Source organism: Calypte anna, chromosome 3, assembly GCF_003957555.1.
Source record: "Calypte anna isolate BGI_N300 chromosome 3, bCalAnn1_v1.p, whole genome shotgun sequence".
NCBI lineage: Eukaryota > Metazoa > Chordata > Aves > Apodiformes > Trochilidae > Calypte > Calypte anna.
The window spans coordinates 26,083,888-26,228,066 of NC_044246.1; the positions used below are offsets into that span (position 1 = coordinate 26,083,888).

Here is a 144,179-nt window from a genome sequence, read left to right on the forward strand (position 1 = left end):
AGATTTTGCTGTGAGTGCTAAAGCCTGCGTATCCAAGAATCCCACAGAAGGTAAAGGTGAGAATTATGTACAACTGATGCGGTGAAATTAGATTCACTTGTACTTGCTACGTGGTTCAAATCACTCACACTTAATATGTGGCATCATTAAATTCATAAGGGGTCTAAATGTGAAGAAGGCTCTGATGAAAGCAGCCTGAATCACTTGCATGCCTTGCTAGTCAGGTGCTTGAGGAAGAGGAAAGATATGCTGTAGATGAAAGGATTAGAAATGTATGTTGTTGTCTATATGCATCTTTAATCCAGTGCCATGATAGCATTATGGACTGGCTCATGATGATAGAATGAGGTAAGTGATATCTTGCTAATATATCTTTCAAGGTTATGAAAGAGTTTACTTAGATCCTTTCCCATGTGTGCACATGGAGACTGGGAGCACTTTAGCAAGGTTCGACTTGCTTGTTTCTTCTGGTGTCACAATATTCCTGCCTGCTGTAAAAAGAGACAGGTTTGAGCCAATGAAGTCATATTGGTGATACCCTGCTGTGACAGAAGGATCTAATCAAAGGACTCTAAGTAAATTAAGAGTTGTTCAACACCTTGTGTAATGATAAAAGAAATAACTACAACATACTGTTGAAAACTGAACGTTGACATTTTCTTTGAGTGGACCAAGAGTGTTGTTATTCTGAGGACTTAATCTTGTGGACAGTAAAGTAAAAGAGTGAGAGAGAATGGGTGCAGTGCAAGTTGCAGGCTAATTTGCAATTCGTGGTATGAGCAGAGGTTAAGGCCAAAAAATATCTTGCTGGGAGAGCGTAAGCATTCATGCAGCCAAGTTCAGGCACCCTTCCTGAAAACACAAACCTGAGAACCCAATATATGCCACTCTTCTATCCACACAAGGAACAGAATTAAAAGCATAATTATCTGTTGTCCATTGAAACTGGCATGTCTTCATGGCATGCCTTAGCACATCTCACATTGTTAGGGAAAGGGACACCCCAAGACTCCTTAATTTAAGACTGAGAGAGTGGGGTCACAAAATCTGGAGAAAACAAAGTTCATAGGGGTCCTACTGGTTAGATTCTCCAGAATCTTAAGTTCAACTTGAAGAGATTTCATCTGTTTTGGCTAAGGTTGCAAATTTTAGCTAGTCATGTGCAATTTACTACTTCCTCTATGTTCAGGTGGGCTTAACAGCTGAATCCTGCTTTCCTAACCCTATGGAAAAACTGACTGAAAAAAAGCTCTCCAATATTTAAGTTAATTTCGGGTGATCATGTCCCCTGCTCTCACCCCTCCCCTAACATGAAGAGAAGAAAGTTTTGAAATTCCACAGAAGAAAGTTGTAGTGTCAGGCTCCTTAACTATTGGAGCTGTTGGAAAGGCACCTGGACTTTCTCTCAAAATTTGGATGTGAAAAATTTCAAGTTCTGTCATTTCTGTTATCCCCATGTATGACAAAGTGACCTAGGATGCCCAAAGTTTTCCAAGACTGAGGTGGCATAGACCCTGACAGAGACATTTCAGATCATCAGGAAGGTGCTAGGAATTCCTCTCCTTCTTGCACTTTCCTTGGGTTCTCATGAACTGAGGTGTTGTGAACCCTTGCTATATTAATGCTTCACTTATCCTCAATGGATCCAGTGATCCAGAAACCCCTATTAGAGATGTCAGAGGCCCAGGTGGACTGTGTCCTGGCTCCTGCAAAACTCAGACAACCCAACTCACCACAAATAGCAATATCAGCCATGCCAAAACTGAATGCAGATCAAAAAATTGAAATACACAAATATTCACTTCTAAGAATCAAAAAAGTCAATTTTATAATAAATGGTCTAATCCATCCAGGACAAATCTTAGTCCATTTGTATTTAACACAATAAGGTGGTGTTCACAACATACAACAAAAACATTGAGCAAGATCAGCTAAATGACATAACTTGATTTTGTTCCCCAAATACTAAGATGATTTTTGAATGGAAGTATTATGTTTAGCAGTATATTAAGCACAGTCATGGAGAATGAATACTGCCAAAGAATGCAGAAATGCAACTGCTTTGATACTGTCTGCTAAACATAGCAGAACAATCCAATCTAACATAAACCTAGTGATTCTGTATGTAATTTTGAATTATCAAACACCTTGATGTTAGAATTCAGTTCAGATTCTATAAAACCAAGTGAAGGGCAAGTGAAGATGCTTTACTGCTTTAAGGCACAAGAGATTGTTTAACAGTGTTAGGAATACGACTGGCATAATAGTCATAATTTCTCAAAGTGGCAAGGACTCCAGCTGAATTCATGTGTTTCACTTCCTTGTTATACTGGAGTGAATTTCCATGGATATCAGTTATCTTTCCTGCAAAAGAAAAAAAATATTCCAGCAAACAGGAGTTGGAGAGAAATAATCTTTTACTAGTACAAGTGATATTAGACAAGGGGTAAGTGTCTTTGTGTATACATGCCTTTTGATCCCAGTTTAAGTGCAACACTAATTTATTGACTTAAATAACTACTGGTTTTGTTTTCTTTCAGCAATACTTAAAATACCTTGTGTTTCAGGAAAACATCTCTTTCTTACAGATTGATGTAAATGCTTCCAGACTAGTTTTTACACTGGCCATTGAGAAGAAGGAAAGAAAAATCCTCAGTTCAAGTAAAGGCCACAGAAAATCTATGCAACAAACTATAGCATAATATAGAAATACTTCAGGTGGTTTTAAATGAGTTTATAGAAATTACTTAGCAAAAGCAACGTAGATCATTATGTAAGCTAATTTAACTGAGTTACCTACATAACAAGGAGGCTAAAAACAGCACTGTGCTGTCCCAGATTGGTTTTTGTGTCTGAGCTAACCTGTTTAAAATTATCCCAGTTAACAAACTAGATACTGCAGAAGAGTTAAATCATGTGATTCTGAAGCCTATTATCCTTGCTTGACAGAATTTAAAAGACCAAACCCAACAATTTTAGCATCAGATAATATATATCCATCATAATAATAATACTTCTATTTAAATTCCCATCAGTGAGACTACATAACTTTTCTAATCCCTTACCCCTTGAAAGGTGAAGTGGCTTATGTTAGATGAAGAGCACTCATTTTACTGAATGACATGAATTACTCAAATTTTGCACAGTTGAAGAACAACTGTATGTTTTGGCCTATCTTTGTTGTTTTAAAAAAGTGAATATCCACATATTATATAATACATTACTACTAATAAACTGCTATATCCAGTTAGTAGGACAACGTGATTTTACTGTGACATAATAGCCAACAGAAAAAAAGCACCACTTGTTACAAAAATACTAAAATTAATAGGAAGAAATTTTTTACTGTGAAAGGGTCATAAAAACACGAGGGTGAGCTACAGACCTGGGGAAGTGTGGTTAGAGAGCTGTAAGTTGGAAAGGGACCTGGGGGTATTGGTTGACACTCGACTCAATATGAGTCAGCAGTGTGTGCAGGTGGCCAAGGAGGCCAGTGGCATCCTGGCTTCTGTTAGGAACACTGTGGCCAGCAGGAACAGGTAGGTGATCACCCCTCTGTACTCAGCTCTGGTGAGGCCACACCTTGAGTACTGTGTTCAGTCCTGGGCCCCTCACTGCAAGAGGGACACCGAAGTGCTGGAGAGTGTCCAGAGAAGGGCAACAAAGCTCATGAAGGGCCTGGAGCACAAGTCCTGTGAGGAGCAGCTGAGGGAGCTGGGGGTGTTCAGTCTGGAGATGGGGATGTGAGAGGAGACCTTAGAGCTCTGCAACTGCCTCAAGGGAAGTTGGAGAGGAGGGAAACAGCCTCTGCTCCTTAGTGGGTTGTGATAGGACCAGAGGGAATGGGTGGAAGCTGTGCCAGGGGAGGTTTGAGATGGATGTTAGGAAACATTTTTCCCCTGAGAGGGATGTCAGGCCTGCCTGGGGCAGAGGTGGAGTCACCATCCCTGGAGGTATTTAAAAGGTGTTTGGACCTGGTCCCTAAGGACATGGTTTATTGGTTGGCTTATGGTGTGGGTCAAAGGTTGGTCTGGATGATCTTGGAGATCTCTTCCAACCTAAAACATTCTGTGATTCACTGTGAAGTGGTGAGGCACTAGAATAGGTTGCCTAGGGAAGCTGTGGATGCCCCATCCCTTGAAGTGTTCAGAGCCAGCTTGGATGGGGCTTTGAGAAATCTGGTCTAGTGGGAAGTGGCCCTGCCCCTGTCAAGGGGCTTGGAACTAGATGATCTTTAAGGTTCCTTGCAACCCAAGTCATTCTATGATTCTATGATACTCTTACAAAAATTTTGGAATTTGGCTGTTTTGATGATTTGACAGTTACTGACTATTTTAGTCTAGAGCAAAACAGGTCATACCATGATTTCCAGATAACAATTTGCTACCGCCTTGGAGTTACTGTTTGTTTCAAAGGGCTCAAAGCTCTTAGTGAATTATGACAATTTAAAAAGACAAACATATTGTCATTTTTTTTCCAAAGACATGTCTTGAAATTTTTTCTGTGCAAAGTATAAATAACTTCAAATTCATACATTATCATTGATCTTGTAGCTTTGAATGCTATTAACTTACCTCCCACAGCATGTAGGATAGCTTCAGGTGCACAGGTATCCCATTTCTTGCACCCAGGACTGGCAAATACATAAGCAGATGCCTTGCCTTCTATAAGTTGAATGATCTGTTATGAACAGAGAGTAGCAATCATTTCAAAGCACCTAGGCATTGAGAAAAGGGTAAAAATAACACCAGGAAACAGGAATCAGATCAGTTTATTCTATGTGCTTATGGTAAGAAAAGGAGAACCAGTTATTTCCTTTACATTATTACAATAAATTATGTTAAGATTTACAAAGCTATATAGCATTACTATTCTGTATGATCTTGTGATCTACTTGTGATTGTTATAACTACAGCCTACAGGATGCTTTTAGTTTCAGAAATAAAAATTCCCATCTTATGCAAATACAGAAAAAATAAAGTGGAAACTATTTCCATGTTGTCTTGGTACCATTTTGGGACTTTCACATGCCAGAGAAAAGGGACTGGAGGGTCTGTTTTTGACAACTATGGCAAAACTCAGCTTTCAAAACTGCAGCAAATTAATCTTCCCTGTATACAGAGGAGGTTTGCAAATACCCCTATGCGCTTCACCTATTTTTACTCCTTGGTATGTGCTGCTAGATAGTTGAGACAAAATCCATATTAACAGGAGGAAATTACTAATAACTAGAATTAAATTGTATTCATGTTTAGCCATTCTAGTCTTACAATTTTTTTATTTTCTCCCCTAGAAATGGAATATTGGAGAAGAGGGACCTCAGACATGACCAGACACTCTTACAAATACACCTCTATCATTATTCTGACTCTGCCTCATAGCAGTCTGAATACTCGGAAGTGAAGAAGAGGGAAGAAGTCCCATGTATATTCATGCAAATAAGCAAATTATTTCTTTAAAAAATATTTTTCTTTTTCTAAAGGTAATAAAGTTTCTTGGTCCAAACAAAACAAAACGATTTGGAGTTTTCATACCTTGTTTCCTGCCCCTCCAACTCTGATGACACTGTCAGGGTTCAGGGCACTGATGCAGTCATTTACCAGGGTGCTGCTGTGAGAACGGGTGGTAATGATGATGTGTTTCCCACCAGGTACTTCTCTCAGTTGAAATCCAAAGGCACCTAAGCCCAGGACTCCCCATATTGTCCTGCCCAACACAGCACCAGCTCCTGCCTACAAAAAAAAATACACAGGTCCAGGTGATGGTCAGTCATAATGATCAGCATTTAAAGCACAAATGAAGAGCAGTACCTAGAGAAATCTTTGCTTACTAGGGAGTATAATATTGATACTGGGATATCCATTTAAAAGTGACACTTAAAAAGAACTACTCTAGAGACCCTAATGTCTCTCTTCCCTTCTAGGTCAATTAAATAATTTCCTGTTTGCTTATCTGTGACATTATGGTGATGCATTATATCCAGGCTCTAACAACTGACCAATTAATACTCGTATATTTCTCTACTCAAGGCACAATCTTAAAATACATCCATGGTAACTGTATATGCTTTGTCATAGATGTAGCATATACAGCTTACAAAAACAATTGACAATATGCATTACATTAGATCAAGAACTTTTTCTTTAGATTGTAGTAAGGTTAATTAATCAGACTGCATCCCGAGCTTTTTGATACCTCACAGATAATACTGAAATAATCTCCAAACATTTATGAATGCCTGTAGATTGGCTATGCTGGACTTCAACCTCAAACCTGGCCTGATAGATAGACTCTTCCCTAGCTGTCAGTGACAGGCACACTTGGCTTTTAGGGCTGCAGATTTATGGCAGCTACCACACATCATCTGCATCTATGGCATAGATTTACTATAGAATTTCTAGCAAAGACACCAATCTACACTTGTTTTACAACATGTACTTTATACGTACTGTAGTGATACAGACAGTACATAAGTAACTTACACTGAATGAGTGTATTATGCAAACCTCAGGATTCAGCATGGCTGTTAGTAGGTCCCTGAAAGTCAGTTCCAGGAAACTAATGTTCAAAATTGTATATATTTTTTAAAAATTATAATATAAAATATGCAATATTTTAATATAATATTAACATGTTGTATATTTGATAAATATATAAAAATATAAACATGGCCGACCTTGTATTACAACATCAACTCCATTACACACTGCTTTTCAGTTGAAAGTGTGCTAACTAAAAATTAATCTGAAGTGACAGTTAGAAATCACCTAATGCTTTGAAACAAGTTAATGCATTTAATACCTCATAGTTGTAATATGGCTGGTTAATAACTCCTGCTATTGCTTTTCCTTCATAAGCAATTCCAATAAGAACCGTTACGTGGTCAAGCAGACCTGTACATAAATAATATGAATATAGTTAAGCTTGAGAAAGTATATATATTAAAAAATTAAACTTAAATAAAACACAAATTCATATGTAGGGTGGTATCTTAAAAATGTAAATACTAATCAGGATTTTCAGGTGCCATAGGTTGGCTTACATGATGTTTTAGATACCTTGCCTTGAGGTCTGCAGAAAAAGTGCCCCAGAATTCTCATAATAGAACTACAATATGATTAACACATGAGAAAGAAGTTTAAAGATACAATAAATATCAGTATGTGATGACATTCTTCTATAACTGTCATGTAAATTCTGGCCTAAAGATTTTGCATTAAAAAGCAGCAGAAGGCTAAAGTGAGGTTTCAGCATATTGTTTTTGGGGAGTTTTCTTTTTTGCTTAAATTTTAGAGTCTACATCTATGGACACAAGTTAGGCTTTGCTGAAACAGTTTTATATAATCATAGAAGATTTTGAGTTGGAAGGGACCTTAAAGGTCATTTAGTTCCAGCTCCCCTTGCATGAGCAGGGACAGCTCCTACTAGACCAGGTTGATGAAAGCCCCATCCAGCCTGGTCTTTAAAACTTCCAGGGATAAATCATCCACAGTTTCCCTGGGCAAACTCCTAGTGTCTCAGCACTCTCACAGTAAAGAATGTCTTCCTAATGTCTAGCCTAAATCTGCTCTCTTACATTTTAAAGCCATTATCCCTTGTCCTATCAGTAGATGCCCTTGCAAAAGTCCCTCCCCAGCTTTTGTGTAGGCCCCCTCCTGGTACTGGAAGGTGCTATAAGGTCTGCCCAGAGCCCTCTCATCTCCAGGCTGAACAACCCCAACTCTCTCAGCCTTCCATTACCCGAAGGGGGGTATAAGAAAGCTGGAGAGAGACTTTTTACAAGGGCATTTAGCAACAGGATGAGGGGCTTCCTCCCATAACTGAAAAAATCAGTGGAAGATGCTGTTTCATTTTGAAATACAACAGTGGCATTTGGTTTATTTGAAGAGGAGGATGTGAATATATTTGTGCATATTCCTGGTGCAAATAGATTATTTAGTTCCTTAAATCAAAGTATTTATGAAATCATAAGTTTGACTGAAAACTTAAGATAACCTGCCAGCAATCAAAGGCACCTGTTTGTTCCCTCAAAAGTTAAAAACTGGTAGGCACTCAGTAGCCCATCAGGAATATTCAGTATTAGTTAGAATGAAATGGAATGATTAAAAAAACACCATAGAACTCAAAAGGTAAAGAGACGGCATCAGCTTTATGAAGCAATATTGTATGTAACTTTTGTCATTAAACTATCTACCTGTACATGCTAATTCATTACACTGCTATAATTTTTTTTTTAATTGGCAGAATTAAAGAGACACCAACCTTCAGTGTACTCCTTGGTTCCATCCAAGGGATCAACCCATATTACAAGCTTTAGAAAAAAAAAAACAACAAAAACAAATCAAGTAAATTACCATGCAAATTATGTATTTTAATTTAGTGCCTCTATTTCATTATTGCAGTAAGGAAAAAAGGTATTAAATTTTTTTACATTATGATATGACTAAAACCTACAATAGTATTTTACTAAAAAAAAGGTTAAGAACTGACTGGAATGTCTCTGCAAATATCTTAAAAGAAAAATGACATTACTTTCTTATGTCCAAAGTAGACTCCTTCTAAATAAATCTGAATCACAAGTTGCAAGAAACAGATTTCCACTTCCCATTATTGCATATAGGGGTATGCAGCATTTCCAGCTCAGGAAGTGTGATTCTCATTCCTATGTTTTGGTTCTCAAACCAAGAAGAAAATTTGGCAACACTGAAGTAATCTTTTTTTCTTACTACATTCTTAGCTAAAATCAAAATGTAACATAGATCCACTATAAAATATGAAGACATATCATATTACCTCTTCCTCTTTAATTCCTGTGTACTGAGAAGGACAAGTTTTCTTCAGTATTTCTTCACAGTGACCATCTTCAATTAATTCCTCAGTTACCTCATCAGCAGTCACTTCCTAACAAAAAGATTCTCAAAATTATTAGAACAAGATGTAGGACTAACCTGACTTTGCCTGAGAACTGTGCATTTGCACCTTAGTCAACAAAGCTAATGAAAGGGAAAGATGAAATGGGATGGAAATACTTTTTTCTTTTAACACATTACTTCCTAAAACCTGTCAAGGGAAATTCTACTGGAAGTTACAGCAAGTTAAATTGTTAGTATGAAAGAAATCAGTTACTTAAAATGAGTTACTTACTTCTTCTCCTATGATTGTCACCATGGGAAACTTCCGTGCCAGGGAAGCACAAATGCTCATTTGTGCCAGCCGGTCAGCTTTGGTCTGCAAGTCATTGGCTCCAGTCTGAAAGGAATTTGTGTTATTTCAAAACAACAATGACAAACAGGACAATGCTCCATATGTCACCCTGAATATCTGCTTTGTAATAAAAAAAAGACTGATTTGATACAGAATCACAGAATGTTTATCTTGGAAGAGACCTCCAAGATCATCCAGTCCAACCTTTGACCAGCACTGTAAGATAACTACTAAACCATGTCCTTAGGGACCAGGTCCAAACCTTTTAAATACCTCCAGGGATGCTGACTCCACCACTGCCCCAGGCAGGCCATTCCAATGCCTGACAACCCTCTCAGGGAAAAAACGTTTCCTAACATCCATCTTAAACCTCCCCTGGCGCAGCTTCCATCCATTCCCTCTGGTCCTATCACAGTCCACTAAGGACATTAACCTACTAAGAGATAGAACTTCAGAGAAGTAGGCTAAAAACTGGAAGAAGCACTTTTCCTGTAAACCCCTAAGCTGAGACTGGTATGATATGAGAATATTTACATGTTGTGTTCTTCTCATACACTGGTGCAATTGTTCTGTATGTATTTGTGGAAAAAATAGACTATGTACAGAATAAATTAATACAATTATGAACCCGGTTAGAGTATAAGAAGAGGGAAAAGAAAAAAATTAAGATGTTAACAGGAAAAAATCAATATTTTAAGCCTCACTGGAGAGCCACGGCAAATTAGGAAAGAGGAGAAATACAAGGAATGCAGTAATAAAAAGTAACAATGTTCAAATTAATCTAGCTTGTTTTAAAAAAAATAATAAAGGAAACAACTATGATGTATAAATTTCTAAATAGTGAGTGGTGCCTTATTTTAGCAGAGAAAGACCAAAGAGGGCCAGAAGTTAACTGGTGATAGTTAACTGGACAGTCACAACCATACTTTTTCCTGGAAAAATACTGGAGAGGAAACTTCTGGTATCTCAAAATGACACAAAAGCCTTCCCATAAGACACCATGTAGCCAAACATAAATTGCCAGATGGATTTAAATCACAAATATAGTGGAAGTAGGTAATTTATTAATGCTTTCTCTTAATTTAATGCTTAATCTTCATGTATCCATGGATGGAGGAGCCCTTTAGGTCCGTAGACAGAATCCCAGTTAGCACAGGAATGAAGTCAGTCAGTTCATCCAAGGATCTGCATCTTAGTTGAATCAAAGATCTTGTCTGCATGTATCTCATTTGGTGACAACATGAAAATTCTTTTATGGGAATTTATTTCTCTTACATAAACTAGTTATAAGAATAGAATAATCCATTTAGTATCATCTTATGGGTTAATTTTTGCATGCCCAAACCCAAGTCTTTCCCTTACCCAAATGACTGTTTTCATGAAACTTGGTATTTTTTTTTTAATTTCCCCTCTTGTCCCCATAATAAATTTGGTTGAATTTTGGGATTCAGTTTAGACTTGGTAAGATTGAATTATTGCAAAGAATGTCCTTTGTTCCAAGACAATAACCTAACAAACCAATATAAAGTGGTTCTTTATAGTTAGTTCAGTCATCAATAAAGTCAGAATAGCTCAACAAAATGTCTACCTACCAATTAGAAAAAAAAAATGCTACAAAGAGAAGCAATTTAAATGGAGAGAAGTTAGAGCTCACTGGAGGAAAGAAAACTGGGCATCAGGAGAGGAAAGAGAATAGCTAGCTAAAAATCCAACTGTCCTTGAACTATTTTTCCCAATCTAGATAAATGGATGGGAAGTCAATGTTTAGAGGATTGTGGAACACTGTCTTCTAGATTTTCTAAAACTTTAAATTAGGCCAGTTGGACTCTGTCTTCATGTTTGCTGACTGTAGAAAAAGAATGAATTATAAGAATCAGAACTTTGTGTTCCTGTGCATCTCTTTCCTCAGACTGCAAAGCAGAGAAACATACAGGTTCTCTCTTGCTTTCTTCCTCTTTCTTCACCAGGCACCTTTGACTAGAAGCTTGCAGGAATTCTGAGATGAGTCCCTCAAACATGAACCTCTTCTGTTGGTCACTGCTTTCAGTTTAATTTTGTGTCTCTGTAGTATTCATTTAAAAACAAAAAAAAAAGTGTAGCCAGTCTCATATAGAACAAATACCACTTGTTACTTTTGATCATTTTTGTCATACTGTACTTACAATTATTTACTTAATGGGTTACAGAGCTTAAAATATGTTCATTTCCTGCTTTTATTATATTACAAAATGATCAAGCAATGCATTTCTGACTTACTGGGAAACAGTATTAACACACCTGCATTATTTTGAAGTGAAACTGAATCAAACAAATAAAAGCCAACATTTACTTTTAGTTAAAATTACCTTAACCTTGCTGGACTCTTGAAATATGCTTAATGAAACTTGTTTATGCATTTAAAATTAACTGGGTAATCAAAATACATTCAGTGCTTCCTTTGTACCTCTGGATGCAAGTATTTTACAGCTTTCTTGTAGTGAAGCTCCATTAGTTTTTCCACAGGCCGAAAAGCAGGTTATGTGGCAGAGTATATTCTACTCACATGTCTCTGAGAATCCTGCTGTGTACCTAAGTACTTTTGAAAACATTTTTTTTTACTTTTCTTCCCACACACCTGATTTTTAATTGCTTAGAAATAAGGTGAATAAGAAAAACTTGTAAATGTTTTCATAGCAGTGAGTATAACTGACCAAGTGGAGAAAAAAAAATCTTGCATCTTCTCTCTGAACCAACAGTAAAAGTCACATAGGATGAGTCTTTCCTTCACAACTGGCTGAAGGTGCTTGCTATCAGAAATATGTAAATGCCAGCAGTTACTTCAATTTAGTGACCAAAAATAATATAGATACTTCTTCTCCCAAGTGAATAATGATAGGACTAGACTAAAGGGACTGAAGCTGCACCAGGGGAAGTTTAGATATTAGGAAGAATTTCTTTATGGAAAGTGTAGTCAGGCTGAAACAGGATGCCCAGGGAGACAGTGGAGTCACTGTCCCTGAAGATATTAAAAAAAGGTGTAGATGTGGTAGTTCAGGGCATGCTCTAGTGGGCATGGCTTTTTTTTTCAGGGTTGATGGGTAGACTTGGTGATCTTAGAGGTCTTTTCCAACTGTGAGGATTCTGTGATAATACTGTGTCTTCAAAAGTTAATTCTATTCTACTACTGTAGTCAAAACAAAGATCCTGGCTCAGCAGTGCATCTTACTAACTTACAGAAAATTAAGATTTTCATGCAAATAACTGTAATTTCATTTCTGCTTTCTCTTTAGAATTAAATTTGAAGCTCTGATTATTATTTTTTTAAAACTACGAATTACAATAAAATCTGAGTGTCTTTTTTGTTTTAAGAAAGTAAACTGATTCATCCTAAAATTTGTCAAGGCCACTGTACTTTCAGATGTACTGTACAGATGTTAGGACATAAGTATGGAAATTAATGGGAAAAATACATTACTATGAATTCTGAAACACTATCCAAAGCTTTTGTTTTGTGAGAGGAATCAGGATAAAATTATGCTATGTTTCTTTTAAGTGCCTGAGCATTCTTCAGAAAAACTGGTCCAAAGACATTTCTGCAGTGTTCATTTAATCTTTCAGTTAGTAATATTTCTTGTATCAGAGAGCTGAGGACTGCACTTCCTTCCCCAGTTTCTGAGCTTCAAAAATATCACTTTGACCTGTATCTAACTGAGCAGAGAGAAGTTAAATTAAAATTTAAATAAAAATACCTTCTCCACTATCCCCAGGTCTCCTGCAGCCATTACGTTTCTAACAATTGTTGCAGCTTTTTCTGCAGCAGAATAGGCAGCGGCTACCACTCGCATAAGTAGAGCTGGAGAAGCCATACTGGATGCTGAAAAGAAATAAAAAGCAAACTTGTACAATTCTCTCTTCAAAAGAAGCCAAGAGAGTATCATCATCCTGACTGGGTGGTCTGTAACAGACTCCCACCAGGATATCAGCCTTGTTGGCCTTCCCCCTGATTCTGATCCACAGGCACTCAACCTTATTGTTACTGACTTCAACTTCTACAGAGTCAAGAGACTCTCTAACATATGGAGCCACTCTACCTCTCCTACCCTGCCTGTCCCTTCTGAAGAGCCTGTAGCCACCCATGGCAGCACTCCGGTCATGGGAGTCATCCCACCATGTTTCTGTGATAGCGACTACATCATAGCTTTCCTGCTGCACGATGGCTTCCAGCTCCTCCTGTTTGTTGCCCATGCTGCGTGCATTGGTGTACATGCACTTCATGCTGATTTGGCTCTTAACTTGGGCTGTCCACCCTTGGGCTCCTTTCTGGAGAGCCCGGTTTCGACCCCATCCCCCTTCAAACCTAGTTTAAAGCCCTCCTTATCAGCCCTGCCAACTTATAGGCTATAGTCCTTTTGCCTTTGCTAGATAGATGAAGCCCATCTGGTTTGAAGAGACCAGGTTTGATAAAATTTGGCCCACGCTCAAAAAACCCAAAGTTCTGCCGGTGGCACCAATCCCTTAGACACCTATTGATATGATAGGTTTTCCTACTCCTCTCCTCATTCACCTCTGCTATTGCAGGAATTGAGACGAACACCACCTGTGCTCCTGACCCATCAACTAAATGACCCAGTGCCTTGAAGTTCTTTTTAATTGTCTTAGTACTTCTTCTATTAATGTCATCACTACCAGCCTGGACTACCAACAGTGGATAAAAATCAGAGGGCTGAATTAGCTGGGGGACTCTCCTACTAATATCCCTCACCCAGGCTTCAGGAAGGCAGCAGACCTCCCTGCAGGATGGGTCCAGTCGACAAATAGGGCCCTCAGTTCCTCTCAGAAGGGAGTCACCAACTACAACTAATCTTCTTTTCTTCTTTGTAGCTGTACTTGTAACCCATCTGGTAGACGGGGGGCAAACAGGAGACCTTCCAGACATATCTTCCTCTTGTCTGTCCTCTGGCTGATTCTCTGAGTCCAGGGCCTCATATCTGTTCTCTAAGGGAATCTGAGGAGATGGTGGAGGTTGGGAAGGGATTCTTTTGCCTCTCCGATGAGGGACCTCTTTCCCTTCCCTCCCATCCACCTGGTTTGCTCCAACTGCCTGATGGCAGGAGGGGCAGGGCTTAACCGTCTCCTTCTGGACTTCTTTTGGGTTAGAAAGGGTGTGACTCCACCAGTCAATTTCCCTTTCACTGTTCCTAATACTTCTTAGTCTCTCTACCTCCTCCTTGGGCTCTGCCACCAGGCACAGCAAGTCATTCACCTGCTTGCATCGCTCAGACCCAACTCACACTGTCCTCTGGTGCCAACACAAGGCTCAGACACTCTACACAGACAGAGGCCTGAACAGCTACTTCTCTCCTCCTGTCCCTCTTCAGGGCTTCCGTCTGTGTGGAAACACCCTGCATCTTAAAAGCACCAGGTTTTGCTTTTCTGGAAACCACTGCTTCTTCAAGAGACCTAGGAGGTGGCTGAGCCCCTCCGGCTTGCATTGCCTGTGCGAACTGCCTCACTAATTGCCGTGCCACGTTCCTGTTTGCTTGATCCTGTTCGCCACCCTGCAGGTTGCTGGCGCTACGCTAAGCCCTTAAATCCCTCTTAGCCTTGCTGGGTGCCGCCCCCTTATCAGACAATTGGCCTCACCTGAAACCAGCAGCAGAAGGCGGAGCACCTCTCCGCAGCCCTTTACAGCCCTCTCGGTGATGCTGCATGCTGCCCTCTTAATGAGCCGATTAGCCTCACCTGAGACCACCATCAGACGGTAGGGCAGCCCTCCCCAGCCCTCTCAGCACTTCTATGTGCTGCCCCCTTAATGAGCCGATTGGCCACACCTGAGACCACCAGCAGAAGAGGGGGCAGCCCTCCCCAGCCCTTGACAGCCCTCTCGGCGCTTCTGGGTGCCGACCCTTATCAGGGATTGGCCACACCTGAGACCACCAGCAGAAGAAGGGGAAGCTCCCCGCAGCCCTTTACAGCCCTCTTGGCGCTGCTGGGTGCCGTGCTCTTAATGAGCCGATTGGCCACACCCAAGACCACCAGCAGAAAAAGAGGCAGCTCTCCACAGCCCTTTACAGTCCTCTCAGCGCTGCTAGGTGGCGCCCCCTTATCTTTCAGTTGGCCTTACCTGAGAGCACCAGCATAAGGCGATGAAGCTCTCCGCAGCCCTTTACAGTCCTCTCGAAACTGCTGAGTGCTGCCCCCTTATCAGCTGATTGGCCTTACCTGAGACCACCAGCAGAAGAAGAGGCAGCCCTACACAGCCCTTTATAGCCCTCTCGGTGCTGCTGGGTGGCGCACTCTTAATGAGGCAATGGGCCACACCTGAGACCACCAGCAGAAGAGGCAGCTCTCCCCAGCCCTTTACAGCCCTCTTGGCGCTGCTAGGTGGCGTCCCCTTATCTTGCAGTTGGCCTCGCCATAGACCACCAGCAGAAGGCGGGGAAGCTCTCCGCAGCCCTTTATAGTCCTCTCGGTACTGCTAGGCGGCGCCCCCTTAACAGAAGATTGGCCTCACCTGAGATGAACAGCAGGCGGGGAAGCTCTCTGCAGCCCTTTCCAGTCCTCTCGGCACTGCTGACTGCCGCCCCCTTATAAGCTGATTGGCCTCACCTGAGACCACCAGCAGAAGAAGGGGAAGCTCACCGCAGCCCTTTCCAGCCCTCTCGGTGCTGCTCTGTGCTGCCCTCTTAATGAGCTGATTGGCCACACCTGAGACCACCAGCAGAAGAAGGGGAAGCTCTCCACAGCACTTTACAGCCCTCTCGGCGCTGCTGGGTGCCGCCCACTTATCAGCTGATTGGCCTCACCTGAGAACACCAGCAGACAGCAGGGCAGCTCTCCCCAGCCCTTTATAGCCCGCTCGGTGATGCTGGGTGCTCCTCTCTTAATGAGCCAATTGGCCACACCTGAGACCACCAGCAGAAGAAGGGGCAGCCCTCAGCAGCCCTTTATAGCCCTCTCAGTGCTGCTGCATGCTGCCTCCCTATCAGCCGACTGGCCTCACCTCAGACCAACAGCAGACGGTAGGGCAGCCCTCCCCAGCCCTCTCGGCACTTCTATGTGCTGCCCCCTTAATAAGCCGAATGGCCACACCTGAGACCACCAGCAGAAGAAGGAGCAGCCCTCCCCAGCCCTTGACAGCCCTCTCGGTGCTGCTGGGTGCCACCCCCTTATCACTCAATTGGCTTCACCTGAGACCACCAACAGAAGAAGGGGAAGCTCTCCGCAGCCCTTTACAGTCCTCTCGAAACTGCTGAGTGCTGCCCCCTTATCAGCCGATTGGCCTCACCTGAGACCACCAGCAGGCAGCGGGGCAGCTCTCCACAACCCTTTACAGCCCTCTCGGTGCTGCTCTGTGCTGCCCTCTTAATGAGCTGACTGGCCACACCTGAGACCACCAGCAGAAGAAGGGGAAGCTCTCTGCAGCCCTTTATAGCTCTCTTGGCGCTGCTGAGTGCTGCCCCCTTATCAGCTGATTGGCCTCACCTGAGACCACCAGAAGAAGAAGGGGCAGCCCTCCGCAGCATTTTGTAGCCCTCTCAGTGTTGCTGGGTGCCACGCTCTTAATGAGCTAACTGGCCACACCTGAGACGACCAGCAGAAGAAGGGGAAGCTCTCTGCAGCCCTTTATAGCCCTCTTACTGCTGCTGGGTGCCGCTCCCTTATCAACCGATTGGCCCCAACTGAGACCACCAGCAGAAGAAGGGGCAGCCCTCCGCAGCCTTTTGTAGCCCTCTCGGTGTTGCTGGGTGCCATGCTCTTAATGAGGTGATTGGCCTCACCTGAGACCACCAGCAGAAGAAGGGGAAGCTCTCCGCAGCCCTTTATAGACCTCTTGCAGCTGCTGGGTACCGCCCCTTTATCAGACGATTGGTCCCAAATCAGACGACCATCAGAAGAAGGGAAGCTCTCCGCAGCCCTTTATAGTCCTCTCGGTACTGCTAGGCGGCGCCCCCTTAACAGAAGATTGGCCTCACCTGAGATTAACAGCAGGCGGGGAAGCTCTCTGCAGCCCTTTCCAGTCCTCTCGGCACTGCTGAGTGCCGCCCCCTTATAAGCTGATTGGCCTCACCTGAGACCACCAGCAGAAGAAGGGGAAGCTCTCCACAGCCCTTTACAGCCCTCTCGGTGCTGCTCTGTGCTGCCCTCTTAATGAGCTGATTGGCCACACCTGAGACCACCAGCAGAAGAAGGGGAAGCTCTCCGCAGCCCTTTACAGCCCTCTCAGCGCTGCTTCGTGATGCCCTGTTATCAGCCGATTGGCCTCACCTGAGACCACCAGCAGACAGCAGGGCAGCTCTCCCCAGCCCTTTATAGCCCGCTCGGTGATGCTGGGTGCTCCTCTCTTAATGAGCCAATTGGCCACACCTGAGACCACCAGCAGAAGAAGGGGCAGCCCTCAGCAACCCTTTATAGCCCTCTCAGTGCTGCTGCATGCTGCCTCCCTATCAGCCGACTGGCCTCACCTGAGACCACTAGCAGACGGTAGGGCAGCCCTCCCCAGCCCTCTCGGCACTTCTATGTGCTACCCCTTAATGAGCCGAATGGCCACACCTGAGACCACCAGCAGAAGAAGGAGCAGCCCTCCCCAGCCCTTGACAGCCCTCTCGGCACCGCGCTCTTAATGAGCCAATTGGCCAAACCCGAGACCACCAGTGGAAGAAGAGGCAGCTCTCCACAGCCCTTTACAGTCCTCTCAGCGCTGGTAGGTGGCGCCCCCTTATCTTTCAGTTGGCCTCACCTGAGAGCACCAGCAGAAGGCGAGGAAGCTCTCCGCAGCCCTTTACAGTCCTCTCGACACTGCTAAGTGCTGCCCCCTTATCAGCCGATTGGCCTCACCTGAGACCACCAGCAGGAGGCGGGGCAGCTCTCCACAACCCTTTACAGCCCTCTCGGTGCTGCTCTGTGCTGCCCTCTTAATGAGCCGATTGGCCAGACCTGAGACCACCAGCAGAAGAAGGGGAAGCTCTCTGCAGCCCTTTATAGCTCTCTTGGTGCTGCTGAGTGCTGCCCCCTTATCAGCTGACTGGCCTCACCTGAGACCACCAGCAGAAGAAGAGACAGCCCTACACAGCCCTTTATAGCCCTCTCAGTGCTGCTGGGTGGCGCACTCTTAATGAGCCAATGGGCCACACCTGAGACCACCAGCAGAGAAGGCAGCTCTCCCCAGCCCTTTACAGCCCTCTTGGCGCTGCTAGGTGGTGTCCCCTTATCTTGCAGTTGGCCTCGCCATAGACCACCAGCAGAAGGCGGGGAAGCTCTGCGCAGCCCTTTACAGTCCTCTCGGTGCTGCTGAGTGCCGCCCCCTAATCAGTTGATTGGCCTCACCTGAGATCACAAGTAGAAGGCAGTACAGCCCTCCGCAGCCCTTTATAGACCTCTTGCTCCTTCTGCGTGCCACGCTCTTAATGAGCCCACTGGCCTCACCTGAGACCACCAGCAGAAGGCGGGGCAGCTCTCCGCAGCCCTTTATAGCCCTGGCGGTGCTGCTGGGTGCTGCCTTCTTAATGAGCCGATTGGCCACACCTGAGACCGCCAACAAAAGGCAGGGCAGCTCTCTGCAGCGCTTTACAGTCATCTCAGCACTGCTGAGTGCTGCCCCCTTATCAGCTGAATGGCCTCACTTGAGACCACCAGCAGAAGGCAGGGCAGCTCACCGCAGCCCTTTATAGCCCTGTCGCTGCCGCTGGGTGCCGCCCCCTTATCAGCCGATTGGCCTCACCAGAGACTACCACTAGAAGAAGGGGAAGCCCTACCCAGCCGTTGACAGCCCTCTCGGCACTGCTGGGTGCTGATCCCTTACCAGGGAATTGGCCTCACCTGAGACCACCAGCAGAAGAAGGGGAAGCTCTCCAGAGCCCTTTACAGCCCTCTCGGCGCTGCTGGGTGCCACGCTCTTAATGAGCTGATTGCCCACACCTGAGACCACCAGCAGAAGGGGAAGCTCTCTGCAGCCCTTTATAGCCCTCTTGGCGCTGCTGTGTGCCGCTCCCTTATCAGCCAATTGGCCCCAACTGAGACCACCAGCAGAAGAAGGGGCAGCCATCCGCAGCCTTTTGTAGCCCTCTCAGTGTTGCTGGGTGCCATGCTCTTAATGAGGTGATTGGCCTCACCTGAGACCACCAGCAGAAGAAAGGAAAGCTCTCCACAGCCCTTTATATCACTCTCAGTGCTGCTGGGTGACACGCTCTTAATGAGCCGACTGGCCTCACCTGAGACCACCAGCAGAAGGCAGGGCATCCCTCCACAGCCCTTTACAGCCCTCTTGGCGCTGCTGGCTTTTGCCCTGTTATCAGCCAATTGGCAACACCTAAGACCACCAGCAGAAGGCAGGGCAGCCCTTTGCAGTCCTTTATAGCTCTCTCAGCACTGCGGAGTGCCACCCCCTTATCAGCTGATTGGCCTCACGTGAGACCACAAGCAGAAGGTAGGGCAGCCCTCCACAGCCCTTTTTAGCCCTCTCGGCACTGCTGGGTGCCGCCCCCATATCAGCCACTTGGCCTCACTTGAGACCACCAGCAGAAGAAGGGGAAGCTCTACGCAGCCCTTTACAGCCCTCTCGGCGCTGCTGCATGCCGCCCCCTTAATGAGCCAATTGGCCATACCTCAGACCACCAGCAGAAGGCGGGGAAGCTCTCTGCAGCCCTTCACAGCCCTCTCAGCACTGCTAGGTGGCGCCCCCCTATCAGACGATTGGCCTCACCTGAGACGACCAACAGAAGAAGAGGAAGCTCTCCGCAGCCCTTTGCAGCCCTCTCGGTGCTGCTAGGTGGCGCCCCCTTTTCAGAAGATTGGCCTCACCTGAGACCACCAGCAGAAGGGTCAGCCCTCCACTGCGCTTTACAGTCCTCTCGGCACTGCTCAGTGCCACCCCCCTTATCAGCAGATTAGCCTCACTTGAGACTACCAGCATAAGGCGGGGAAGCTCACTGCAGCCCTTTACAGCCCTCTCGGTGCTGCTGTGTCCTGCCCCGTTATCATCAGATTGGCCTCACCTGAGACCACCAGCAGAAGAAGGGGAAGCTCACCGCAGCCCTTTACAGCCCTCTCGGTGCTGCTCTGTGCTGCCCTCTTAATGAGCTGATTGGCCACACCTGAGACCACCAGCAGCAGAAGGGGAAGCTCTCCACAGCACTTTACAGCCCTCTGAGCGCTGCTGGGTGCCGCCCACATATCAGCTGATTGGCCTCACCTGAGACAACCAGCAGACAGCAGGGCAGCTCTCCCCAGCCCTTTATAGCCCGCTCGGTGATGCTGGGTGCTCCTCTCTTAATGAGCCAATTGGCCACACCTGAGACCACCAGCAGAAGAAGGGGCAGCCCTCAGCAGCCCTTTATAGCCCTCTCAGTGCTGCTGCATGCTGCCTCCCTATCAGCCGACTGGCCTCACCTCAGACCAACAGCAGACGGTAGGGCAGCCCTCCCCAGCCCTCTCAGCACTTCTGTGTGCTGCCCCCTTAATGAGCCGATTGGCCACACCTGAGACCACCAGCAGAAGAAGGAGCAGCCCTCCCCAGCCCTTGACAGCCCTCTCGGCACCGCGCTCTTAATGAGCCGATTGGCCACACCCGAGATCACCAGCAGAAGAAGAGGCAGCTCTCCACAGCCCTTTACAGTCCTCTCAGCGCTGGTAGGTGGCGCCCCCTTATCTTGCAGTTGGCTTCGCCATAGACCACCAGCAGAAGGCGGGGAAGCTCTCCGCAGCCCTTTACAGTCCTCTCGACGCTGCTGAGTGCTGCCCCCTTATCAGCCGATCGGCCTCACCTGAGACCACCAGCAGGAGGCGGGGCAGCTCTCCACAACCCTTTACAGCCCTCTCGGTGCTGCTCTGTGCTTATCTCTTAAAGAGCTGATTGGCCACACCTGAGACCACCAGCAGAAGAAGGGGAAGCTCTCCGCAGCCCTTTATAGCTCTCTTGGTGCTGCTGAGTGCTGCCCCCTTATCAGCTGATTGGCCTCACCTGAGACCACCAGCAGAAGAAGAGGCAGCCCTATACAGCCCTTTATAGCCCTCTTGGTGCTGCTGGGTGACGCACTCTTAATGAGGCAATGGGCCACACCTGAGACCACCAGCAGAAGAGGCAGCTCTCCCCAGCCCTTTACAGCCCTCCTGGTGCTGCTAGGTGGCGCCCCCTTATCTTGCAGTTGGCCTCGCCATAGACCACCAGCAGAAGGCGGGGAAGCTCTGCGCAGCCCTTTACAGCCCTCTCAGTGCTGCTGGGTGCTGCCTTCTTAATGAGCTGATTGGCCACACCTGAGACCGGCAACAAAAGGCAGGGCAGCTCTCTGCAGCGCTTTACAGTCATCTCAGCGCTGCTGAGTGCTGCCCCCTTATCAGCTGAATGGCCTCACTTGAGACCACCAGCAGAAGGCAGGGCAGCTCACCGCAGCCCTTTATAGCCCTGAAGGTGCTGCTGGGTGCCGCCCCCTTATCAGCCGATTGGCCTCACCAGAGACTACCACTAGAAGAAGGGGAAGCCCTACCCAGCCGTTGACAGCCCTCTCAGCACTGCTGGGTGCTGATCCCTTACCAGGGAATTGGCCTCACCTGAAACCACCAGCAGAAGAAGAGGAAGCTCTCCACAGCCCTTTACAGCCCTCTCGGCGCTGCTGTGTCCTGCCCCCTTAATGAGCAGATTGGCACACCTGAGACCACCAGCAGAAGAAAGGAAAGCTCTCCACAGCCCTTTATATCACTCTCGGTGCTGCTGGGTGCCACGCTCTTAATGAGCCGACTGGCCTCACCTGAGACCACCAGCAGAAGGCAGGGCATCCCTCCGCAGCCCTTTACAGCCCTCTTGGCGCTGCTGGCTTCCGCCCTGTTATCTGCCGATTGGCCTCACCTGAGATGACCAGCAGGAGGCGGGGCAGCTCTCCACAACCATTTACAGCCCTCTCAGCGCTGCTTCCTGATGCCCCCTCATCAGCCAATTGGCCACACCTGAGACCACCAGCATGAGGCAGGGCAGCCCTTTGCAGTCCTTTATATCTCTCTCAGCACTGCGGAGTGCCACCCCCTTATCAGCTGATTGGCCTCACGTGAGACCACAAGCAGAAGGTAGGGCAGCCCTCCACAGCCCTTTTTAGCCCTCTCAGGACTGCTGGGTGCTGCCCCCATATCAGCCACTTGGCCTCACCAGAGACCACCAGCAGAAGAAGGGGAAGCTCTCCGCAGCCCTTTACAGCCCTCTCAGCGCTGCTGCATGCCGCCCTCTTAATGAGCCGATTGGCCATACCTCAGACCACCAGCAGAAGGCAGGGAAGCTCTCCGCAGCCCTTTGCAGCTCTCCCGGTGCTGCTAGGTGGCGCCCCCTTTTCAGAAGATTGGCCTCACCTGAGACCACCAGCAGAAGGTGGGGCAGCCCTCCGCAGCCTTTTGTAGCCCTCTCCGTGTTGCTGTGTGCCATGCTCTTAATGAGCCGGTTGGCCTTACCTGACACCACCAGCAGAAGAAGGGGAAGCTCTCCGCAGCCCTTTATAGACCTCTTGCTGCTGCTGGGTACCGCCCCTTTATCAGACGATTGGTCCCAAATCAGACGACCATCAGAAGAAGGGAAGCTCTCCGCAGCCCTTTATAGTCCTCTCGGTACTGCTAGGCGGCACCCCCTTAACAGAAGATTGGCCTCACCTGAGATGAGCAGCATGCGGGGAAGCTCTCTGCAGCCCTTTCCAGTCCTCTTGGTACTGCTGAGTGCCGCCCCCTTATTAGCCGATTGGCCTCACCTGAGACCACCAGCAGAAGGGGCAGCTCTCCACAGCCCTTTACAGCCCTCTCGATACTGCTGTGTCCTGCCCCCTTAATGAGCAGATTGGCCACACCTGAGACCACCAGCATGAGGCAGGGCAGCCCTTTGCAGTCCTTTATAGCTCTCTCAGCACTGCAGAGTGCCGCCCCCTTATCAGCTGATTGGCCTCATGTGAGACCACAAGAAGAAGGTTGGGCAGCCCTCCACAGCCCTTTTTAGCCCTCTCGGCACTGCTAGGTGCTGCCCCCATATCAGCCACTTGGCCTCACTTGAGACCACAAGCAGAAGAAGGGGAAGCTCTCCCCAGCCCTTTACAGCCCTCTCGGCGCTGCTGCATGCCGCCCCCTTAATGAGCCGATTGGCCATACCTGAGACCACCAGCAGAAGAAGGGGCAGCCCTCAGCAGCCCTTTACAGCCCTCTCAGTGCTGCTGCATGCTGCCTCCCTATCAGCCGACTGGCCTCACCTCAGACCACCAGCAGACGGTAGGGCAGCCCTCCCCAGCCCTCTCGGCACTTCTATGTGCTGCCCCCTTAATGAGCCGATTGGCCACACCTGAGACCACCACCAGCAGAAGGGGCAGCCCTCCCCAGCCCTTGACAGCCCTCTCGGCGCTTCTGGGTGCCGACCCTTATCAGGGAATTGGCCACACCTGAGACCACCAGCAGAAGAAGGGGAAGCTCCCCGCAGCCCTTTATAGCTCTCTTGGCGCTGCTGAGTGCTGCCCCCTTATCAGCTGATTGGCCTCACCTGAGACCACCAGCAGAAGAAGAGGCAGCCCTACACAGCCCTTTACAGCCCTCCTGGCGCTGCTAGGTGGCGCGCCCTTATCTTGCAGTTGGCCTTGCCATAGACCACAAGCAGAAGGCGGGGAAGCTCTGCGCAGCCCTTTACAGTCCTCTCAGTGCTGCTGAGTGCTGCCCCCTAATCAGTTGATTGGCCTCACCTGAGATCACAAGCAGAAGGCAGTACAGCCCTCCGCAGCCCTTTATAGACCTCTTGCTCCTTCTGCATGCCACGCTCTTAATGAGCCCACTGGCCTCAACTGAGACCACCAGCAGAAGGCAGGGCAGCTCACCGCAGCCCTTTATAGCCCTGGCGGTGCTGCTGGGTGCTGCCTTCCTAATGAGCTGATTGGCCTCACCAGAGACTACCACTAGAAGAAGGGGAAGCCCTACCCAGCCGTTGACAGCCCTCTCAGCACTGCTGGGTGCTGATCCCTTACCAGGGAATTGGCCTCACCTGAAACCACCAGCAGAAGAAGGGGAAGCTCTCCACAGCCCTTTACAGCCCTCTCGATGCTGCTGTGTCCTGCCCCCTTAATGAGCAGATTGGCCACACCTGAGACCACCAGCAGAAGAAAGGAAAGCTCTCCACAGCCCTTTATATCACTCTCGGTGCTGCTGGGTGCCACGCTCTTAATGAGCCGACTGGCCTCACCTGAGACCACCAGCAGAAGGCAGGGCAGCCCTTTGCAGTCCTTTATAGCTCTCTCAGCACTGCAGAGTGCCGCCCCCTTATCAGCTGATTGGCATCACATGAGACCACAAGCAGAAGGTAGGGCAGCCCCCCACAGCCCTTTTTAGCCCTCTCGGCACTGCTGGTTGCTGCCCCCATATCAGCCACTTGGCCTCACCAGAGACCACCAGCAGAAGAAGGGGAAGCTCTCTGCAGCCCTTTACAGCCCTCCCGGCGCTGCTAAATGGCGTCCCCTTATCGTGCAGTTGGCCTCACCATAAACCACCAGCAGAAGGCGGGGCAGCCCTCTACAGACCTTTATAGCCCTCTCGGTGCTCCTGGGTGCTGCCCCCTTATCAGATGATTGGCCTCACCTGAGACCACCAGCAGAAGAAGGGGCAGCACGCAGCAGCCCTTTACAACCCTCTCTGTGCTGCTGTGTGCTGCCCTCTTAATGAGCTGATTGGCCACACCTAAGATGACCAACAAGAGGCGGGGCAGCTCTGTGCAGCGCTTTATAGTCCTCTCGGCACTGCTGGGTGCCGCCCCCTATTTAGCCGGCTGGCCTCACCTGAGACCACCAGTAGAAAGCAGGGCAGCCCTTCACAGACCTTTACAGTCCTCTCGGTGCTGCTGAGTGCTGCCCCTTTATCAGCCGATTGGCCTCACCTCAGACCACCAGCAGAAGGCTGGGCAGCTCTCCGCAGCCCTTTACAGCCCTCTCGGTGGTGCTGGGTGCTGCCTTCTTAATGAGCTGATTGGCCACACCTGAGACTGCCAGCAGAAGAAGGGGCAGCCCTCCCCAGTCCTTTACAGCCCTCTTGGCACTGCTGAGTGCTGCCCCCTTATCAGCTGATTGGCCTCAACTGAGACCACCAGCAGAAGAAGGGGAAGCTATCCACAGCCCTTATAGCTCTCTGGGCACTGCTGGGTGCCGCCCCCTTATCAGCCGATTCGCTTCACCTGAGACTATCAGCAGAAGGTGGGGCAGCCCTGCGCAGCCCTTTGTAGCCCTCTGTGCCAATGGTGTTGCCCCCTTATCAGCTGATTTGTCTCACCTGAGATCAGGTTACACAATTTTTTTCATCCAAGGTGGCCTTGAACCCTTCCAAGTAAGGGGCATCAACAACCTCCCTCTGTAACCTATTCTAATGCTCATCTTAAAGATTTTTTTTCCAAATATCTAAATCTACCCTCTTTCATTTTAAAACCATTACTCTTTGTTCTTTTGCTACCCTTTCTTGTGAAAAGCCTCTTCCCAGCTTTCCTGTAGGCCTCCCTCATGGACTGGAATGCTGCTATAAGGTCTCCCCATAACCTTCTCTTCCTCAGGCTGAGTAGCCCCAACTCTCTCAGCCTGTCTTTATAGCAGAGCTGCTCCAGCCCTCTGATCATCTCTGTGGACCTTTTCTGGACCCTCTCCAACAATCTGTATCTTTCTTTGTTTCTTTCCTGTGCTGGGGGCTCCAAAGCTGTGTACAGCATTCCAGGTGCAGTCTCACAAGAGCAGAGCAGAGGGGCAGCATCACCTCCCTCTCCCTGCTTGCTGGACTTCTTTTGATGCAGCTCAGGATGCAGGTGGCTTTCTGGGCTGTGAGCACACACTGGTGGCTCATGTTGAGCTTTTGATCTACTGCCTCCCACAAGTCCTTTTTTCTCAGGAATGCTCTCTGTCCACTATCCCCACAGCCTGGATTTGTGCCTGGGGTTGCACTGACCCAGGTGCAGGACCTTTCACTTGGTCTTGCTGAACTTCATGAGGCTGGCATGGGTCCACCCCTCCAGCCTGTCCAGGTCCCTCTGGATGGCATCGCTTCTCTCTACACAGCTTGGTGTCATCAGCAAACTTGCTGAGGATACACTCTACCCCACTGTTCATGTCTCCAACAAAGATGTTAAACAGCACTGGTCCCAGTACTGACCCCTGAGGAGCACCACTTGTCACTCGCCTCCACCTGGACACTGAACCATTGACTACAACTCTCTGGGAGCAGCCACCTTACAAATTACTTATTCACTGAACAGTCTATCTGTCAAGTCCATGTCTTTTCAGATTGGAGATCAGGATGTCATGGGGAACAGTGCCAAATGCCTTGTACAAACTCAGGTAGATGATGTCAGTTGCTCTGCCACTATCCACCACCTCTGTAGGTTAGGTGTGATGTGCCCTTAGTGAAGCCACGTTGGCTTTCACTGATCACTTCCTTGTATTCATTGTGTCTTGGATAAGCATATGTGCTATTTGGCCATAAATTTCTCTTCTTTTGTAACTTTTTGATCTCAAATTAACTAGTTCATAAGTTAGGGCACTTTCCTTGTGATTAGGGCAATGTATAATGCACATTTCCACAGTACATTCAAGAATATATTACTCTTTCTTTGACTGTTATAAAACTGTACAGTATATAAAGATTGTGCAGTAACCGTCGCTGAATTAAGTTTGTGTATTACTTTCAAAACATACCTTGTCCTCCAAACACCATCAAGACCTTTCTCCTAGACTAGCAACCAAACTGTGGAATGATCTCAACTTGATAAATCTGTTTCTTTTGATACCTAAAATAAAGAAGCTCTCCAGTTCTTGTTACACATTTTAACTTTGAAATATTTAAATATTATTGGATGGCTGCAGTTAGTTACTCAAAATAAGTATGGAGGATTTGTTGCTGTTGCTACCTCTGTGTTTTTTCCAAACATACATTTTTCCAAATTTATAATTTCATATGATGAAAGGAGAAAATGGGGTATCACACATAGCATGCCTTTAAATGTGTGTGACTTCTTCCTCTGAACTCCTCAAGACCAAGATACTAGAGTTCTCTATTTCTTTACAATAAACTTTCACTCACATTTTGTAAAATACACACTTTTCATTCTCCATAACCTAAAGAAACAGCACCCACCCAGCAGAAACATGCTGGTGTTCCAGCCTGTTCCACTCTCTGGGATTCACTGCAGTTCACCTACAGATTTGCAGTAGGAAAGTAGCACCATGGTGCAAATTTTTTCCAAAAAGCCTGTTCCTGATAGCCTTGCCACCAGTGTTCCCAGCAGTACCCTGCCTGCAGTGCAGTTCAGAGCAGCCAGTGTTACTGTGCCCAGCTCTTTCAATGCATTTGGCTGGCCACTGCATAACCTGACATAGGTGGCCATAGATCACAGAATTGTTATGGTTGGAAAAGGCCCTTAGGATCAAATCTAACTATTATCCCAGCACTGCCAAGTGCCACAAAGTCATGTCCCTAAGCATCATATCTACACATCTTGTAAATACCTCCTGGGATGGTGATTCTACCACTTCCCTGGGCAGCCTGTTTCAGCACCTCACAGCCCTTCCAGTACAGACATTTTCTGTATGTCTATGAACAAATATATGGACATACCAAATCTAAACCTCCCGTGGCACAACTTGACACCATTTCCTCTTGTTCTATCGCTTGTCCCTTGGGAGCAGAGGCTGACACCCAGCTCACCACTGCCTCCTTTCCAGTAGATGTACAGAGCAGCAAGGTCTCCCCTCAGCCTCATTTTCTCCAGGCTAAACAACCCCCGCTCCCTCAGCTACTCTTCAGATGACTTATTGCTGCAGACCCTTAATGTAAACACTTTGAAAATATGAAATATGTCTCTCGAGGAACAACAGAGGAAAAAAAAGCGGAGAACAGCACCCAATGGTGGATCCTACACCCCCTCCTCCAGCCAGAGACCAGGGCCGGCGGACAGTGATAAAACTTAATTGCTCTCTTCGTTTCCTTTTTCTTTCCTTTTCTTAACAACTCTCTCCTCAGAGTGACTAATTTAGGTAAAATCTCTCCTCTTGTAAACTTGGTTTTTTCTTTTTAAGGTGGTGTTACTGTCTCCTTTCCCTGAAATAAATCTTTGTCATTTGCTTAAATCATAAAGCCTGTTATTTTTGTAAATTCATGTGATGTCTATGAGCAGTGGCTGATTTTTCCTCTCAATCAAAGTATAAAATCATAGCTCGGATCGTAACATCCTTAATTGGCGTCACGGACAGGATATTTGAGGAAAGATCAGAGCCTGCTCTAAGTCCGGCACCTGAATTGCAAAACGAACTCCAACCCTTCCCCAGCTTCCTTGCCCTTCTCTGGCCATGCTCCAGCACCTGCGTCCTTCTCGCAGCCAAGGGCTCAGAACTGAGGGGAGCTGGCGGGGCGGCCTCCCCACAGCCGGGCTCAGGTGACTCCGCTCCCCCTGGCAAAGCTCACTCACCAGCACCCGCCTGGCTCTCCCCTTGATGTCCCCGCTGTCCCCTCCCCTCCTCCGCTCACCCAGGTTCTCCCTGCCCCTCACCGTTCAGCAGCAACGTGGGAAGCCACCCGACCCGGCCACCAGCCCTTTCTCTCGATCTTCTTGCCCGAAGATGGGGTAACCCCACGTTCCAAGCCACACGTGTCAGCCGCTCCCCACGGGCAGACCCGCCCCTGTGGCCTCTGCGCCGGCCCTTGTAGGAGGAACTCGCCCCGACCGCCTCAGGGCCGCTCCACCGCCTTTACAAAATAAATTCGAAACGCCTCAAATCCTACCCCAGGGCTCTGGGGAAAGCCGAAGGATTCCACACACACACCCCCTCCCTCAACCCCCCCTACTCCCCAGTCTTCTGCCCGGCCTGCCGACCGGGGAGAAAACGCGTTGCTGCGTGTCACGTCCCTTCCCGCGACCCGTCGCCACCGCGCCGCTTTCCGTAGCGAACCCGGAAGTGTCTCCGCAACGCGCCTCAGGGAGCCCGTCAGGATGTTTGGGGTCTGGCGGGCGCCGCCGCTGTCCCGGGCCGGGGCCAGGGCTCGGGTTCGGCTGCAGGCCCGAGCGGGGGCCTCCGCCTGGGGCTGGGTGCGCTCCGCCGCTTCGGAGGCTAATAGCCAGCAGCCCTCGGCAGAGAGGCAGCAGGACTCGCAGTACCGGGACACAGTGCTGCTGCCGCGCAGCCGGTTCCCCGCGCAGCTACCGGGGCGGCTGCAGCCCGAGACAGAACTGGAGACGCAGCAGGTAGCGGCGGGGCCCGGGGCTGGCCGCGGCGGGGCTGGAGGGTGCGCGCCCTGAGAAGGGAGCGGCGAGGCTTGGCCCGGCGACCGAGTCCCCTCCTCGGGCAGAGAGTTGGGGTTTGGTTACGGGCCCGCCTTTTGCCGCCGTCATGAATAGTCTCGAGTTTGTTGTAATTTTGTGATGGAGAAACAGTAACAGCCCTCCCGATAGCGGAGAGCCAGAACTGTAGCCTTAGGCTCAGTAGAATGCCTCTCTCGGGCTTTTTAATACTCTTAAACTACTGATGTCTTGTGTTACAGAGTTAGAATTCTAACTTAACTCTGTATTTATTTATTTGCTTTGATTATTTGTTTTACCATCTAAACAAAATGCAGATTCTTTTGGAAGTGCCAAGGCCTGTGATGATTTAGGTGTTTCCTCCTTGTCTCTACAGAAATGTGGTTTTTCAGAACTGTATTCATGGCAGAGGCAAAGGAAAGCAAAGCAGGAATTCTGTCTGCATGATGGACCACCTTATGCCAATGGAGACCCTCATGTTGGCCATGCATTAAACAAAGTAATTATTTACTCCTTCATACTGTACTGTTTTGAAATGGTAAAGGCTTCCTATAATGTGCCATGTGTTCTCCATTCCCATTTAAGTCAATGTCACTTTAAAATGTTCAGTATTTTCGTAGAGGGGGCTTTTAAAAAGCAAAGACATGGTGACGTGGATACCATATGATGCCACAGATACTATGCCATGACATAAATACCATATGCTGGTATGATGGCTACATGCTAAATGCTGACTTATGTAACATAACTGAATGTTACAGTAAAAAGGAAACTTTTTTTTTTTAAGAGAAAGTCCCTCCCTTGTTTCTAAGCAGTATTAAATGCACAGTTTATTTTGTGTATTGAATGTTCCACACATACACATGTGGATGAGTGTATATTTCTACATGTATAATGTTACTGTAACGCATGGTTGAGCTGTGCCCTTGCTATTCTTTTTTCCTTTGGGTATTTTATAAGTTTGTTGTATTGCAGCTGTTTTTTTTTTTTATCGTAGTGTCTTAGATGGAACAATTACTAAATGTTGATTAAATGCTGATGTTGATTAAATTGTAAATTTAATCTTTGAAATAATACTCCTCAATATGTTTGGCTGTGTTTATATTCAGTCCTGAGAATAACAGCATTACACGTGCTGCAGTGTGAGAAAGACTCAGATGTGACCCACAGCTTAAGCTAAAGCTTGGACTTCTGAAAATGACAAGTTTTGGCAGATGATCACTTATGTCAAAAACCAGTAATAAGCACTAGATAAATGCTGTAGATCCAGCTCAGAGTTTTGAAAATGAGAGTAAGCTTCAAACAAGTAAGCTTGTTTGCTTCAGGTATTGTATTTCAATTTTACATACTGCATTGTTCAATTATACTAAACATGGATTCCTTTGACCAGAGGTCTTTAGAAGTTCTGCCAAAATACAATATGATGGGCAAGAAAAATCACAAATACAGTTTTAAATGTAAATATATCGTGCAGCCTTTTATTTTATGTATTTATTTTTAATATGGGGATCTTAATTAATGAGGCAGGTATTCCAGATGGGGGAGCTAAAGTGACAGATGACCCTTTTGTATTTCCAGATTTTGAAAGACATCACTAATCGTTTCCACATGATGAGAGGTTACAGAGTGCATTATGTTCCAGGGTGGGATTGTCATGGATTACCCATTGAGTTGAAGGCATTGTCAGAAGTCAAAGGAGCTGAAAATCTTTCACCCATAGAAATTAGACAAAGAGGTAAACTACCTGTTGTGGCATCTTTACAGAAAAAGTTGGCTTAGGTATTTGTACATCCTACTCAGCATATTTTGAATTTTATGCTTTACAAATAGCTTTTATACTTTATTGGGTGCTTTTCTACTAGCTGTTCATAACATTTTCTAGAATTACTGTATGTATCTGCCAAGCAGACTGAGTGCAATGGAATCTTATGAAATGGGATAATTAAACACAGGCTTAATTTGATGCTGTAATGAACATGCATAGCATTGGCTGTGGTTTTACAAAATCACAAGGACTGACAATTTGGATTTCTGCTTTGCATAACTGTGCGGTAGCATGAAATCAGTTTTTATCAGATCAGCAGAATTTTGTGTACTGGAGACTGAATGTGCTGAGGAGCTGAAAGAAAGGAGTCCCTACTCGAGCAGGAGGTTGGACCAGGTGACCTCTAGAGGTCCCCTCTAACCTCAGCAAGTCTGTAATTCTATGAAAAAAATATGACTTGAAGTGGGACAGCTTGTGATGTAATGGGGTTGTATTTATTGACTGTTTTTAATAATACTACAAAGCTACAAGGGTGATCCTTTCAAAGAAAGTCTGCATTACCTGAAAACTTTTTTAAAGAAATAATTTCAGGTACCATGTATCTCAAAAAACATGAACATTCAGCTTCAAAACTGCAATGAGCAATTTAAACTGCTTTAGTTGAAACTGCAACAATGAAATGAGTAACTTCTTTGCAGATGCATGTTGCTTTGAAAAGTTTGAATCATCATCATCAGAGCTGGTTAATTTCCACTTTTTTTTTTTTTTTTTTTTTGCATTAAATGAAAATGCATTTTGAGAAATTGTTCTTCATAGCTGAATACACTTCTTTTTTTTCCCTCTTTTTTAAAAAGAAAGTTTATGTTCTATAAACACATGTTGCTTTAGTCCCCATATTAGTAAAAAAGTGCCACTCCTGGATTTTTTTATTCTTTGCAGTTGTTTTATGTAACTATTTCTATGCAGTATGTATTTTTTTAGCCATAATAATCTGTTTAATACATGTCTGTAATTAATGCATGGCTTTAGTATGTTCAGCTCAGGCTTTTCTAAAAAACATCAGTGGCTTATTTTAAATGGTATTATATTGATCTTAATGGCCTAAATCATGTGCTTAATGAAACTCTTCCCTTCAGCCAGAAAATTTGCAGAAAGAGCAATTGAGAAGCAGAAATCTGCCTTCATTCGTTGGGGCATAATGGCAGATTGGGATAACTGCTACTGTACGTTTGATCCAAAATATGAAGCAAACCAGCTGAGAGTCTTTTACAAAATGTATGAAAAGGTATGCTGGATTTATTTTAAAGTGTGTTTTGGTTTGTTATGAGTTGCAATTCACCTTTCTTTTTTCCCTCCTTTTCTTCTTCAGGGTTTCATTTATCAGGACTATAAACCTGTGTTCTGGTCCCCTTCAGCAAAGTAAGTCTCAGCTTACTATTTTGTCTTCAGATTTTTAACAAGGATATCAATAGCTTTTGATGTTGAAGTGTGTTAACTTATGTTTGATATCTGTCCAGAACGGCCTTGGCTGAAGCAGAGCTTGAATACAATGAGCAGCACGTCAGTCGTTCTGTGTATATGAAATTTCCCCTGATAAAGTCACCACCTAAGCTGACTTCTGTGATAAGTATGACTTCTGTATAGATTTTAAAACTGATAGCTTTGGTTTTTTATAATTGAGAGTAAAGTACTTCTGATTTACACCTGTAGATGGATCATCCCCTGCTAGTGTGCTAGTGTGGACCACGCAGCCTTGGACTGTGCCAGCCAATCAAGCAGTTTGTTACATGCCAGACGCAGAGTATGTGTCTTTAACTTGGTTCAGTGATCTGTGTCAGTCATTATCGATATTTATCAGCAAAGTTAAAACGTTCTGGACTACCATTACATTTTACTTAAGGCATTTTTTTTGCTTTGTTGATGAGTGGAAGTGTTGCTTTTTAAGTGACATAATTGTAAGCTTTGTTCTGTATGCCTATTAATCTATTAATTTTTGCTTTAATTTTTTAGATATTTCTTCTTCCTAATGTTACATTATCTTGAAATTCTTTTGAGATGCACAACTGAATTTTGCACTGGAAACTTAAAACATGCTTTGTTGTCTTTAGAGATGGAGAGTTAAAAGAATTTGTAACTTCGTGGTGTTTGTAATTACTCCATATCACAAATATATATTTGCATTGTAGATACTCAGTTGTGAAATGTACAACTACTGGCGAATACTTCATTCTAGCTGCAGATAAAGTGGAATCTACAGCAGCTGTTTTGGACAAGCAGTTTGAGGTTATATCAACGTGTAAAGGTAGGTTTTAATATTATTAATCTGAAGCTGCGTAGAAATCTGCTTAGAGGTGTCCAAAAACTGCTTCAGATTTTATTTGTTATTAAGTTTGTTTATATTTTGACCACATGCTTCACTAGAATCATAGAATCATAGAATTGGCTGGGTTGGAAGGGACCTCAGAGATCATCGAGTCCAACCCTTGAACCACCGTTGCAGTTGCTAAAATAACCTAAAATAACATGAAGAGCAGTAGTTTGTCAGATTTACTATTAGTCTATTTTAACTCAAATTTTCATCCATAAGTTTCAAAGTACTTTTTAAAATCTTGCTTCACACTTGGAAAACTTTAAACACAGAGTGGAAGTCTGTGGCCTGTTCAGTATCGAAACCTTAATTACACTTAACACAGTTTGTCTGTCATCCTCATCCATGGTTGATGAGAAAAAGGGCATAATCACAAATACATATGCTCACTGCCTGATTGCTAAATTCTACTAAAAGTCTTGAAATTATCCAGTGTAAGGAAATATCATTGTCAGCTGTTGTTGTCACGTTATGTTACTTTTCAAGTTTTTCAATGTTAAGAGATGTCTTAAGCCTTCACTATAACCATGAAGACTGCTGAGATACTGTAGATGTTGTCTATTGGGACAAACTCAATTGGTTCAGTTTGCATCCTAACAAACTGCATAGTGATATTTTTAAATAGATTTCTGTTCAGTATCCTGAGCTGGGATTTAATGTGCCATTTGTGAAATTTATTCATGTGCCTTTATCAGTGATTCAGTACTGGAAATGAGCATCTCTAAAGAAGGTCAGAAAAATTTTACATTACTTTTTCTTTTCACGTTGTTTAGATGTCTTTCCTTGCCTTCTTTTTCAGAGGGAAAAAATTACCTGTTTTGCTGCATAATAATCTTGGGTTTGCCTCAGGGTAAAATTACCTGTAGCAGTTCTTCTTGCAGGTTCTACCTTCTTTAATAAATGATTTGCACATAGCATACAGCAGTAGAGTTGGACCTTCTTGAAAAGAAATGTAATTAAGTTTTTCGTTTTTAACTTAAATTTTCAAATTAAATGGTTTTAGTTTAAAGAACCTGTTATTTTTATCTGACCAATATTCAGTAGTTAGTGATATATGTTACCTTTCTGTAGGTGTGTACCTAACTGACAGCAGTTCCTAAACATGTTCCTTCTAGGAAGTGTTACAAAGCACTCCTCAAGCTCTGGATCCTTGACTTTCAGCAAGGCTTTACTACTAATATTTCATCGGTTTTATTAACCTTAATTGTCACTAGTTTCATTTATATTGTACTCTCTTTATTTGTATGTAATGTATTGAATTTATATTAATTGTTCATCAGTACTTAGTGGCAGTACTAGAAACAGGTTCCAAATTCAAGGGGCTTTAGCTTACTGAATCATTATTGAGATGTGTTGCTGAAACATGAAGATAGTGGTGCCCAAGGAGTGGGAATGTATGGAGTTATCTCTAGATGGAATGTCACTACTAAGGAATACTGTTGTCTAAGGCAGAAGAAAAGCTTTTTCCTTAAAGGAAAAAAAAACCTGTGTGCAAGATTAACAACGGAAAGAATTTGATGGCATTTGGATGTGGACACACAAACAAGATAAGGAATTAGTACATATGAATTGTCTCCCATGCATACAATTAATGATCAATTATTCCATTGCTGCTCTTTGATAGAAGAAGCTGAATGCATGAATTATGTTGCTCTATTTTCTCTTCTGTTTCCCTTCACCATCAGGTGTGGATTTGGCAGATGGTTCTTGTGCTCATCCCACAATTCCTGCCAGAGTCTCTCCTCTGTTACCTGCAAATCACGTGACAATGGCAAAAGGAACAGGATTAGTTCATACAGCCCCAGCTCATGGTATGGAAGACTATAATGTAGCTTCTCACCATCAGCTACCCACGGTACTTATTTTCAGCTTACTTTTCACAGATTTTGCTCCTGATCATGTGCCTCTAAAGTGATTCTTGTAATCTGTGTGCATAAAGCTTGAAAATGATGTGAAGCATCCATTTAAGTGTATCACTGATGGCAGGAATGCAGGACTAACCTTAACCTTAAAAAGTGTCTATCATAATAAAAGGATGAAGCTTTTATCCCATCTGCTAATTAAAGGCTATATGGCAGTGGTAGAATAGAATCAGATTTGTCTTCTCTCCTTTTGTGTAAAAGCAGACATCAGTTCTCAGATATTGTCTCTTAGCACTCATAATTGGCTTTTTTTTAAAGCTGTATCTTGCAAACCAGTAAATCACCAAGTCACTGTTATTACTGTTTTCCAGTAAATCTTGTTTTAAACACACACATAAATACAGTTCAGTTATACGTGATCAGTTTGTGTTTGATGGAAATGAAGACGCCTTTTTAAAGAGGTGGTTCTTGAGATGTTCCAAAGCCTGATTATGCTCATATTTCTGGACAGCTTCTTTTGAGATTGGGGTTTTGCTTGTTTGGTGTTTTTTTTTTTTCACAAAAATTGAAATACTAAGCAGTGAGTTGATGTAAGATAGTTTTGCTGTAGCTGCAGATATCGCAGTACTTGTTTCTTCTGATGTGTAAAATTCACTTGCCTGGTAGATTACTAAATTACAGTTCACTGAATCTGAAGTGTACTTTCATATAACATACTTCGGTACATTTTATTGACATGATTAAAATACTTATTTTTAGGATTGTCTCGTGGATGAAGGTGGTTTTTTTACTGAAGCTGCAGGTCCTGAACTTCAAAAGAAGAATGTCCTTGAAGAGGGGAATGAAGCTGGTGAGTATTTGATGTTTAGTCTCATATGAGTTTATCTGTTACATTTCTGCAGGTATATTTTAATGGTTCGTATGAACATTTTGAATATGAATGAGGTGCAGGCACTTATTATGTGTTGATCATGGAAATAAACAAATTGATGTTAAAAGTAGCAATATGTTCATATCAGATTTTAATCTTGTCTGATTTTTTTTTCTCAGTCATTCAGATGCTTAAGGCAGCCAGGAATTTGTTAAAAGAAGAGAAATATGTGCACAGTTACCCATATGACTGGAGGACTAAAAAACCAATGATAATTCGTGCCAGCAAGCAGTGGTTTGTAAACACAGCAGATGTGAAGGCTACAGCACAGGTATATAGTTTTGCTTTGTTACTGGATATTTAAAGACAGCTGATGCCATTTGGGATCAGGAAAACAATCTTGCTATAGCTCATTCCAGTATGTGTTCTTCTCTAGGGCTTACAAACAGTAGTTGAAAAATGGTAATTATTTGTAGAAGTAAGGAATGTTGTCAGTTTTTTGTCATTAGGGAAATAATCTAAGATAAATACACTGACAGACATATTTGTTCAAGACGAACCTCTTTTAGGGTACGGCGCTTCAAGGTCCAACCAGGTGTTCCAGCAGAGACTCACGAACAGTGCTCCGAGCCTATAGCCCACAGGGCTGACTAGCCTGGATTGGTGCTGTTGCTCTGAGAGCGACTGACCTCTCTGCTGGCTAGCTCCGGAGTGAGCCCCACCTGTGTCTCAGGCCTCACCTTTTATTGGCCCCCTGGTCCTGCTCATGCCAGTGGGGGCCCACCCTAATTGGGCACAGGTGGGCTTGACACAAGCTCATGCTCACTCCCTGGCAATTAGTGGCACCTGGTTGCCTCGTTACACTACAGTTCATTCTATAGAAGATGTGTAAGTTTCTTAGAACTACCGAACTTTTATCCCATTTTTATTTTTTTAAATAGAGTGTATTAAGGAAAAAAAAATCAGAAGAGATTATTTTATCCCTATTAAAATTACCTTTGTTGTTATTGTAGCCTTGTATAGCCAGACATCTTTGTTTGCTCCCCTGTTAATTTTGCCACAGTTCTATTTTAAATATTGTTTTACGTTTTAAAAAACATTTTAAAAATCAGACGAGAGTATCTGGGGTAATAATGATTTCATTCTAATTAGGGCATGAGGTATTTATTCCTTAATCATATTTATTTCGAATGAAGGATAACATGATGGTTATTCAGCAGGCTTGGAAGTGAGTGGTAGCCCACACTGTAGTAAAGGCAGTATTTATCAAGGGGCTTCAAAGCAGACATCACAAGACACAATTAAATTTCAGGTAAAGATACTGATGTCATTTCTAACTTAGTTTAGGGTGGGTCTGCTAGGAAACCAGAGCCACCAAAGAAGCCTTGGTTGCCCTGTGTAGGAAATGTACAGGATATATACACCCTTCAGAGTATGTTACTGGAAGAGCAACACGTGGTGAACTAAACAAAGTAAATGTGGCAGTTTCCTGAGAACATGGTATTCAGTAATGGGAGTGGGAGTGTAGACCTGTACCTTTTTTACTGGTAGCATAAACAGTGTTTATCTGAATGCTGAAGCATGTTGAACAATCCACTGTCTACTTTGTAGGACGTGCTGAAAAAAGTGAAAGTTATTCCTACATCTGCAGTGAACAGAATGATTGAAATGCTGGACAGAAGGACCTTTTGGTGTATATCACGGCAAAGATCCTGGGGTGTTCCAATTCCTGTTTTTTATCAGAAGAACACGGGAGAATGCCTAATAAACAGGTATTTTTCAAGCTTTATATACTGAAAAATTAATTAGTACTGTCTGTAGTGCTTCAGTTAACATAAAATTTTTGACTACTTAAGTATAAATACATACTTTTACATGTAAAGAACTAGTTCAGCTGTAAGTTTAAAAAAATCAAAGTCATTGCTGAAAGTGACTTATATGTAAGTAGTAGAAGTCCATTTACTTCTCAAGTTATACAAAAACTCCCCTTGATAGTAATTGCTTTTGTCCTCAGGTGAAGTGGCTGGCAGTAATCACTGGCCTTTACATTTAAGCAAGGAGTAAACAGCAAGTTGTTGTTAGAATAGATTGCAACTGGAATTGTAGCAGTGTGAGTTTAATGATACAGACATTTTGTCAAAATAGCTTTTAGCAGTTGAGTAAGTGACAATGACATACTGGAAGTGGAATAATCGATTTGGTTGCAGAATAAATAACTGCACTTCGTTTCAAAATAAAATAAAATCAAAGTGGTTTTGAGGAGTAACTCAATAAATGTGAGTGATGTTTAGCTGTATGATTTGGTGTGTTAGAAGCTTCAGAAGGTAGCTTTACTATGCCATGTTTTAGTTAATAGTATCCAGATACTGCAAGCACTGCATTTCAGGAATTCCAGGCAATGTAATGCAGAGGAAATTCAAGCTATGCTTTGAAACAAGGAAATTCAGCCAAAAAAGATCCTTGTCTGTGTTTTAAGGACTAACAGAGATCTGCTTTTACCCCTTTGGGAGGCAAAGGTTTTCAGTTTTGAATATCTTTCAAGAGATAATTTTGAAAAGATAGTATTGTGGAATTCCACGTTTGTTGTTTATTTACATAATTGTTTTCTGTCTTGAGATACACCAGTGTGACTGCATTTTATACATCTTTAATCTTACAGCCATTTGTGTAAATTCATTATAGATAATGAGATTGCATAGCTGGAGATGAATTTAGGTAGTGTTGCAGAATTTTTCTTATTCTTCTGTTGAATAAATACACTGCAATGACTCCAACATGCTTTCCAGAGCTTGACTGAGCACAGAAACATGAGTAGTAGGTGAGGCTTAGGGTGTGGAGAGTAGGGAATGGACTTTATGCAGTTAGTCCTTAGCTTCACCCCCTGTGACTGGGTGTGTAGGTGCACAGATATGTACTTTGACTCTCTCCTAGTAGGCAATAACTGTGAGAAAACATCACAATAATCATCGTTGTTTATAGTACCTGAATAATGCTGACACACCTCAGGAAATAAATGGACGAAAGCTCTGTGGGGTGTAAAATCATTTTGCCTGCAAAAATTGTTACTGTATTAAAAAATAAACATATGTTCGTATATGCAAAAACATATTTTCTGATAATACTTACTGGGGTCTATCTGCAAAGTAGGCTTGAATGTGTTACTTGTTTTTGCCTTAGATTGCTAAATACATAGTTTAACAACAAAATAAGTGTGAGATAGAAAGCAGTTTAGCTGATGGCAGTCCAGTGTGAAGAGCACCATGAAGCAATAACTCCTTCAAAACGTGGAGGAGCTGACTCAGCTGATACATAAAAATTTGAAAGGAGGGATGCATATGAGTTCCTATAGGTTTGTAAATAAAACTACCTTGAAAGCTAGTGACCTGTGTTAAAAAGCAAGTCTTTTGTAAGTGCCTGGGTTGTGTGAGATTATTGCTGGAGTTGGGGTATTTTGATGTAATAAACTCTGCTAGGTGTTGGCTTGGCAGTAGTGCATGAAGGTGAATGAACAAAGGGACAGTACAGAATGTTTGGTTAGAACTTACCTAGGGGGAAAAAAGAAGCTTTTAGGAAAATAAGAGACATATCCAATAAGCTTCAAAATTTATTTCGCTTGACTGACATCTTCTGGTGCTAATTTATAGTCAGTGCTCATTGATTCTAACATATCTTACTACATAGCAGAAATTTTAAAAAAATAAATATCAAACATGTAAAACACATTCAATATTTAAGATAGCTTTAGCGGACTTCTGTAACCAGAGTAGAAAAAGTGTGCAGAATATTGGCCTATAGAAATGACAGGCAAAATTAGAAAGCAGTCTGTCAATTCATAGGTCATCTTCCTGGACACCAGTTCTTTTTGCAATAATCAGCTAAGCATAAATATTTTGTTGCATTTCCCTTTTAATACTGACAATTGTATCACAATAGGTGGCTGATACCTTTCTATCGCTTAAGAAGCTTCCTATTCTGTTGTGTGATATCATTAAACCAACAGTAAACAACTTACATTTCAAAACAAAAACTGTTTTCTTTGAGTGCTGGACAAACATGCTTCCAGTAGCAGCTGCTCTGGAGTTTCTGGGTGGCTATCAAAAGTAACAGCATCTCCACTGGAAGTCAGTGTAGTCCACATGGAGTTGCTGTTACATATGAGAGCACCAGTGGTCAATCTTGAGAGATCCTGCTTATGTATCACCTGTAAAAAGACTTAACAAAAAACAAACCAAATCCCTAAAAGAAACTCCTTTGTTTGTCTCTGTGAGAGTTTCCTCTGAATCTGTAATACAAATGGTCTGCAGAAAGCTTCCCTTTGAAAATGCAACTGCTTGTCCCTAACAAGATATTTTTTCCACATTAACAGTCCTGTCTTGTAACTCTAAAGCCAGGATCTGGATTGTAATCTTGTATACAAGTCTGATGCAAGATCTTCTTGAGTTTGCTCATGTTTACTGCTGTGGCCCCCCATAGTACTAAAAGACAATTTGTTGTTTGATGATGTTGTTTATAAATTAATATGCTACTGATTATAAGATTGTGGTATGTAGATGTGGTATGTAGACTATACCACATCATGTTGTGATCAGATTATAGAATTTATAAAATAGCAAAACCCTATATGAGAGAAAAGTGAGAACATTTTTTCATAATTCCCATCTTCAGTAAGAATAAGGAGGTAAAATTCTGTGTGATTCTTGTCCAGGGGTGGAGAAATGACTATAAATAGAATACAAGCACAAATCACTGCTTATACTGTTTGTCAATTTTCAAAATTTAATAGATTTAGAAAACATTCTGATTCTAAAAAATTCTGTGACTCATGGGAAGAGAGAAAATGCTCCAAAAGTAAAATGAGAGATTTGTATTTACAGTAGTAGCGCAGAGCAGGTAATAATTGTGAGATACAGACTTTAATCTGACCTTGTTCAATAACTTCTTGACAAAATCACTGTCAAGATATTGATAATAGAAAGTACTATTACAAAGGTTACTCTAATGCATGACAACTTTTGTCCCCTTTGAGATTTTGATTAACATGTAGCTTACATTTTTTACACAGAAAACCCCAACCTGTTTTTGAAGTAGATCTATCCTTCACCCCAATTTGCTTTTTAAATTATTAAGACATTTCAGTGACTTGTAAGCGATAGTAACTTACCGTACCCTGAATACTTACTGCTGCAGTGCCAACATTCACATAAAAAGATAACTTGTTTTCTTTACCCTTCTTTGCAGAGGGGCTGAGAGAGCATCAGGCACTGTATTCTTCTCCTCCTGACTGTATCTTAATGCTTCCTAATTTCTGTTAACACATTAAATAAGTGTTCAGCTCAATCAATATCAATCTTCAGAGTGATTGGCTGGTGTCGTGGTAGCGTGAATTGCTGTAGGGTTTCAGTGCTAAACCACAGTGAGTGACACGTAATGCAAGTCCTTCTAGATAGGGTATGAATACAGGGCAAAGTTTTACAATGGTGTTTATTGCTAACTTGGTGATTTCCATGCTCACTTAGAAGCCCACAGATTATAAAGTGATGAGTAGTTATTTGAGAAAGGTGGTTTTCACTTGCACCTTACATAAAAAGTACTTTGCAAAATTCTTCCTCCTTACAATAGGGATACCTTAAATATAGTAATTTATTTCTCTCTAATAGTAGTTAATAGTGAAGATCCTTGGAAAAGATTACACAGATGGAGGGGGGGTGTTTGTTTGTCTTGTGCTTTTTTCAAACTGTAGGAAATAGTATTTGCTGAAATGGTATCCTGGAAATATTTGTTCTTAGCTATCTCCTCTTACAAAATACTTGAGTGATAATATTCACTTAAATCCTGTAGGGAAATGGAATATAATGAAAAACCATGCACTCCTAAAATGTTTATTTCCCTGGTTTGAGATCTTGGTGGGATTTTGAGAATATCGGTAAATAATAAGTTGACTTCAGTCACTGAGTCTTTATTTCTTGTAAGTGATTCATAACACAAATCCACCCTTCTTTTAGTAGTCTGAAGACTTTGATCTGTAGCAGAATTGTGCCTGTTAGATACAAAGCTGTTGTGTGACACTGGAAATACTTCTTGTAAATTAAGTCAGTAATTTTACAATTATTTCCCAAGGGAGATTGATAGCAAGATTTTATTTGCTTTTCCTCTCCCTGCCTCTGATGGAAAGGAGAACAGTTCATCCTCATTACAGGTAATAGTTTGCACTAACACAGTGTTTCAGGTTCCCCCCCTAGTAATTTCTCCAAATATTTGTGTGATAGGCCTGAGCTTTATTATTACATCTTCTGTTGACAAGACATGTCATTACAGCTGTCATTTGCAGAACACTGGTGGCACTTCAGGCTGTGTCTTCTTTAGTTAAAAGCTTAGAACATCTGGCAAACTGAGATTTTTTTTCTGCCATCAACCTAAATCCAGACAGGTGCTGGAAAACATTGTTAAGAATATATTCCTACATGTTGTCCAAGGTAGCTGTTGGTTTTGATCTGTAGCTGGATTTATCTTCTTTTTAAAAATTCTAGAACCAATGATGGCATTAAATACCTGATGAATCCTTAAAAAAATTAGAGACTGGAAATTAATTCATCACTAGATATTATGTCCCTTCACTGAAGTGTATCTGTAATATCCAAAATTTATGTAGAAGACAAGCTTAGTTCCTGTTTCAGTTGTTCTGCTTGCTTAATAGGGCATGCTGGTAGCTTTTCTGTGCTAGTTACAGGTACAAGTCTGGATTAGGAAAATGTTCTGGCTGTAGTTTGTTGCCAGAGCCATTAGCTGAGCACTGAATTACTTCTTCCATTAATCAATTAGCATTCAGTAACACTTCATGTGGCCATAATCACATTTTAGGGTAATGCATCCTCCTTTTAGTTTAGCTGCTCTTCTGGTGATTTCGTTGGCCAGTGAAAGGAAGGCATTAAGTCTGTGGAGAGAATGCTTGAAATATTTTTACTCAAAGGCAGCTAGCTATTCATAATGTCTTTAAAGATACACTTCTAGTGTATTTGAGAAGAATCTAAGATGGAGCCTTCAGTTCAAGAGCGATGATAAATAATGTTGTGTATTGCTTTTTCTAAAATGTTCCCAGGTTCTACAGTCTGTCATCATTGAAGGTCTGGGCGTAAAGCCAGCCTCTTCAGTGGAAGGTCCTGACCCTGCAAGTTCAGTGGAATAGTTTAGTCTGGGATGAGACAAACAAATTTCTCCATGGCTTACATGACCTTTTTCCAAAGAGCTTTCCAAATACTATGATTTAGCTTGAAGGAGGCAAGGCATAAGGGATGCTTAGCAGGCATCTACCAGGACTGGAGTTGTTTGCTTTTGTCTTGGAGAAGTAACACTTCACAACTGCAAGGATAGGCAAGTAGGCCTCTAAGCAAATATTTCTGGGAGGAAAAGATATCATGCAGAACCAGAGATCCTGAATATTGTTTTACCAAGATAAAAGTGAGCAGATACATTACAAAGCCGTAAAATGCATCCTGTCATCATTAAATTAGAAGGTGAGCAATAGCCAGTGTAGGCTGAATGGGTAAGAATGGTGATGGTGTGCTAGCACACTAGCTCACTGTTGCTGTGTAAGTGTTTCTAGTTCATGAGTTGTCTCCCCAGAAGGTAAATTGAATAACTGATGATTGATTCACAAAGAAAAAACTTTGGGTTTGGGTTGTTTTTTTTTTTTGGTTGGTCTGTCATTTCAATTTTATTCCCACAATCAAGAGCAAAATTGCATTTTCTTCTTACTGTGCACCTCATGTCATGTAATTAAATAATAATTTGTTTTACATCTTCTTGGAGAATGTGGGATTTCATTCTTAAACTCCATGTGTTAAGAGTCCGCTAATTGCTGTAGTGATGTAGCTCAAGTTTCCTTGATACAGTGCCATGGCCATCTTCAAACTAGTGAGCATTTGTTTTGTGGTGTTGGTGCACTCAGCAGAATTCAAACTGCTGAAGTTTTTAGGCTGAAAAAAAGGAAATGTGTTTTTTTTATTACATAGGCAGGTAAGAAAGGTTCTTCATTTATTATTAAACTTGAAGCATCGGTACAGTATTCTGAAATTGTTGAACTGGAGGGTCTAAAATGCAATAGTAAGACAAAATACTAGATTTTCTAAAACTATGAACCCTACCTGAAGACCAAAAGTAGTTGAGCTTTTTCACTGTTTGATGTTCCTAAAAAGAACATAATTTCAAATATTATCAAATATTTGAAAAGCATTTGAAAGACTATTTTTTTAGTCTTGCCCAAAAAATTTAATGGCAATAGGCAGATATTTATAAGTTTGTGTTACTTTTTGCATCAAAGGGTTACTGATAGAAATAAAGTAGAAAAAAACAAACCCAGTGATTACATTTGGATGTAGTTGGGTTTTGTTTTTCTGTAAACATTGATTACTGTTAGGTCTCTTTCAGGTAGAGTACAACCCTAATGAGAAAGCTGGAGAGGGACTTTTTAGAAGAGTGTGTAGTCATAGGACAAGGGGCGATGACTTTAGAAGAGGGGAGATTTAGCTTAGATGTTGGGAAGAAAGTCTTTACTGTGAGGGTGGTGAGACACTGGCACAGGCTGTCCGTGGAGGCTGTGGCTGCCCTCTTCCTGGAAGAGTTCAAGGCCAGGTTGAATGGGGCTTGGAGCAACCTGGTCTAGCAGGAGGTGTCCCTGCCCATGCAAGGGTGTTGGAACTAGGTGATCTTTAAATCCTTTCCAATCCAAACCATTCTGTGATTCTATGTATGTACATTCATTGAAATGCCATTTCCTAACTCTCCATTTCCACATTAATTCTCAAGGTCTCTTTATCCAATGGAGAAAAGAAGCCTGTCATCAAAAAGCGTAACTGTTTTTTTGGGGAACAATTGTTTAGTATCTGTAAATCCAAGGTCAAGAAATAGCATGTGAAATGAATTTTAGAAGCTTTTAAGCTGATGGCATCTTTTCTGAATGCCCGTTTTTTGCATATTTGCTGAAAAAGCTGTATGCAATACATGCTATTTTATGTATGTCCAGGTTTTACACAACCCTGCACATCTTGGAAGACAAAAAAAGTAAGTCTTTAATACAGGAAGGAAGCTTGTGGAGTAATGTCTGGATTAGAATTAACTCATCAATTCAGGAACCCCTTTTTTTCTTCTAACCTAGTGAAACCATCACAGATGTCATCAAAATAGTGGAGCAACAAGGAACAGATGCGTGGTGGACCCTTCCTATTGAACAGCTTCTATCAAAGCAGGCTGTAGCCAAGGTAATTTTTTTTTTTTTTTTAAACTTCAAATACAGAAGGTGCTTGAGACAGTTCAGTGGTGAGAAATAGAGCAGACCCTTCATATATTTCTGTGATCCTTTACATGAGAAGGTATCCTGTGAAAGGAATATTCAGAAAGTGAGATCTGAGTGTGTAAAAATACACACAATCAGATTTGTGCCATAAATTCAGGACAGAGATCTCCATCCTCCTCATTTTAGTTCAGGAGAAAAGTGATGCCTTAATGAAATTATGACCCCAAATATATATTAAATAATTGTTGTTAAAATACGTCCAAAATTTTATTTAGTGCTTTCTCAATTTACCAGTTGTACTCTTAATCTAGCTCATTTCCAGTTTTATTGGTGATTTTTCCTTGTTCTGTTTTGGATTTTCATAAAAAATTATCTGAAAACGATCATGGAAAATTATGTATGTTATTTTGTGCTCACTCAGAAAGTTGGTAGCAGAGCCTGTAAGAACCTGGTTCAGAAACCAAATCTACATTACTGATTGCTTTGAAAGCATTGATGATACACAGTTTTCTATTAGCATTATTTACTAATTGTTTCTCCAATAGGCTGGTGGTAATGATGTTTTGGATTATGTCAAGGGACAGGATGTCCTAGATATCTGGTTTGACAGTGGAACTTCCTGGGCTCATGTTTTGGAAGGTACTGAATTAATATTTTGATCTTTCTTCTAACATATTTAGAGAACAAAATATAACTGTTTTGCATGATGATACTGGTATCAGTAAAATTGATACTGTGCCAGCAGCAAACTGGCTATGACTTCTTATAAAGTTGCTTTTGCTTGTAAAGATAAAAGTTTAATGTTGGCAAACTCATTTTCAGTGTGGTTGAAGGTGAGATTTTTCGAGTACTCTGTTCTGATTCTGCCATGTGACACACCATGTATCTTCTAATCAGAATGTATTTGTTCTGAGTATAGAGGTTTCATGACACAAATGACCAAGGTACTTTGCTACTACTTGGTAACTCTTAAATTAGTTTCTGCCAACAAATTTCATTTTATTTGTGCATGCTATTTGAAGCAGAACAAAACTGAGATCATATGCTGAACCCAAGTAAGCTGTTTTTTTAAAGTATGGGTGTACTTTTTATCTTAACAGATTACTTTCAGTAACTAAAGGAGTATATTGTGCCTTAGAATATTTATAGTTATTATATGCTATTTATAACTTCTGCTGCCAGTAGTTGCTCCTCACCAGGTAGCACATGTATATTTGTTCTCTGAGCAATCTGATCTATTTGAGGATGTCCCTGCTTACTGCAGAGGGGTTGCACTAGATGACCTTTAGAGAGGTCCCTTCCAACCCAAATTATTCTATGATTCTATGATTCTTTTACATTAAATATACACTATTTGCTTGGAGGATAGTCCAAAGTCAGGAGTCCTTGCTAAAGGAGGAGCTTGGTTCCATACATCAAGTCTCTTGGACTTTAAACCCTCAGTACACAATTGCATGATAACAATCTTGTATTATAAAACACATTAGCACCAGAGGTTTTATTTCTTAGCAACGTGGTCAGGCACAGCATCATCAGCAAACATCCTTTTCTAGAAGACCTTTACATACTTTAAATTTCATACTCTTTAAATCTGGTTTGTTTTTTGTTCTACCTTTGGAAAAGTAGAACAAACTAGTGGTATTTTATGTGGACAGCTACATACTTGATTCTTTAAGGCCTTAACAACTCAGCATGTAAAATCTACCTCTGTATAGAGGAGAGGCATCATGTTTGATGAGGAACAGCTTAGTCAAGTCCCTTGATTCACTGTTGATTTGTGTAAGGCTCCCCTATGGATTCTGTAATGTCTAAAAAAGGTTGAGTCTTTCACAAGATTCAGAAGAGGTTGGCATGATTTTTGGTCAAACTCACAGTATTGAAAATTAAAGATCAGTGATTTGTCTGTTAGTAGCCAGCAGGAATAAACAGCTTTACGGATTTCCTTGCCAATTCCAGTCTTGCAAAAATGAACCATGCTTTTCACCATCTCTCTAGCCTGGGGAAATTAAGCCTGAGTTTTCACTGGACTTGGACTATCTGTGTCTGAGCTTATTAAATGAGATGCAGCAGTTATAAAATTCATCCCTTTAGCCGATGGCTACCCAGAATGTTTTCAAAAAGTACAGTAGGCTGAGGAGGGGCTTGGGAGGAGGGAGAGGAGTCAAGAACAGGTTAAAGGAATTGCTCAGTAACAGCAAGCCCAGTGGCCAAAATCACAGGTTGCATGGATATGTCCTATTTCTAACACTTGTCCTGCTGCGTTTCCTACCAGAAACAGGGCATAGTTCTGATGGAGTTTACTGAAAGCTGTTCTTTTTTGATTGAATGGTGAATTAGCTTTCTTTTTCCAGCCTAGGTGTGTCAAAGATACCACTTGTATCTAAATGACAAATTAACCAAACCGTTCTACTTGGGCATTGTGGCAGGTAGGAAGGTGAAAGTTACAAAGATCAAGGATGTAGCTGTTGTAGTCACAAAACCAGAAATGTACATTTATGACTATTTGTGTGTAAAATAAATACTTACTCCTTCACATCACTTAGAACAGCTTCACAAGTTCACTGTGCTCTGAAAAACCCACTGCTACTGAGTTTTTCTGTGGATGCTGTTTGCTTCATTAATTCTCTGACTGCCTAACACTGTTTTCACTGAACAGTTTATTGTTGTGCTGGCCAATCTGGTTTGTTTCTTGCTACACATGCCTCAAATATAGTTTGAAAGAACTGTTTCCATGTTCTTTAATGCAAGGTTAAAATTCAAGTGCATGCTTCATAAATGAATAAATTCATTTATGCAGTACTGCTGGGGAGTAGAAACATGTTAATAGACTGCTTTCAAAACCAATGTGTGGGGTGAAAGCAAAATCTGGTTCAGAAGCATTTGCTAATTTTGAATGCTCAGTGCTATGATACCTGGTTTGTTTTTTTTCTTTTTTGGTTTGGGTTCAGTCTTTTGATAGTGCTTATTTCACTTGCTGTCTTTGGAATATCCATTTTAGAGAATTCTTTTCTGTCTTAAAATTCTCTTACATTTTCCTCATGGGCACAGTGCCATCTGCAATACAACCTTGAGATTATCAATTTTTTTCAAAATATTTCATATAAAAATGTACACTGCCTTTTGCTGCAATGTGATATGCCATTGAGAAAAGTTCCACAGCTATTTATCCGTAGTTTGTATAGCAATGAGGGTAGTTTTCAACATCATAACTTTTTTCCATATCTTATTGGCTAATATTTAACTGCATGAATGAGATTATTTTACAACTTACCTATCTGAGTGTTTAAACTACTTTTTGTGCTGACTGGAAGATTTGAATTTATCTTATTTGATTTATTCCTGGCATGAAAATACAATATGTTTAATCTAAAAGTCAAAGTCTGTAAGATCAAAGATACGGAATCCTGGAATTCAAACCAGAAGGATCATAAATTGTAATTCTCTTTAATGACCTATGTACTATACCTCAGTGTAAAATAAGCAACTGTAAAGTCTCTCATGGATTGTCAGACATACTCTTCCATTTTTCTAAGAAATGTGTGCACTGAAATGTGAAATGTGTGAGACTAAGTTAGGGGAGCTACTTGTGCACTTAAAAGGCAGGCTTTATATGTGCAAAACCCCTGTTTGCATTTTACAGAGATAAAATGTTCAGGCTTCCAATAACTGTAGAAGCTACATTTGCCAGCCTGCCAGATGGATGAGTTCCTGTCAGAAAAGACCAATGCAGTTCACTGTTTGCAGGCTGTTGTTTGTTTAAATTCTTCTCTAAGCTAACTACTGGCATTTCAATTAAAAGTTTGCTTCTCTAAAACCACCAGTGGCTAGCAAACTTGTTGTAAATAACAATTGTGTTGCTACAGTTTTTCCAGTTATTTTCTTACTAATGACAAATATTCTTTTTTCTTTTTATCTTGACCTCACAGGTACTTTTTTCAGTAGGTTAATAAAAAGGCTGGTCCCTATGTACTCTACTTTTAAAACTCAAAAACCCCTCTCAAAAATCTGTAGATTTTCTTGAAGGAATAAACAAAAAGTGTTAAAAACCATAACATCCACCCACACATTTATCCTGTGCTAACCTGAATGGTATGGCCTCGACCTTTGTAATGTTGAACTTCCTTTTATTGCAGGAAGGATCTAAATACTGAAACTTCCATGAAGTTAAGCAAATAAATCCAGTGTGTCTACAGCAGAAAGAAGCATTGTCTCAGGGGTCTTAGGAAGAGGATAAAAGGAGTTAGTAGATAAAAACTGAGCAGCCAAACTTTTGTATGAATAGCTGGAAAAATTACAACTTTTGGAATCAAAACGAAGTTCCTGCTGAATATATGTATAATTTTACACATTTATAGGCTTTGACTTGCATGTTCTGCTGTGCTCCACATTATTCTGTTCTCACTCTGACTTGTCTGGGAATGTGTAGGACAAGGAGGTCTGACTTGAAACAAGAAGTCTTGCACCTTCTTGTACAGTGAGTGAATTCCACCAGTGAAAGCTGCTAAAACTTTGCTGCCCTCTCTGAACCCCATGGAAAAGCTGGGTTTACTCCTCTGCTTTTAATGTGCAGTTTGTGTGTATTTACAGGGAGTAGTAGTTCTATTCAGCCTTCACCTGAATAAGCTAAATAACCCAGGCTCCTCCAGACCCTTCTCTCCCACAACAGGGCTTCTGTTTCCTAACTTGCCATAATCTTTTCCTGAAATTTTGTATTTTCCTGAACACTAGTGACCAGGAATGTAAATTCCATCGCACATGAGCTGCAATCACTGCCAAATCTTCCTGGTACCCTCTGAAAAAACCTCATGTCTTACAGAGGCCAGTCAGGCACCTTATGTCTGTGACCTAATTAATTCCAAAGTATGTGATGATCTCTTTGGTTCTTCAGTTTGTGTAGGAATACTTGAAAGTATTTGAGAAGTTGTTATGAAGTGTTCTGAGCATGATAGCTTCTGTTTTCATAATTTTTTTTTTTTTGGGGTGGGGGGGTGTATGCAAGTTTATTTGTTAAATTTTGGAGCTCAGCAAGTCTTGGAATTTTGTTTTTTTTAAAATGTGGTAATAAATCACTTGTATCATGTTCAAGTAACCATACACCATTTATAAAAGTAACTTATCTACTGGGTTTAAAGAGCAGAGTGTTTTACAAATCATTTTCAGGGAATTTCTGTTAAGTGTATTAAGTGTTTGGAGATATAGACTGATATTTGGAACAAAATCTTCTGGTTTTAAAGGTTCAGAGCAAAGAGCAGATACATACCTTGAAGGAAAAGACCAGCTGGGAGGTTGGTTTCAATCCTCTCTACTAACCAGTGTGGCAGCAAGGAAAAAAGCACCATACAAGTAAGTGTGTGGATTGAAAGCACATTTCTGGTTATTTATTAAATAGCATGCTTTTGATAGTGCAGGCAGTAGTGTATAAATCAAGCCATTACTGAGTATCTGATTTCTGTCCTTAAGTTTTCAGTATCAAGTTTTTCTTGGATTAGATTGTAATGCATTTATTGTTTAAATATTTTCCATTGTAATTTTAAGGGATGTTTCCTTTCTCAGTCCTATAGGTATATCCAGTAGGTGTATCCTATTACATTCTGAGATACAGGTCTGTTCTTTTACCATCTCTCCCACTCCCATAATCAAAGGGGTTGTTATGGGAGGTGCAGTATGAAAGTCTTCTAAGATCATTGACTTGCTAGGTTGTAAGGAATTCACAGTCATTGCTTGCATGTTTCATACTGGAGCTGTGACAGACTGTACCCTGGAAGCTGAAAAGCATAAGGAAAGGTAATGTGGGTCAGTCACAAGGAGGCTGTGCAATTTGGAGAAACATATTGGTTTAAAGAGTAAATAATACTTTAGTCTTTAGTCTGAAATATATGTATGCTGGATATCTGCAAACAATCTGTTGCTCACATGGCAAAATTAAATGAGGAAAATACAGCTGTAGGCACTACTTGGATGGTAATACAGCATATTCATGGTTGGTTGAACTCAACAGATGGAGCCTCAGGCTTACAAAAATAGAGGGTTTCTGTGTTTTGATTTAGGAATATCCTCCTTGGAAATCTATTCTTAGCCCACTTTTCACTGGGATTTTGTTTCTGCTAAAATCTCTTCAGGACTCTGGTGGTTCATGGATTTACTCTTGGTGAGAAAGGGGAGAAGATGTCTAAATCTATTGGCAACGTGGTTGACCCTGATGTAGTTATCAATGGAGGAGAAGTAAGTTAAACTCCTAAGTTCCTTAGAACTATCAGGAGCTATTTTTCACCACCAGATTCTACTACTGTCTTGTGGCATGTTTCTCTATACAGCCGTCTTGTAGCAGAACTCTGTAAGGCTCTTCTGAAGACTTTGGCTGCTTTGCAACTCCTGCAGTTCCATTTGGCAGGAGTAAAAATCTTGAGTTGCTCTGCTTCAGCTGTAATACCAAAAAAATCCTCACCTCTGTTCTGCTAGGAGAAAATTCATTATACAGAAGATGTAGAATAGTTCCCTTTTATTTGGGAAAGCTGTTGCTGGAGTGATGAGGGGGTAGTGTTTAAAAAAGAAATCAATGAACCTTTGCTTTTAAACTGACTGAAACATATACATGAGCAGTCAGAGTACCAGCTGCACCCAAGCAGCCTGCCTGCTCTCAGTCTAGGATGTTTATTGACTCTGTAAACTTAACTCAATGGTCAGGGAGATTTCACTTCAGGTGATGCTCTATTTTTCCTTCACCTTTTCTGAGACTTCTTGAGCACATTTTGCAACTCTCTAGACAAAAGAATCAGTCCTTACAAATACTTTCTTGTCCAATTCGAATAAATCACACAGTATTTTGTTTTTTCATAATGGAGGGAAGGTATTTTTTGGAGTTGAAAAGAGAGTGAAAAAAATTCTAAAGAGGGGAGAAAGCCCATGGCTTCAGATATTAACATTAAAATAGCAATATCAATCACTCAAAATGATCCAAGGCTTTAAGTTTATCTCACCTGAGTTCTAGCATTGCCTGGACACAGACTGCTGCAAGTACCTACGGTAGCCCTGGCTTAACAGTGAATCTTTCTAAAAGAGGTTGAAGATCTCCAGATAGAGTGGCCTTCTGGGCACAGCTATCAAGATGTGTTCTGACAGCACAGAACTGCAGTGCTGACCCTGCTGCAGGACCCTCAGCAATCTCACTGTGTGCCTCTCTGTCTCTGTTCAGGATCACACCAAGGATCCTCCCTACGGCGCTGATGTTCTCCGCTGGTGGGTGGCAGAATCCAATGTTTTCTCTGAAGTGCTGATTGGACCTGTTGTACTTAATGCTGCAAGAGATGATATCAACAAGGTAAGAGCCAGTTATGGTAATGCCCTTCATTTTAATGAGGTCCTCTTTATATTTGGTTTTGTGTTGATCAAATAGAATCCACTGTAAAGCTTTACAATCTTTAGACTAAAGAAAGCTTTTCAGAGCTCATGTAGGTAGGTACTACTGCTTTATATATCTCTGGATCAAATAGTGAAGTGTATTAAGGAAAAGACTATTTTTTCCAGCAAGCTTTGGTGACAGCCACTCTTTTCTTTACACTTCCATAAGTCCTTTTGGCATATATTCTTCATGATGCTTTTGTAACTATGCAAGCAATCAATGGCCCACTTCAGTGAATTCATTATAGAATATTATAATGTTGTGTTTCATCTAAACTGCAAACCATTTTGTTAAATTTTTCTGGTTTGTCCCTAGCTTCGGAATACACTGCGTTTCATGCTGGGAAACATGGCTGACTTCAATCCAGAAACAGATTCCATCCCTGCTTCAGAGATGTACATAGTAGATCAATACATGCTGCATTTATTGCAAGATTATGGCAACAAGGTAGGGATAAATTTCATCTATATGAATATATGTGTAATGTTTTTACATTGGTTATACCCTCTAGTGAAAATTCTTTCAGTGTGTAAATAAAAAGTGTGTGTCAGGTAGACAGATGATGACCAGAAAGGTTTCTTTGATGCCTGTTCCAGCTTAAGAGGAAGGCTTTGTTGGTAACATCCTTAACTTGTTTGACATGAACCAGTTTTTCCCACTCCCTTTCTGCTCAAGACCTCACACTGGAAATCTTTAGAAATAGTTAGAATGGAGTATGAAAAAACAAAGCAAAACAAAACAAAACAAAAGACTTCTAGAGCTCTGGAAATCTGCTATAGTCCAACATTTAGTCATTTCTGGCACTCAGAACCATTCTGATGAATGAGAAAGTGTGGGCATAATTTCTGGAGTTTCTCTCTCCTCTCCCCTCAAATTTGATTTGCAGGTTTTTTCCCATCAGTAGCCTATGAAAGAAAAGATTCTCCGAGACTTTGTGTCACTAATAACAGTTTCTGCAACTGCAGGTTCATAGGGGTTGTCATTGTATGACATGACAATGTCATCCAGTGCCATGTCATCCGTCTCATGACATGCAAGTCCATAGGAGGGCCACAAAGGTTATCAGAGGGCTGGAGCACCTCTCCTGTAAGGACAGGCTGAGAGAGATGGGTTTGTTCAGCCTGGAGAAGGCTCTGGGGAGACCTTATAGTGGCCTTCCAGTACCTGAAGGCGTTACAGGACAGCTGAGGAGAGACTTTTTCCAAGGGCATATAGTGATAGCACAAGGGGTCGTAGCTTTAAACTGACAGAGGGTAGGTATAGGTTAGACATAAGGACAAAATCCTTTCCTGTGAGGGTAGTGAGACACTGGAACAGGTTGCCCAGGGAGGTTGTGGATGCCTGGATATGTTCAAGGAAAGGCTGGATGGAGCTTTGAGCAACCTGGTCTAGTGGGAGGTGTTCCTTCCCATGCAGGGGGGGTTGGAATCAGATGATCTTTTAAGGATCCTTCCAACACAAACCCTTCTATGGTTCTGTGATTCTATGACATGAAATGAAAATTGATTCACTGTTGTTCTCCCTCCCTGCTTCCTCTCCCAGGTCACAGCAGCATACAAAGAATACGATTACAGCAAAGTGGTTCGATTACTGCAAGCATTCTGTTCCAGAAACTTGTCCAACTTCTATTTCACCCTAATCAAGGACAGGTACATTCATTATTGCTGCATTTAAAACAGAAAAAAAAAGTAACTCAGTTTGAGGTAATAGCATTCCAGGTGAATATTGAGTGAACAAGAGATATCCCAAGAAGATTTCATGGTTACGTATTGTGCTTTGGTGCACTAAAGTTCCCAGGTGAAAGCTTAGCTGTTTTCAGCTGTGTGTTTTTGTCATCAGTCTGTTCCTATGTTCTGTCCACTAGGGGTGCTGAATCATCTTGAAAGGTACTCAAGTGTATTTACTGAAAATAAAGTTTTAAAGGTAGATTCTTGGATCTGTATTTCTACCTAGAAGTGTGTGCATCTGAATTTGGGAAGGTAGAGGGGAAGGGCTTTTAGCACTTACCTGGGTAGCCTAATACCTTTTACTGATGTAAAAAACAGGTAAAGGATCCTAAGTGTGTGACTGATACTTCTGTAAACTATGAAATTGCTGTTTAATGGGGGAATGAGATAGAGGGTTATACTGATACTTAGTTCCCAGAATGGAAGTAAAGGGGAAAAAGGAAAAAACCCTAATGGTAAGTTTTATGGATGAATCAGAACAAAGAGAGAGCTGCAGACCCACCTCCTTGAGAAACTGTTAACTTCTATGCAAATGAAGTAAATTCATATGCCATGTAGAAAATCTTTTCAGACAAAGTTGGGCTGCATGTGCAAATGGTCCTGTACCTAAACCACCTCTCTTTGCCTGGGAAGCACAATTAAGAAAAGCTTTCTTTAGACAGGCAAGCTGGGTCAGACTTCTGTACTTCCATTGGTAGTCTTGAAAGTGTGGATCTTCAGCAAGAAGAGGAACATACAAATACTTTCCAGCTCTCATCTCTGTCTTGCAGGCTGTATTGTGAAGAAGAAAAAGACCCCAAGCGGCGCTCGTGTCAAACTGTGTTAGCTGAGGCTTTAGATGTAGTAGTCCGATCCTTTGCCCCAATTCTTCCTCACTTGGCAGAGGAGGTTTTCCAGCATCTCCCTTACAAGAAAGGTAAAGTACCTAGAGTTTCCAAGGAATTCTTTTAGTGCAGTTTAATTGCACAGTTAAAGGGAAAGTAAATATAGAGATATGCTACTATTTTTTATTCTTTTAATAAACACTTGAATAGAAAGACACTGAACAATTCTTTTGTTTGCTTTGCTCTCAAGACTCAGAGGGTGTGTTTCGTACTGGCTGGATTAATGCAAGCTCAGCATGGAAAAAGCCTGGCATTGAGGAAGCCATAGAAGGTGCATGTGCAATGAGAGACTCTTTCCTTGGGTCCATCTCTGGCAAGAACGCTTTGGAATATGAAGTTGTCATTGTAATTGAGCCTGGACTGCTGTTTGAATTAATGGAGGTAAACATGCTGCTAAGAATGGTGTCTGTGCAAAGAAATACTGATTTCTGTAAACTTTCTTCTACTTTGTACTTGTCCAAAAATCACAGAATCATTGAGGTTGGAAGGGACTGCTTTAAACTGTGCGGCCTGAGCCCCTTGCCCATGCTGGCTCAGCTAGAGCAGGTTGCCTGGGGCTGTGTCCCGTGGGTGGTGAATATTTTTTAGAATGAGACCCCACAACCTCTCTGTGAGACCTCTATCAGTGTTTGACAACCCTTAGCTTAGAAAAAAGTGCTTTTGTTTTCTTGGAATTTACTTTTTCTGTCTGTTGCCCCTTGTCCTGTCACTGGGCACTACTGAAAGTGCCTGGTTCCATCTTCTTGACAACCCTCCAATCAAGTATTTTACATTAATAAGATCCTTCTGTTTTCTGGACTGAGTGGTCCCAATCTGACAGCCTTTCATACAAGAGATGCTCCAGTGTTAAGTTCACATCTCTTTATTACTAGAGAGCTCAGCCTTTTTTGCAACAGTGCAGATGTGCCTCACCAGAGCTGAGGAAGGATCACCTCTTCAACCTGCTGCCAGCACCCTTCCTCCTGCAGCACCCTAGTGCAGGATGCCACTGGCCTTCTCTGTTATAAGACCACATTGCTGGCTCATGGTCAACTGAGTTCACCTTCTTTCTCCTAGGCTAAGCTGCTTTCTAGTCAGTTGGCTTTCAGCATGTACTGGTGCTTGGGGTTATTCCCAACCAGGGGCAGAACTGGGCACTTTTATTTAACTTCATGAAATAGCTGCTAGTCCATTTCTCTGTTCTGTTGAGGTCCCTCCCAACAGTGCAGCCATCTGTGTATCATCCATGCCTCCAAGCACTGTATCAGCAGTAGACTTACTAAGGGTACACTCTGCACCATCATCCAGGTTGTTAATTAATGTTAAACAGTACTGGACCCCACTCTCAACCATGAGCTATACTACTAGTGACTGGCCTCTAGCTCTGGACTCCTGGAGAAGGTCTATTTGAGTCCTACTGGCAGTGCTCTCCTGAAGTATTCTGCTTTCTGCATCTGGGGGTCAAAATTACTTGAGTTTCTGCAGAGGGAACCTTGGATGCTGGAGTTCAGGTCTGTACTTTTACACCTGGCAGGAGTAAGTCAATTGGACTCTTGTTTCAAATCATCCACTCTGATAAGCAACCACTGTCTTAGCATTTGTTGCAAAGAATGGAGCTTGTGGCTCATAGAGCTTGCAGTGGTAGACCTCAGTTTTGATGCTGGATTTAAACATAATTTTATATGTACACAGATTTAGACACACACAAATACCATGTGTGTGTAAACAAACTCGTGCTCTTCACAATAAGGCTACGACAGCTTTTGCAGTCATAAACACAGTTACTCTGTGTTTGCTTTAACATTTTCTAGGAGTAGAATGCTGAGAAACAAAGGTTGCAGGTCTGAAAACTACCTGTCTTCCCTAGGCACTGCAAGCTGAAGAAACTTCTAGTGTTTCACAGCTGAATGAAATAATGATGGCTTCCCAGACAACCCTGCTGAGCGAGCTACCTAAAGAAACACCTGCAGATGCAGACATCATCAGAGGGACCTTTCTAATTAACCTGGAAGGTAAGAGAACTATTCTAGGCAGGCTACTGTGCTACTCCAACACCCTTTGTTGCCTGCTTCATATATAGAGTGGAGTGTGCCAAGTCCACCTTCCTGATCTCAGGCATAATGCTTTCTTTAACAGGTGGTGATATCCGTGAAGAATCTTCATATAAAGTCATAGCCCTGCCCACTGCCAAAGCAAAATGCCCTCGCTGCAGGAGATACACTTCCAGTTCCTCAAACACTCCCTGCCCACGGTGCCTGAAAGTCATAGCTGGAAAAGGGAGCACATGAGGGTGAAATGCCCCTGCACACACGCACTGCTCCAACATTATGGATACTGAGGTACACAAAAGCAGTGGCGCACCAGAAGGGCTGTGTACCCAGTCCTGCAGAACCATATGCTTAAGCCCCAGAATAAGCAGCAATACCAAGGTTGTTTTTTTTTGTGGGGAACATTATGTATATATACCTAATTATGTATATCACTTTTCAGCTTAATAAAAAGGGTGGTTGAAAATAGCTGATGTAATTATTTTTTTTTAGCAGTCTGTCTTCTTCAGAAGTTCAATTCCATTTAAGTGAAACTCCACGGTAAAACAGCAATAGTTTAGTTCTTATGCTGTCCGCAGGTAGTTCTGCAGAACCCCAGAGAACCAGTCCTCTCTCCAGAGGAGTGTCTACTTGTCTTGTCTTGTAAAACAGAACAGAAGCAAAAGTGGTGACCATTCTCTTAAAAAGGATGAAAAGGCACAATGGAACCTCAAATTTTATTTAATCAATTTACACAAATCCACAGCAAATTAGACACAAAATAGCACTATGTACAGAGTATTACTTACAATACATTACAGATTTGATTGGTGTAGTGTGTCAGCTCTGACATGGTACTTGGTTACAGTAAAATCCTTTACACAGCTGTACCAGGCTACAGGAATGTAATGCAACTAAGAAACATAACTCTGTCTTCTTTAGGTTGCATGATGAACAGATCTCTAGCATATTCATTTCTGCAGAAGTTTGAAGTGCTGTCAGGCAGGGCTGTAAAGTCACCTGTAGGATCTGTCTTTCTTCATTTTTCCCCTACACCTGGTTTAGTTTCAGTTATGGAAGTCAGTATAGAAATACATAAAACACAGACCAGGACTGGCCACTTCTTACTAGAACTCCTGCTACTCTTTACTTTGTCTGACCTCATACTGCTGCAGGAAGTCAAACATACAGTATGAAAACTTTTCCTGAAGCCTTCATCAACTACATTGAAGTGCAGTGATTAGGAGGCTGTAGAACAACCCCCCTACATGATTTTTTTTTTTTTTAGGGGCAGTCTAACCCTTAGATGACAGCAGCACATACTTCAGAAAGGTAAGACCAGTTTCTGTCCAGCAAGGCAGTATACCACTGATGTTGCTCACAAAGAATGCAAGAGGAGCAGGTTACAAGATGGAGCTAAATAATTTCAGCTGACTTCAAGACAAAAACAGTTTACACCAATTTTTCTTTCCTGTCTTCCTCTAGATAGAAAGTAAAGAGTACTATCTTATGTAAGATAATCATGTTTAATACCACTCCAGTAGTGATGATACTCACTATGTGATTCCCTGTAGGTACTGTAAATAAAAGTGGGATATTCTTTAAGGCTAAAGTACGCAGTACTATAAATCTTCAGTGAAGTTGGCTCAACTATTTAAGCAGTTTTCAACTACAAGTTAACGTGCAGAGATTTATAGCATACTACATCTTCTACAGTGATAAGATGGGGGAACAATCTTACAGTAAGACATTCCTTGACCTACCTGAACTCAGAGCTTAATATTAAGCAGAGCTTTATAATAAAGGAGAGGGACATAAATCCAGTTTTAGCTGAAGCCCATCACCCTAGAGGCAGTACTGGGAGATCTGGACTAAAAGATGAGTCTGTATTTGTGTCTGTAGAATTGGTTTCTCCTTTCCAGGCTGTTTCTGATGTGGGCTGCTCTCCCTTTGTGTAAGGCCCCAGCACATTTCATCCTATGTCTAGTGCAGTCATCATTGTCACGTATAATGCACTTACAAGGCATGAGCCCAGCACCAGGTCTGGCTTCTGAAAAAGCAGTAGTTGCTCTATATGGTGATTTCAGACACTGAAGTTTTTCCCTGCTACAACTCTAGAACTTGTATGATTTGTTTTTCAATACATGGAACATTGAATCAGCAGAAGTTGCTGCCAGCATGAAATAGAGAATTCCACAAGACTTGATTTTGTAAACAGTGTAAAACCGTTGTCAAATATGTCCAGTTTCAGGCTACAGCAAGTCAGAAATAAATAACAAAGCGTTTCAGATACTGACAAGTGTACTAGAAACTAAACATCTTTATACTAGTGCAGAATTTAAAATATACTCCAATTTGAAATGACCTCCGTCAATCCTGGGATGGGTGCACTGCTTTTTTTTGTTGTTTAGCAAGAGTCACACAGAAGTTTCTTTCTGTAGAGTTCAGCCTTGTGTAAAATCGTGCATTATACCACTATATAGCAGAACTGTGCTAACCACAAATGTCATGATGAGATGGCTTCTACAGCCTCTATCAGGTTCAAGGCAAGGTTATACTGCCCATGATTCTCTGGTAAGTGCTCCATGACTTTGTTAATTAGTTTAGCTGTCGTTGACATTGGCACTTCCACATTTTGAAGTTCCTGGGGGTCCTATACAAAAAAATAAACATATCATTAGAGTAATTTTATAGATGATCGTCTGCATATAAACCCTCCTGATATAAAACAGACTACTAAGGTTTATCGAATCAATTAAGCTGATGCCTTTATCTGTGGAACTGCTTGACCCTTAACACAAGAGAACAAGCACCAGGAAAAATGAGAAAAAGGGCCATGAGTAGAAGCTTCCAAAATATCAACCTGTTTCCCTAAACTGAGCTTAGCTTACCATAGCTTTGAGCCAAGTACATAGTGTTGGAGGAAGCCGAGCGAGGAGTTCCGTACCCTCCTTTGTCTGCATGTGAAGTAAAGCAAAGGACAGTCTCTGTCCAGCCAGTATGAGCAGCTGTGATGCAAGAACTTCTTTGTCAGACACCTGGAGAAAGGCCTGAAAATAGAAAAATGTCAGGAACTGGAAGGCATTTCAGCATGGCTCAGCTCAGTCATTTGGATGCTTGAAAGGCTGTATCAAAAGAAGCTTCTCAATACTGGAGGCTGTTTCTTGTGCTGTTACCTCTTGCTGCAATAAAGCACATTATTAAAAGCTGCAGAAGACTTAATAAAGGCAAAGAAATACTCTATATACAGTAATTAGCACGAGCACGAGATCTAGTTTATATTTCAACAACAAGTTCCTATAATCTCACTTGCTTTTCCCCTCAAGGATTTTCTTATCCAAGGCCCAGTAAACTCCTGTAGAAAGATATTAGAGACAAAAAAGCAGATTCCTAAAACTATCAAATATGGTAAGATGAAAGAGACTGTAGTGGTCTAGACCAGCTGTGTAACTCCATTATCATGTTTCCAGTAGCTTCCATTGGGAAGAAGGTAAAATGAGGGTAATATGGTCTTGAAAGAGTACTTCTCCAGTGTCTGAATTTTTCAGCCTAAGCATTTTTTGAAAATGACAGTACTTGCCTAACCCTTCCAGGCATCTTAAACAAAAAAGTATTTTTAGCAGAATATCAGACATAATGCTGTATCAATTTAAAATCTTTAAAAGCTTTTATTACCTCTTCACCAAGATGATCCATCCCATAACTATACAGTTCACAGACATAATGCCTTTTGACCACATCCTCAGGGACTTGAAGATACTGAGCCAGGTCTGCTGCCAAAGTTGGCCAATTCTTCCCCTTTTCAAAAGGAAACAATTCCACTTCTAAGACTTCTTTGGCCTTCTGTGATGAACATAGTCCTTGAACCGCTGCAGTCACAACTTTGATCAAGAACTTGGAAGCAAAAATAGCAGGTTACCTCAGTACTATTTGAAATTTTAGAAGTTTTAGAACTTCCAATACAAAATTTATACCTACCTGTTGTCGTATGGATAACAAGTTTGGATCCATATCTCCAGTAGGTAGCAGCTGAATTGAAGTAAGGTCCTTGAAAAATGCATTTTTGCCCTAAAATTGAGAACCAAAGAGAGGCCTCAGAGACAGAGGGGGATAAAAGTCATCGTGAACCACTATTAAGAAGCCAACTTGCTTTTTACATTTTATTTGTACTCCATCTCCTGTTTCGCTTTGAGAATAAGATTTAATATTTTAAGTTAAGGCCACTAGACAAAAGAAACTTTTGTTCATGCAATTAATGTGTCAAGAATTTGTTTTCAAATTTAAAATCACCTGCCTACTAAATTAGGAAGCTGGAGCTAAAGTTTAAATATATTTCTGAGTCTCTGTCTCTAGGCCAACATAGCAAGCATAATATATAGGAAGAAACACAAACTAGCTGATATAAAATTATATTTTTTCTATTACCTATTGACATAGTTGACACTGGTTAATTTTAAGGTCTCCTGAGCTACAGATTAATCAAATTCAGGTAATCCCCTGAACAATGGCACATTGTAGTGTGGTAAATCTAGGAGAAGGAAAGCCCAACTTGCAGGACCTGCTTTGTGTCATACTGCATTTTAAATGCTATGACTTTGTTTTTTTTAAGTGCTGCAGATGCATTAAATGACAAGCTGCTTATTCTCTTCAAGAGGCTCAGAACTCTGGAATAATCATAATCCAATAATGGATACAACAGTGACAACAGCCTAACATTTCTGACTTTAAATATTTATGTTTTCTCTGATCTGGCACTTTTCAAAAGAAGTAGAAAAACTTGTCATGCCATGTTCTTACCATGCATTATTTTCAGGCCAGCTAATTACTAAGGAGCTGATTTTCATCTATCTGAGATCACTACAATTTTTTATTCATAAGGAAAAGCACCAAGTTTGGGTTCCAGCCTGAATTGTGGCCTGAACCTTATAATTGCAGCACAGCACAGACTAAATGCCTTTCATAAAATGATGCATGAAGTGTTTCAAGAGTGAAGGTCACGTATGTTCTAGATACGAAGAGGAAGGACAGGAGGATTAAGATGCAGGCTTTCAGAAGACATACCTTGCTATCAAACAGTGAAAGTGGCTTCACACTCTTCAGAGAAAACCTCATGATGGCATACAAGATAGTGCATAACACAAACTGGTGCTCAACAAGAGGGTAGTGAATGTGTTTCTGCTCCAGGGCCAGTTCCACGATAGATACTGGGCCTTCTACAGACATCCAAGCATCTTCAGTATCTAAGACAGAAGCCTGCATTTCATCACTACTAACATCAGCCTGCAAAAGCAACAAGGAGAAACAGCCACACACAATGTGTCACCTTTGTTGGCCTTCTGTGCAAAAACACACAGCTTTAATCACAAGTTCTCCGTGGTAAAATTAAAATTTCATATTGTCTGGAAGGTAATTAATATTTTGTCTGAACTAAATGGTGCAGAAATTAGCATAGCTATAGTCTTTAAAATTAAATTTGAATCAGTTTCTTACCTGTATGGGAAAAATAGATATTTACCTCTAGCAATATCTGCAGCAGATCTGAAGAGCAGCCAAGAAAAGCTGTCATTGCTGTGTCACCCATACCTACATCCTGTTAACAAGCAGTAGGAGTTAAATTGCTTCAGTTGGAATTGAAACAGGCTTTTATTAACCCTCTATGTTTGAGAAGACAATCGTTGACATAAACCCTACTGTTAAGTTCAGTTTATTAAAGGGTAAACAAATATTCACTGAAGGACAACAAAGAAACAGAAATAAGGTGGGGAAAAACAGGAATAATGCTAAATGTAGCCATTTACTAGAAGACTGAATTCCTCAAGTAATCACATCCTATAAACTTCATTTTCTGAGCTTATCAGTTATCTTCCAAAGAAGTTTTAATTAATGAATATGCACGAAAAGTAGCACTTTGTTATGATATAGTCTCGAGGCTACCTTATATAATATTCAAACTTACAATACTATTCTAATTTGTCAGATAAAGATTATTTTAAGTTTCTTAAAGTTCATAGCATTTTCTCTAGGTTTGCATTTTGAATTTTTCTGAAACTTTCAAAAATAAATTACAAACTAGTATTTAAATTTAAACTAGTATTTAAATTAAGGCATTTTTATTTGTTTCTTCCCATTTAGACAAAAGTAGTATTACTTGCCCGTCTGCATAATCTGTCCTTTGGAGCTTTTCCAACCTGTGTGAAGAAAATACATAGATTTCAGCAATTAAAAAACTTTTATCATAAGGTATCTTTTACCTCATGTTTTAAACTTTTATTACTATTTTCCTCATATAAAATGAGAAAATAGTTCATTACTGCTATATAAAGCAACAGCTTGCTTTCAGCAAAATCTTTGATACAGATCATACAGCTCAGAAATTAACAGTTTTAGTTCATCCTTCTTAAAAGTCTGAGATTAGAAATAAGGCCCCAAGATCCTTATTGAAATCTCAAATGCAGCTAAAAAATTCTGAGTGATATCCGAAAGAAACTCGGGAGCAATGAAGAGTCAATGTCCAAACACTCACTGAGATGAGTTTCCAACAAGAAAGTTATATATATAATATATATTATATATATATATATATATAAAATATATATAATATATATAATATATATATATATATATATATATATATATATTATATGACCTATCTGAATTCTTCATGAGACACCTCAATCCTATTCCATTTAGGAATGTATTATTATATATATATATATGTTAATATATATGTAATATATAAAATATATATATATATAACTTGTTATTATCTACAAGTTAAATTCCATGCTGAGCATGATGAAGCACACACATAAGTGCAAATTATCTCTTCCATAACACAAAAAAAAAAAAAAAAAAAAGTAATGATTACCACGGCAGGGTCTAAGCAACAGCTTAAGTGAGATTCCAGGGTCCTGAATTACAGGACCAACAAAACACCAACAACAAAACCCAATGGTTTAAAAGTGCTAGTTTCACTTTCCAGCTAATAATAAAAATTCAGCCTTAAAAATACAGTTACAGTACTGTACTGACCTTGTCCATTAGATATGTAGCAGAAGAAAGCCTTTTCACAATGAATGTATTCCACATCATCAGAGCGATACCTGTAACAGTTGCAGACTCGTAAATTCCAAGTGACTAGAAAAGAGTTCTTATAAGTATGGAGTGAAAAGCCATGGGCCAAAGTTTGTTTAAAATTTAAAAGACATGCTAGAAGAAACAAGAAGGAATGATGATTTATCCTCACTGCTTTATACTTGGACTCTGTATTTAAGATTTCTCAGGAGGAGACGACCTTGGTGGTAAAATACAGTCAGAAGTACAACGCCTCATTTGTTAAAATTTTTATATTATGCAGGCTGGGTTTCACATTGTAGATACACATTTGGTGCTAAGAATGAAGGCTTCATGCTAGTGTTTTAGGTATAGAGTGCACCTAATGTGCATAAACAGTCAACAAAAAGACAATTGTCATCACATTGACTAAAACAAGAATATCAAGAAATGCATGAAAAGTTATTGCTAGCAGCATGTGTCACTACTTAAATACAAATAAAGAATATCCTTTCGAAGCAATTTTATTTTAAAAAATTTTTAGTTAAATACATACTCATGGTTCTGATGGGAACTCAGTTTCAACTTAAAAATCAAAAGCTTGAATGTCAGCAAAAAGTTTTGGTAAGATTAATTTTTATTTTTATTTTTTCCCTCAGACAAAATGGCCAAAGCTACTACAAACTGCATGTTCATACTAGTCACAGTCATTTAGTCTATAGCTTTACAATTTCAAAGACCATTTTTAATTACAGCTTCATACTTACCATGCTGAACATGAGCATTAATGATGCATCTCAGATGATCTATAGACCTAATGAGAAAACACGCTTCCTTATGTAAAACAAAAAAGCAAAGAGTAAGTTATTAACATTATTAAAAAGTTGTCTATGTGTAAATTAGACTAATTTAGTCTAACTAAACTAAAATTCATTCAAGGGCCTGGGTAGAGTATTTTAAAGCTACTATTTTTGACAGTTATAAAAATTGTGAGTTACTCTGATACTGCAGTCTTCTCTGCTACTGACTAAAAAACAAGTGGAAAATTATGTTTAAGTAATGGTGAAAGACACTGTGATTCAGAACTATTTTCAGGGCTTTGTTTTAGTATATGTACAGCTAACACACTCTTTGCTGAAATATACCTTGAGTGACTATAGTAATTTTCCAAATACAAAATCCACCTGTGCTAAAAAGATGGATTTTTACTCAATGGAGTAAATTTTTTAAAATCTCAAAGGAAACTTTTATAGCAAGGTGTTATGTTGCACAGATCAAAGGAATCCTAATTCCAATTTTAATATAATACGAATTTACACAAGAGAAGCAGGAAAAAAGATCTTTTTTTTCCTTCTCCTGTAACAATTCCTAGCAGTGGCCAGGGATTTTAAGAATACTCAAGAAATTTCTCTATCCTCTAAGTGAAATGGATTCTGGTCTTAACAGATTCAATATTCTGTAATCTACTTCAGCATATCTAGAACAGAGGAAAGGTTCATCACTTCTTTGAAGTACTGAAACTGTTTTGTACTTGCACAAAATAGAGTCAAACCCCTTTTTTTATCCTGCTTATTTGAATCCAGTTTCCACACTTCCACTTTTGAGAACCTGACAGCTGAGAAACCAACTGTCCTTTCTTTGTGAGGTGCCATTCAGCCTCAGGATCTGGATTAATTTTCTCAATTCAATTTCTGCCTGCCACTTGTCACAGAAAAACTGTAGCTAGGATGTTTTCTAAGTCAGTCATCTTAATGAAAGCTTTTATGAACTCTTACAAAGTTGTGAAAATGCTTGTAATGAGCTGGTCTTAACCATTACTCCTGCAAATTAAATTCTTTTACCTCTGGGTCTTTATTCCACTGCACTACATATTCCCAACAGCAATGTGCATGGAGTACATCCACTTCAAGACTACATGGGAATTGCTGGTATGCTAGCTCCAGCAGCTCTGGAAAAAGAAAATCTCAAGTTACAAAACATAATTCTCCCCACTATAATTTCTAATACTTCACAACAGTAGCAATTGAAATATCTCCACAGACATTTAGAATCAAAAAAATCATGTTATTTTCTTACCTAGGATTCCTTCCACATCTTCATCTGCTTCTGGTTCCTCAGGGAAGATATTAGTGTGCATTTTCATAGATTCTTCAGTAGTATCTGTCCTGGTTTTTTGTTGGGCCAAATTCAGTACAACAGGACTGAAGCCTTGTTTAAAAACCCACTTTGCTACAGTATCGGCAATGCCTCCTATGACATTTAAAAACAAAAAAAAACAAAGATGGGAGGGAAGAAATAGGCGAAGGGAATGGGGGGAAGTAGGAAGGGAGAAAGCATTGGATTCAATGTATCCCAGAAGATTTATGCTTCATAATCAAAAGACAAGAGAAAAGTTTTGAGTTTTAAATAATCACCATAATCATTAATCAGATAAGGATAACTCCTACCAATTTGGATACTTTCTCATCAACAGATTAGGGATTTACAATGCAGTCTTTAAAGTAATACTGTTGCACATTTTTAAGGCACTAACTCTACATTGTTTGAATCGTTTTTTAGATTAAGAAAATAAACAGCAGAATTATTCCCAGTGCAATGTGTATCATAAATCAAAGTAAGGATGGCACAGAAATCAGTTAGGAAAACAGTCTTTCCAAGAGAAAAAATATACCTTTTCCAGATTCAAGCAATTTCTTTACAGAAAGCCTGCCCAAAGGCTCAGTCTGGAGTGATGAAACTTTTTTTGTCCTTTTGCTCACTTTGCTGTGCAGCAGTGTTTGAAGTATCAGACAATCCTCTAGCTGTTTCAGCAAAAGTTTCCAATATTCAGTATCAAGGGAAAGTGCTTCCCAGGATTCTGTGTCTGAACCTACAGTTATATGGGAAAACTAACAGAACATAGGAGCTGGTTTAGGTCTGTTCACTTAAAGCAGCAGTTTTATTTAAAAAAAAACTCACACAGCATTAATAAAGAAAACTGTATTGTAAGAGCCACTGCATTTTGAAGAGTAATTTAATCCAAGATTATGTTAACTGTAGTGCAAACTTCAATTATATCCCATGCTACTAACGAGATGTACAAGATGCACGGGAAAAAAAACATAGGGAAAGAAAACAATCTGTAAGGTCGTCTTATAGCACCATTTTAAAGTCCATATTTACTTGAAATATGGGTTGGAAACCCATCAAAAAGATTTAAGTCTCCACCATATACACATTCCCTACATACATAACTAACCAACCTCCATTTCAATTACCTACCATATTAAAAACATATGTATCATGCACCCAGAAATACTGGATGCACAGTATACTGCAGTTCTGTGCACTTGGTAATTCCTATGTTTATCAGCAAATGCTGTCAGGAAGCCCAAGAATCTTGCTGGTAGTCTGCAGATGTGTTTTTCAACTTTGTGCACCAAGACAGCAAACTCTACAGTTTTCAGAAGCCTGGTCATTATAATTTCTAGGCTTTAAGCTAACAGATGGTAGGAAAAAAAAGGGAGGAAAGATAAATGGCTTTATGGAAAGCAAGTTTTGAGGGAAATAAAGCTTTTGCTTTATTCTGTTAAGAGCAGAAGAAAAGGTGACAAAGGAGATAGCACATGGGTAAAGTGTACCAGCATTCCTATTTGGGCAAGAGTGATAATTTCAATACACAGAATTGCAATAGTTAAGATTAACTCTATTATTCTATGAATGTGCAAAGCTACGATTCATCAGGCAGGCTATTTACAAGACTGAACTTTCCTTAAACCCCATCTAATCTACTAAGATAACTTGTAAAACACATACCCTGGGTGCTATTTAGGAATGGAACAAGTTTTTCCAACTTGAATTGCAATGCAGTGTGCAGCTTCACAGTCTTAATCACAGCTTGGTGAAAACTTATTGCCAAGAGAACCAAATCCCCACCATCTTAAGGTAGCATAGTATGTAAGTGCTAAGAAATTTCACCAGTATTTTTGTAAAAAGAACCAAATCAAAACTATGTTAAAACAATTTTCTCATTTAAAGTTCAGTGAACTTCTCAAATTTCTGTGGGAACTGTGTAGGCTTTAAGTTTGTCAACATTATTTGCTATTCAGAGAAAAACTCCTTGTGCAGTTACCATCACATACTTGAACATGTTTAGTAACAGTTCTGGTACATCAGTACAATATTCTTCAAATTCAAATTTTCAGGCATGCAGAATGGCATCTTTGTTCTCAAGAAGATGCTGAGGATGTTATTCCATTATAAAGACAGCAATTTGCATGGAACTGGTAGAGTAACAAAATAGAAGGGGGAGGTCCAGGATGACTTACCTTTTTCTCTGTCACACTGTCCATTATCTCTGCAGTTACAGAATGTCCAACATGAGCAGACAACAAGGCAGCTGCATTATTTTCAGACTGAACACAAGCTGTACGCATCTGCTGCCACCAGGGGGAAACCGACTGCGTATCCCAGGAGTCGTCTATGGCAACTGAGGAGAAAGGGAGAGCAGCACAACTCCACTTGGGTCATTGTGTGTTAAAACTAGTAAAGTAGCAACCAACCCTAAAAGCATCACTTCTTAATAGTGCTTATATTAGGAACAATTTCCACATACCCTACTTTACCTTTTTCTAGATATGAGGCATACAATTTCTAGCTTATAACTCAAATTTAAAATAAAGACTGGAATTTGAATTACTCATTCTCCAAGTTTCATCTGAAGGAAACAAGTACTCAACCTACAGCCCCAGGTAGTAAAACCTGCTGCACGCTTACTAGATTTAAACAATGCTGCAAAATGACATCACAATTCAGACAGCTTCTTTTGTGACTTTGAGATGCCACATCTGTTCACAATGCATTCAAGCTGCCTCTCATCAGGCTACCTTGTGCTCAGCAGAATTAATTTATTCAGGCAGCAGCAGTAGCTTATTCATGCTTCCAGCTTCCAGCCAATAATGGTGCCCTGTGGCATCCTAGACATAAGGGAATCTGGCACAGACATTTCCATAGCAGCTCTGTGTAAGGTAAGAGAAGCACTATCTATTCATTACATAACTTATCCTAAATAAGGGCAAGTTGATTCCATGGAGTACCTCCCAAGTTAAGGCCCTGTTCAATACACATGTACTCCTTCAACACTGATGTCTCAATCAGTTCAACCAACCAGAAGGACTTCTAAAAGTCTGTCAGCACAAGGGAGAGGAGCAGAACTGTACACCCAAAAAAGGGAGAAAGGGGAGAGCTGGACAGCCATCTTCTGGTGGAGGAGTTGTGCCAAAAGAAGTGAAATTACAGGGCATGAGGAAGGCAACACTCTTCAGATTTTCATTTTAATTTTAGTTAGTTGATCATGATGCAGCATTTAGTTCTGTTACATTCTCTGGGGGGAAGGAACCCTAAGTGAGAATATAAGCTGGTCAGAGTAGCAAATTTCTAATAATAATTAGCATCAGTTGTGTTTATGAGTTCCAAATTGCACATTTCACCTTTCATTTTGCTCAGAAGTGACAGCATGGTATGAAGGCAACTGACAGAATCTGGTTTGTCCAGAATATCTTTTTCCTTGCAAAGCCATAAATTGAGGAGGAGTGACTGTAAAAAAGAGAATATGGACTTAAAGCAATTAAATGAAACTCTAATATTGCAATACACCTAATACAAACACTTTCTCAAATAAATTTTGTGTTATGGAGCAGAAATGCTATACCTTTAACCCTTATCATATTAATACAGAAAGTTAAAAATATATTGCATAAGGCACACTATGACAGATTTTGAATTAAAACAATACAATCTGCATCTTCAATTTAAAATGTTACTTAGAAGACATCCTTCAGCACAGCTAGCTAATACCAATATGTCAGCAACCTCAACTTGATAAAAATTAGCAGTTATTATTATTACAGATAAAAATCTTAAAACAGGCAAGTAATACTGAAATAGTTATTCCCATTGTTACCTTGTAGAGGGAAAAAAGCAGCAAAAAAACAAAACCAGATGCAGATGAAAAATAAAATACAATTGTCTGAACACTACTAGTGATTCTGAAAAATTTACTTTTATTCTTTTTAAACTTGTTTGCTTGCAAAAATGTTGTAACAAATGTATCAGTACCTGAAATTAGCTCCTCTCCTAATTTTTGCTTCTTTGCAGAAGAAATCTTCAGCAAATTTTCTTGTAGTACTAAATGCATAGTCTAAACTTTCCCACTAAAATACCAACTTTTCCTAATAGAACCTTTTCTGTTTATTTTCCTTTGACATCTCTTAAGTGAGAAATAGAAATACAAGCACCTAAACAACTGAATATTTGACCACGGTCTGAATACACCATTACTCCAAAGGTCAACATTCAGAACTTTTCCTTTCAATGTTATGGTTTCAAAAAACTAAGTCAGAGTTTTGGAAGTATGTAATAAGTATCTTACCAACAAGATCTGAGGGGTAAAACCTGCTGATTGCAATGCATGACACATTTCCTCTGTGGAAGTCTCCCCACACAAACACTTCCAGAAGAAAAAGCTGCCTGAAGCCAAAATTAGTTAACATTATGCATGATATATAAAGCCACAGTCTCCCCCCCTTATGCAAAAGATTATTTGTTGATCAGGTCCCACTGAGTGCAATAGAGAAGCCTAAGTTACATCCAGGGTATTCTGATGGTTTACCCCTACTGAAGATGACTCACTGTAAAGTACATGAAGTGTTCTACCACTACAGGAGTGATTTGAAGAACAGTTTTATAACAAAATAAAGCTTATTGCACTGCTTGGAGTATATATTTAGTTCAATTCAAAGAATGGTTTTGAATGTTGAACAAGATTATTCATGGCAGTGTGTTGTATCTTATATAGCAAAATAGTGGTACTTCAGCCACTTAAAAAACCCCAAGCAATTACATAGTTCATTCCTCACCAGCACTACAAAAGTGTGAATATCCCTTTGAGGAAGAAGAAAATTACAAAAACAAGAAACCATCTTAACTTATCAGCATTATATTAATGTTTCATTTATATTGTTTATAACTGAACACCCTAATAAGTTACAGGTGATCCCTCTGCAAGGGGCTGGGAAGAGGAGTACTTCTACCCCAGTTCTAAAAACCAGTTACTGTGCTATGTTAGATAAAATGCAAATTCTAAGATTACTTAGAAACAGTCTTTGATCTTCATATAGATGTAAGCAAAGCTCTTCTGCCTAAATTTCCAATCCCAATTCCTCCCAAAGTCTGACAATTAAAGTCAAAAGAAGCAGGAGCTACAAATCGAACACCTGTGCATGCAGTTCTCTGTTTGCACCAAAATTTCCCCAGAAAATAAATCCTCTGGGAAAACAGTGCCTTTGAGACAGATTTAACTGAAGCTACTTCCACTAATTTCCCCATGCATCCCTCATGTACAGTCCAGAACAGAACTGCAACTAAAGCAGAGAACAGACAGCAACCCACACCCCAGCACACATCCTGGACACTCTCCTCATCCATAATAACTTCAGATCAGCCTTGTCCAAAATGTCTCCAACTCCACAAATAAGGGGTCTTTATGTACTCAACTAATGGTCCTGTGCGGGCTCTGGTCAGCTCCCCATCCCTTAAGGGTCTGACAGTCAGTTCTTTCATTAACTGAACTCTTGAGGTGCTGTGTCCACAAAAGAAAAATCAAGATACAGTTGCTCTGAAGTACCAAGTTACCATCGTCCAACTCAGTGACATTAATAAAGGAAAGAAAGTGATAATGTGGCTTTTGGGTGATTTTAGCCACAGATGTGGTTAACTTGTACTAATATCCATTTAGATAGAAAGATTCTTCTACAGCTAAAGTTAAGTGTCTGGAACTAGCACTGTCACATACAACTTCAAGGCCAAGCCACCTTGTTAAGACCCCCAGATAAAAGCTAAAATATTCATACCATCTTAGGTTGTAGCCAGTCTTTAAGTAATTTGATAAAAAGTTCAGTAGCTCTCACCTAAAGCCATATATTCTCTGTCTTCTGTATTTTTCACTTTAATCACACCCTTTTCATATTCCAGATACTCCAAGAACATTTTCACAGACAACACGTCATCCTTCTCATCAGCAAACTGATCAGTAGTTTGGGTGTTCTCTTTCTTGTAGTTCTCTATTAAAGTCTGGAGCCTACAGAAATCTTTTTCTTCCATCCGAAGCAGTTTAGCCAAGTCCTTAAAAGAATAAGCCCCAAAAATAGCAACATCATAAGATTAATGCAAAGGGATGTTCTATGAAACAATAAAAACAGAAGTCAGAAATGAAAAAAATTTTGTTTTGAACATTAAAAATGTCTTTTCAATGGTTCAAAATTATTGAGTAATCTCAAAATGTTATTCATATAGCTCTAGCTTAATTTTTAAGGACTGCAACAGATTCTCATATTTAGATCCTAATCGTAGTATAGCAAGCACCCATCAAGCAAACAAGCCCATATAACACCACACCCCACTCTGTATGATTTTTTATAAATGCATAAGCAGATTTATAAATTATATCAAAAGCAAGCCACATTATAATAGAATATGAATATATATAGAATATACACATAAATAGAATTCGTAATTTCTACTGGTCCAAAAATTCTCCTCCAAAACCAAATAAAGAATATGCCATGTACTTTGGATAAAGGACTGAAATCAGGAGATCTTGGTCCTATTTTCACTTCTGTCTTAACTTCATGCAAATGCTAAATAATATTAGGTATATTAGTATATCAGGCATTTGTACAGGGGGAAAAAAAAAGCGTGGTATAAACCAAGTACTTTAGTATAAGTTCCAGGCCACGAGAACAAGTAACTGCTTACCTAGTTATTTTACCCAAGGCCTTCAAAACATATTTTTATGCTTAAGTCATCACTCAACTCTGTAAGACAACTGAACTTACTCACATGATCTGAGGTTGAAGTGTCTTTCTGTATGCTTTGGGCATTCAGTTTGCTAACTAGTTCATAAAGATTTAACAGCTTTAACCTGTCTGCACAGAATTGCAGTAGTCCTTCATCCACACACTCGAGCTCTGAGGAGAAATAAAACCACATTTAAACTTGAAAATATATAGCCTAGAGTAGTGAAACATTCTTCCCAGCTGCATTAAATGGCCTCAAATTGCATAAGGGGAGATTTAGGTTGGATATCTTTACAGAAAGAGTTGATAAGCACTGGAACAGGTTCCCCAAGGAGCTGTTTGAGTCTCCATCCCTGAATGTGTTTAAAAGTCATCTGGATGTGGTGCTTGGGTACATGGTATAGTGGTGGGTCATCAGAAATAGGGCAATAGGGTTAGGATGAGGTTGGACTCGATGATCTTGAAGGTCTTTTCCAGTCTGAGCAATTCTATGATTAAATTCCTTTTTTATTAGACCCAGAAGACTTAAGTCTGTCACTGTAATATTTTGATGCACTGCTGCATGCAATAATTACATTTGATTCATGGTGGTATCAAAAAAATTATTTATATTAAAAGTAGCAAAGAAAGATTTCAAGCTCATTTTTAGACTGAAGGAGGTTGACAATGTGCAAGTGAGTGAAGAAAAATCATAGAATGGATCATAGAATGGTTTCATAGAAACATTGAATTGTTTAGGTTGAAAAGGACCTTAAAAGATCATCCAATTCCTATTGTCTTCTGGTGGTTTAAAGCTAAATCGGAGATTGTAAAAAATGAAATACACAAAGTCTCAAACATACTTGACCAAGAATTAAACGCCAACCTATATTTCTTTATTATGCCGACATCTTAAGCACAGTCCCTGTGTCAGAAGAGAGCATATTTACCTATTCATATGAATTAAATTTCACCTTTGCCTTTTGTTTTTCTACAATTTCAGTCTCAGAAATTTCATACATCTATTGACATTCGAATTTCAGTAAGAAAGCAATCAGAATATAGGAAGCTAACACCCACACAATGTTGAATAAAGAAATTCTAATTGAACTAAGTAGTTTTAAAAGAAAGCATTTCACAGACCCTAGAAGACCTTTTTTATAGAAAAGGTATCTCTGAATGCATCATCTTCACCTGAAACAGCTTTTCAACGTAATTTTCTCCCTAAGAACCCTTTGATACGTTGCTATTAAAAATCCTACACAGAGGTTATTGCACTTTTGCTTCACAACCACAGCACACACAGAGCCCAGCATCTGCTTCATGTTATCTTTTACCTACAAAGCACAAGTGGAAGGGTATGCCACTTGTCTTCCAAAATTTGAAGGCTGGAATACCAGCCAAGATTGTTCCTTATTGTGGTTGCGAAGAACTAATGCTCTGTATGACAATAAAAAAATTAATGATGAAAAATACACACTAAGCAGACCTCAGTAAGTATAGTTGTAAAAATCTCTCTTCAGTGTATAAAGGCACATTTCCAGTTGTCTTTGGGTTTTTTAGGAGTTCTAATAAAAATGGATGCTGCTAGTGATTTAGAATGCCAGATCAAAACTAGGTAGAGAACTTCACGTGTGAAGCTCTCCATCTCCCCTATCTACTCCAACAAAGCAACTTTTAAAAAAGCACCAACACTGATAACCAATGAAAGATTTTTTTCTCAAGGCTCGGAAACCAGGAAAATACATTGTCACGTTCACCCTACATGAGTGGGACACAGCCTTTCTAATTGATAAAAGGTTAATTCAGGATTTCCAGACAGCAGTAGGAGGGATTTCTTAACTCCCATTGCTAAAGCAATATATTCTAACAAGCTGGAATGAATCCAGTGATAACCAAACAAAAAAACAAGCAGGGAAAAAAAACAAACAAAAAAAGCAGCAGCCTGCTACTGCTGAGCATCCCGAACACCTGACAAAAAAGCAACAGGCACAAGCTTCTCCACTCTTATTTCTCAATACCAGCTGGGTCTCCAAAACTGAGTCACCTCAAGCACAAAGAAGGTTCTCCCAGTTTAGAAAGATCCAAGTGTGTAAATTCAAAGAAACAATCTTGAAGACTTTCAGCAACAAGATCTTGAATGGGTAATGACATTTCCTGACATTGATTCTGAAATCTCCAGCAAGCGTGTGAAATCTAACTTTGGTCTGGTTTACCAAGAGTAGATACAAGGCATCTGGACAGAGATCAGATCCTCCAGAATCTGTGCTTCCAGTACCTTAGAACTCACAGACTCAAAGTTCCATTTCATTGCTATCTTCCTTGAAGAGAGACCAAACTAAAACTTCAACAACTGATGTCTGTGAAAGCTTCTTCCTGAAGGAATCTTTTACTGGATACAAGTACCCAGCCCAGTTTTTTAATTTCTTTTCTTAATATAGCCACAAACTATTGGGCACATAGCAAGCACAGCAGACCATACTTACTAGTGAGTTATTTGAAGTCTGCATTTGAAAAAAAAGGTAGAAGCAACATCCTGTGAAATCTAGCAGCAAGACTAAACAGACCAAGTCTGGTCTCCCTGTGGAAGAGAATATTTCTACAACAGTCTCACAGCACTGCAGACACAGTGTAAATGCCCCTCTGTATTTGCAAAACAAATATCCAAATATCCACCAACCTTCTTTCTTTAAATGATCCATTAATGTCTGAGTGATGTTTGTGAGAGATGACAGTGGCACACGTTCGCTTGCCAATATACTTTCCAGAGCCTATTAAGCAGATATTCCTCAGAATTAATAAACATTTGCTTATTTTAACTGTAAAAACATACAAGGTAAGCCAACAATCCATAACTGTGACAATAATTTTTCATCTGTATTTTGTCTTCACATGTACTTGTGGAAAAAGTTGATCCTACAACACAGTCTGCTCTCTTTTTATTATTTTGACTTTTATTATGGAAGTTGCCTTCAGGAAGTCACTGGCCAAAATTCATTCTAGTCAATGTGTTGTAAAAAAATTAAAAAGAAAGAAAGAAAGAAAAAAAAAGCCCCAAAACAAAATTGTAAAAAAAAAACCCACCAAAATAGCTCACTCATTTGCTTCAAGTAACTCAAAGAAAAAAATTACATATTTTAAAAGATTTAAAGAGATTTAGCACTATAATCTGATATCTCAATATTTTTTTCCTAATATTAAAAAAAGCATACTAGCCTCTAAATACTCACCTGTTTCTTTGTCGCAGGGTATTTGATATCAAGTATTAATTCCTTTGCTTCAGCTTCAATTAAATCTGCAAACAGAGACAACCATGACTTCATATTTCCCAAATGCACTCTGAAAAGCAAGTCAACTTATATCACAGTTAAGATGCATGTGGGTTCATGCTATAGAGATGAAGATGCTATTACAAAGTTGCCAAAATAAGCTTGAGGAAAATGAAATAAAACAAGAGCTCAGTGGCATCTCTTACTCCAAATCTGTTCTTTGTAAGAAGTATGTATTACTTACAGGAAGAAGACTATCTAGAATCAAACACTGCATAACAGATGCAATAGACTGTGCTTTATGCAAGCACTCAAAGTAGAATTTGTTTAAGATTTTCATGGTAGACAAGGCTTATACTGAATCCTTGTATGAGATAAATTTAATCTGATAGTTTTTTTAAAAAAGAAATGAAAATTAAAATTAAAAAAATCAACCTACCTAAAGGTCATAATTCATAGTACAGAGATGTCAGAAAGCACCACAATCATACTTGTGTTTAAATACTTAGAGAGGACAGATAAAAAACTTTTGATAACATAGATAACATACAATCTTAAGAAATTATACAAGAGAACCTACCCAGATCTGAGGTTTTAGCTTTGAGTAATGTATTTAACTTCTTCACTAGATGCATATCCTTTGCTCGCTCACTCTTTTTATCACTGAAGGGAAATAATTTTAATTGCATGAGTGAAGAGAACTAATGTGAACAATTCAGAAAATTATTTGATTACTTATGTTACATGTAAGTAACATTATATGGTAATAAAAATCAAGTTAATGCATACAACCTAAGCATTACTAGAGTATTATTCAGCTTGAGAAGAAACACCTTCTGTAAATCAAACAAACAGTTTCCAAAACCAATAATGGCATTCATTTGGTTATGCAGAGGACAGCAAGTCCTTACCTCAGTGCTAAATGGAAAGGTACATGGACAGTTTTGACACTCCCAGAGACTGGATCAACAAGGCATATCTGGTAAGTCTGGGGCTGCCATCCCTGACTGGTCACATTGTTCAGACCCATTATTTTATAGCCAGGATACAACAGTCTGAAACCAAGCAAAAATATTGCCTTTACAGGAAGAACATAACTAGCAACTTTACCTTTCCGCACACTGAATAAAATGAAGACAAAATTTATAAAGCTAAGGTTTAAAAACTGCTAAATACTGTTAGGAGTGCAATTAGGAAAGAAAGCCGAGTGATGAAACAGGACAAAAATCCCCTTCTACAACAAGCTGCATTCAGTAGAAATACTGTGGCCAACACAAGAAGTGCAAGAACACAAGAAGCATTTTCCACTTGTATTGCTGGCATATCCAAAATACCCCTTTTATTGCAGCAGGACAGCCACTTTGCCTACTTGCTAACAGTTTCTTACCTACAATATTTCCCCACATTGAAGGCTCCAACTCGAGGCCCTTGCTGCGTACTCCATACTTCCAGAATGCCTCTTCTTGGAGCATAGATCACAAGGAACTGAGCCACTCTGCTTGGACCTTGTGCATTTCCAAAAGGAGAAAAATCCACCTTCTCAGTTTCCCTCTCATGAAGATCCTCTACAGTCTGTATCCAACCAACTTCTGCATCACGGTATCCTTTGTAAGAGAAGGCAAATGTACATTAGTGTACAGAAATTATTACACGGCCAGTACACACCACCACCCACCCAGTATTATTCCAGCCCCAAGCTGTCTGAAATGCTGTTTCAAATTTGCACAACTCTGGCCAGTAGCCAGGCTCCTGACAAGAACTTTGGTGCATTGTCTTAAAACAGGGACTACCAGAGGATGTCTCAGAGCCACAGGAAGCCTTCTGCAAAGCTTTGGGGAGAAACAAGTTCTGGGAGAAGCCACAAAACAATCCAAAACTCATCAAGTTTATACTCTGAACATTACATCAATGCAATAACTTCTCAAAAAAAAAAAAAAATCTGTATAAGTGTCTAGACTTACCATGTTTTGAAACAACAAAAAAAGATTTCAGGGAAGAGATGTCCACGTAAGTTTTCATTCATATGTTTTTATTAATACATTTTCATCATTAAAACACAATTTTTTAGTAAACCAATAAAAATACTCATCTTTCCCCTCTCTGAGTGTCAGAGTAATGCAAGCACTTTCCACGTAAAACCTTTCTAAACAGAAAAGCTAGACAACCTCTACTGACACTGATAAACTATGTTCTAGCAAGTACAAATGATGACTCCAAACTGCAATTAAAATATTAATGTATAAAACAACTTTATGAAAATGTATATTACACTGAGAAGGTAGAAAAGTATTCATAACTCAGTTAATGAGAAAAGGTGCACTCCAGTCCAAAAGATTAAATTCAGTATATGGCTTGCTTGAAAAACAAGCTCTTGTGGCACAGCTGATTAAGACCCAGTACCGCAATGCCGAAAGCCCCGGGTTTGAGACTCCACAGAGAGCCTCACCTTGGAGGCAATGAGCGCTAGTGGCGCAATGAAGGTAATACAGTGCTCGAGAGTGAGCTGGTCTGTGGCTGTGAGTTTCACCTTTTATTGGCCCCCTGGCCTTGCACATGCTCAATAGGGGGCCTGCCCTAATTGGGCACAGGTGGATTTGATACCGGCTCACACCCACTTCTCGGTAATCAGAGGTGTCTGACTGCTTTGTTCCACTACAGGAGATTATAGCTAAATCTCTTTTAAAACTATTTTTGTTGCTGTTGTGATAGAGTGTGTGAGAAAAAAAATCTATACAATATTAACCAACCAAATGGAATTTTACTGTTTCAAGGATTGGTACCACACCTTTATGGATTTTTTGTTATATGCCCTTTTAACATTTGGTTTGTAATAACACAATGTACTGAAGTCTGTCTTAATAATGGAAAAAGACTTGCAATTCTAAATCTGAACATAATATGCCACAGTATTTTAAAGAATACTACTTGCTGTACTAACATACACTAACATACCTTTCCACATGCGAACTGCAAGTCCTCTTGTAACATCCAGTAAAATAACCCTTCCAAAATCATCTGTTACTGCTGCCAAAGTGTTACAAGGAGAAAGACATATTCTTTCACCATGACGACGAGAATCTGGAAGTCCAAACCTTAAATATAAACAACAATAATATCATCATCAAGCAAAACCACTAGATAACTATTTTTCTTCAGAAATAGCAAACAGAGTATCTGATATGGACTAAGATTACTTTTTTTTAAGGTAACAAAAGGTATGGGTAAAATTAAGAGCAAAGTATGAAAAAAAGTTTTTGTGCTGTCTACTGACGGATCTTGGAGACCTGTGGATGAAGTCCTGGTGCTAACTGAAGTTCAGAAAACAGGAGAATAATTGTCTTGTGATACACTGCCAGACAAGGATCTCAGGGGAATGGGTTACTTTGTAAGCCCTCTCTTAATGCCAACTAGTTTTTGAGAATATTTAAATTACAATTTTTTTTAAATCATGAAAAACAACAATCAGGAATTAATTTGGCTTTTTATCAGCTTGCTTTAAAACATTAGGCTACAACCCATTGTTTCTATTCTCTTCTCTCCACAATCAACAGGGAAACAGGATACCTCCTAATTTTGTGAGGAGCTTTAAACTACAGGAAGCAAAAATGCTGCTTCTTTGAAGCTCTTCAGTGATAAATTTTAGGGCTGCTATTCATGTACTTACGCTATCATTAAACCCGTACACTGTTCTTTTATAGTAATAATGAACCTACACACTGTAAATGGCAGAGATGAGTCATTTGCCCATAATGATAAACTGAAATGAAACAAAGCTTAAAAGAAATTACCTCCAAACTATCATCACTGTTTCAAGAAAAGAAAAAGAAACACTATGCACCTTCCAAAATAATTCAGCTAATTAAAAACACAAGAGATTTAAAGCAATTGAGACACTATGTAAAACCTACCTCACTGCCAATGGAGTTGCAGGTTCCATTTTTGGTTTCTGCTTTGGGGCAGGTTCTTCTTCATGTTTACTCTTCCAACCAAGCCATCCACTTGCAATAGAAAAATACATTATGAGGATCATACCAATGGTCCTAAAAATCCTCAAATTACTATGTGGCTACTAAACCAAAAATAATTTAATGTATTTTTTTCTGTTATTACCTGGCAGCATTAAATAACGCTGAAGTCAATTTACTTGCAACTGCCAAGGCAACATGAGACAGCAGTGGCTGTGAGCTGCCCTGAAAGAAAGGAATAAAATGTTTAGAAGACCAAGAAACAGCCAGTTGTCAGCCAACCTGAAATGAAGGAAAGAAAGTATTTAGAAAGCCAAGAAATAGATCTTACACTGAACTCAACTGCAGAATAGTTTTTCAGGCCTCCTATGGACTTTCAGCTCAGAAAGCATAGCTTTCAGACTCTGTAAAATTTTAATTCATTGCCCCCAGAAAAGCCATTCTGCCATCTCTTTACCATTTCAAAATCCTCCTGCAAGTCACTGGTAGCTCAGTATGTTTGTCTGCAACAGAAGTTAAGAAAACTCCATGTACAATTTATCATGGAGAGTTAGCTGTGTGTATGGCCCTGGCATCCTTGCCAAGTATCAACATAAACATCTTTTTCATAATCATATTGGAAAAGTAAGTATAAAATCAAAATTCTCACTTGAGCATTTTCAATCAATTTTCAGTCCTGATAAGGACAGCATACATAGGGTCTCTGTGTACAAAAGACACAGCCACATTGCCATCCTTCTCCTCCTATAAAACTGAAGACAACAGAAGTGTGCTACAGGTATCATTAAACAGAAGTTGCAGTTTTCTTCTACAAGTAGTAGTTCCACTATAAGGAATGACAACAGTACACTCAGGCACTATGCGTGCATGATGAAAAGCCAAAGGCCTCCAAAAATTTTTAAGATTCATGTTTACACATTTTTAACCTAATATTTAAAAGAAAAAATTGCATAACTTAACTGGCAATAAATTAATAACTGAAAAAAAAATTAAAATGCTTTCTATCACATTCATTTTAAGATAAAGTTTCTCATTAGCAGGAACCTTTGGTAGATATAACTAACATATCTACTCCAAAACATTCCAGTTTAAGATGATCAAGAAAAGGGGAAAATGTCAGCATAAAAGGAATATAGGAGCACTTTAGAAATTCCTATACAGAAATGAGAAGGATTAATTAATGAGTTTCATCAGGTCAGCCTTGTAGTACATACCTCCAGGGCAAAAAAGAAACCAGTGAAAGGATTGGCTCCGACTGTAACATACTGAGACATAGCAGGTGGGCTGTTTTTTATGGCTGCATTGTATCCACCTATACTGGAAGCAGTCTTCATTTGATCAAAAGGAGACAGGGTCATGGTGCCTAACAAAAACATTAAAGTGAATGTCTTACACTTCCAGAACAAAGGTATACAATTGCTCTAAAAGTCTGAATATATTTCTACCTTCTTGACTGACAAGCCAAAATTCAGGGGGAAGGAAGGAAAAGCAACATTAACCACAGGAAATATGTTTTTGAAAGGAATACTCTTAAATTTCAGGTTTTTTATATACTAGACACAGGAATGACCCATACCAGTCTTAATATGTGTGCCAGACAGTTCTTTAGCCTAGCAGAAAGGAGAATTAACTGCATCTGATCTAGAGCCTCCTGATTGGTTTTTGCTAAACAGAGGGCAAGAGAGCTACAGCTGTAACATCCTTTCCCCACCTCCAAGTGGAGAGGAGAGGCTCAATCTGACTAGGAGAAAAATTACAATATCTTTTTGATGATGGTTAATGAGTTCATTCACTATGACAGACTTCCCCCCCTATTTATTTCTATCCAGCCAGTACCACTAAGTGCTCTCACCCCAAATTTAACAGCACAAAAACCATTGCTTTGTTTAAGCCAAATATTTGAAATTAAAGAGAAATGCTTACCAACACTAGCGTGGTCAACAATCGTATCCACATCTTGCAAACCCCATTTCTTATAAGCTAATGGTGGAGGCTGAACATTCTCATTGCCAGATGCTGCAGCTGACAAAAGTTGATAAAACACAAGAAAGTCCTACTGAGTAAAAGTCAAAGTAATAGCATATATGGGAGTAAAGGGCAGAAATTATGCAACCTAAACCAACATAATAAGTTAGTTTTAAACTAACATACATCTAAACACCCACTGAGCTTAAATGGCCTTAAATTTCACCTTAATGAAATGAAAACATTTGAAAAAATTAACTGAATAAAATTGCTCATGACAGTCTATCAGAACTGTATTTTGTACTTGCAGAGCTTTGTTTTACTAGTCATTTATGATTTAATAATCTGTACTATTTAAAAATGCTACTATAATTTATTTCTGTGGTCTAAGCACATTTCAGTGGAAATGCCCCTGCCAAAGTACTTGCAAAGTAAGCACTTTCACTAGATAACTGACAGTGTGTGGTCAGAACACTGGTAGAACTAAAGCAATAATTTAAACTCTTCAAAACATCTGTTACAACAAACATAAATGACTAAGAATGAAAGAAGATACAACAGCACTCTGGATACAGATACTACAACTCATTTGAAAGAGTAGAGCACGTTTTGGTTGCAAAAGCAGATATTTCTCATTATAGTCACTGTCTCCTTTCTTATTTCATGCATGATTCACAGAGTATTAGTTCTTAAAAGTTCTGATTTACAGGAGTTTTGCCTTATATTACTTGGAAATGCTACCTTTTCATGAAGAAAGAACAAACATTACTAGATTGACCCAGGGAATAATTTACCACAGTAGATCAGGATTTGAGCACAGCTAAAAACAGATTTCTAGGGAAGAGTATTAAAAAAAGTACGAATACCTGATGCTTCCTCTAATCCAGTTTCTAAAGAGACCTTCTCAGCCAGAATTAAGTACTAAACACTCCATAAACCTTCACAGCTTTCTTTTCTACTAATTTGTCAGTTTCCTTCTTAGCACAAACAAGCTTTCAGCAATTTTACCTCACACATCATAAAACCCCTTTAACTTTTAATTTTGATTTTACTACCAGCTAGCTTTATCTCAGGCCTCTTCATCCTGAATTGGAAGAAGAGTGAGCAGTGCATTACAATGATTCAGAGAGCTGTCTCACCACAGTAGCACTTCTCAGTTCTTTACCAGTCACCCCTTCTATATAGGAGTCAAGCCTTTGTTTTAAGGGTTCTGTTGTCCCAACACTTTCTAATGCTGTCATGCTGGCAGATCCATTGCACTGCTCACCTACAACCAACCTCATGATTGTCTACTGACATGGCCTGCTATAAAGGAAACAAAAACCTGAGCAATCTAAATTTCAGTAAGAACCATCTGGGAATTCAGGAAAACAATTCAGCAAAAGCACCTGTTCAATGTTTCATCTTGCAGAACCTAAACAGCCCAGTATTTGTGCAATTTAACACAGAATACTGTTATGTAGTTCTCTACCCCAGGAAAATGGCCCTGTTTCCAAATTAGAGTATCTAAAGGCACTGCACTAAAGGACCAGAATCAAAGGCTGCACAACCAACAAGGTACGAAAAGCTCCCAGAGCAGTGACTATTACCAATGTCATCAACACAGCATTACCCCTGCCCACAAAATTCTTACTGGGAAGAAAAGAATTACACTGGCAGTCAGTGAAATAAGCACCCTGACATGCTAAGAGGCACCTTAGCAGCATGCTATGGTTTTACCCCAGTGGGCTCCTAAACTCCATCCAACTGCTCATTCACCCCATCTTCATGAGATGGGGAAGAAAACTGGAAGGGCAGAAGTGAGAAGACTTGTGGGATGACACAGAAGACAGTTTACTAGGCAAAGCAAAAGCTCTGCATGCACAAAAGCAAAATAATTAATTCATTCACTGCTTTTAATCAGCAGCCATTTCCAGGAAAGCTGAGCTCCATCATGCGTAACAGTTAGTTGGAAAGTCAAATGCCATAACTTCGAATGTTCCCTCTCTTCTTCCCCTCAGATTTTATTGCTGGCGAACACATTATATGGTACGGGACAGCCCTTTGGTCAGCTGGGGGTCAGCTGTCCCAGCTGTGCACCCTCACTATTTCTTCTGCACCCCAGGCCTGCTTACTGGCAGGGAACTGTGAGAAACAGAAAAAGGCCTTGACACTGTGTAAGCACAGTTCAGCAATTGCCAAAACATCAGTATGTTATCAATACTGTTTTAATCTCAAATTCAAAACACATCACCATACCAACCAAAACCATTATACATTATTTTGGTGAGAATGTACAAGAGAGTCAATGCTACTGGGACAAATTGTATCCTGAGAACATTTTCTGTAAAAGAAGAAATCTCCCTGTATGCAGCAGATACCTATATACTGATGAACAAAAAAGGAAGATCTAAATTCCACTCTGATATTTAACAAAAATAAGTAAATTTCATGTAATGTAAAGTACAATTAACAGAGTTAGAATTTAACATTTATGCTCAAACATACCTCTTGCTACCTGATTACGACATGCACGAAGGGACTGAAAGAGGCTGAAACCATCAATTGTCACAATTGCAGCTGGGTACAATATACTAAGTTCTTCATTCTTTGGAAGAAAAAGAGAAGGAAAAAAAAAACCACTGTTACTGTTGAAACAGATTATTTTCAACCTTGTTATACTATTAACTACATGACTATAAGGATTATATCCAGAGAGTTAATGTCTAACAAATCCCAGAAAACAGAGGAAGGCAAAATTACAGAAATTCAGTGTTAAACTATCCAAAATATGAAATTATTTAGGCACATAATTTATTTTTTTTCTTCTTTCAATGACTCTTATGTTTGCTTAATATATTTTAAGGCTTATGGAGAAAACACAAAAGTTATAGCATCTTGTGAAGGCCACAGAAAAAAAGGCTTGTCTAGAATGCAAGTACCAAGGTTTTATGAGCCAAGTTCTGAAACTGGATTAGGACCTGAATTACCACTTGAGTACATAAATGCTTACTTGGTGATATGCAATCAAAACTTGAATTCCTTAATGCTTACATATTTCAAAACTGATTGCAAAATCTAATGCTGAATCAGATGAGCATTTGTGTAAAAACTTGGAAACTTCTGTTACTTCATTAATTTTCTGCATAAAGCATAACAACTCAGGCAAGAGCGAAGAAAAATGTCTTTTCTACTATATAGCTAAAGCTCCACAAGATCTTTTCCTGCAGGAAATACTCATAATGACATGGAAGTTCCTAGAACTCTCTCATATAAAAATTGTTTTTATTTTATCTATCTTCTCTGTGTAATAATTAAGTTCTTATGAATGAGTAGACATAACTCTTGATAACTGCTAAGTTGCATTTTTTTCTTTCATCCATACATTATCGTATTTTATGCACACTAATGTATAAATAGGAAATTAATTAAACCTTCTTTTGCAAGGTTATCACAAAGAAAAACAGAACATATTTACACAGTTAACTAAATATTAAAAAAAACAAACCAAAACAAAAAAAACAGAAATTAAGGATCCTCAAACTATACAGGTATGAACACTTTTAGAACAAGACATCCAGAGCTTCTTGTTTTAAAGAATTGTCCCCTCATCAAAATCTGGTACAGGACATAGATGATTCACAGAGAAGACTCCCCTCCATACCCCATAACACTGCCACTTCGCTTTTGAAATAATCTGACAAAACCTGTTCTGTGACACCAGGATGCCTGGGAATTTCATAGGTTCTGCACTTAAGCTGTAGGACAGGATCTTCATTTAAAAGCTGGGCAAGAAGCAGTACTCCACTCTAGAAAAGAAAGAATAACAAGCATGAACACTCCTGTCCCTTTTCTTTGGGAAGGCAAAAAAAAAAAATCACAATCTTCAGGGACAGAAGTTTCATAGAAGCAGACATTTATTACAAGAGGACAACAGGTTGCTTCTGGGCCTGCCACGTTGAGAACCATACCTCGGTGTAAAACCGAACGTAGCCAGAAGTGAAGCCAACCACAATGCAGGTCCAGTCAGGACGTCCTGTAGAGCTCCTGTTTGGCAGAGATATACAGGAAGTTAAACACAAATCCTGCTCTAAGCTGTAAACATTAAAAAATGTAACACAAGGAGACTGGTGACATATATACACAAGAATATCAATCCTTACCTCTTCTGACTTGCCAACGGGATACACAATACACTACTCACACATTCACTAGAAATGGAAAGAGAAAACTAGTAAGCTCAGTTTTTCTCCAGTTATGAAATTTTGCTGTACAAAAGAAATCTTGCCAGGTTAGAGTTTTAGTACTTAACAATGTATAAAAGCAGTATACAGTATATAATATCTATACAAAAACCATGAAGAAAACCTTTTTTATTTTAAAGACATTTTCAATTATCAGTTCAAGAGTGCCCAAACAGATTGCATAAGTTTTTATTACACCTTGTTAATGTTCTTTCATCATTCACAGATTATTCCACCAGTACTCTTTAGTAAAGATTCAAGTTGAATCTCATGTATCTAAAGTTTTCTTACCTATTATAATACACCAAAACCAACTTTCTTAAAAAAACCAAAAAAATACTTACTGAAATAATTTTTTTGTAATACATCAATCAATTAAGTAGATTTTATATCCATTGAATTTCACTGCTTTATAATTTGAGAGGATTTAAAGACTTAACACCACCTTCCCAGTTAATGAAATTAACTTTGTGTATGGCAGGCAAAGCATGCAGAAGGCAAGCAGATGAGCAGGCCTCGATATCTCAAATCAAAAGTTATTTAACTGTTACCACCATAAAGTTTTACACTGTCTGAGGAAACAGAAGCAGTACAAAGGTTTGTGAATGAACATAAAAATTCAAAATTATATCCTAAGCAGCATATAAAGCATAAATGCCTGCAGTCCTCTTAATTATTTGCATTCCAGACCATTTCATTCCTGAACAAGGGATCAAATACTCAGGCTAGATAATCAGAGAAAAAAACTTTCTAAATGCAAGTTTAATACAACTTGCAATTCAATTACAACTTCTAAGCAATGTTAAGTATCTTAGTGAAATCTTATTTTCCAATAGCAAAGCTTAGCCACCATAAAATGTTATCACTTGAAGCATATCTTTAGGAAATTTTTTTTTCAACAATATGATACTAACTACCCTATTTACACTTTCTTAGAAATGTAATCCTAACATACAGGAAAAGTTTGCAAGTCTTAAATAAAGATATAATGAATACAAATGTGTGTATCTAAAGAAAACTGCCTGTTCTGTATGATAGCATCTGTTGGGGCTATAACAGTTTTAAGAAACCAACTCTCAAACAGATTTTTTTTTTTTAAATAAAAGATTACAGGATAATTTCAGTGACAGTAAGTGGAAAAAAACTTAAAAAGAGAAGCACATGAAACAGCTCAAATGTGTGGCAGCAGCAGGTTTATAAAGAAGGATTATGACTTGTACAGATTAAGTCAACACTTCCTGCAGCAATAACAGATGGTTGAAGCCAACAGAGAGAATGTTCAAAGGCAGACAGCAACCCAAGGCTGCAAACTTTATTGACATGCAAAATCCTCTTCCATATGGGTGATTCAAGATCACTGAAAACAACCAGGCATCTGCCTGGTTATTTGAAGACAGATCAAGCAAAAATATTGTATAAATACTAAATGGATGACCAAAGTAAATTCTCCAATTCCATAAATGACTTAGAGCCTCAAACTGTTTCTTGATCAGAGAGATGACTTCACATTTGCTTGAGGTTTTGAAAATGAAAAAGGAGGATTTCTAAAACAACTTCATATATTTCCAGTAATAAAATTTCAACTCTACAAGGGTCCCTTTTTTTTTTTCCTTCTATAACCTTTAAAAAAGCATGATAGCCTAGATCTATTAAAATGCCTAAGTTTCATGCAAATACACTGGTTTGCACAGACAGTACACAGGACTTACATAGTGTTGTGCCCCGGGACATCACATTATACATGAAAAGTGACCTTTGCAGGTCTCTGATCACCCAGGTTACTACATTTCACTTTTCAACATTAAAATGTGAAAGACCATAACTGTGTTTGAATGACAGAACAAAAAACAAAACAAAACAAGAGTAAAAGCATATACTACTAATTATTAAGCATGAAATTACATGAAATGACATTTTAATCACAGCTGATTTCAACACCTACCCTTCTTCAACATTCAGAGAGCCACTCCAGCCAACAGCATATTGCATTTCCTCTTTTCCTTTGTCACTGTTCTTCCATTTAGCTGCCATCAAGAATAAAGACAGCATCTATGAAACTGTAATGCTTTGTGGCTAAAGATGTAGTTCTATTCCTAATCCTCTTGACCATAAAATACATTCTACAACACTTAGAATAAGTACCAATTACAAACCTTGAAGATCATAAAAATAAAACCACATTTTTACTGACTATTCTAAGGAAATTTACCCAAGAATCCTACATTAAATTTGACAATTTTTAATCACTATATCATCATTAAGATTAGAAAACAAAACATTTTGTTATTCACATGGTGCTATTACAGCTGACAAATATTTGAGTGTTCAATCATCTTCCAGGTGCCAACAGACAACTAAAAAAAAAGTTCAGAGCTCTGTGCTGACACATGAAATCTGTTTACGTGTCAGTTTATGTCTGACACAAAATCTGAGACACAGGGACTCTTCTACCACTGTGTGGATACATCTGCCACTGTGCAGTTCAGCAGAAGCAGTTCTTCAGCAAGTGAGCCAAATCACCTCCTCAGTCTTGATCCAATAGGAATTTTCTGAGGAATATTGCTATCTTTTTATTTTCTGTGAAAAATCAGTGACTAAGCTACACAGCTTTGCAGAGAATGACAATGCAGCATGACAGCTCAATGCAATCTGCCTAATTATGCAGCTCTGAGTTGTAACAGCCTGGCTTTTGTCTTTAAATGGCAAATATTGCCCATGTTAGAGGAGGTTTCCCTTTATCATGGTTCTGTGCCACCAATTGCAGCTGTTAATAGTACAGGCACTCCAGGCAACCACACGTTATAAGCAGCTGGCTGATCATTTTACATATATTAATAAGGGTATCTTTAAAAGAGTTTTGTGAGCCCTGCTTTAGAATAAAATATAAAGCCATTCATTCCTCAAGATGGAGAACAATTTTTCATCAAAAGTGGAACTCTTTAAAAGCAGTCCAACTCAATACTCCCTTCTCTGAGAGACATAGGCTCAGGTGGCCCTTTTTTTTTTAAAAGAAAAATGTCAACTATTTCTTAATGGCTTCTTAATATAGCAGGTCTGTTTATCTTATTGAGCACAATTAATGTTAGTATCTCTGAGCATCTCAAACAACTCAGTAGTTACAGTATATATTAAATATATTTATTCATGATAAAATAGTTTTCTCAGATCAAAATATAGCTTGAGATGCAAAGACAAAACCACTTACTTGCCAATAAATACCTAGAAAATGTATAATGTGTAGTACAAATCACTCCAAAATTCCTGGACTTAAGTATAAGCAACTGAGGGAGAGTGGGGGACAATGACAAAATCTTGTATTACTTACTATGAAATGTACTAGTGTGTACACCCAAGTAGAATGCATACTTACGCACTAAAAAAACTGCTTTCTGCTCATTAGCTATGACCATCAGGTCATTTGTTGGTGACAAGGACAACACACAGTCCTGAAGCCAGTAATTTCTCTGTTTCGTGGAAGCAGATTCTTCTTCTTCCTACAAGTAAAGCTTTAATCAATCTTTGAAGCAATTTTTAAACACAGAAACACTTTCAAAATTTGGGACATTTTGGCTTTCCCTCACTGTTGGCACTAAATGGATTACTGTGTATCAAGTCCCTAGAGCTCCAACTTGCATGAAAATCCATGAGACCCACATCAGCCTTGCACTGATTCTGTGTATTAAAAAACAGAAAACAAAGTACTCAGCACTAACTACTCCTCAAAGTCTTTTAATTTCACTAAAAGATACTAAAAGAATGAGACTTAAAGTTTAGTTATTATTGATCAGAGATTGTAAAGAATATTTTTAATTGGTCTCATTATAATTCATACTAAAAAGATTTAACCAAGGTTATGCATTTGTTATATTTATTTCCTTTCCTAAGGCTGCACCAAAAAAGTCACAAGAATACCCTGTACATCCATCATAAAGTCCACATCAGCACAGTACCAATATTCAGCTACCTATCTTTCTCTACACTACCCTTTGCTTTGTGCAAGACAACATCCTGTTTTCATGACATTTTTGTCTGTTGATACAGACAACACATTTCCCTAACTACTGACATTTTTCAAAACCTGATAAAGAGATGACAAAGTTGACAAGGATACTGGTGACAACACTAACTCCTCATGGCAAAGACAAATGTATCATGTAAAAACATATAACTTGAACTCAAAGAAAACCCTTTTAATAATTCTTAGTGTGATGATTTTCAAACTGAGGAAAAAGAACTGGAAATTAAAGCCTTCTCTAAGTATTTAAAGGAATCAAAATTGTATCTCAGAGAATATAAATGAAATTATCTGCATGCATAATAAAAGTTTTCAAATCTAAACACATAAAATATGCCTCTTTCTAGATAGTGGCAAAAATAAATGTCACAGTTCGAACAGGAGAACTAAAGCAGGATGGCTTTTCAGACTCTGAGAGGGATGGAAGGCAAAGAGAGGGATCTATTCCCTCACACTTCCTGCCATATTTTTTGTAAAAGATCAGAAAAATCAGCAGCTCCTCCCTCTCTTTCTCCTCTCACTTCCTGCTGGCTGTGCTGCTGCTTGTTATTACTTTCCCCTTGTGTTAGTAAAATCTATATCCAATTGTTTTCAGTTTTCAACTTAAAGTCTCCACAAACCTAGGACAGAATTTCTCTATTCTCCCCATGTACACATACACACACACACTATGGGAAAGTAAAAGGGGAATAAAGACTAGAGACTTTTAAGTTAATGTCTCAAAAAAATACAAAGGGAGGAGCTGCAGGATTTCTGATCTTTTATAGAGTGATATTAAAGTTAGAGTTAAAACAGGAAAAACACTGCACTCGTCATAAGAAGCAACTTCAAAAGGTGAAAGACAGAATAATTAAAAATCAGCATTTAAAACAGGATTTCAGCACCACCATCCCTACAAAAGAGCAATTTAGTTCCATAAAAAGACAACTAATGGAAAAAAGTTTAGTTTTGTTTTGGTTTAATTTTCAATGCCTTCTAAAAAAAGCTGCTATGTGCTAAGAGAGAGATACTTGTCCAGACAACTTGAGCAATTCCGAGAAAAGATGCATTTTACACCAACTATAATGCAAATCAACCAACAGTTAAAAATCTGAAAAACAGGTCTTTAGAAAGAAGGGTATGAACCACCAGCAGAAGAATTTTGACATTTTAAAGAGTGAAACAGAAGACAATTTCAACTTAGTAACATCTGCTGCTTCCATCAGATTACAGCATAAGAAGTAAACAGAGCATTTGTTCACCTCATAAGGAAGTTACAAACTTCACAGCACATCCTATAAAGATGTGCTGTGAGAAACACACATTTCATTGCAATTATAGGGGAGCTGAATACCCATCCTATTTAAAAGTTTTTATACTCCTGTTATTCCCTGACATTGGCATGACTGATGCACCCTGACTGGCATGGTGTCTCATTTCAATGTTCATTTCCATTTGTTTCTCACCTCAGGTGAAAAAGCTTTTGCCCTGGTGAAGTAGTTGCAAGGATACTGCCCAGTTCCTTGGCCTTACTTCCTGCATACTGAGACAACACAGCAGATGCTAGCAAAGTGAGGTCTGGATTCCTCACTCTACCTCCTTAATTCTGTTGGATGATTCATTTAGGTGCAACAGATTTCTAGGCAGAGAGTTTCCCTAACATTTTATGTAATTCAGCTGGCAGCTAGAAGTCTCAGCCATGTTATACTTAGCTGAACTAGTTGGACAGAGGGATGTTTTCCTCCTTTAAGAAGCAACTGTCCAGCCCTATCCTACATATGTAATTTGATCCCTCCTGTAACATCACCCACCCATCACAACATAAAATCTACATGATCACTAGAAAGATGCTTGAGTCAGTGGCTCATGATTTAGCAGCCTTTGATTTATATTAATTCATATGGTAGATTATAACTCCACTTCCATGCCCTACTCTCTCTGACTAAAGGACAAAAAGATCCTTCTATCCTAAATATAGAAGGATCTATATTTACTGTAATGAGAAAAAAGCTACAGAATATAAGAAAATGAGTCATTATCACAACAGGTAACATCCAAGCCAGATTCAGAAAGAGTAACAGGAGCAAGGGACAAACAAGTAGTCACATGTAAAACACAGGTCAAGATGCTTTTTGACCAGATAATAACTATATAGGATAAAAGAACCCAACACACACACAAACAAGTGGAAAAGTCTTTTCAAATAGGAAAACGAGCAAAGAAAACTCAAATATATATATACTTACAGGTTCTTGTAATTCTGCTTCATCCCAGGCTCCCCAGCCACCGTCTTCCCAGCTTGTTGATTTGCCTGCTTTAAGCAAAAAAAGGTTTGTCACATTAATGCAGCATAGGAAAGGAAAAACACAAGCAAAAGGATTGTTGGTGGTTGTTTTCATTTCCCCACCAATGCATTATAACTTAATTTATGGCAGATACTAAACAAGTTCTACAGAAAAAAAACATGAAATGGTAGAAATTACTGTCTTATTTCTTTGTATTTACTTCCTTTTTTTACATTACAGAAAAGTAATAACAGATGTAACCTAAGTTCAAATTGGAAATGGAGAAATTATATTCGTTTCAAATTAATTCTGACAAACTACATATAAAACACAGGGCAAGAAACATTTTACAGTGCCTGGTACAACAGGTGCAACAGCCTGGATAATTCCACAGAGGCTCTTTGCACTTTACTACAGCAAATTATTCAATTAAATTTCTCTTTTCTCAGTTTCTCCACAGCCATTTGTAGCCAAGATGTATCTTTAGCTTTATACAGCAAGCTGAAGCAAAGAATGAAGGCATAAGATGGGGGAAATCCTACATGTCTACTTGACAAAAAGTTACCCAGCAGGTACAGTGACTTAAGACCTCACCATAAAGTTTAAGCTTTAGCTTGATTTATCTAATTATTTCTACTCCAAAGACAACAAAACCCCAAAAAGGCAGAGAGAAAGTAAGAAGACAGCAGGCTCTCTCCAGCCCTTCAGGACTGTATGTGTCTATCCCTCAACATTTTCCTCACTGGCATAACTTACTGAAACACACCAGAAGAACCATACAAACACAACTTTATGAGAAATACTATTTCTATACCTAAGTAAAGTATCTTCCTTTCCATAATGGTGGATTTTATTTTGATTTAAGTGAAATGCAGGATCAGCCTGTAGCAACATTCACAGCAAAGGACAGTAAATGTCCCCTGAGCCAGGGACAATGCAGATCCTAACACCACCACTCCCAAAGCAAAAGCTGAAGCTGTGGCCTCTGCGGGGAAAAGGGGAACAAATACCTTTATTATTCACCTCTTTGCATGACAGCACAGAGGAAAATTAATGAGAACTGAATGCTATACAGAAGCCTCAGAGAAAACACAAGCTTTCAACATACCTCAAACACCTGAGTAAACAGATTCACAGAGACAGCCTAATTCTCAGTTGCCTTATGAGTCAATTTAATAATAAAGTCTTACATTATTTAATCTAAAAATACAGAATTTGATGTGAATGTAAAAGTCTAAGTAGAAGGTAATTATGCACAGATATTCAGTGGTAGATGTAAATTCTCAAACACCACCATAACTGGGACCCTCAATAAGTCAGGAAGCATCCCAGCAGCTCTGTAGAAAAGCCAAGCACTGACCCACCTAGAAGCACTAGCATGAAATCTGAAGCAGAAACTTCAGTAAGACTTCAAGGTTTTTCCAAGGATTTCTTTCATGTTTTCCATTAACTGATGCCATGGCTACATTTAGTTTTAAGACATTTAAATGTCATGTCTCCGATTAGTTTAAATTTAGTTTTAAACAAGCAATATTTTGCCATTTTGTAGGGTCAAGCAATATTGATAAAACAGTTTGTATCACAAACACTCCGACTTTATTTGGTGTAAAAACTCAGATTCCTTTGCCACCAAACAAAGCAACGGAGAATCCAAACAAAGCAATTGAGAATCCTGTGCAATGGCTAATGAGGACAAAAAGATCGTTTAAAAATTGCAGCTTAAAAAAAGGCTTTCTACCAATGCTGTTGAGAAGTTATTTCTCAAGACTGCAGAAGAACAAAACAGCCACTCCATTAATAACCTTTATTAAAATTGAAAGGTCTGTACCATCTACAGGGTGAGTCAGCCTGTTCTACTGCACCCTCATCAATAAAGATCTGACTCTACCATTACTTCAGGCTCACAGTCTCATGTTCTATTTGAGGTCAGAATTTTTCCAGTGTACAAATATATAAAGCAGAATTATGGCAAATACTTTTGAATACATACTGCTAGAAGACAGCAGCAGCAAACTTCAATGCTTAGTTTTAGATAGCTAATAAAATTCTACTTCTGATTGCATTTTATTATGTCAAAAGGCAACAAAATTTCCATTCTATAAAATCAGTGGATGAAAAGAAACTTGTCAGTGTGCCACAGTCTAGAGAGAAATATGACCATATCCAAGAAACCTCCCTCTACAGCACACCAACTTTTCCAAGAAACTTCAGCCACTTCAATTCTGAGACTGAACACCCAACATAAAACTGAGCATTCTTGCTACCTCTTTGCAAATAGATTATTACAACCATGAAAATCTTTCTTGGAAGAGGCTACATGAATTGAACAAGAGTGGAAAAATGAGGTAATGGTGAGGCACTATCCCACTGATGAAGCTGCAGAGATGCTACGGAATGCTGGCAGCACCTCCTCCAGCTTATAAGGGTTTACAAGCTTGCTTTTTCATATCCAGCCTCCATATTGTATATAGACTGACCCTGCAAGAACTACTTGTGCATTTCTCAAGCTCCTGCATTCATTCTTTCCTTCTTTCCATACATTAGTTCCTTTTAGAGAAAGAAATTAAAATAAAAATCATTAATTAAAAATAACTGTCTCCTTCACCACTTCATTCAGATACTTCACCTATGCAATAGCAAATGAAGCAGGTTATTTAACAACAGGCAACTAATCTCTGAAACAAGAGAGAGAAGCAGAGGGACACACCTGTCACACTTTAACACAAAGAACACTGTTATTCACCTGTAACAGTGAAATACAGAATATCCCAAGCAAGCTATCATCATGCAGAGACTTTTCCATCCACCAGCACCTGGCACTGATCATCATCAAGTTAGAGATGACACAGGATTTGTCTACAGTGAAGACTGTGAAGAAATACCCCACTGTATCCTTTAGTAACATTACATGTTAAAACTGTGCAATGAAAGGCTTTATCTAGTAGTTGATATGTAAACAAGCCCTAAAAATTTACTGATTTACATTTTTTTTTCCAATCCACTTTTGGGAAAAATCAAGCTTTCCTGTGCCAATCTACACTATTACGCTCCATCTCTTACCAACAGTAGATGTCTGTCTCTGTTTTAATAAAGCAGCAACAATAGGTCAGATTTTGTTTTATTACAGAGATTGCAAAAGTGAAAGTTCAACTAGGTTTAAAAGAACCACTCTTCAATTTGAAGCACAGAGCATTAAAGCATTTCTGAAACTTTAGAGATGCTTTAAATGCTGCACATTTACAGCATTAGTGTTAATTTTTAAAGAAAATTTGTTTCAACCATATTTATCATAAACTTAAGACTCAAAAGAATATCTCTCCTGATAACTGTGTTTTTCTTAAAACAAACAAACAAAAACAAAACAACAAAACACACTAAAAGACCCACACAAGAACTGAGTAGAGGAAAACCTTAGCAGTAGATCTACATCAGTGAGGTATGACTGACTTTTCAAATGATCAAATGACCATGATCAAATTCAATATGAAAGATGTTTTTTCCTGCCCAAATCAAAAAATAACTTTGAGAGTGCAGAGAAACACCAGTGTCCTCCCTACCAGGGCAGCACAATGATCTGGGACAGGCAGTAAAAGCCTTTCCCTCCTTCCCTGACGTCCAGCGCTCTGCAGCACAAGAGGACATGGTTGACATGGACTGGCCCTCAAGAGTCTATGTTTGCCCAAGTGAGAAAGCAGGTATTGAAAATTGGATCCCACAAAGCTACAAAGGTCAAACTACCCTTACCTACATTGATAAATAGCTTAAAACCAAGTATGTTTATATTCATCATTACTTTTTGCAAAATAAATAAGAAAAATTTCAACTCATACACAAGTCAATAATCTGTCTTCAACTAGTTTTACATTATTAGCCATGAAGTACCAAGCTACATGAGCCACAAAACCATTACAAACACTGTTTGTACATATAATAATGATAAATAAAATCAAGTCGTGCATCAATTTTTTTTATATATTACTGTATTGGTTTTGGCTAGGATAGAGTTAATTTTCTTCATGGTAGCTGGTATGGTGATGTGTCCTGGATTTGAGTAATTAGTAAAGAAATAGAAGCAGTTTCTTCTTTTCCATCCAAGGAACTTTAGAAGTGGTCATAATCTTCTTGCTATTTATTACAATCTTGCTATTCATTAATCATAGGCTATTTATTTCCAAAGCTGTGTGGAGGTGTGCTGTGGAGGACAAATATATTTAAGGTCTGTTGCCAGCATTACTAGGAAGCCCCTTTTGAGATTCAGACATCTATCTGTAAGTGGAAAAAAAAATTACATTCAAACTAAGCTCCTTAATTTGAAAAAGAACAACTTACTCACTATTTCTTCCTTTAGATGGTCACACTTGCTTTCAAAGAATAAAAGATGACTAAATTAAAAAAAAAAAATCCAGGTACTACAGGCATTCAAAGTAATACTGTAGATTTCTATAGCTTACAGTTGTGACTTAACTCCAAAACCAGAAACCTGAGGTACCACAAGTGAAAAACCCCACCTTTGTGATGCTATTTAACACAGGAAACAAATGAAATGGATTATATACAAACCACAGTATTTCAGCCTTTTTTCAGGTGCAAGTGATAGCTTATGCTATAGCAAGAAAGAAGGAAATCTAGCCACTGAAGAAGGTGCTAAAGCAGCATAAAATTCAGAAGATAGCTTGGACAAAGGACTCTGACACCTTTCCATCACATGTGTTTAAAGCATGGCATTTTGTCTTCCCCATATCTCAGAATGTATTAACAATCACAGTTGTAACACTACTCAGGTAGAAGGCCCATGCTTGTAGTATTTTACATGAAAACTGCAAGAAAGGAATCTCAAATGTATATAATTCCATTTAAAGAGGAAAGATCAAAGAGCCAATATAAAAGAGCTTGTCAGAAGACTCTTTAATAGAAAGACTCTCCAATAAGAAGGATACAGAAACAGTTAAGAACAACCCTACTGCTAAGTACAATCTAGAATTTGATTTTGTAATGTATTTTTTTCTTTGTAACATTGTTTGCAACTCTGAAATAAAAAGCCTGGTCTTCTGTATTTCTGAATTAAATTAGTTGATCTAGATAAAGCAAAGCATGCAAGCACAACTCCAAAGATGACATTTAGAAGCACTGGGCTGAAGAGTAGTTTTCAGGATGCTGTCAGTTTAACAAGAATGGATTCTGGATACAGATTTTTTTTGCCAGTCTTAAACCATCTTTCTGACTGCAAAAAGCAGCATTAAAGTGACACCTCATAGCTCTGAGCAACCCCCAAAATCAGGGGGCTGTTTTTTTTCCTCCTGCCCCAGCTGCAAAACACACGGGGCAGCATCTCAAAGCTGTGTTCTGTGTCACACACTGCTTTGAAGCAGCCAGCTCACAATCACAGATCAAAATATCATTATTTGGGCACTCCCGAGGATAAGTTTGGTTTTGGTTTCTTTTCCTTACTGGTGTCATTTAAGTAATGGGAGATAAACACATTTGGGAACTAAAAATATCTGCACATCAGGATAGTGCAGATTTTTTTAATTTCATCTTAACACCCCCAGAGTTGAGCAAGGAGCAGTCCTACCTGGCCATGTCACTGAATTGCTGTCATCAAGCCTACTGAATGTTTTTAAAACACAGTTCAAGCTCAGAGTCTGCTGGATGAACAGAGTCATACTACTTCAAATAAACTGGAGTTCCATTTCCCCAAATGAAAGAGATGGTAGAAAATGTTATGTCTTTATTGCTCAATTTTGTACTCGTTTCAGTTAAACACCTATTAATTTCTTAATGCTAAAATTCTGTTATGACTATGAAGCTTTATCACATTCTGCACACAAGATGGATTTGTAGGTCGTGTATGCCTTGGAGACAGTTGTATAATGAAGCTGACTGTTAAAACTGTTTTCTGATCTAGACAACAAGCATCCCAATATATCTCCAACACAGCAAGCTGTAAATTTAAATGTAATGCAAATACTTTTATTTCCAGTATTTGCGCATTTGGAACAGCAGTTTTCAAAACCACTTAGACAGCAATGGGCTCCAGCTCCACAGAGGATTTGTGCATCATTTTTAGCATTAACTTTTTCCAAAAATCTTAAATTCTCAAGCTTTTTTAGTTCCGTGCATTAAAATACAGAAAAACATTCAACCCTTTCTTTCCTAGAGAACAAAACCGCTGGGGATTCCATATGAATTTTTACCCAGCTTACTCTATATCACCATTTTTCTTTAAGTCAAGCGAGGCAAGATCCACCCCACATTTATTCCAATATGCACAACCAAAAAGTAGCCATGTATTGTATTTGTATAACTACAGAACAGTGGTCACATTAACAGTCTCCCAAAATTTCTTAATTTCAGCATTGCAACATTAGCCATCTTAATACACAATTGAGTAATGCAAGGAGAATTACATGAATGCTTCTTTCTCGTGGTTCCTGATGTGGGAGGAAACAGGCACCTGCGCACTGACTCTACATGAGGTTCAAAGGAGGAGGACACTATCTTTTCCTCCCCAGTTTACCAGACAAGTAGATCCTTTGCACAAACTAGACACACTGTTGGGCTACAGGAAAAGATTAAGTGAAGCTGTAGTTGATAGAATGCTGCCCATTATCTTTTTCTAGCATTGAATGTGTTTAAATGTGTAGCTATGCAAAGGAAGGAAAATAATAATAAAGTTCTCTTACAATAAAAATACAAAAACTGTTTTAAAAAAAATTTAGTCAGTTGCCTACATCTGAATTTTTAATATATGTAGCACTTAGATGAGCCCTTAAAGATGAAAATTACAACCTAGACTAACTTATTATAATTAAATGTCACTGTAAAATACAACTGGGAAGGTGCATCTTTTTTACTCATACTAAAGGCATCCAACTTCTCACTTTCACTGAAGTTAAAGTATCATATAGTGATTTAAAAATGCACAATGCTTGCATTTTCAGAATTTAAAAAATTATTTTAATTTAAAATACTTCTTCCAGTGAAGCCAGACTCACAGAAAATATTTTTGTTAAAATGAAAAAAAAAATCACCAAAAATAAAACAGCTGAGAACACTAAGAAACAAAAGATAAAACCTATAGCTTCTAACACAAACCCCAAAATACCCATGTTGAAGATCCTAGAGGTACCTTTTCGAATGTATTTCTTATAACAAAATCTCACAGGAGCTTTTGAAAATTCTACTGTGCTCCCAAAACATTAAATTACTACTAACACCAAGAAAAAAAAGAGCTAATCATAGAATCACAGAATGATAGGGGTTAGAAAGGACCTCTGGAAATCAAGTCCAAGCCTCCTGCCAAAGCAGAATCTCCTTAGGGCAGGTCACACAGGAATGTGTCCGGATGGGTCTTGAAAGCCTCCAGAGAAGGACAGTCCTCAAGCTCTCTGGGCTGTCACCCCTACAGTAAAGACATTTTTCCTCATGTTGGAAGTGGAACTTCCTGTGTTCCAGTTTATGTTTGTTGGTTTGTTGCCCCTTGTGACATATATTATGTATATTATATATCATATATTATTTGTCATATATCATATCTCTATTATAGATGATACTATAGATAATTTTGCTTAATAGAATTTTTAATATTAATATTGATTTTCTTATGGTAGTCAACAGTCACCGTTTTTCATTAAAGTTATAAATACTTATGGAAGAGTTTCCATACAAATGCTGTGTACCTTTTTAAAAACAAAACAAAACAAAACAAACAAAACCACCACACATGAAAAAAATTAGTCAATAAAAGGTGCTTGTTCTCCAGTTTAAAATAAAAAAAAATTATGACTTTGACATGTGTTTATTAAGCTATGTTTGGTCACATAAAAGCAATTACACATATATTAAGTTTAGCACAAAAGCTGAATTGAATAACAGCTGAACCTATTTGCTTTTTTGAACTTCTCAGTAAAAACAAACTACTGGTTAGGATTTGGTTGGTTGGTTTGTTCCCCCTCCCACCCGAAGCGTAAAAAGATCAAAGCAGATTAAGACTCAAGTTTTGAAGTGTACAACTTTAACAAGCTACTGTTTTGAAACAGTGCATTCTGCCAGTGGAACAGTTTTTACTAAAGCATTTCTGATAAAAAAAGCCATTTATTTATATCTTGCTTAGTTAAAAATATTTGCACTGGCTTTGTGCCTTAACATGCAAAATATATATATATTAAATTTCTGTGCTGGGTAGACCACAAAGGAGCAGCAAAACATTTGGAGAAACCAGCGCTTCTCCAGAAGAGAATCCCTTGCTCCACCCAGCCAAACCAATTTTTTTCTGACTTAAAAGAAGTTATCTTATTTAACTTAAGATATCTCTGCTAATTATAAGGTGTTTCTCCCTGTCAAAGATGAATGCAAAAAGGATTTAAAAGTGGCTAGCTGACTGTCTTATGTGAAAGTCACTGCGACCTCTTGCCTGCTGGCATTCATGCTTATTTATCCTGAGCCACAAAACCAGCTGTGGTATCAAAGAATTGTAGGCACACATCCAAAAGATTGCAAAAAGTCTAAGTGAGCAATATTTGGAAAAATACTCAGTTCTGACACTTTGTCTTGATGATGAGCGAGCAAATACAGAAACAGTCCCAAACACAACCAGGTCATTACAATGGAAGAACAGCACATTTGGGAATGTGCATAATCTTTGATTTCATCAGTTTCTTAGTCTTGCAACATACCAAGTGTTTCCTTGCTTTACAGCTGCCATTTGATAAATCCAACAACAGTGTCCAAAAGTTATTTCACATAAACTTCTCTCACATGTACCACCAAACAGGAAGTATTTTAATTTCTTTCATTACGCTTTCAGAAACACAAACACATAACAATCTTTTGCTTTTATCTTCAGTATTGAAGAGGCACTAACAAGACCCTAATGGTATCTGAAGGGGGCCTACAAGAAAGCTGGAGATGGACTTGTTAGGATCTCAGGTAGTGACACGACGACAGGAAATGGATTCAAACTAGAGGAGGGTAGATTTAGATTAGAAGTTAGGAAAAGTTCCTCACCATGAGGCTGGTGAAATACTGGAACAGGTTGCCCAGAGAGGTGGTGGAAGCCCCATCCCTGGAAGTTTTTAAGGCCAGGATGGACAGGGCTCTGAGCAACCTGATCCAGTGGGAGGTGTCCCTGCCCATGGCAGAGGGGTTGGAACTACATGATATGAAAGGTCCCTTCCAACCCGGAAAATTCTTTGATTCTATAATGAATAAAATTCAATCTTGAACACAAGCTCACACACCAAAAAGCTCAGTAAGTACAACAATGTGCATACCAAAGTTTTGGTGGTAAAGCTACCTTATTATATAGCTTACTTTAAAAACCATTTTCACATCTTTTTGTCATCTTTTTACCAGAACCAGACAAGGGCCAATCATTTTAAACTAAGGGTAGATTCAGACTGGATTTAAGGAAGAAGTTTTTTACAGTGAAGGTGGTGAGACTCTGCAACAAGCTGCTCAGAGAAGTTATGGATGTCCCATCATCAGAAGTGTTCAAGGCCACATTTGCTCAGGGCTTTGGATCAAACTCATCTAGGGAAAGATGTCCCTGCCCACGGCAAGGCAGGTGAAACTAGATCACGTTTAAAGCCCCTGATGTAAACACCTTGAATTGAAAATACAAAATATGCCTCTTGAATCACTTTTTTTTTCTTCTCTGGTTGCAACATGCTGTCAATTAACGTATGTTTACCTAACCGTATGCCTGACAGACACCTAAAAGATAAGATTGCTTATCAAGTCGCCTCCCTGGTGCATGGTGAAGACTAAAGACAGTAGCAGGACACCCAAAAGACTGAAAGATAAGGGTGACTCATCTCCGGGAAGTCGCTGTATCTGTGTCTTATGCCAAAAACCAGACCCCTCTGCTTTCTCCTATAAAAACCCCAGGAGAAAAGGAAAAGACACCAGCTTTTTTCTAGACCCCCCCTTCTCTCGGCACTTCGGCTTCAGCTACAGGACACCAGCAACGGAGAACCCAAAAACAAGCAGGAGCGATGGATCCTACGCACCCGACTACAGCCTGAGGCCAGGGGGGGCGGATGGTGGTAACAACTTGATTACCCCCTTCTCTCTTTTCTTAACGACCCTTCTCTCCAAAGTAGCTAATTGTATAAATCCTAAAATAAATCCTTGTAACTTGTTTTAATCCTAAAGCCTTGTTATTTTTGTAAATTCACGCGTTGTCTATAAGTAGTGGCTGAATTTTCCTCGCAATCAAAATATAAATAATAACTCGGATTGTAAGAGCCCCCTTCCAATAAAAAAATACCCTATGATCTCCTCCCTCTTAATTCCCCAACAGACCTTTTAAACTTTTTTAAGTAAGCATGTTCCTGCTTTCTCTGGTAGCTCTATCCACAGTTACAAGGACTTCACAAGCGTCCTCATTAACCCCTTCAAACACTAATTTTCCATGCTGTTGCCAGAAGACCACAACATCAGCCAATTATAATTAACAAACAACAGCACTAATAACATCCAGGTCAGTGTCTCATTTCTCCGTGCTGCCCCTCTATCCTGGGCCTGGATCTGCTGATCCTTTTTTGTTGAGAACACAGCTTCTGTCCCCGACAGCACAGCTTGCTCTGTGCATGACCACATACAACAGAAATCTGATCCATAACCTCACCCTTTGGTTGCTGTACGATTTATCGTCTTTTCATTTCAGCTGCCAAACTAAATCTTTAGTATACTTCAAGGGTGTTTTGCATTATCAGACAGCCCGGCATGCAGAGGATTTGTTAACTGTACTAGAAAATCTTCAGACCAGACAGCCACGCTCTCTTGGCAAGAAAATTACAAACTTTCATCTCAAAGTTTGCGGCACAAGGGGTCCGTCAGCCAAGAGCTTCCACCTACACGCTACAGGACGTGGACCCACACGAACAGCCGAGCACCTGAAACTCCCCCACGGCAGGGGAGGTCAGGACCTATGGGTGAAGATGTGGCAGCCGGTGCAGGACACCCACCCGTGACAGCCCTTTTTCACAGCAACAATGCCACTCAGCTACCCGCAGCCGCCACCTGCACGACCCCGGCGCATCACCGACCCCGTGGGGACGGTCGGGAGAGCGGGGACGAGCGATCCCGGAGCCCAGCGCTCTGCCCCGGCTTCCCCTGCGGGCAGACACGGCTGCGGCCACGGGGCAGCGGTCAGGGTCCCGACGGGGCACCTCTCCGCCAGAGGGCCGGGATGGTCGCTGTACCGAGCTCCGAGGGAGCCTCGGAGAACAGCCCCGCCGCAAGCCCTTCATAGGGCCCGCCGGGCCGAACCGGTCCCTCCCGCTCCCCAGCACGGCAGGACGGGGTGGACTCACTGCTCTCCTTGGCGGGCGCGGCGCTGCCCTGGCGTCGCTGGGGGCAGAGGAAGTCGCGGGCCGCCTCTAGGTCTTGGAAGTGGCCGAAGGGAACCAAGGCGCACGACATGATGGTGGTGGCGGTGCTTGCGGTGGCGGTACCGGGGGTGTTGGTACCGGTGCCACAGCCGCACAACCCGGAAGCGCTCTCTGCCTTCCCCTCCCTCGCTCGGCCCCGCGAAGGGCGCACGCGCGCCGCTGCCCGCGCCTTCCCGCGTGGGGCGGGGGCTGTCACGTGGCCCGGGCGGGCGTGGGGCTGCGCCCGAGGGGGCGGCCGGAGGGGCGGGAGCGGGACCGGGAGCGGGACCAGACCCGGGACCAGAACCGAGAGTGGGCTTTTCTCCTTTTCTTTCGTTGGGCAGTGGCGTGGGTGGTTGCCGGCTAGAAACAGTTGCCCCGTGGCGAGGCGGCGGGAGCGGGAGCTGCCTTCCCGCCGCGGTGACTGAGGAAAGAGCCGCCGATGTGTCCCGGGTTTCCCTGTCCCTGGTACCGCCGGGTGGGCCTTGTCCCGGAGCGGACCCGCTGGGGTAGAAGCTGCCGTATGCCTGCGGCCTCGGGGCTGGCTCTGCTCCTGGCCCCGGTAAGGGGTGCGAGGGCCCAGCCTTGGGGAAGCCTGGAGGAGGAAGAGGAAGAGGAGGAGGAGGAGGAGCTGCCAGAACTTGGGTTTTCAGGGCCATCTCGTCACGCAGTCAGTGGCTGTAATTGGCATGCGGGAGTTGCAGGGATGAGACACGGGGCACTTGGCAGGGAAGGCAGCTTCCCAGCCGGCATGAGTCTAAAGGAAAGTGTGGGATGCTCCAGGACAAACCCACACGGCCCGGAACGCCTACCAGCACCTTCAGTGGGTATGGAGGGGTATGGGTATGGAGGACAGGGTTTCTTTTAATTCTAATTGTACTTGCAAATAGAAAGCTAGTGTTTGAGTTTAATGTGAACCGATTTCTGGCGCTTTTCTATTCTAAGGCATCTCAGTGGCAGTAGTGATTACATGGAGTGAGATTTTGCAGTGCAGTGACATCAGTGTGGTATTGACAACTGATCCACGCCCTCAAAAGTCTTCCCCCTAGGGCAAGGAGGTGAGAAAAACAGAGGATGTTTTCTGGGCCTAAAGAAGAAGAAGTTGTCGTGTACACAGACCTTAACTTTTTAAATTATTATTTATTGGATCCTGCTTTATGGGCTTTTTTTTTAAATATAAAGTCCTGTAGATAGTTTTGCATAGATGTTTCTGGCTCATACATAACAATGCAGATGTGTCTTTAGCAGTTAAAAGAAGAAATGATTGAGCATTTCCATGATTTCCATGTCATTCGAAAAGTTAGGTTTGTGGACTTGTTTTTTTGCATGATGTCTGAAGGCCCAAGACTGAACTCATTTTTACAAAGAGAATTTTCATTTCAAACTGGTCTCCATTCAGACTTTCCTGAAGGCACAGACTGTAGCAAGCTGTGAGATCTCGAAAAAGCCTCTCATTTTCAAAGAAATTGGCTCTAACTTAATCCTAACAACTTTTTTAATGACTGAAGCTGTTCTGATTTGTTGGAGTGTTTGGAAGCCAGTAACAGTTTTGCCCTTAGCAACAGCAGGGGCATTTTGTTTTTACACTTAAATCTGTGGTTCTTTAGGCAATATACAGGTTAGACTTGAATTTAAGCAGATGAATATTCCTGTGCCTATTCAATACAGAGCTGAAATAAGGTCACAGTACTAGAACAGCTGAAAGCAACTGGGATGGAGGAATGGCTAATGACTTTGAAGATGCTGTAATTAAATACATTAGGCCTGCAGGAAAAAAATATTTAATAACATTTTAGATGTGTAACATGAAAAGTCACTAGTAATATCAAGTGAATATATAAAATATTATGCAAGAAATTAAATTAACAATGTGGTTTGTCATTCTTTAGTGGTGCTTCTATCACATTATGAAAATGCCCTTACTTAGAGGCTAGTCAACAGTGTAAGACACTTGCCACTGCCTGGTTTGGTGTACACAAAGAAATCAAGTTACAAAGCTGCCAAGATACTAATTAATGCATTAAAAAAGGCATTGAATAATTCATCAAATGAATATTTCAAGACAGGGTTGAGCCCTATGATCCACTTTGGTTGCTGAATTGCCTTCTTCAATAGTTACTATATCATTATAATTACATGGGAGACTATTAAAAAAGCTCAACTTTCTCGAAACACTATCATAATAATTAAAATTCTTGAAGTCATTCAGATAAATGCTTAATATCCAGAATTACCAACAGTTACAGTAACGACAATGCTTTACATTTATGTAGGTCTTGTCACCTGGAGACCTTCATGCATTTTACAGAAGTGTATAATTATGGATTTTAAGGATTTTCACTGGGGGAAAGGACGTTAATGAAAGAGCGAGCAATTTGCTCAGGTCTGTGGAGAACTTCAAGTAAAAATCTGCTTTCATCATCAGTGATGATCCCCACCTGTCATTCATTCATGCTAGTCAGCATAAATTAATGTGATTATGCTGTCATGCAGAATCCTGATTTGCTCTTTGATACTCAGTGAAAACAAAACCAGCAATTTAGTAATAGTTGTGGCAGACACATCTATACCATAATGCCAGCTTCATAAAATCATAATATGGTTTTGGTTGGAAGAGACCTTAGAGATCATCTCGTTCCAACCTGCCTGCCATGGGCAAGGACATCCCCCACTAGACCATGTTACTCAAAGCCCCATCCAGCCTTGAACATTTCCAGGGAGGGGGCAGCTACAGCCTCCCCAGGCAGCCTGTTCCAGTGTCTCACCACCCTCACAGGAAAGAGTTTCTTTCATATGTCTAATCAAAATCCACCTTGAATTTTAAAGCCATTAACTCTTGCAGTGTCACTACATTCCTTTGTAAAAAGTCCCTCCAGGGCCCTGTCAGGTACTGGAAGGCTGCTATAAGATCTCCCCAGATCTTCCTCTTCCCCAGTCTGAACAACCAGAGCAGAGCTAGAGATTCATTGTCAGCTGTTACAGACAATTTATGAAATTCTGTGAAGGTTGTATTTGAAGAATGGAGCATGGGAAGGTGCACCTGATATTTCTCTACTCCTATAAATTACATTCCTTACATATAGAAAATAGACATGCTAAGCCTGAGTTTGTGGAGGGAAAACAACTTACAGAAGAAAGTACTTCCACTTGGTCCTCAGATTAGAGATCCTGACTCAGATAGGAGTGAAGATAGGGATGGCCAGACTGTGTCTCTGCTGACCATGCTGAGTTGGGTGAAGGAAGGATTTAAGCAAAAGTTTCTTTTTTCTGCACATTTGGGCAGGCTGCTGCAGGCAGCTCAAGCTGAAATTTATCTACAACAGCCTGCAAATCTTAACAACCTTCTGGCTGTGCCTCACTCCGTATATTCATCCTTTGCAACTTGAGGAAATTAATGTATTTTATTCACAAATCTTTCCGGAGTCATGTGTCTGCTGTCCTGGCCTTCAATGAAAAGAGTATTTTCACCCAACCTCTAGATAATCTGAGTCCTAAAATCATATTCCAGATTTATTTTTTAAACAGTAAGTTTTTAAAGATAATCTGGATCTTTTTTCATCATTGAATGCTTGTGATTGACACTGCCCACTCAGTTTTATCTTTTACATTTCTTGATTTTCACCTGAAGATGCAGTTTAAACACTGTTTTAATGAGTCAATGTAAATCCCCACAAATACCTATATGAATACTCCCAAAGTATCCTCTGCATTTTTGGAAGTTGGTCTTGAGGCAGAAGAGATCTATACCATAAATCCTACATATACCTCTTGGAAATACCAGGCCTCCAGATTGGAGATTGCAAGACTCGGTTCCCTAATTTCTATGTAATAAAGTTACCCACAGTCCATAACTATTACTATTTTATATTTTGTTTGTGAGGAAATAAATACTGGCTACTGTGCATGTGTGTCCTACAAATTGCAAAAGTAACCAGGTTTACGGTTTAAGTGAATCACAATGGTTTATTTAGGGAAAAATAACACCACGCTGGAAAGGAGTCTTAAGAAGGGGTTAATAGTGGGAGACAAATACAGGAAAACAGGTTTTTAAACAAATGAATCACCCCCAAGAGAAACTTTTAAGAAAGGAACAAATTATGTTCTCTTCACCCCCTGGAGAAATCATCACTGCTTCCCCAGGGGTGCTGTCTCTCTGAAGTCACTGCTGGTGCTGCTCAGAGCTGCTTCCTTCACTGCTGATTTTCTCCTTTTTCCTCTGAATTTTTAGAATAAAAAATTTCTTCTCATCAATTATTGCCAGAGGTTGCAAATCGGTAACTGCAGGTCTTCCCTTTGTATTCAGGTTTTCCCAGAATTCTTTAGTTCTCGTATTTGATAGCAATTTGCATTACCTGTCTGGCAGCTCTATCAGGAGCCATTCTGATTAGCAGTTTATCTTTTTAGTCCCGTCAAAAGAGGGGATTTTGTTGATGAGATCAATCTTATCTTTAGGCAGAGAAAATGGCATCTGCTTACATGAAATTTTGCTGATTCAAGAGGCAATTTTCTTATTTTCAATGTACTGCCATCTCCACCACATTACACCCATATTCCTCTTTGGTACACTTCAGGCTTACATAAAGTTGTAAGCTTTGGATTTTAATTGATTCGTGCCTACTGCTTAATAGAATACGTCAGATCTGTATATACACATCCAAAACATACAAATGCACTCTGTTACATGCGTTTGGTTCCTGGCCTGTGCTGAGCCAGTATTTTTCATTTCAACAGCCCATTCTGGGAATGTCCCTCTGACATGTCTGCCAGTGTGTAGCAGTAGGATGTGCATCAAAGCCTAGAGGGAGACAATCTGTCTTGCTTTTGTTTTTTTTCCTCACCTTCTTGGGCCAGAATCACACACTGGCATCCTTGTCTGCCTGCTATCCCTGCATGCAGAGGGTAGCTGTTGCTAAGCAACTGTGGACAAGGCACCACAGCCTGGTTTTAAACCGGAGAATTAACTAAATTAGTTTTGATGGAGATAAGATATAGCTGCAGATCAGGCAGAAGCAAGAGAAAAAAAACAAAAACAAAACAAGGAACCAGCTGTGATTTGCACTGGAGAACAAAAAGTGTTCAAGCAAGAAGGGGAGTTTTGAAAGTGAAGAGGAAACGATGTATGTGGCCCAAGTGGGAGGCATAAATAAAGAATTCGGTGTTCTTCAGGGCAACTCGTCTTCTGTAGTTGTACATCCCACAGTACAGCAAAGCTCCAAGTCTACATGTCTTGAAGGACACCATCATAATATAAACAAGTGAACAAAAAGTCCTGCCACAGAACCTTCCACTTCACCACCTCTTGTTGGTCCCATTTTAAACACAGCGTCCCAGCCACCTCTGATAGGAGATAAAGCATATGGAAAGACAAGTGAGGGAATTGGATAGTACAGTATTCTGCAGTGGGGAATTTCTACGGATTCTGTACTGGCCTTACAGGACTGTTGAAAGGTGAGGGAGTCTTGCTGATGACCCCTTGGATCTCCAATTGGCAAATGAGATTTTGTATGGGGAGCAGAGAGTCTCTGCTGGCACGGTGCTGCCAATGATGTGCTGTGATAGGTGCAGTTGGTACCTGCTGTTCCTCTGCCCTCATCAGGCCACCAGGCAAGACAGACAGTTTCCTCAGTTTCCACAGTTGCTACACTAAAGGCCCACTTATACCCTTTTGGGTCCTTGAAATGCCCTTTCTGGAGAAAGTCTATACCAAGGATGCAGAGAGCATCTGGGCCAGTCACTATATGGTGGGTCTCCCAGTCATTTCTGGTCAGGCTCATTTCAGTCTCCACTGCAGTCAGTTCTTGAGACGCTCCTGTGACTCCAGAGATGGTAACAGAGTCTGCTCCTTTGTGATTCAATGGTAGCAAAATGCACTGTGCACCAGTGTCTACCAGGGCTCTGTATCTCTGTGGTTCTGCTGTGCCAGGCCACCGAATCCACACCATCCAGTAAACTCAGTTACCCCTCTCCTCCACCTGGCTGGAGGCAGGGCCCCTCTACTGCTGAGTACAGCACCCACACTGAACAGAAGGGTTTGTGTTCCAAACTGGACCCTCACTGTTAGTTACTTCCTTGACTCATAGTTGGGTTGGAGACCCATCTGCTGGGGCCATCAATGGGTGTTCCTTGAGAGATAGGAGCAGCCATTCTTCTGGAAACACTACCCCCAGTGGTATTACCTTGCAGTTCCTGTACTCTGGCAGGCAGGGTAGCAGTGGGTTTGCCATCCCATATACTCATGCTTTCACCAAGGTTACGTAGGGTCAACCACAGAGAGCTCCGTGTCGAGTTCTGCCTGCCCTGAGCTGCCCGTCTAGGGAAGCGCCTGTGTGCGATAGCGGGTACATGAAGCCATTCAGGAGAAAAATGAGTGTTGCTCTCTGTCTCCATCTTGGGTAAGTTATCATGCAGCTTCTCAAAAGAGGTTTGTAACTCCTCAGCTGTGGTTTTGAACTCCCCAGCCATTTTTTCCACAGCTGAGACACAGCCTGTGAGGAGTTAAAGACACTGTCTTAGCTGGCTAATAAATTCACCGACAATCAGTGGTGTTTCATCATCTTCCCCTAAGACCCTTCCCCCAAAATGTGGCAGTATACACCTTTTTAAGCAGAGGCCTCCTGCATGGTACCTTTTCAGGATCTTCAGGTGTTTCCCCATTACCACAGATGTCCAGTACTGCCAGCTCTCTCAGATATTTGATGCCTCTTTCCATGGTGTTCCATTAGGGCAACATTCGATATCCTGCTTTTGAGGGTTTTACCGCAGACAAAAGGCCTTTCCAAACCCTGTCCTTCTATTCTCCCAGTTACCTTATCAATGCCCCCATCTCTGGCTAAGGATCCCAAATGCCTCTCTGCCCTCCAGGTCTGCCATATCCTCTCTCTTGTCCCAGCGCTGAAGCATCCAAGCAGCCAGTGATTGACCTTCATTGGGAGCATAATCCTTCCTTAAATTCCATATCTATTTCAGAGACATGGATTGGGCAATTATCTCAGTTTCTGAATCACTTTCCTGTGTTGTTCCTGCCTAGGGCAACTCTCTCGCTGATCAGGGTTTTCTGTTGTCTCTGACTCGTCATCATCATCATCATCATCATCATCATCATCATCATCATCACCCCTCCCCGGGCAGTTCGACTTCTTTAGATGCTTCCTGCAGGTTGTGACAGGGGTGACAAGGGCTGGTTTGAGCCAGTGGGGGAGGTAGTTGGGGCAGTTTTCCCACACTGAACCACCCCTGGAACACATTCAGGCACAGTGATAACCAAAACAAGAAACACATCACAGAGGCTTCCAGACTCTGGTGAGGTGAACTCACCAGAGAAAGAACAAAATAATTTTGCATAGTGAATGAATTCATCAAAGAGCCCCTAAACTCCCCAGTCAAATTCCCAACTGAACTCATTCCCACAGAAATCACTGTTTTAACATATAGGATATATAGGATAGAAACATGACTGGGTACGATGAGGGTACCATAGACAACAGCATGCATGGATCAGTAATTTCAAAAAGGCAGTATATAACAAGCCTTTCACACACGCCATTATGAAACACATTTTCCTGTTTTTTCTTTTTATTTTTTTTAAATTTCCAACTTTCCAGTATTTTCAATTAAAAGAAAAATTTAAATTTGTGTCCCATGTTGGGTACCGATTATTCTCTCATGGCTCAGCAGTTTGGGCAGACCACAAACCTCTATTCTACCCTCCCCCAAAGGGAAGATAAAAGGGGAATAAGATCAGAGAGTTTAAGCTGGAAATGGAAAACAATTGAATACAGATTTTTAACAAAAACGAAAGGTAACAACACAAAGTGTAAAGTATATATATCTATATATATATATATACACAAACAAGTTTTTCTGTTTTGTCATTAATTCACTGTGATAGTGCTTATTCTCATCTATGTTCACTTTACATTAACAGTTCAGCAAATAATTTCACAGGCTGAAATATTATTAGACAACATATGCAAATATTGAACATTGTTGCCAAAACCCCAAAACAAACAGTACTACCAGTTGTACCCCCAGGTCACAGCATATGTGTGTTCCCCACAGAATTTTTTGTCTAGTTTTGGTCTGACAAATCAGAAAGAATGATAATTCAAACATTGAATATTTAGACTGTAAAATTTACAGGCCAAGAATTCTTTGTGACAATTAATTTGTAAGTGAATCTGAACAGACAACAGAAGGGATACAGAAGATGTTCTGGTGATCAGAACACTGAAAACAAAAGCAGAGAGAAATACGGTGATTGATTTTCAGCAGCACAGCTTTGCTTGTACTGGATATCAGTCAATTATTTGTTCTATTTCTCTCCTGCTCTTAAACATCTGCAATAGATTTTAAGAGCTCTTAGTTCACAAATAGATCTTCAGACAAGTTTCAGATACTACTTCAAGTTTTTCATATAACAAGACATTTAAAGCTAATGACAGTGACACCCCAATAAGGCGGATTTCTTACATAATTCATATCTCTGAAGTGCATTTTAAAAAATATTTGGTTGTCTCAGTAGGAGTTTTCATGGGTTTTATGGGTTTTCAGCACATAAGCTAGAACTTATCTAGAGGGGTGCTTAAAAGCTAGGGACCTCTCTTTTGGCTTTGGTATTGCTAAGAATGCAGCTGACATTCATATATACTTTATCATTTCTACTTTGCCAACATACCATCAATCAAGCAAAAAAAAAATTACTCAGTGTCTGTATTTGAAGTTCATCTTTTAAATATCTCTATTCATTAAAGTGAGACTTTGATATCACAGATCTGAGAGAAATATCCAGGAGAGAGAGAAGAGAGGAAGAAGAGAGAAGAGTCTCTGTGAGAAGAGAGAAGAAGAGTCTTTGTGATACTTAATAAGGGAAAACCTGAATGTCAGCAAAGCAAATTTACCATCTCAGAAGATGAGTTCAGACTGCCATCTGGGGGATTTAGGGCTGGTAAATCTGGCTGAAGGGCTGAGAAATTTAACCTGTGTGACAGGTCTAACTGCAAACTCTTTGCAAACCTGGCCTGATTTCTGAGGACTTGTGGAATTGTTTAAATAAATAATTTTTAATCTACACCCTGTTCTTAAACTTCCCTTCAACATTTTTCTGACCTGTGACTGGTTACTTAATGTAAAGGAATTGTGTTCCCATTTTGTTGGATTTTGTCCCCCTTTGCTTTCTTTTAAAAGGGAAGTAAAGTAGACTGAGTAATAAAGAGCAGTTAATTAAAAAAACCCAAACATGCTACCATAGGTCACCTGAGATCATCACCAGAAGAGAACATGAACATCAGTCTCTGTCCAGGCACTCACTAAGAAGCTGGGGAAATACTTCCTAATGTTTGGTTTATAGCATTGAGGTTTTGGTTTGTATAAAAGTTCATCAACAGCCTAAAACATAAGAGCCAGGTAGGAAAAAACATGAGAGCCTTCTAATAGAAGAGCCAGGTACAACTCTGATCAGCACCCAGAAGTGCTTCTCATTAAAACCTCCCTGCAGTGTAAGCAGAAGGTGCCTTTTGAGCAGCCAAACCACAGTGGTGCAGCAGGAGTCAGGGTGTGAGGCAGCTGGACTCAGCAGAGGCATTTGTTGGAATATAGATCCATCTGCATTCATCCACATCACACTGGTTCTGAGGGTCAGCACAATTCCCTAAAGCAACAGAAAAATTCATATTCCATGTAGTGGGTTCTTTTAGTTTTGGTGATTGCAGGTTCATCTCTAACTAGATGTAAGCAGGCTGAGATGGAGTAAAAAGCAAATACATTTATATAGCATGCTTCTGAGATTTTTCTGCGTTAAATATATCTTGTCACCAACCACTAGACATGAGATATCTTAATCTCACCTGTGCCAGAATAAACTCTACAGACAGTCATTAGATTTGGTTCTGATTCACAGTTTATGAACAGAAGAGTTCAGCACCATGTGTAAGCAGTGATTTTTTTTTTAACAAAATTTGTTGTTTGTAAGCTATGCAGCCCTTTCCAGCTGATATCAGGATAGCAATAGTATCTGAACAGTTTTGCAAAACTAGAGCTTGCAAACTACCATTCTTTCATTGACACATTCATTTTATTATTTTACAGATTCAGAAGTATGAGAAGAAAGTAGGAAAGGAAATTATAACTAAACTAAGTATTTCTTAGAGATGCACACAGATACATGATGTCTGGAATTTCTCTTTCATGCTTCCGCACTGATCTCTAAATTACTTTTTACCTCTAGAGGAGCAACTCACCAACAGGAAACAAAAAAACTAATTTCTCTTATCACCCTCAGAATAATATTTCTTTCTAATAACCATTCACATAGCAAGGGGCTTATCCACAGACACACAGAAGACTGTAAATCTACAGTCAGCACCCAAAGAGAGGTATTTTAGAAAGGAAAAGGTTTTGCTAGTCCCCTTCACTCTTTAATCCATGGCAGTAGTTATACAAGACTAGTGCAGAAAATGGATTGGCATTACCTATTATTTTAAATATTATGGATATGGTCAGTGTGACTGGGCTCATAGATTGTAGTAAGGCTGTAGACAGCAATTCTCTTGAAGTGCTTTCTCTATCATCTTCCCACGTAGCCGAAGTAATGAATCACATCAATATTGGAATCCTTTATTAAAAAGTATGAAATTATTAAATTTATTAAAGGGTCCTTATAAACCTGTGAATGTGTTTTCTCAAATGCTATGCCAAGTTGTCTTTTAAATCCCTACACTAGATAGCCTGTTTATACAATAATGCAGAATGGTTCAGTTGTGACCAATTTACATCCTGTTGTCATCTGTGGCATTTTACTCACTTCTCTTGCTTTTATATGTAAACCCAGAGAAGTAGAGAGACCAGAGTCAGTCTTTGTTGTTAGAAGACATCAGGAAAAAGAATATCCATAAATGCCTCAGAGATGATGTAGTGCATGCACAAAGCAGGCAGCTGTGTATTGCTGAGCTGGATGACACGGTTAGGTCTTGGCTGTAACTATGAAAACTCCATTATTTGTGTCTCCTGAGATAAAGAAACAGCTTCTAGATAGAGAAGGGAGACAGACCAGCTGGTAGCTGTAAGCTCAATGTAATTTATTTAACTTCATAGTACTATGGGCTCGTTAGATTTGCCAGTGTCATAAGCACCAAGTGTGCCAGTGGGCTAGCAGTTAATCCCATTAGCATTAGCTGCTTAGTTTCTAAAACTGGAACTGAAATACTGGATGACAGTCTTACTCAGTTTCATTATGTTAGCTAGAGCTCTCCTTCAGATGTGAAAACCTATACAGCATGAAAAATAAATTTCTCAAAAGAAATTAGGTTGGCATTGAAAGAGTTTCTCTCGCCCCTTTCAAAATGTCTGCACAGGACAGAGTGCATTTATCACACAGAAAGATAGTGCAATCACACTGCTTGCCTAAATGGTTTTCTAAATTGGCATTTTAAACAAACGCATTTGAGATTATTGTATCTGGATATACCTATTATACCAATTTCAAATCACAAAAAATTGCTAACTTGCTTTCTATCCCACTGTATTTGTATAGGTTGCAGGAAGAAAATTTTATTTACTGCCTTTTTGTTCATGCTGTTAGCCTTTCAAGAGCCTGTCAGAGTATTATATTCCTGAAGTGGAAACAAGCTGAGTAGCTGAGGCAGCCACCTCCTCACAATCTCATCTCAAAAATGGCAGCAATTCTTTTTATACCTCATCCATGGGGTTTGAGGAAAAAGATGCCCTGAGTTCTGTAGCATGGCCCTTAATACCTTTTACCATTCCTTTTTCCCCACAGGTTCAGGAAGATAACATACCTTTGAAATTTAGTTTGGGAGGTTAGTTTTCAGCATTTTGTTTTGGCTTTTTTGGTAAATGTAACTGCAACCATGATTCAGTTGGCAGCAATTACACTTCATATGTGTGGAGGAAGTAGAACTACTGACAGATGGAATAAAAAAGAATTAAAATCAAGAGACCCTTTCTTCTCTAGCAGGGTTGGTTTGGTTTTAAAGTGTGATGGTGTTGGAGGGAAGACTCCAAGCTGTGCTGATAGTCCCTTTACATTTCTGATGGCTGATGAATTACAAAGAAGTGATGGCTGAGAGGCAAAAGCAGCAAGCAGTTCGTCTTTACAGGAGACAGGATGGTGTGCAACTCAGGGAAGGATCTGGTCCTGGTTTTTCTATTTTAGTGAAAAAAACAGTATGCGATTCCTATGTACTGCTGTTAGGGGGCAGCAGATCCCCTAAATAAAAAGTCTCCAGACTATGACCCAGTTCTGCTAGGGCTCTGATGCATTTGCAATGGTAGGATGGTGTTGCCTAGCACTCATTTCAACCTCTGGGTCCAGTCAGCTACAAATGTACTAAGTTCTAATTTTTCAAGTTAATATTTTCTATGGTCTATCTTTCTTAGGTCAAGACTTTTGGAGAATTTTAACAATTTCATAACCATCTTCAGGATGGCAGTTAATCTAAAATCTATCATTCTGCTAATGCCAAAAATACTCCTGCCAAGCATTTCTTTATGTCATCTATTTTTTCTAACATTTGGGAATCAAATTTTTTTGAAAAGTGTAATGCTGGACTCTAGAGCTTTTTTTAATTTTATAAGCATACCAAATCCTATATTAAAATTCTGACCTGTTGGGCACCTGCTTTTTAAGCATGCAGATACTTCATAAATACTGTGCTTTTAGTCTCTTTATCAGAATACCTGCACCTCCTGCTCCTCCTTCAGCTCTCATCACACATTTGTGATCTCAGGGGCAGGAGGAAAAGCAAAAAAACAAACAAACAACCGGAATTCTTTTAAGTTTCAAATCTTTCAGTGGTGGTAATTAACTATCAGTTAAAAGTACTAAGCAAACCTACATACCCTGACCTAGGATACCATCCTGTGGCAGCTGAGTGAAGTCCTGCAGATTCAGTCCCCCCGTATAGAAAATACATCTTTAGTTTTTGTCCATTTAATTATCCTGTTTTCCAAAGGGAACTGTCTGTACACCTAGCTCTCATACCTAAAAATACTAGTCTAGACATCTAATTGGCTCCTCTGGGTTTCTTGTTTAAACAGCAGAGTTCAGACCAAGGCCTTCAAAGTGTTTTCTTTCTGGAAGTGTAGGGCCATCCTCTAAAGGTGGCATGTAAAAAGAAAGGAACAACTTATTACTTTACTGAGTGCTTCCCAACAGTCTAAAAATTGTAGTAAAAGAATCCAGGAGTCACTGTTGTCATTCCACATCAGTGTCAGAGATAAATGTGTGAAAGGTCACTTTTCTTTCAAAAACCAGAGCAGGCATCAGCATTGCCATCAAACTGGACCTGTTCACCATTACTTTACACAAGTAAACAGCAGGTACCTGGAAATGGCACAACTTGGATCATAGCCAAGCCTTGCAAGCACACTTCTGCCCATATCTCATGGCCCATCTTCTGCCAACTTTAACCTGTGAAGTAGGAAGGATCCTACAGAAACCAATTCATCCTAAATAACATATTCTCTGTTTGTCCTGTACATCTGGGAGATCAAGTATCTCCTGGAGAAATCAGAACATCATGATACAGGCTGTATTGCAGCATACTCATGTAAAGGAGAAGAATTTAACATGCACATGCAGCCTTCATTCTGGCATTTTTTTCTCCAGGTGCTCAACTTTTAAAGCTTGAATTATGTCTTCAATTAGAAAAAGAACATCATTTTACTTTGTTGACCCAGGAAGCTGCTTCTCAAAGCTGGCGGGGGAAGTTACAGTCCCTGTGGATCCTCCTGGGGCCACAGAGCCATTTTTATGGCAAGGGCAGCAGCATATCCCCTGTCTCACAAACTGGAAGATATAATTAATACCATAGCAAAAATAATGCATTTAAAAAACAGGTGTTTTATTCCTTTCTGGCTTCTTGTCCCCTGGAAAGTACTACTGAACAGCTTACAGTTAGAATTTTAGTAATTCTGAGCTGTATTTAAAAAATGAGTTATTTGTTATTGCACAGTATCTTCCTGGTCGTAAACACAACACAAAATAGCAGAAAAGCCAAACTTTACCTTCCTATATTAAAAAAGTAATATAGTTTTGTGGGTTTTTTATTTCCAGCAATGAAAGTAAAAGCACTTTTAGCTGTGCAGAGATCTAGAAGTTTAGGTCCCATTACAATTTCTAAAGGTATGTGCATAAATCTAATCCAATTCACTGATGAAATAAAATAATTTGCTTCAGTGCAGTTTCCTTAAAAAGTCTGGGTTTAGCTAGAGAACATTTTTAATGGGAAGCACTTCGCTTACCACCCATTACTCATTGCTGAATTTATTTAAATAAATTCATTAATTACCTCTTGTGGGATATGGGGCATCTCATTAATGAAGAAGGTGTAAGAAAGGAATACTGTTGGACTACTTTCTGTTTTTTACATTGAGAAGAATGATAATTCAGCAACAAGCTGATGGTAAAGTTTGCTTTATGCAGGCTGCATTTTAATTTGCAGAAAGGAGATGCAAATCCTTTTTAAATCTGCGCCTGGATTTTGTTAAACAAAATAGATGAAAATGGCCAATAATTGAACTATTTTTGTACCCAGTGGATATTTGATAGATCTCAGGTGGGCACACAGAGGAAGATGGTAGGAAAATCAGGAGAAGGGTGGTGGTGAAAAGCTATAGCAGTAGCAAGAAGCTGCTTTGATAGAGCCACATGACCAGAAGTGCTCAGAAAAGAAGATTTGTGTGTTCTGTGTAAAAACTTGCCACAGATCATGCTCTGTTTTGAAAAATTCAGCATGACCTATGGCAAGATTGTGATCTCTAGTCTCACCTACATTAGCATGACTGAAAGGAGTTTGTGTTCTAGCATGTACCCCTTGTAACTCCTGTCCGTGGGGCCCAATTCTATCACCTCAGCCCCCCTTGCTGTGCCCTGCTGGTTCTTCTTCTCTGGGGTCACTCACAAGAAGCTATTGAGGTTAGTGTTTCTGCTGGTCTATGCAACCAAGCCAATATAAAAAGAACAAAAATAAGGAAAAAAACCATCTACATTACTCCACATTTAGCCCTATGAGTTCAGAATCTCATCTCATCAGGTCTGGGAGGTATTTTTGTTTGGTTTGTTAATGCAAACTCTGCCTAGAAGTTCTGCTTCATCATTAAATCTTAAAAAGAAATCTGCATGCTCAAGAGGAATTTCTTCTTTCTCCTCTCTCTGATGACTCGTTCGTAATACAGGTATTGTTCCTTTCACAGACCAACCTGTGATTTTGCACTTCAGGGACTACTATTCCTTTGGAAGAATTATTCAGAGAAATATACACAAATAATTAATGTACTGCACAAAACAGACCTTTAGCAGTTAGTTAGTTCAAGACTTCTTGTCTTGGAAATCTTGACTAAACATATCAGCCTCATTAGAGATACTGACTATAAATGTTTCCTTAGAAATGAAGAAAATTAAGAAAATTAAGTCAGAGGTTTGCACATCCAGTGCACCTCCACTTGCACCTCCAATATGTAAATAAACAAGTAAGCCCATGTCACAAGGGATATTAGGAAAGAAAAGCATAGGTTTCAGAGGGGACTGTGCCATGGGAAATTTTTCATTTGGACAAAAATTGAGGGGCTTTTTTACATGCTCAGCCTAAATAAAAGTTAGATTTAGGCTTGAAAGGAAAAAGAGCTTAAAGAGCTCAGCTCCAGTGGGAGTAGAAGGGGGCAACCAAAGGGAAGGTGTGGGCTGTGGAGAGAGCTGGATTACAAGAACCTTTTTTCTGGTTAATGACTGTTTACCCATGTTGAAGGATAATCCTCAGATTGTGGTTATTTTTCAGGTGAGTGTTCAGGTATGGATCGTGTGAAAGCTGCAGTTAGTGTGGGACTACAAAGGGACTGTCAAAACAAAGTGTGGGCTGCAAAAAGAACAGGCTCTGACAAGTTTTTCTAATGGCAAAAATGATACAGCATGGGTATCAGCCAGTCCAGCAATATTTTTCTGGTCTCCTTTTGAATGAAGGTAAAGATCGGGCCCAGCAAAATATAATCTAGTGTGTTCCTTCCCTTTATGACATTATTTTATGCACATAGTTAATAAGAACAGCCTAGTTAATTAGACCGTCATATTGTTAAATATTCCAACACCCAGAAGACCCAGGGTCCTGTACTGGTTTTATTCTAACTGGTTAAAGGAATTATTCATTACTTCATTAAATATCTTACTTTTCTCTTATGCATTTCTTCCTGACCTGTGATAATTTCAGGACTCTTTCCTTTTTCCCATTCTAATTTTTCAAGTCCTCTTCTTTCCTAATCCACTTCCTTGTTTTTTTCTTGTGCACAGGGGTTACACCAACATCGATGACAGCAACAACTGAACTGTATTTTTGTGTGCGTTTTGATTTATGAAAGAAACTGGCTCATGACTGACAAAACAACTACTAGTAGCAGGAGTAATTTGCTTCAGTTGAAAGCAGGAGAGAAAATATAAACCTACTAATGTTTCTTTTTTTTTTTTTAACCAAAAAACCAGGGCAGCTCTAGAAAATAAAAGGTTTCTCCACACAAATTTCTCAGTGTAGAGTCTGAGGCTGTCCAGGAATAATTATCTACCTTCCTGGGACCAGCCTGAGAGTGGGCAATTACCAAAGATGAACTCTCCAAAGCTTCAAACTACAATCCAAATATAAGAACCCTTGGCTTTTCATAGTTTATAGAGCTGCACTCAGATGTGAATATCACTGCTGGTACTTACCTTCTGCATAAATACAGAGAAGCATTAAATATAATAATATAATATATTATATATAATATATATAATATATTGTATAATATATATATAATATAATTAAATATAAATATGATAGCAACAACTTTAAAGATTTTTATAAGTGGACATCTCATCAGAAAACTTTGGAGATGGGTGCAGGTGCCTGCAGGCATTAGTAGAAAGCAACAGACCTTAAGGAAACAGTGTCATCCAAAGCAAGAACAGCATAGGCTCTTCATATTCAGAGCGATGTGAACAGAATAAGAACATTAAATAAAGAAATAAACAGCCATTACCTTGTGATGGATGAGGGAGCTTTCTCTGGTGGACACCTTTGCATACAGGCTGAGCTGCCACACACCTGCTGCTGCAAGCTTCTGGGAGGCTGCACCTGATGCAGAGAGGATTCTTTCCCTGGCAATGCTTTCTGTAAGGTGTTTTTTGTTTGGTTGTGTATCAGAGAAAGCAAAGAATTGAAGTCTGGAATAACCCATCCCTCCTAAGGTCTGTGGGAGCATGTTGGTTTAGGAGCAGGAGAGGGTCCTGGCCTGAAGCAAGCCTGCTCTCTTCTGAGGTCTCCACCTACACCTTTAGCTGATAAATTTTCTCAAGTAATTTCTGGCAAATGGCTGCAGTTAGAATAAAAGAGTAGCCCATCATGACTTTTTGAAGATATTATTATTGTTTGGGTACTCTGACCTAGCTGAATGTAGAAATATGATTTGAGCAGGCAGCCAAAATACCCACTAAATTAACTTTAACTTCCTCCAATGTCACTCTCAGAACAGGCTGTAGCTGGAAAGAATTAGATATAGGAGACCTCTAAAAATTTACTGTTTAATTTTTCTAACTGCTTTGTTGTAGCTGAACATGTTTCACATCTGAGGGAATGAACCTGTTTGCACTTTGTTGCTAACACTAGTCTTATCATGGAGAGCTTTCTACAGCTGCATATCTGCAATCAGGAGGATTGAATGTGACTTAAATGTCAAGTCATTATTTAAGTTTATAATGAGACATGCTGAATTTGCAGACCACCAGCAGAATAAAAGCCTAGAGCCCACAAAAGTAAACCAGTAGATGAATCGTGTTGCTTCAGCCCAGGGAGAATAGGCTGAACTTCTGCAAACAAAGGCTGAAAACCACTTCTCCTCTGAAATTAGAAAAGTAACAGAGCCAGCAATGCTCTTTCACCTCTCTGCAAGGCTGTTTCAGGTATTACCCCATAATCCCCCCAAAATCAAGAACAGTTTTACCTATGATCTGTATAGGTGACAGGCTGGGCTTTTATTTTGCTCAGGGAAGATTAAAAGGTTCAAGACAGGTATACTAAGATCACACAGCTGCACTTATTCCCCTTCCCAGGGAGACAGAACCTTCCCCTGTGTCTCAGCTTCTGTAGGGGAGAATTCCTTTCTGTGTATCTTTTGATGCCATGGACAAGCACCTGCTGAACAAAAAGTAGGGAAAAAGAAGCCCAGTGCAAATAGACTAACTTAGAGAAAAAAGAGATAACGTGGCAGAGCAGGGAAGAAAATGGGCACTAGTGCTCCAATTAAGTTCAGTGTCATCCTTTAGAGTTCAGTGTATTTTTTGAATTGACTGCAATGATCTTATGATTTGGATTTTTTAATTGATCTAAAAGTACAGCAACAGCCTACATTTTTTTTCCAAAACACTCAAGTAGCCAGTATCCTGACTATTTGCAAAGACTGCAAAACTATCTGTTTTCTAGAACCCCTAATCTCTCCTATGGCTTTTAATGGCCATCCTGATGCAAATATAACTCCAGCCCCAAGGAAACCTGGAGTGCAACTGTGCAGCCCCCTTAGCTTTGAGGGTCTGCTCTATTGTTTCTGCCAAACTGAAGAAAATCCCTGCTCAAACAGCTCCCAAATGCACCAGCATGACTTCTTTTTTTTTTTTTTGTTAATAGTTTATAGCTACATTTCTCACTGTGAGGCAGACTCCCCAGCACTGTTAGACTAACTCTTTTACACCGCCTTGGTTCTAGATCAGGTCACTGAGCAGAGAGACCCTGGACAACTCAGCATAGTCCTGGCTTGGGAAACGTGTCTCTATTTTATTCTAAAAATTAATTTTCAGTCTTTCCACCTTGTTCTGAATCACAAAACCCATCTCTGCCAAAGAGGATACAGCCCTTATTCTCCTTCCTTCTTACCACCCCTACAAATGCACTGCCCTCTACTCCTAAATCTGAGGCAAGACATGAATGTTGCTCTTTTATTACCCAAACCACATCCCCACCATGCCAAAAGTACAACCCATCTCTTCCAAAGACACTCTTCTTGACTGTAACACTCCCCACTCCCAGTCTCAAATGCCTACCTTTCTCTCAAGTGGGTGTAATTTAGGTTTAATACCAAACCCCACCACCATTATTTGATTTTTGTTTGGTTTAGGTGAAACTTTCTTTGAACTTTGAGACTGTATTATACAGACTAAATTAGTAGGCAAGGCATTACCATAAAATACTTTCCTACATCATGAAAGGCAAGTTTTATTTCATTTTCACTACAAAGCTGACAGTTGTGTTGCCTTTCTTCTTCTTCAATTAAGTCCTGAGACTTTGTGAACTTTAATTATATTATAATAGCACCAGAAGTGATCTTATCTGATAATTTACAGTGGCCTCTCTTGAAAAAACTTCAATATCTCTTGAAATTCTCTCTTGAAATAAAGCTAAACAGTGCCACTTCCACCTAACTCTACTCCACCCAGAGGAAAGCTCATTGCCTGTTTAAGAAATGTTACAGCTTAGAAACAGATTTTTCCACAAACCTTCTTTCTTTCAGATTTCTGGAAGTTCAGGCATGCAGTGGTGTAGTAAGTTTCTGGGGAAATACTCCATCTTCCCCTGGCCTTCCTCAGTCCAGGCAACAGAGCTGGAACAGCCAGCTATGTCTCAACTTCCTTCACTTTTGGAAAAGCCCCTGCATTAGCTCTCTGCTCCCCTCCTCTTGTTCTGCACAGGCAACCTCATCTCTACACTGCCGCTACCAGTCCCTTACAAGAGTCCTGTTTCCATTAACTCACACACTAAACCACTGTTGCCTTCTCCAACATTGCACCTCAAAAATAAATCCAGCAGTATAAATTCTACAGCATGCTCCACCAACAATAAATTCCTGCATGAAAACTCCTACAAAAACACTCCACCATCAATTAACTCCTACAAGAGACATGCCACAACACCATTACCCCATCAACAGTTTTCCACAGAACACTCCACCACCTGCAAGGTCCTCCATGAAAATGTCTACAGTAGCACTAAGATTCCATTGGATCTTGTCAAGAAGTGACGACACACCTCACCCCAACAGGGGAGAGCTGGTCATACTGGGAGAAATCCCGTGGGAAATACTGCCCCTAAGCACAGGGTGGGAGAGGTCATTCCCAGCTGAAGCTCAGGCACCAAGCTCATGGGGACAGGGGCTGTAGAGTTCTGGGTGATGCACCCTGTGGCTGCAGGGCTCCCAGCCCGAGTGCTCCCTCAGCCCAAGGAAGGAGTCAGTGCTGATCTGCTGGTACAGACAGAGATCTTCTGAGCCCAGATGGCCACCTGGCTAAACCACTGGCAGGAGGGGACTGTGCACCTGGGATGTATGGGGGCTCAGAGCACTTCATGAGCCAACAGGGTTCAGAGATTGCTGAGAGGCCAATGCTGTAGCACCCTTAGTAGAGGGCTGGCATTCAGAAGATGGTGAAAGGTCCTTTGCTGCTCACAGGGAACGAGGGAGGGATCAAGCCCCCTCCCCAGGCAAGCAGAAAGCACCTCTCAGACTCATTATAGTGGTTGTCCCCCACTCTAGCTACAAGCAGTAGAAATCAGAAGAAAATAATTTAAAAATTTATTAATTTTCCATGCAAAGGAAATGAGACTGGCAGTAGCTTCTCATGGCTCCCTCAGCCATTCTGATGTTGCATGAGGTGAAGGCAGGAACTGCTCCCTCCCTTGGGAGGACATCCCACAGAAGCATGAGAATGCCACACACCATGGTCACTGAAAATTAATTAAAGCATAGAGGACAGTGACAGAATAATGTCCTGAGTGTGCTGCCAGTGTTTGTGCTGATGTTATACTCAAATGGTGGATTAATAGAGGGGTTTGGTTTCAATCTTGGCTGTCAGTGTCACAGGAATCAAACATATCAGTTTTTTACTGATATGTTGTAAGCTGTTACATACTGATATGTATGTAACCTTCGTTGTAAGGTTATGTGGACCTGCTTCTTGTCAAATTATACATAATTCCCTCTTTCTAAAGTATCATGGGACAAGCATTGCTCCCGGGAAGAGCTGAGAGACACCAGTGCCCTACAGAAAAGGTTTATCTTTAGTCTGAAATAAAACATCCTTTTCCATTAGTGCACAGCTTCAGGTTTGGGCAGATAATGGATATGAAGCTACATTACAGAAAAGTGTTGCCAAAGCCAATGCCTTGTCTTTAATTTAATTTTAAAAAGTGAGTTTAGCTGTTGAACAACAGTTTCATAAAATTGTTTTCAGCAATCCTCTATTAAAAAATAACATTCTCCAAGAAGGGCTTCTTCAAAGACACAGCAGATAAAACTAACACCAGAGGCAATGTAGGCACTGCTAAGTGAGGTGGGTGTCCTGGTGACAAAGGATACAAAGAAGGTGGAATTGCTGAATGCCTTCTTTGCCTCTGTGTACACTGCTGGAGGATGCCCCCAGGAGCCCCAGGCCCCTAAGGCTGCTGAGAAAGTCAGGGGAAAGGATGAGTTTGCCTCAGTTGATGACTGCTGGGTTAAGGATCAGTTAATGAGGCTGGACACCCATAAATCTATGGGTCCTGATGGGATGCACCCACGGGTGCTGAGGGAACTGGCAGATGTCATTGCTAGGCTGCTCTCCATCATCTTTGGTAAGTTCTTGGGAACAAGAGAGGTGCCTGAGGGCTGGAGGAAAGCAAATGTCACTCCAGTCTTCAAGAAAGGCAAGAAAAAGGACCCGGGTAACCACAGACTGGTCAGCATCACCTCCATCCCTGGAGAGGTAATGGAACAACTCATTCTTAGTGCTGACTCGAGGCACATCAAGGACAAGAGGCTTATCAGGAGCAGTCACCGTGGCTTTACTAAGGGGAAGTCATGTCTGACCAACCTGATAGCCTTCTACGAGGATATAACCAGGGGGATGGATGATGGCAGAGCAGTAGACATAGTTTACCTTGATTTCAGTAAGACATTAGACAGCATCTCCCACAGCATCCTTGGAGATAAACTGAAGAAACGTTTGTTATAAGGACATTATTTCCATAATTTTCATTCAGGGCATGACTTTGTGATTAACTAATAATTACCAACTTGAAGAATACACTACACCCTTTTGCCTTGTAATTTGCTGCTTTTTTTTTTTTTTTTTTTTTTTTTTTTTGTGATTTGGATTAATTTCAGTACTTAAAGCCTTTAAAAACTGTGTAGATGCTTCTACACGTGTGTTGCACATCAGCAACATCTGCAGCATAGATATGAACACTGCTAAGAAATGTAGCCAGATCTTCAGGAGATACCATATCTATGAAGTTTTACCAGTTCACATTAGCTGTGGGTGGAGGCCAAAGAATCCAATGACCTCTGAAATCTATCTGGTAATGATAATACAACTTCAGCTGCAGCAAACCGTATTAAAAATAAACAAGCAACATTCCTGCCCAGTGCTGCTTAAGATTGGAGTGCTTAATTAATCTTAGCAGAAGCCAAAGACTGAGTGAACTGAAATCTTATTCATAAGTACAGACTTAAAATCCAGTTGGAGAAGCACTGAGATAGAAGAAGCAGAGAAAATTCAGCTTTCAAGCAATGATAGAGTGAGCTTCTAGAATTTCCTCTGAATTGGATAAAAATGTGCTTTAGTCTTCAGTTCTGTGAACCATGCACCTCACTCTGGAAATTAATTCACACACAGGTGTGGAGAAAGCAAGGCAATTCAGCTGGGTGGTTTTGTTGTTTGAACATAGTAAATCGAAGAGGCATGAGTCCAGAATATTGAAAACTTCCCATAAATGGTTCTTTCCTTTCTTTGGCCCAGTTTAACTCTGGGGTGAAGCTGTGAGGCTGTATGGGAGTATTTTATAAACTTAAGTGAGCGGTTTTATAAAACCATAATGTGGTTTTATATACACATTTATGCAGAACGTCTTTCATAGTGCTCTACGAACTCTGACTTAGATACTGGTAATACATTAGCTATGTAAGCAAATGTGGCAGCAGCTCTGCTTCAGTAATAGCTGGCACAAAGTTGATCCCATCTCACAGAGAAAGGAATGTTGGCCAGCCCATCAGAAAAAAGAATTATTCCCCAAGCTATTTCTAAAGGAGTGATGGATTTCCAGCCTCCTCCTAGATGCTGGCAGCAGCGAGGGAAGGCAGGACCTGGATCACAGCCTAGTTAGGAAGCCTGCAACACAGGCACTGCAAAATTTTATACTGGCTATAGGCATTTTTGCCTTCTGCCCCATCCTGCATTGTGTATACATGTTGTCACCTCATCTAGTTCCTGCCTAACAACATTTTGTAAACACTCTTTAATTTTAGCTTTTAAGTACTTTTCAAGTAGTAATGCAAGTGTTGAAATGTTTATGTTCCCATCTGAACTTGAGGAGCACATCTTATCTTCAACAATACTGCTGGTCCTAGGTTCTTTCTTTTTGTCAGCAGATTTGTAGCCATACTTTTGGTTTATAAGAAGAAATCTCTGATCAGCTCTCTTCAAAGGAGAAAAACTCATGAAGTTTCCACAGTAGAAAGACTAACTGGTTGAATTGATGATAATGCCACAAGATGGTGCTGGACATTCCATTGTCACAGGTCCTTGACACTTTTCACTTTGTTGCTTCAGAATTGTTAGCTTTTTGTTTTCCATGACTGAACTTCTCCCCAGTTGGTTTACTCTGAATCTGTGCTGGCTCACTGCATGAGGATGCCCAAATGGGCTGGCATTTAACCCAGACTGGAAAACAAGTTTTCTGTTCTATACAGTTCTTAAAACATCATATAAAGGGATTCCAAATATCCTGAAGTCTAGAAGTGTATGTATTCCTCTCTGAGCCTGAGAAGCACATTCTATCTTTGATTTGCCTCTGTGTTCCACAGGACTTGTGGCCCCCTTTCACACATTAGACAACACCTCCTACAGTCTCTTTTTTTTTCCAGCTGCTCTGCTGATTTTATAAGCAGTCAACGCAGAACAACACAGGAGACAGACTTCTAATATGCTGCATCTTTCCACTTATTTTTGTTCCTTACTGATAGACATGAGTGGTTTCAGTGGCAACAAGAGTAATGTGTCCAGCTCCCCTTTTACCTCCAGAATGGAATATATCATGGAGTAATAACATATAATGGTTTGGGTCAGAAGGGACCTTAAATATCATCTAATTCCAACCTCCTGCATGGGCAGGGACACCTCCCAATAGACCAGGTTGCTCAAAGCCTCATCCAACCTGGCCTTGGATGTTTCCAGGAAGGGGGGCACCCACAACCTCCCTGGGCAATGTGTTCCAGTGTCTCAATGGGTATGGTAGTCATCTCTCATTTATCTTCAGTTTTACACAGCTTTGCTTTAATAGAATCTTTCCCCCACAGTGCATGCCATCCACTTGGGTATTCTATAAAAGCAGAAGGGCTGTGGCTTTTGTTTAGAGTCAGCATTGATCCCAGGCCTGTGCTAGCAATGTTCAAGAGGAAAGATTAAAATCCACTTGTCAGTATTCACAGAAAACATTGACTGTCTTTTCTTTAGGTAAAATGAGAATTGTTTGTATATATGAGTAAAAATGTATGTGGTGATGTTACAGTGTTTCAAGGTAAGAATGCAGATTGGAAGACAGAAAAATTAGGACGCAAATCTTCAAGAGAATTATAGAAAAACAAAGGGAGTCCAGTGTCACAATCGAAATCCCTGCATTTTCAGTTGTTTGTCCATTCCATTAACAATTTCCATACACTGCATTTTATCAAATGAGAATTACTTAGTGCTTAACAATCCATTTTTAACAACTGAAAAATCAGAAGCTTTCAAAGTAGAATTCCAGGTCTATTTTTAAATACAACCATCCAAATATTTTGCCAAAATACTACTTTGCCATTTTGCAGCGATTAATGCCATATTTTTGTTTTAAATAAAATCTGCTGTGCTAATGCAGTATCAATTAGACTTACTGCAACAACAGATATTGGTAAGAGTACAATTTCTCCTAAAATGACCTTATGGAAAGCACTATATTTTCCTAGGCATTCTATTGATGTGCTGCAGGTTGCAAGGTTTGCTTTCTTCTTTTAGTGTGGCTGGCAGAAGACATTATTTGGTTTCCTGTTGTTATTTTAAACAATTATAGAAATTTGGTAAATAAAACTAAAATTTTTAATGTAAAGAGTTCTGTGTTTTCCTAAGCACTTTCAAGTTGGGAACATAACTTTGATTGCAACAAATTTGTAATGCGAACGAGAAGCTCAGTGTTTATGAAACTCCTTCTGTACCACCTGTCTGGTTTCTGAAAAATGTGGTGGAATATTCCTATTCCACATCCTATATGGGTCATGTAGTTATAGCCTTCTGACAAGTGTAAATTACAGAAGAAAATCCACACTGAAAGTCATTCATAGTCCTCTCAAGCTGTCTGCCACTGCCAGCTCACCTGCTTGGTTTAGGATTCCCTTGCTCTACAGAAGTCCAAGAAGGCCTTAATGAAAATGAAAGCCACAGCCTAGTGCTTTGATCATCTCACTGGTCTCTCCTATTCAAAATCAACTGGATGGAAAAAATCTAGAATTTTGCATTGCAACATGCTACCTAATTTATAATGACACTCGTCACAATGATATGATTATGATACTTCCTAAACAGACCTAATTATAAGTAATGAAATAACAAAAAGCTAACACTTGAAACTTCCTGCATCTTTTTTTGGGATGTTTAGAAAGATGGAAAAAACACTGTCTTGAGATTTCCATGGGAATGACCAAGCCAGCCACCATCCTGCCTGCTCTGGCCCATGCCAACAGGCAAGGAAGGGTCAAGAGATGCAAAAGATGCTCTGTGTTTAGGGCTTGATTTTCTATTGCCCTCAAACATGTTGGTTGCTTGCACCTAAGCAAAGAAGCTGAAAAACCCTACATGTCTTATTCTTCCCTGGCATATATAGGAAGGATATAGAGTAATTTTCTGCCACCATTCTTGGTGCCCAGCTTGGATCCTTACTTGGTTGGTTTTCATAGTGCAAGTGTTTGTGAGCCTTCCCTGGGAAAAACAACCTATGAACTTGCATGTTATATACCAGTATGTACCATGCTGAGGGAGCACAATCTGTGGGGGAAAAAAAAATTGAGTACAAGGTTTGGGTCTATAAGGAAACTTCCAAAGAACTTCAGGGAGTTTTGGTCATAAAACCAAAGACCTTCAGGGAGTTTTGGTTATAATCTGTCCCAAATTATCTAGAAGCATCACTGAAGTTGTGTGAATTCTGACATTTTTACATTAAAGGAATATAGGTAATATTTCACACTGCTGAGGGTATTATCAGTATTCCAGATAATGTGCACCATCACAGTACTGACTTACAGCATGGCTTAGCAGAGTGTAATACATGACTTGGAGCAGTCACTGAAAACTCTTTGCGAATACTGTGGCAAAGGATAATGTAAATAAAGATCAAAGTAAACTTTGAAGTAGGAATGGAGTCTGACATAGCCTATCAAGACATACTGTACTTAGGCATAACCCAACAAACTGGAAATATTTCATTTTCAATTTCCTGTCCAAGATACCAGCCTCAAGACTTTATTATTATTACTTATTATTATTGCTATTGTTATTATTATTAACATCATCATAATTATCATTATACAATTTGGTTCTCACTGCCATTAAATACAAGTTGTGCTGATAACTCCTTACAAACCCTCCATAAAGATATGGACTAGATTTTCTTTTTGTAAACACCATTGGTAGCATTTTCTCATACAGCTCCACTAGCACAAGACAAATGCTGTCAGTGCACTCACAAAACCAGCAAACAGGGAGCTCAATAAAGGCCCAGGAGAAGGTGATGTAAGTGATATAAGTGCAGAACTGCACTCTAGCAGTTTCATCCAGCTCCATTTTCATCTTTCTGTAGTTCCTCTCATACAAGCTACAGTGATGAAAGCAGTTGTACCAAGTCCTATTTTCTAGACCAGTCAAATATACTTAGAAAAGGATTATCTAATTATCTATTATACTAATATCTATTATCTGCATATGCCTATGTAGGCTCTTCAGGGAATCAACACCTTTCACTTAAAACCACACAAGTCTTCACAGCTGTCAGTCTCCAATGCTGGGGGCTCCATCCTTCCACCTCCCCAGTGCCTAGGGATGGGGCCTTTTTCCTGATTTTAATTCCACAAAAGAAAATGAATGAGCATCAGCTGCAGGAAAATCTGCATCTACTGCAAGTGCTACCACTCCTTGCACACTGACTCTCACCTGAAGGCATCCTTCACTCAAAGTGTCCTCTCACCAACATGTGCAATGCAGCTGGCCGACCACTGGGCTATAGCAATGAGCTAGAGAGAAGGCAGAATCACTCCTCCTGAGTTACATCTGCTGGGGACAAGCCTGAGCAAGAAACTCCAAATCCTAACCTGGATTTCTCCAGAGCCCTTGGGTAGTCACATCCTACAGGGTAATAAGCAAATTTTGTCGCTGCATGACAGACAATATTTAACTGACTGGGTTTATTATTTGGTAAGCTGTTAATACTGACTGATAATAATTTTCTCCTGTGCACAAAAGGCACTGGCTCCATTCTCCTCCTCCTTTGGTGGAGTGAAATGGCAGAGATGTCTCTGCTCCTTCCTGGAATCCTGGAAGGATATGGTGCTGGGGGAGCTGTGGCTGCTCTGGACTGAAAGAGACAACAAACAGCAATCTGGCAGCCACTTGCCTTCAGCCTTCCTGGCTGTCATCCCAGCTGAGAGCAGAAGCCACAAGGTAACAGAAAACTCCCTTATATGCACACCACATCAGTCAGCTGCAGCCAGCAAAACACCTGGAAATCAAGACTCCATTTTCAATCGTTCTTGAGTGTAACATGAGGACAGTCACTGTGAGAAAAGTTCTAGGTCTAAGTGATCCCCAGTAGATCAGCTATAGCATAAGCACTGACATTTCCAAACAGACCTAGAGCCCTTCGTGGAGATTAGACTAAATCCCAGAGTATTCTATTCTATCTATAATCCTAAATAACAACAAATCTGCATATGCTTTAAAATATTTAAGTAACTCCTCCCTTACTTTTTGTCTTCCCTGTGTCAAAAATCATCAGCTTCGACCATCAAGTACTTTGAAACACTGGAACAGCAGCTGTTTTGGCCATACAGAGGCGTGGCCACCCTCTAAAATGCAGTGTACCACTAACTGGATTAATTGCATTACATGCTGTCTTATAGAGAAATAAACTATACCCAACTGAGCAATCTCAGAGCCTGCACTCAAATGCTGATTGCTAGGTCAGTGCTTTCATTATTATGGGTTCTTGGTGGAAACATAAACCACAAGAGCAGAGAGCTCTCATGGTTTGTACAGCTCAGCAGAACGTACAGGCTATTCAGTTTGGATGTGTTTTATTAATGTTGAGCATTCACTTCACGCACAGTTAGCTTTTGACATTGTTGGCAATTAGGTAACAATTAGAGCTCCTGTGTATTTGGAAAAAAAAAAAAAGAAAGTATTTTTCAAAGGCATCTGCCATGAGGTGTTTCTGTATCACCATTCTACCTTAAGGGATGTGGTATGATCAGTGTATCACTGCCTGTAGGAAACCAGGCTGTGGGGATGCAGCTGTATTGCCAGAAAATCTGTACACTATAGATCTATCTTTTGTGCATTGCCAGTAAGTTGTGGCTGTCACTACATCCCTAAGGGTTCCCAAAAGGCTTTGGACTGTAGGTGTATCTCTGTGCTGCCAGAAAGCCTGTGGTTGTGGAAGTCTTCGTCTATAGGACTGAAAAGTCGTGGGCTGCTGATACATCAGCATATGCTATAATAAAGGCTACGTGCAGTAGGTGTATCCCTCTCTTCTGCTAGAGGCCTTTGGGCAATTCCAGAGCTATTTGTCTCTGCAGCATTTGGGACACACACTGCTCTATTTGCCCTAGCACATCCACATGGTAATAAAGTTGTAGGTGTGCTAACAGATTTGTGCCAAATTACTCACTCTGTTAGCATATGTATCATCCTGCTGAGCATTTCAAGACAATTTAAAACTGTTAGTTAAGCTTTCTACACTGGAGACAAGAAAGGATTATTACACCTTTTTACAGATGTGTGTTGCCATTTTCCCTGGAAGGCCAGCGTGTTGCCTGCTGGCAGTGCATGTAAAAACCCCCATAGCCATCCTGGGTCCCTAGCTAGATCATAACCAGCTCTGGAGAGCAGCTGATAGTAGCACTCTGCAGCAAGAAATAAATCTTGGAGCTGAGGGCAAAAGGAACTTAGCTGACATGTATACAGCATACACAGAGAATACCACATGCATTCATCTTCCTGCTTTCGGGAACTGCAGCTCTTGATGCTAGGACAAACCCCAACTGCATGCTCTTGCTGCAGAGCCTGGGTTGTCTCAACACACCTAAATATAAACTTCAGTATGACTTGTAGCACAATGCAGACTATGTGCATTCACAAAAGAGTGAATTATCCTGCAGGACATGGTGTAGAAATAGCATTACAAGGCTCCCATCTTCATCTCTGTATTTGTGCCTGCTGTGTATTTCCCCCTGAACAGTTAAACAGCTCTAAGGATGCAGTCTAGACAACACTTTCTTTTTATTTCTCAAGCTAAAAATAAGGGAGTGTGAAAAGATGCTGAACCTAGACAGACATGTAACAGACAAAAATTTTCAGAAGATTATGGGTATTCCACTTCTTATGTTCACTTATTACAGTTGCACCTTATTTTGTCCTCTGCATGGAAAGAAATACTGATGATGTGATTCAGTACTAACATAAAGCTGACTGTATTTTTCTCTCAGTACTCAAAAAATGAAGATACTGATATATGTTTAGCCAGGAAATGCACCTGGTCATGTGCTCAGATGAAAAAACAGGCTCCAAATATCCATCTGGATTCAGAAATAAACTCATCACCTCTGGCTCATCATTAATGGAAAGAATTACATGCACAAGCATGACTTCATGATCATAAGGCCTTGAAAATGTGCATCCAAAATGTAACAATATACATTTTATCATTTTTGGAAGCTGATAAAAAACAAAGAGCCAAATGATGAAGCAGTGCAGAGTATCTGCAGGGAAAATGTGCTTTATGACAATAAGTTGGGGGTTTCTTTTATCCTTGGCTCACAAGTCTCCATTTTTTTTGGCCATATGCTCAAATTTGAATCATGCAGAAACTATAAAAATGTACAAGAAGCAGAAGATGTTGCTTGCTTCCTTAGGCTCAGACCCCACATTTTATGAATTATATCAAACTCTACTTACAACGTATATTTTTCTACTTGTTTTTCTTCATAAAAACAGCAGCCCTAGAACTGTATGAATATCACAAGAAGATTTTGCATAAATATTTCTGGGTTTGAATGTTTAAATGAACATGCTTCAGGCATCCATGTTGTGTATGCAACTGCACTAAACTTGACAAGGTGGAGAAGCCCAGGAGGTGGCTTTTGAAGAAAAAAGTGAGCAATGCTGTACTATTTATGGTAGAGTATGGGCTCTGCTTCTTTTCCACCACCAAAGGTCCAGATGAACTCTGCTACCCACTGGTTTGCTTTGCTCTGAATGGATTTCTACCCACTTCATATTTCCACTTTGTAGGGACTCCAGTAAATGCATTTGCTGGTGTCCCTACATGATAGCAATAGCCTTGTAAGGAAATATCACCAAAGGATTTGTCAAAGGTGTGAGTTTTGAACTTGCCACCCTGGGGATTTACATTGCAAAGATATTTCCATGAACTCCCTTCCTTCCATCAGAAAGCAGATACCTTGTGAACTGTGGAGCAAGGCAGCTTGAGACAGGAGATGTAAATGTCCTAGGTAGCCATGGATACTTCTTATCTTGCACAGACAGTAGTCCAGCCTTGTGGGGGGGGACCCACAGCTCCACATTCAGTTACCTCAACAAACAAAGCTGCTTCTACCTTCCTGGCTTTACTGAGGCAAGCTGGCACCAGTCCCAAACCAATTCCTGCTCTCTCTGAGGCTGCTATGGATGACCTGCCAATTGGGCTGACAGCCAGGGTAAGTGGTAAGTGTCAGATTACAATGCTCTCTACTCAAGCAACAGCCTGTGAACCCAGGGTAAAAAAATGAGAGAAGATTGGGACTGGACTGGAGATGGTTTGAGGGGTTTTGACCCACAGAATAGGCAAGATTCTCTAAAAAGGTATACAGATATCTAGTATCAGGCAGGAGAGCCTGCAGCCTGCCTGGTATGATAGGAGAACCCTGCTCCAGGCCACTCATGGAATGTGGTAGGGAATAATGTGAGGACGAGGATAGGGGATGAAAAATCTTGGAGGATCCTTAGTATCTTTCAGGCAGAGAACAACATCAGGTGAAGAAGCTTGGACTTGCTTTTCTTCCCAAAGCTGATGCTCCGTCTTCTCCAACAGTTTCCAAGCAATGCCAGTGCTGTGTTTGTGGCATCCATCTACGGTTTTGATGTGCTGCCAATCTTTTTTCTTTCAGCATTTCTGCCAGGAGTGAGGAAATAGTAAGTTTTCAATCATTTCAATTGTTGCAGTACCTGAAAAGACATTTACGGAAGACAAACAAGGGACTTTTTTGTGCTGACTACTTTCTTCCTGCCAGATTTCAGAGCATGAGACAAATAATAAAGGTTTTAGAGCTTCTCAGAAGTGGTGGCAGGAATTTTTCTCTGTGTGAAGTCTTAGCCCAGCAATGAGGATCACAGTGCATTGCCTGTTTCTATAAAGACAACAGATGAATTTGGCCTCTGTGGATTAAGCAGACTAATAGAAGATGATAAAGGATTTTCAACCCTAGGTAAATAAAATAAAGACACAAAGCCCTCAAAGTCAAAACCCCTTTTGTGAGAAAAGTAACCTCTCACAATGTGATCTTAGTCTTCCTCTCCTCCTGTCCCAGGACAGTGTCTGTGACAAAACCTGGGGAGCTGCTCTGCTCTGTTTTTGTGACACCCTACTGCCTGCAGATAAAATTCATGGAAGCCGACAGCCTATCAGAGTTTTATTAGCAGTTTTTCATTGCATCATACCAGACAACCACTAACATGAAAACTAATGCCAGTGGAGCTGGTGTGATGTGGGTTTTGTTCGAACCTAAAGTATGCCTAAACCTATTCCATCAACACTTTTTGTCATGTATGAGCCATGTAATGATCAATGTAGAGAGACTTCATCAAGAAGGGCCATTCCACACCCTCATCCACAGAGTGTCAACTCCCAGCTACAGAAGACGTGTCTGGGCAAGACTCGACCACGTTTGCTCAGTGACATGTTTTCTCAGGAAAACAATGAGATTATTCATCTGGAGATTACGGAGCTTGATTTAACCTCTCCTCTGAAGGACAGGCCCTTTAGTGACACAGCACTCTCCTGGGGATACCACACAGCTGTATTTGCCATATTGGACTCAGAACTGAACATCCTGACTCAGGTGGATGGGCTGTATCCACTGCTTTCCACTGAGTGGAAACTACACTGAGTGTAGTAACTTGTGAGGACTGTGCAAGTTGGAGCTCTAGGCTTTTAAAAAAATAACTTAAATTTATTATTATGTTTTTTTTTTCTTAAACTGAATAATTAGTCATTATCACTGCTGCAGATGCATAACAATACCTCTTCCCAGGAAATAAGCTATATGATGTGGAAATGCTTCAGTATTACAGGGTTTTTTTATTGTTTTGTTTGTTCTAATCTTTCAATTATATTGATATAGTTAAAGCATTTTAATCTGGACAAAGGTTTTAGGTTTTGATGGCTAGTTCACTGAAACTGTTATTGCATGTTTGTACAGTCTGGTTTATATATATTTATTACATATACATATTTATATAAATAAACATTTGCTTCTTGGATGCCATTGGTCAACATAGCCCAGTCTCTGTCATGGAGATATTTTTACAGGGATAAGGTAGCTATTCTTATTTTAGGCTATGTAAATTTTGACAATTCTACTTGTGCCTTTCCCATCTCCTCACTCAGGGGCACCTTCACAAATATTTTGCTGTGGAGGTGGCTGAAATCCAAACATAAAAAGCACAGCAGTCAGCTTTCATCTGAAACTCTGTCTCAGGACAGCTGGAATTTTTTAAAATCAAGAGCATATTTGTATTTTGGGTTTTTTTCCCCTTAATTGACTATAATTTGTCATTTGTTTGTTTCTTGAGGGTTGTTACTAGAGAACAGAAAAGGAATAAAATGCAGTGTGGTTTGAAGCAGATTGACTGCCAACTAGATTAAAAAAAAAAAAAAGGGCTGTAATAATCCAGTGAGTCATCTCACATTCACAGGAAAAAATGTGGGATGTACAGTAGGAAAGGAAAGAATAGCATGGAAGGTGTTGCTGCAACATGCCCCATCCTCCTGCTGTGCCTGTGCTACTGATGGCTGGAGGCTGGATCTTAACCACCACGGCTGTTCCTGTGTAGGAAAGAAGCTGCTTCAGTAGTTCATAGTAGAAAAGGGAAGACAAAAGTTTGTAGCTTGCATTGAAGGTCTTGCCAGGAAAAAGGTCAAGAAAGAAAAAAAAAAAAAAAATTACCTGTGAGTAATTGTATGTGTGGTGTAGCAACAAACCTTTCAGAAAGCCAAAGCTGAAGTCAGTGGTGATTGTGACAATGGGGAGAGTAGGTCATGAAGAAAACTATATTCTCTCTTAATTACACTGTAGGCTTTTTCCCTCGGGTTCTCTCTTGGTTGGAGTATTGATGCTTTGTAGTTAATTAGTTCTTCCCTCCTTCAAAGCAATTTTGTGATATTAATTAATATAGCATTATTAACGGATTAATGCTGCCAAGTGTCTTGAAGTTTTGCACAAATGGTTAAAAACAAGCAGCAACTGAAACAGAGTCATTATTTATCAAAGTTTTTTGACTTTAAATAGGCTTCTCAGGCCTAATAAATGCAGAGGTTCCAGGATCCCTGCCTGCAGGAGATTCTACATAGACATGTTTAAGGCTATATGGAAGTGCAGGTCCCAGTCTTGAGATACTGTCTCAGGTCAAGTGTAAGTTCTGATCCAACAAGCCTTTTCAAGTCACACCTAGCTCTCAAAAGGTGAACTACCTCATGGGCATTGAAAAAATTAAAAATTTCCAAAGACCTAAGAAGTCCATTGAAATTCCAGTGATGCTGATGCTCACTCAGGAGAGGTTTTGCATAGGTGTGGAGCTAAAACATTGAGACCACTTAGGCTGACAGATCAAGATGCTTTCAAATTTTTGAAGCCCATCCACAGAGGTCATTATAAATGGCTTCAGGGAAGATGTGGGAGATGGTAAAGGAGGAGAAAGAGTTGGTTTTAAAAAAAAGTGGTAATTTAATATTCTGCAGCACTTGTACTGAACTGTACTCATGGTACAACACTTTGGCAGCTCTTGTAAGCTGCTATTTTATTCTCCAGAATGCCAGGTGAAAGAAATACAGAAAGGTAGAAAAAATGCATATTTAAATAAAAAGGCATAGAGGCTGGGTGGACAGCAGAGCAGAGCCTGCACAGAACTTGGGACTCCGGCACAGAGAGATCAATGCAATCACAGCAATGACAGAGGAAATATCAATAGCTTTACTCCTGTATTTGTTTGTGTAATGGATGGATGCATGAACTGGTCACATCCTGTGGTCACCCGCCCAACTGATGGTGAACAAAAGATCTCTGGTAGCATTTAGCTCTCTGTACACAATGGCAAAACCCTCCTTTAAAAAAAAAAATCCAGGAGAGAGGGTTTGCTGTGGCCATTGGATCAACACATTTTTGTCATACAAAAGAAGAGACACAGGATAACAGATTTACCCTGCTGACTGCAACTTGCTGCCTCAAAGAAATGTGAGATGTTTTTCCTTTTGTAAAGAAGGCACCAATCCTTCAACATCTACTAAAGTTCCCAGATATATTTGATAAGTGAGGCAAAACCAGAGTACTCCCTTCTTAAGCCTTCCTTCTTCCCAGGTGAGTATAAACCACAGAGAACTATGAGAGTTATCTGGACAGATCACTTCCAGGTAGAATTTTATTTGGGAGAAAAGCATGATCCTGACAGAATACCAGCAGCATTATTTCTTGTATTATTAGAAAGTAAGCTGTAATGCATTGCAGGCCTGCTTTAACAGAGGAGCTTCACAGTCATATTATAAACAGGAACATTACCAGTTTTATAATCTTGTTCCAGGTAATCATCTTGTTCCATATAATTATTAGCTTTTGCTTCTTGGCTGAAGTAATCTGTGAAAATCTGTTCCTGTTTAATTAGCCACATTCCCTGCTGACTGCCACAGGCACCTCCCATGCAGGTGTAGTCTTGAAGCTGTAAATTCATTTCAGAAGCAGTTCCAAGAAGAAGCTGCTCAGGCTGGAAGCTGCAGCAGAAATCCTCCTCTGCATCAGTCTTACTGTGTAAGACAAGAAAATAGTCTACTCTGAGGCAGTGTGACAAGCTTGTTCCTGAACAGGGAATGAATCGAGAAAAGAGACCCAGTGAGGGGTGGGTTCTCTTCTTATTCACTCTTTCTCAGTGCTTGGAAAGCTTGATCTTAGCGCCCCTTGAAGCTACTTGGAGTTTAGGTGTGCTTATCATTATCCAAAGGTGAGTCCTAATTGACTGATCAAAAGGCAGGGCTCTGAATGAATAATGGGCTAGGGGTGTGCTTTGTATTCCCATTGACTGAGGGGTAAGTCCTGCAGTTGCACACACGTTTGTACTCTGCCCTCAGTCTGTGATGATTAGCTTCACGTCATCCCCAGCTTCAGTGCCAACAAAAAGGATGTGCATTAAAACTGACAGTGGCTTATGGCCACTTCCAGGATGTCAGTCTGTTTCCTGACTGGATGGGAGTGGTTTTTTTAGGTGAAGTGATGGCAGTTGTGACTGTTGTGGAAAGAAAAGACCAGAAAAGTGAATAAAGGGTATGGGATAAAATTTGGACTATAGTATCTTCTACAGCAAACCAGAAATCAGTCTTTGAGCTCCTCTGCCACATTATAAGGTATGGCACAATCAAAACAGCAAATAACCAAAGTTTCCAGCCTTCTTTCATTTACAAACCACAACTATGCTGGCCTACTTAGGATGCAAAGATTACACAAGTTTACAAAGTCTTCATTAGAAAGTGAAAAAAGGTATATAATGAGTTCTACCATCCAAGATGATACAGCAGTCTCCAGAACTCAGTGAAAGAAGGGACTGGGGGAAAAAAAGAAACACAAATGCTGTGATGAGGCTGGGCCTCTTGAGCAGGTCCTGCTGGCAAGGGTGATCTCCCAGAATTGGACAATTTCTGCAGCAGTTTCCCATTTGTTGCCTCAGTACAATTGTGCCTACTTTGAAGCACACAAACCTTGATTTTAAGAAGAGGAAAATTTGGTATTTAGCTGCTCTGTCTAATGAGGTCTGACTTAGAAAGAGTAATAACCATCTGCTAGGAAGTTATTTTAAAAAAATGAAGGCTGGGACTTTCAAAAGGGCTGATGAGTTGTTCATCTCAGACCACAAGCTCCAGAGAATTAAAAATTTTCCATTTTAACTTTTCATTTTATTTGTTAAATTTTTTAAGCATAGATCTCTGTAGTCGTGTTTTGGAGTTTCACAGGGAGCTTTGGAAATCAGTTCCCAGCTTTTCTGTCCTGGTGCTGTTTTTATAGGAATATGTGTTGCTGCTGACATTGACCAAGCCTTTCCCCTCCACAGTGTTCCACAGTGTGCTTTGCATAATGTCAAATTCATTTTCAGTCTTCTCCTCTCCAGTGACAGAGCCTGGTAGGTCAAATTCTGCTCTGTGTTCACAGCTACGATGAATAGTATAAAGTAAAGTCTTCCTCTGCTCCAGAAAGTTTATTCCCCTAACCCCAGGCCATAGCAATAAAGTATTCAGTCCTTTGAAATTATGCCACAGTCCATGATAACCTTTGTAAATCCCACATCAGGAAGGGATATGGTAGAGTTATGGCTGCTGGTGGTGCCATTATTCTTTCTTTGACCCTCATCCAAAGTATGTTTGCATTGCAGAAGACAGAGTGAGTTCTCCTTGAATGCCAGTGCACAGCCTGGATGAGGAAAGGCCATGAAGCATCTCTGCCTCCTCTGTCGTCTCCTTTCTGAGGCACTGGGCTCCCATAAAGTTGAAAGCCAATCTTCCTGTGATAGTATCATAATTATTATTAGGCTTGGACAATATCCCAAAGTGACAGCAAGCTCATGTAAGTCATCAAAACCAAACTTAGGTTCTTTCTTGCTGTCAACATCTATTGCCTACGTACTGGCAACTGAAGCTGTGGAGCCTGTCAGTCAGAACCTGTTTTTCATTTCCACTGAAGAAACGTCAGAGGCAAATCCATCAGTTCCAGGAGAGATGCTCTTGTTTCAAACAAGTATGAAAGGATGAGCATCAGGCCCCCAACATTAATATATTAACACTCTGCTTGGCTTTCTACTATCATTCCTTACCCCTGACATAAAGACAGGGATACACACCATTGATGCTGGTGTGATTTCTGGTTATAGTTAAATGGGGATCTACTCAAGGGATTAGTTTTTTGAGGGGGAAACATACTGTTCTGTGCTTGCAGTTGGCATAACTGAAGGCTCATGGGAGCCCTGTTCTACTTTTTCAATATATTGTCTTTGATGTACACCCAATAGTGTCTGAGGACTTCAAAAGCATGCAGGGGCTCAACCTCACAGTGGCCTTGTGTGATGGGAAGGTATCCCATTTACAGGGCATTACATATTTGCAATGCCAACCTTTAGGGTTCTGGCTTGGCATATAGAAGCCTTAGGCTCCTCACAGAGTCAATTAAGTCCATAGCCACCTAAATTAGGTATTCCGAATTACCACAAAGTAAATAAATACCTGACTTTCAAACACAGCTTCTAATTAGGGGTATGTAATTTCTGGTTGTTCTGGGAGCATCTTGAGCTTGATTTGCACATGGTAAAAACTCCATGTCCCACAGACTTCAGATGCAGTTGGAGGTACTACAGGCCAGGCCTTCAATGGGGCAAACAAAACCAAACAGAATAAAAATCAGAATCCAGATTTGAAAACAAGCCATACAGCTGTCTACCAAAAGGAGGCCTGGGATAACTTGTAGGGGATTGCTCACCTGCATTTTGAGCCCATTCCTTCCTATCCTTTCATATTAATGACAGAAATTATACAAAAGTCTAGAAGCTACTGGTCAGGCCCAAGTGTTTCATATGGGATTTTCAAGCAATAATACAAACCTCAGGAAAATAATGTATGGTAGATACGGTACTTCTCTGGCTGAGAAGTTATGGCCTATTTGAAGAGGGGTAAAACTGTTTATTGGAAAGAGGGGAACACACTTGGCTTCTCCCTACAAATATATCACTTGCTTATAATGACAAAATTATGTATATTTTTTCTTGATCTGTAATTACTGAACTTTTTCTAGGAATGTTCTTGTGGTTTCCATGCCTGTCTCTGATAAGTGCAGGGTTTTATTGTTCATCATGTAGTTTTTAACTACATAGCATTAAATTAGTCTTTTACATTTCTTTCCTCTTTTTTCTTGTTGGCATTTTCTTAGTATTTTTCTTACTACTTGCTTTCCTAGCAAATTCTGCCTCTCTGATGAACACTGTTTTCTTTCCTTCCTACAGTGAAGTGTATTTCACAAATACTATAAGTTTAAGGTGTTTTGGACCATACAACTAATGCTGTACCTCACATATATTTACTGCACACATCTGGTACACTGAGCATCAAGCACTGCTGGAAACTTGCACAGCCAAAAAGGAACTTCTTGTAATGAAAGAATAGGCCTTGTTTACTCAGAATGCAAGGAAAACAGGGTTCAAAGGATAAAATACCACAGTAGTCAATACTACTGAATTCATGTGTAGAACTGAGCCCTATCTGGCAATGCAGGTGAAACAGCATAAAAATAAGAAAGTATGTGTTAGGATGAAATAAAGTTGAGAAAGGTCCACCCTTTTTTTGGTCCACCCTCTTCCAGTTAATTTACTCCCAGACATTGCTACAGAGAATGGAAGGATAAAAATAGACAAATGAATTATTAATGGAAAAGCAAAACTATAACATTGATAGTAAGATGTAGGGCACACCTCTTGACATAAACAAAACAACACCAAAACTAGTGGGGAATTCTGAAGTTTACAGCCTGAACTACCTGATCACTATCAGGTAAAAACAAAAGCCCTTTGAAAAGGCTTCTACAAAATCCTGGGTAATCCCTGTATTTTAGGTAATCCTGACTTGAGTAACTGAATGAGAAAAATGTAAACTTTTGTATTTGGGGTCACAGATTAAAAAATCCCCAAATGAGCCTCAAGTTTTCTTGTGAATCTGGTCCAGTTTACCTAATCTCTGATTCCTGAGTAAGCAGAAAACTACCTGGGCTATGAGTCTAGGGACAGAAGAAAACTTCATAAGCCTTAAATAGGTAGGCTTCTGCTCTCTATTTTTATGGTTATCTGCCATTCAAGAAGTGATTTTAAACTGAGTTGTCCTTTCTCTCTCCCTTTCTCTCTTTATGATGTTGAAAGGCACTCTGAGAAGATTTGACCTCTAAATCATATTGCCTTGCTTTCCTTTCACCTCATATTGTCTGGGTTGTCAATTTTGGATCTTCACTAGTTTTGCATTAACATATTTTGGCAT

General features: G+C 40.2%; 3 protein-coding genes across 7 annotated transcripts; 1 reads left to right on the forward strand and 2 right to left on the reverse strand.

Annotated features, from left to right (window-relative positions):
* Nucleotides 1-2,186: 2,186 nt before the first annotated feature.
* Nucleotides 2,187-29,215, reverse strand: BPNT1 (3'(2'), 5'-bisphosphate nucleotidase 1). 4 transcript variants are annotated; one of them, XM_030447788.1, is made up of 9 exons: nucleotides 29,100-29,215; nucleotides 12,933-13,057; nucleotides 9,145-9,249; nucleotides 8,794-8,901; nucleotides 8,263-8,311; nucleotides 6,802-6,893; nucleotides 5,535-5,732; nucleotides 4,575-4,680; nucleotides 2,187-2,364 (listed from the first exon to the last, which is right to left on the reverse strand). In XM_030447788.1, exons 2-9 carry the CDS (start codon nucleotides 13,047-13,049, stop codon nucleotides 2,216-2,218), a joined length of 924 nt encoding a protein of 307 aa, XP_030303648.1. In that variant the 5' UTR covers nucleotides 13,050-13,057; nucleotides 29,100-29,215; the 3' UTR covers nucleotides 2,187-2,215. The 4 variants fall into 4 exon arrangements, with proteins under 4 accessions (XP_030303648.1, XP_030303645.1, XP_030303646.1 ...); XM_030447785.1 differs by having other exon boundaries at nucleotides 28,700-29,215; XM_030447786.1 differs by having other exon boundaries at nucleotides 28,678-29,215.
* IARS2 (isoleucyl-tRNA synthetase 2, mitochondrial) lies at nucleotides 29,138-58,106 on the forward strand. The gene is made up of 23 exons (XM_030447784.1): nucleotides 29,138-29,392; nucleotides 29,823-29,945; nucleotides 31,025-31,181; nucleotides 32,348-32,496; nucleotides 32,581-32,630; nucleotides 32,729-32,838; nucleotides 32,922-33,012; nucleotides 33,398-33,513; nucleotides 35,265-35,434; nucleotides 36,201-36,291; nucleotides 36,492-36,643; nucleotides 37,924-38,084; nucleotides 45,464-45,566; nucleotides 46,147-46,240; nucleotides 50,836-50,944; nucleotides 51,721-51,823; nucleotides 52,794-52,919; nucleotides 53,316-53,447; nucleotides 54,543-54,649; nucleotides 55,498-55,643; nucleotides 55,802-55,992; nucleotides 57,458-57,602; nucleotides 57,727-58,106. Exons 1-23 carry the CDS (start codon nucleotides 29,141-29,143, stop codon nucleotides 57,876-57,878), a joined length of 3,030 nt encoding a protein of 1,009 aa, XP_030303644.1. The 5' UTR covers nucleotides 29,138-29,140; the 3' UTR covers nucleotides 57,879-58,106.
* Nucleotides 58,107-58,340: 234 nt separating this feature from the next.
* On the reverse strand, nucleotides 58,341-104,764 carry RAB3GAP2 (RAB3 GTPase activating non-catalytic protein subunit 2). Of its 2 annotated transcripts, none has more exons than XM_030447884.1 (35): nucleotides 104,503-104,764; nucleotides 93,146-93,210; nucleotides 90,276-90,399; nucleotides 88,848-88,929; nucleotides 86,825-86,872; nucleotides 86,633-86,708; nucleotides 86,369-86,470; nucleotides 85,170-85,269; nucleotides 82,641-82,739; nucleotides 81,932-82,080; nucleotides 80,863-80,942; nucleotides 80,661-80,750; nucleotides 79,705-79,844; nucleotides 78,140-78,356; nucleotides 77,664-77,807; nucleotides 77,333-77,415; nucleotides 76,714-76,778; nucleotides 76,164-76,254; nucleotides 73,548-73,675; nucleotides 72,617-72,830; nucleotides 71,080-71,177; nucleotides 70,139-70,244; nucleotides 68,978-69,138; nucleotides 67,342-67,558; nucleotides 66,747-66,920; nucleotides 66,512-66,618; nucleotides 65,438-65,504; nucleotides 64,650-64,720; nucleotides 63,770-63,805; nucleotides 63,133-63,207; nucleotides 62,679-62,897; nucleotides 61,596-61,685; nucleotides 61,293-61,511; nucleotides 60,509-60,667; nucleotides 58,341-60,270 (listed from the first exon to the last, which is right to left on the reverse strand). In XM_030447884.1, exons 1-35 carry the CDS (start codon nucleotides 104,609-104,611, stop codon nucleotides 60,124-60,126), a joined length of 4,152 nt encoding a protein of 1,383 aa, XP_030303744.1. In that variant the 5' UTR covers nucleotides 104,612-104,764; the 3' UTR covers nucleotides 58,341-60,123. The 2 variants fall into 2 exon arrangements, with proteins under 2 accessions (XP_030303744.1, XP_030303743.1); XM_030447883.1 differs by having other exon boundaries at nucleotides 93,146-93,213.
* Between the last annotated feature and the right edge of the window lie 39,415 nt (nucleotides 104,765-144,179).

What these genes read in the sequence shown, in the direction of transcription:
- BPNT1 (XM_030447788.1), bottom strand. Translation starts at nt 13,049, where the DNA reads ATGGCTTCTCCAGCTCTACTTATGCGAGTGGTAGCCGCTGCCTATTCT. An exon ending in TGACAATCATAGGAGAAGAA is followed by an intron (nt 8,902 to 9,144) that starts GTAAGTAACTCA and finishes TCTTTTTGTTAG; the next exon opens with GAAGTGACTGCTGATGAGGT. An exon ending in TATCCTACATGCTGTGGGAG is followed by an intron (nt 2,365 to 4,574) that starts GTAAGTTAATAG and finishes TTTCTTTTGCAG; the next exon opens with GAAAGATAACTGATATCCAT.
- IARS2 (XM_030447784.1), top strand. Translation starts at nt 29,141, where the DNA reads ATGTTTGGGGTCTGGCGGGCGCCGCCGCTGTCCCGGGCCGGGGCCAGG. An exon ending in TTGGCCATGCATTAAACAAA is followed by an intron (nt 29,946 to 31,024) that starts GTAATTATTTAC and finishes TTGTATTTCCAG; the next exon opens with ATTTTGAAAGACATCACTAA. An exon ending in TGAAGAGGGGAATGAAGCTG is followed by an intron (nt 36,292 to 36,491) that starts GTGAGTATTTGA and finishes TTTTTTTCTCAG; the next exon opens with TCATTCAGATGCTTAAGGCA.
- RAB3GAP2 (XM_030447883.1), bottom strand. Translation starts at nt 104,611, where the DNA reads ATGTCGTGCGCCTTGGTTCCCTTCGGCCACTTCCAAGACCTAGAGGCG. An exon ending in TCGTAATCAGGTAGCAAGAG is followed by an intron (nt 82,740 to 85,169) that starts GTATGTTTGAGC and finishes AACTTTTGTCAG; the next exon opens with CTGCAGCATCTGGCAATGAG. An exon ending in GTTTCTTTTTTGCCCTGGAG is followed by an intron (nt 80,943 to 81,931) that starts GTATGTACTACA and finishes CCTTTCTTTCAG; the next exon opens with GGCAGCTCACAGCCACTGCT.